A 144,179-nucleotide genomic window follows, 5' to 3' on the forward strand; every position below is an offset into this window, starting at 1 on the left:
TACCAATACCAAAACCAGTGGGTACTGTTGCCTATTCCGAAGGCTCTGAAATAGTGGTAGTCTTGGGTATGGCAGGGTAGGAGACGGTGCCCAATCTTCCACTGAATATTGTGATGTAACTAGGAATGCAGGAGTCCAGAAAACCACAGTTCATCTCCTTCTCTCCACAAAGACAAACACTTTAAAAAATAATTTGGTGACTGCTAACAACCTTCACAGCAAAGTGTTTAATGGTCCTAAATTTGCATGTGGAGAGATCGTTTCCAAAGTCAAATTAGAGCAAGGTAATAGGAAAATGCATTGAAGTGTTAAGGGTTTCATTTTACAATGATACCTAACATTTTACTGCAATATTCTATTGGCTTTTATATTTTTTATGAGCAAAGTTACATTTGCAAATCATTTTGTAAATGAGGTAAATCGTGCTTTCTTCCAAAGTGCCTCAAAGTGACACCCTTTGTTCCGAGATCCGAGCAGATTGTGTTCCAAGTGCTCAGAGAGGAGTTCAACATCACACAGCAGGTTTCCTCCCAGTTGGCATTTGAGAGGAAGGAACAGCAGATGCTATCAAAGGGATCTTTACAGAGTGTGACTGAAATGCGAATAACGAACAACAAGCAATTCTGACATTTAATACACACAACCAGACCCTTATTTCAGTCAAACTGGTTGTTTTTGTATTAAAGAATGCCATTACTGATAGGGACTCATGATAATTAGAGAGAACACAAAACAGTGAATCATATAATCATACTATTGTTACCAGACTGATGAGTCCATTTGGTCTATTGAGTCAATGCTAAATCTTCATAGAGCAATCTAGTCAGTCCTAATCCCCACTCATTACCATAGCCCTGAGTCCTATTCCATTGCCATCTTTTTCCTTAATGGAGGCACTGGATGATTCAATTTCCACTACCACCAAAATAATTATTTCCAAATAATAACTAGTGTTCAAGTGAGGAAGTTTTCCCTCACATAATTTTCTCAAAATGTTAAATCTGTGTTCCTAGTGTGGTGAAATATCCACAAAGGAGAAATGCTTACCTCCATATATCTAATTTAAACCAGTCATGAACTCGTACACCTTTGTCAAATCTCCTTCCAACCCTATTTGTTCCAAGGAGAACTGCACAAACATCTCAAGAGTTCCAAGCACAGGAGTTTTGGATATACTTGCATGGTTGGGAGTTCAGAATAGGTTGATTAAGTTGATTCATTGGATGAAAATTTTTCTTACAAGGAAATATTGAGCAGATTGTTCTGTACTCATTGGAAGTTAGAAGAATGAGAGGTGACTTTATTGAAAGGTATAAGATTCTGAAGGAGCTTGTTGGGATAAAATGCAGAGAGATTATTGTGGAGAAACCTGGAACCAGGTAATACAGTTTTAAAATAAAGTGTAACCACAAACGCTGGAGATGAAGAGGAATTTCTTACTTAGAGGGCTGCTTGGCTCTATACTCCCCCACAATATCCTCTCAGCTTTTATTGTTTTGGCTCTTCTCACTTCTAAATAAATGTTGCCTGGATGGGTGTTTACTCTTCATTGGACAGTGGAAGGTCTCTTCAATACAGTTTGATGGAATTCTAATGGAACATTATTGATCTGACTGTATATTTCCATTCTCAGATCCTACATGAATTCCTGAGTGTCTCCAGCACTTTCTATTCATATATCAGTGCTTGGGAAGCATAAGTTCAAATCCCACCACGGCAGTTGCAACATTTAAATTCAGTTAGTTAAATGAATGTGAAAATAAAATCCTTTCATTAATAACAGTGAAATTTCCACTCTCTCATTAAAAATAGACTCTTCTGGTTCACTTTATGGAAGAGGTCTGCTGCTCTTATCAGATTTAACCTTCTGTTTCTCTGGAGCTTCAATAATGTAATTGACTCTTAATTGCTCAGTAAAGGCCTAAAAGCCACTCAGTTGAAGAAAAGTTAGAACTGAGAGACCAAAAACTGCTGCCTTCCCAGAGATGCCAATGTCCCAATGATTGGAAAAAAATGATGGGGTGACTTCTAAAGCTTGTCTGGGAATTCCTCTCACTAGCAACTCTGCCAGCTAGAGAATTAGCAGATCCCACTGAGTCTCTGGAAGTTTACTGGGTAGGTGGGCATTTGGTCAACTGGAAACAGAAAGTGCGAAAAGGTATTTTTCTTCTGGCCCTCACCAGGCCTCTTCTCCATCACTGGGATGCCCCTACATTGCTACAGCCTTTGGGGCAGTAGCCACTGATGTTCCAAGCAGGATCTTGATGCAGGGCCTCAACCTGAAATGTCAGCTATCCCTTTGGCTCCACAGATACTGCCTGACCTGCTGAGGTCTTTCAGCAGCTTTGTTTTTGTTGCAGATTCTAGCATCTGCAGTCTTTTGTGTTGCCACCAATGTTCCCTAGTAACTGCAGTGTGCTAACTCAATTGTAGACTCTCTCCCCGCCATCAGGGACTTCCATGTCATCTTGTATTTGACACAAAGCCAAAACCATCTAATTTTATCTAGTAAATTGGCTGGAAATTTAAGGGCAGTGAACTTGTGTTTCCTACAATAGCTGACTTTGTTTGTCTTCATCTCAGGTACAGTGAGGATGACATCAACAGTGTTGCATTAAAATGTCATTGAAATATTAGCCATACTTGAGATGCATATAATGCCTGACAATGGTGCATCAAAAGAAAAAAAAGTAAATACTTTAGCACTTTCTATTTGTTTTACTTTATTTTGGCTTCATGCTAGTTTTCTCCAATTATAACTTCATCTGGACATTTGCATGTAATTACTCATACATAATTCTAAAATTTGATTTCCTGCTTCCAACATCCATTGTGAAGGTGAGAGTAAGTATTTTTTTAAGGGTTTATGTAGGCTGAATCATGTTTTTCAGGCAATATAAAGACTGGACTCGCTCTACTTATATATTCACATCATTGACATATAAATCATCCCCAAAAGTAGCATACTGTTGCTCAGAAATGAATATGTTGGCGGTCTCCACAGCACAATAGCACATGATCAATAAACTGAGCCGTTGCATTTGGGAAAATTCACTTGTATATTTGCAAAAGAACAACTTATAAAGCTACTCAAAGAATATTATTCTCTGCACTGTCAATGCCAGCAACACAAATTGCGACCAATTGAAAGTTTTCTCTTCCCTGCTTGATTAAGAACTACAGTTTGTTTCTTTTATAATTCTTTTCTCTGTGGTTTAATATGCAGAAGAAGCTATAAATTGTTTTTGGACATTTTTTTTGCTCAACAGGACCCTGTCCATGTCTTAACTCTTGAACTGTGAAAATAAATCCTGGAGGTTCTGCTGACATTTAGATTGTCACATACAACATAAATGCAATAAAAGAGCTTGCATGTTGGAAATTCATTTCCTCAAGTAATGACAGAGGAGGTGAATCAAAGATCATGGCAAATCACACATTTTAAAAAAAATCAAAACACTTGTGAACAGGTTTAAATATCAGACTGTCATTGAAAATCAAAATAGGGACCGCCAGTCTTTTGTAAAAATGACAATGGATCATATTTCTTTTCTTGTCTTATTGTCTCAAGATTCATCCAAGAAAGTTTATTGTGATTTCAGTCCACATTTTGGCAAGTGGGAGCATATTTGAATGTATCTGCACAAAATCATTTTTTTCTTGTTTGTACCAGAGAGAGCAAGTGTTTGAATAAAGTAATTAGCATGTAAATTATCAATCTGTGTATATAAAAAAATTGCAAGATATACCTGCATTGAAAACAAAATGTCTAATAAATAAATGCTGCATATTTTCAATGATAATACAGTGGAACAAATTGAATGATGACCAGCATTATTCTCCTCTCTATTTTTTGTTAAGAGGAACCTCAAATCTGAGAAGTTTAATTGCAGTTGGGCTAGAATAGGAAAGGGGTATCAATGTGACAAAATTTTGTTCAATTTTAAAATGGTAGATTACAAAGGTAATTTATAAAATTCATTTTGCAAACATGAATAACCTTTTGGAAGCAAGAAAGGATAAACTAACCTGACATGATCCATCCCAGTAAACCTGTTCATAAGCATTAGGCTCTTGGGCCCATAGTAGGAGAACTGTTTCACAAATACTGCAGTCTGATATGGTCCCTCTCCACAGAATCAAGAATTTCAGCAAATGTCCTGATGTCCTCGTTTGGGACTCCCACCTGGATCCTTGTACAAATAGCAGGTCAGACCCACCAGAGCTGGCAGTCAGATGGTTTACAATCAGGTAAAAAAGCTTCTCAGCATTGACTCTGGACTCTCGATGTTTCATGGCCAACTATCTACTTATGCTATTTGTCTTGATAATTGGTGATTGGTTTGCTATTGTGATATGTACCAAGATACAGTGAAAAGCTTTGTTTTGTATGCCATCCATACAAATATTTCAAAAGATAAGTGCATCAAGGTAGTACAAGGGAAAAACAATAACAGAATGTAGAATATAGTGTTACAATTACAGTTACAGAGAAAGTGCAGTGCAGGTAGACAATAAGGTGCAAGGGCAATGACGAGGTAGATTGTGACGTCAAGAGTTCATTGTTATTGTAGAAAATGTCTGTTCAATAGTCTTATAACAGCAGGATAGAAGCTGTCCTTGAGGCTGGTGTGGCGTGTTTTCAAGCTTTTGTATCTTCTGCTCAATGGAAGGAGGGAGAAGAGTGAATGTCCGGTGTGAGCTGAGTCTTTGATCATGTTGGCTGCTTTCCCGAAGTACCGAGAAGTGTAGCCAAAGTCCATGGAGGGGAGGTTGGTTTTCATGATGAACTGAGCTGTGTCCACAACTCTCTGCAATTTCTTGCAATGTTGGGCAGAGCAGTTGTCATACCTGGCCATAATGCATCCATGCTTTCTAATGCTGTATCTATACAAATTGGTGAGGTGTCTGGGAGGCCGGAGTTGATGTGTGCCATGACCAGCCTCTCAAAGCACTACATTATTGTGGAAGTCATAGCCACTGGGTGGTAGTTGTTAAGACATTTGCTTTGTGTACAGCCAATGAGTAATGTGGTAAGTGAGCATTGCAGTCGTGTGAAGATAAGATCTTTATTCGTCACACGTACATCGAAACACACAGTGAAATGCATATTTTTGCATAGAGTGTTCTGAGAGCAGCTGGCAAGTGTCGCCACACTTCCAGCGTCAACATAGCATGCCCACAACTTCCTGACCCGTACGTCTTTTGAATGTGGGAGGAAACCAGAGCACCCGGAGGAAACCCACGCAACACGGGGAGAACGTACAGACAGTGGTCGGAATTGAACCTGGGTCACTGGCGCTGTAAAGTGTTACGCTAACCGTTACACTACCTGCCGTCTACACTACCGTGCCTGCCATGGCATGCTGTGTACGCTCCACTCTGTGAACCTTGTGCTGGGTGAACGGGGGATCCTTTTGAACTTAACATTTTCCCTTGCTCCTCAGAATTCCAGCATGTTCTTGCTGCCCAACTTTGTTGCTGTATTCACAATTCAATTTAAGTAAATTGCATGACAACCTTCCACAGTCGAATGGCCTGTAGAACCCACTTTTATCCTCAGGAGCAGGTATGCACTAATGAGATTTAACATGGGAGTCTCTGCTGGGGTCTGACCTCTGTCCAACCACACCAACTTTCCAAAAAATACAGTAAAGCTTGACTATCAACTTGATTTTGACTGTTACTGCTTCTTAAAAAAAACACATGAAGCACTGTGGCATTTGAGGGACTACGTATTTTTCATTCAGCTGAGGAAGGACTGGTAATTAAAGAATAATCGTTATGAGCCAATCATAAATGTCAGCTTTTGGTCTTGGAATAGGCTGGAATTGTGATTATTCTGCACTCTGCATTATCTATGATAAGCATGCAGAATATGATTTAAAATGAAGTCTTATTTGATTTTAATGGAGGTAAATGCAAGTGCAAAGAGTACTTTACCATTTCAAATTAGTCCCTTCAAGTTCTCTCTACAGATCTATCAGTATTTAGCTTCACAATTCAACACAAGCAGAGATAAATTAAGTATCTCCTCTAATTCACTGCCTGCTTCTGAACTGAAGAAAAGGTCATGATGATATTTTAGTTCTGCAAAGAAGGCAGTATTTTGCTAAGTACTCAAGTACAACAGCTTTGGTACATTTAGTTCTGAGAAGCTGATTATTTCTATAATAATTTTGGTAATATCGCATGTGTAATGCAATAGGACTATTTTAACAGGGCCACACCATAGAAAATAAATTGTAAGCACCCATTATATTACTCTGCTGAAAATGGAATATTAAGTCATTTATCTAGTTCAATTTTTTAATTCTTACATGGCAAAGGACATCTCCCCAGCAAGGACAGTATTTATTGTCCATCCCTATTTGTCATTGAATTGAGGCAGTTAAATATCAACCACATTGATATGTTTGGGTCTGGGTCACACCTGTACCAAAACAGGTATGGACAGCAAATTTTCTTCCCTGGAAGCTGTAAGTCTGAAAATATCCATGTGCAAATTCCCTGTTCATTCTTCTCCTAACATTTCTTGAATGTTCATATGTTTGGTGGAAGAGCAGGTAGTGCTGCTGCCTCTCAGTTCCAGAGATCCAGATTCATTCCTCACCTCTGGCACCATTGGTGGGAAGTGTGCACACTGTCTCTGTGACCTTGTGGGTGTCCTCTCATTTCCTCCCGCATGCCAAGAGTGTGCTGGTTGGTAGGTTAATTGACAGCTACAAATGTGTAGGTGGTGGTTGGAAAATCAGAGGGGAGTTAATGGTTATGTGAGAGAGAAGAGGTTGCAGGAAGAGAAGTTGGAGAATGGGATTCATGGGGTTGTTCTGAGAGCAGGCATCGACTTGAAAGGAAGACAGTAGGCTGGCATTCAATTGGACATGGAAGGGAGACAATAGGGTGGCGTTCAAGTGGACATAGATGGGTAATGGCCTAGCAGACTGTGTAGGGTGAACCAGGAGCAGGGAAGGACAGATTGAGGGGGCAACTAACCAAGGAATGGGTAACAGTGATCACACACCAGATGAAGCAGGGAGAGCGGGTTGTTTGGAAGTGGACTGCAAAGTGTGAAGAAGGTGCAGGCACGGCAGGGTGAAGCAGAAATGATGCGGGTAAGTAGGAATAGTAAGATCAGATAAGATATCTTTATTAGTCACATGTACATTGATACACACAGTGAAATGCATCTTTTGCGTAGAGCGTTCTGGGGGCAGCCCGCAAGTGTCGCCACGCTTCTGGCACCAACATAACATGCCCACAACTTCCTAACCCTTACGTCTTTGGAATGTGGTAGGAAACCGGAGCACCCAGAGGAAACCCACGCAGACACAGGGAGAGTGTACAAACTCCTTACAGACAGTGGCCAAATTGAACCCAGGTCGCTGGCGCTGTAAAGTGTTACGCTAACTGCTACACTACCTGAATAGATAGGTACAAGGGCGGTGTGGACACGGTGGGCCGAAAGGCCTGTTTCTGTGCTGTGTGACACTCTGATTCCAACTTTATATCAAACTTGGAAATGTGGTAAAAAGAGCAGATTATACCAATCAACTGCAACAACTGCAGCAAGCAGTCAGGTAGCAGATGGCATTTAATAGAGAATTAACGCATTTTCACAGAAAGAATGGGGAGAAGCAATGTAGACTTAATGGCTCAGTTCTAAGGGTGGGGGGGATTTCACGAACAGAGAAACTTGGTGGAATGTGGGAGAGGTTCATGGACACATCAACTAACATGGCAGGGCATATTAAGAGTGGTTAGCAAAACATGTGGAATTTCAGGCTCTTTAAGTAGAAGTATTGAATGTAGAGCAGGAAAGTTATGCTGAATCAAAAACAAAAAAAAATCTGCTGATGCTGTGGTCTGAAATAAAAACACAAAATGCAGAAAAAACACATTTAGGACTGGCAGCAATTCTGGTGAGAGAAACAAAGTTAAATGTTGGGTCATTAACCCTTTATGCTGAACCTTTATAAAGATCTAGTTGGGCCACTTGCAGAGTATTTAGTCAGTTTCTGCCAGTTTTATAGAACAGCATATTTGCAGCTATTGCACCTGGGCATTGATGGCTGAGACCTCTGTGAAAATAAAGAAAATAAAATGGACAAGAAAGGTTTCACAGGATATGGGTCAAACACGGGCAAATAGGATTAGCTAAGATGGGCATCTTGGTCGGCATGGACAGGTTATGCTGAAGGGTAAGTTTCTGTGCTGTATGATTCTATAACTCTATAAGTGCATTCCAAGCATGAATTACATTCCCTTTACAAACAAAAACCCTTCTTAAATTCAGTACTAAATTAGGCTTTACCAGAGGAACCACTTGTTCTACCGTTATGGCTTAGCCAGAACAAAAACTCTATCACTTTTTTCACCACACATCTTTACATCCTCTTTACAAGGGCTGTCTCTGAAGCTGAACACTGAAAATCTTAAGGGAACAGACTATGAACTGGAGGGTTGGGAGGACTGGGTGGGAGGTTAAGATCCTAAATTTGCATGTAAAGGAAGGTGACTGTGTTGGGGCAGGCAGTGGCCCCCATATCTCAAAGTCTGACACAACTATTAGTTTCGGGATGGATGTGTGATTTCTTTCCTCTAAGGGAAAAAGAAAAGAAATTGTCTTTTGAGAATCAGAATCAGATTTATTTTCATTGACTTATATAACGTGAAATTTGTTGTCTTGTGGAAGCAGTACATTGCAAAGACATAAAATTACTATAAGTTACAAAAATAAATAAGCAGTACAAAAAAAAGGAATAACGAAGTAATGTTCATGGGTTCATGGATTGTTCAGAAATCTGGCAGCGGAGGGTAAGAAGCTGTCCCTGAATCATTGAGTGTGGGTCTTCAGGCTCCTGTGCCTCTTCCCTGATCGTAAACAAGAAGAGGGCATGTCCTGGGCAGTGAGGGTCCTTAGTGATGGATGCTGCCTTCTTGAGGCACCGCCTCTTTGGAAACTCCCTTTGCAAGGTGTCAGTTTAGAGAGTGAAGTAAATATTCTCCAATTTTCTCTTCCGTGGCCCAACTCACGACCTTGAGCTGTAACCACTTTGGCATTTTGTTGTCATAGCAGCAGCAAGCACACTGCCTACACTGATCTCGAGTGCCACTGAGAACTGAAGATGGAAGAATGCCTGATCCAAAACCTACCAGTGCTGCCAGTTTTGTAAGAAACTGCTGGAAGCTCCACCTCTTTGAAGGGCTTTGGATAGCTTAATATAATTTCAAGAACTTTTATATCTAGACTGCCAAATTTTTGATGCATTCTTTTCTGACATCAGGTAAGAGTGTGCCAAAAGTTATAGATTTCACCTCCAAAACACCTCCTCCCTGCTCCATTTTTTCTGATCTTGCTTTGTGCCACAGTCCTTTGATGGTGTATATACCTGTTTATATCTGTGAACTATCTCCATATCCTGAAGATTCCCTTTTGACTTTGCCTCAAATTGACACTATTTAAAATGCATACTGATAAGAGCACTGCAGGCAGCTTTATGGCAACCTTTTCTGCATTAACCTCCATTGTTTGGCAGTGTGGTTCTGACTCTGCTTGACTTGTTACTTCCTGCTCTAAAAGGTTTCAGTGTTAAAAATGTAGTTTATTAACATTCTTTAATCACTTTTGATCTTTAGCTTTTTCCACATTAAAAGAACCTTATCCCCAGTTTGACAACACCATTCTGACATTTTTTACATCATGCTTCTGGATCTAAATTATTGATGTGACTGAAATTTGACATTACTCTGATCTCCTTCACCTCAAAATCCAACAATTATGTTTTGCTTCTGATCTTTCTAAGAGTTGCTATTTCCAAAGTAACCTTGAATTCCCTTAACTGCAATATGCATCCATGTATCCCCCAACACTTCTCCCCATCCTTCTTCCACAGCATTGCAGCTCACCTGGGAGTGGAGCTAATCTACAAAACCAATGGCTCACACGCGGGTGAGTATACGCCCGAACAAAAGTAATGCTCTCCACCCTCACTCAATAGTTGAGCTGCAGGATATGAACAACGATTGTGTTTGCATGCTCTCCGAGGCAGTGCTTCACTGCTTTCATTGAAGCATGCAGCAGGATGGGCCCTCCACAAGATTAAGGTCTTCTGCATTATGTTGTTGCTTTGCCCTTGTACTACCTCCATGTACTTATGTTTTGAAATGGTCTGTACAGATGGCATGCAAAACAAAGTTTTTCACTGTACCTCAGTACATGTGACAATAATAAACCAATTACCAATAACCAATTCCCAAGATAAGTGGCCAATGTCAGTGTCCTCCCCCAACTCAACATCCCCAGGATTGAAGGTCCAGTTATTCTCAGTCAGCTAGATTGGGCATGTCATGTTGTTTGCATACCTGAGACCAAACATAAATGTTATTTTGAGATCTGACATGGGAAGGGATCACCAGGCAGACAGAGAAAAAGATCCAAGGATGTGCTCAAAGCCTCCTTGAAGAAATGCAACATCCCCCCTGTTAGCTGGGAACCTGTGGCCCATCACTGCACAAAATGGAAAAGGGGCATTCAGGATGGTATTGGGAATGTCGAGCTTGCATCGAGTGCACACGGATGTGCTCTATAAATGGCAGGAGTAGATTAATAAACTACCCATCCACCCATCCCGTTGGCACCATCCGGCCCATCTATGGATAAGTACACAGGTCCCACATTGGCCTCATCAGCCAGCTCAGAGCCAACCAAACTGGAGTGGAAGCAAGTCATTCTCAACCTCGAGGGCCTGTCTAAGAAGAAGAAGAAGAAGAAGAAGAAGAAAAAGAAGAAAAGCAGAAAATGTTGGAAATGCCTAACAAGCTGGGCAGGATCTCTGGAGAGAGGAACAGAAGGTTTCAGGTTGATCTATATTGCACCTGTAAAGAACTATTAACACAGTAAAACATCCCAAGATTCTGACGACTGGTGACAACAGAAACTTTTGACATTGACCTACAGAAGGAGATACTAGGACAGATGGCCAAAGGTTTGGAGTGGGGCAGGTTATAAAGAGTACGGTAAAGAAAGAGGGAAGGTATTGAGGGAAAAATATTTAGGAAGGGAATTCCAGAGCTTGGGGTCTTGACAGCAGAAAACATATTTGCCAATATGGAACAATTAAATGAACGTCATGCCAGACTTGACCTCAACTCACAGTGTGCGCTTGACAGAATAGCCGCTGTTGTTTCAGTATTGGCTGGACTGTAGAGCAACAAAGCATTTGGGCTTTCATTATGCAGCACTTGTGAGTACCTTGGAAAATGCATCTTATTAAAACTCCTCCAGAAATTGTTTTGTGATATGAAAGCAATGCACTGCACCTACAGATGTTGAAAGCAGATTTTCTACTCTCTCTAGGGATCTACAAAACTCGATTTGTAACCTCAATATTTCTGTTTCACAATAGAAGATGACTTATATGCTCTAAAAATGTAATGGGAATAAAGTCTTTGTATTAGCATACTTTGATATATTTTGATAGGACTATATTCTCCTAGGAATCTGCTCCAAATTTAGAATTGTATTTTCCAATACACTGCACATTTTGGTCATTGTACAAGTGTGGAAATGAGGAAAAACATGGAGCATTTCAAACAGTTGTGGTAATTACCCTTCCCCTCCAGAACTATTTTCAAAGCAATAACTGCAAGACAAAAATCAAGGACATCTATTGCCAAGGTTTCAAACTGGCAGTTAAACTCTCAATGAGAATTAACTTCCTCATTTTAATTAAACTAACTTGCATTTTTGAATGTAGTGGGAAGCTGTCAGTATTGAACAATCAGAACAGTTGGAAGTCAGAACTAAAGGCAAAAGAGCTAATAGAAAAGAAATTTACATCCTTAGAAAATAGGAGCAGGAATAGGCCATTTGGTCCTTTGAGACTATTCTGCCATTCAATATGATCATGGCTGATCATCCATATTCAATATCACCTTCCTGCTTTCTCCTCATATCCCTTGATCTCTTTAGCCAGTAGAACTATATCTATCTCCTTCTTGATGATTTGGTCTCAATTGCCTTCTGTGGTAGGGAGTTGCACTGGTTCAATATGCTTTGGGTGAAGAAATTCCTCAAGATGTCAGTTCTAAATCACCTACACCATCTGACCACTAGTCTGTTCAACATCATCAAGGACATTCTTCTTGCATCTAGTCTGTCCAGTCCCGTCAGGAGTTTATAATTTTCAATGAGATACCCTCATTCTTCTAAACTCTGGCAAATTGAAGCCAATTCAACTCAATCATTGTTCATTTGCCAGTCCTGTCATGCCAGGAATCAGTCTAGTAAACCTTCCTTGCTTTCCTCCATAGCCAGAACATCTTTCCTCAGGTAAGGAGACTAAATCTGCAGCATCAAGGTGTGATCTCACCAACATCCAGTGCAAATGCAATTGGACATCACTACTCCTGTACTCTTGCTATGAAGCCCAACATACCATTCAAATTCTTCACCTCCTGCTGCACCCATCTGTTTCTTTTCATCAACTTGTTCACAAGTTCATCCAGGTCTCATTTCACCCTCCCCCCCACTTACTATTTTATCACGCTTCAAGAAATAACCTGCCTTCCTGTTTCGCCATCAAAATATATAACCTGACATTATCCACATTATACTCACTTAATGTGTCCAAATCACACAGGAGTCTTTCTGCATCCTTCCTGCAGCTCACACTCCCACCCAACTATGTGTCATCAGCAAACTAAGAGATCATTAATATATATCATGAATAACTGTGGTCCAAGCCCTGAATCAGTGGTACCCGACTAGTAACTGCTTGCCATTCAGAGAAGGGCTTGTTTATTTCTATTCTTTGCTTCCAGGAAGTCATCTGGCTCTCTATCCATGACAGTACATTATTCCCCTTCCCAAGTGCTATAATTTTGGATGCTAATCTCTTATGTGGGTCCTTATCAAAAACCATTCCAAATATCCAAATACACCACATCCATTGGTTCTCCCACGTCCACGCCATTAGTGCCACTCCCAATATAAGATGTACACACAGTTTCCCCCTTCCATGACTCAGCAAAACCTCCATCCATAGGCCACAATCTGTAATGTCTAAGTCCTGGCCAAAGTGGATAAGATTATGAGAGGCTTAGATAGAGTGGACAGCCAGCACCAGAGGACATCCGTTTAAGGTGAGTGGAGGAAAGCTTAGGGAAGATGTCAGCGGTAGGTTTTTATACACAGAGAGTGGTGGGTGCCTGGAATGCACTGCTTGGTGTGGCATAGAGTAGGGATGTTTAAGAGACTCTTAGATAACCACATTGATGTAAGTAAAATGGAGGGTTATGGGCTGTGTAAGAGGGAAGGGTTAGATTGATCGTGTGGTAGGTTCAACATTGTGGGCTGAAGGGACTGTACTGTGCTGTACTGTTCTGTGTTCTGTTTAAAGTCTGGATGCTTCCTACATAGATGAGGTGGGAGGGACCTAACTGACAAATCTATCAAACATAGATGGTTAAAACCAGAGGTTTTGTAGGTTGAATCCACACATAGTAAATTAGGGAGGAAAGGATACAATAACATATGGGATGAGAAACATTGCAAAAATGTTTAGTGATGTACATTTATTGTGATTCTTGTACTTAAAAAGGGATCCAGGGGACCATAGGATAGATAACTTTATATTGGTGGCAAGAAAGGTAATATAATCTTTACTCAAAATTTAGCAGAGAAACATATTGGGTTAAAAATATGCTTCAGCCACTTGAGCTGACTACCTGACTTAGCAGCATTTTCCACACTATATTCCACATCTGAAGTTTGTCTCCATTGACTTCCTTGTCCGAATTTTGGAAAAGGAATATAATGTACACTTTTTGTCATTTTTCAAGCATTAATTTCATCCCTCAAAGGATGAATTCGTCATACAACGTATCCGCAGGGATTTCAAGAGGAAGGATCATGCTTCACTGAACTTATTGAAAGAAAGAGCAAAGGTAAAGTAGTACTGGAACTTTAATAAGGCCCTCAATAACATGACCCCACAACTATGGACAGAGTAGATGGAGTTAGGATAGAAGATGCAAAATGGATACCAGGCTGGCTCTAAAACATGTAGCAGAGAGTCAGGGTTTAAGGTAGCTTTTAAATGGTTGGAATGTTTGTGCTGTGTCAACTTGCTAGATGTAGGATGAAACCAGAGCATCCAGGGAAAACACACTCATCCACAGGCAGAACATGTAAACTCCACACAGACAACACCCCAGAGGTCAGGATCAAACCCAGGCTGCTGGAGCTATGAGGCAGAAGTTCTATTAGCTGTGCCACCACTTTCGTCCATTTATACTTAATAGGTAAATGTTAAGATGAAAGTCCATCTAGATGATAAGGTTGTAGAGCTTTTATCAAACACTGAGGATCTTGGAAGTCCAAGCTTCCAGCATTGAGTAAAGATTAGCAAGAGTAATGTTAATGATAATCTTAGTGGAAGGAACAAGTCACATTAAGCCAGAGTAAAGCTTTTGCTTCCGGTTGTCAATAAGATGTCAATAGGCATTGCTAAAGAGAGTTAGACATTGATTTCTTGGAAATATATATTTAATCTGCCTTCTTCCACTGATATGCTATGATGGCATTGTGGTAAAGTTGCAAGATCAGTGCCCTGAATCATGACACATGAATTCAAATCCTGCCATAGCAGCTGGGGAATTTATATTTGGGAAACTAAATAAATCCAAAATACTGCATGCAGTTCTAGTTGCCATACTAGAGGAAGGATACGATTGTGCTGGAGAGAGTGCAGAAGAGGTTCACCAGGATGTTGCTTGGATTGGAGAGTATTAGCTATAAAGAGAGGTTGGACAAACTTGGATTGTTTTCTCTGGAGCACTGGGGGCTGAGGCGAGACCTGATAGAAGTGTAGAAAATTATGAGAGGTGTAGATAGGGTCGACAGTCAGAGTCTTTTTGCTAGAGTACAAATGTCAAGTTTTAGAGGGCATAGCTTTAATGTGAGGGGGGAAAGTTTAAGGGAAATGTGCGAGGCAAGTTTTTTTGCACAGAGAGTGGTATGTGCCTGGAATGTGCTGCTAAAGAAGTAGATATGATAACAAAGTTTAAGAGGCATTAGACGGGTAAAGAATAGAAGGATTTGGACCATGTGCAGGCAGAAGGGATTAGTTAGGTTGGCATCATACTCGATGCAGACATGGTGGGCTGAAGGGCCTGCTCCTGTGCTGTACTGTTCTGTGGGCATCAACATCTCAGACAATCTATCCTGGGTCCAACACATTGCAATCATGATGAAAGCATACTAGCAGCTCTACTTCATTAGGAGTTTGAAGAGATTTGGTATGTCACCAAAGACTCTTGCAAATTTCTATAGATGTACAGTGGAGAGCATTCTGACTGGTTGCATCACCGCCTGGTATGGAGGCTCCAACGTGCAGGATTGAAAGAGGCTGCAGAGGGTTGTAGACTCAGCCAGCTCCATCACGGGCACAAACCTCCCCGCCATCCAGGACATCTTCAAGAGGCGGTGCCTCAAGAAGGTGCCATGCATCACTCAGGACCCTCACCATCCGGGAAATGCCCTCTTCTCATTACTACCATTGGGAAGAACGCCCATACTCAATGATTTAGGATCAGCTTATTCCCTTTTGCCGTCAGATTCCTGAATAGTCCATGAACCCATGAACACTACCTCGTTATTCCTTTTTCTTGCACTATTTATTTATTTTTTGTAATTTATAGTAATTTTTACGTCTTTGCACTGTACCGCTGCTGCAAACCACCCATTTCTTGTCATATAAGTCGGTGATAGTAAATCTGATTCTATGTTCTATGTTCTGATATAAAAAAAATGAAGATTAACAAAGAACTGTAAATTCTGGAAATCTAATGAAGTGTCATTGACCTGAAATATTACCTCTTTTTTCTTTCTCCACAGATTCTACCTCATCTGATGAGTGGTTCTGGCTTTTCAGTTTTTGTTTTAAGAAAACTGGTGATCAGGTTTATGATCATCCCTTTCCTGTGGCAGATTCAGTATCCCTGAAAATGAAGGGCTATTGTGGGTTGATCTTTAAGGTATCTTTTCTGGTGATCTGCCTGGGGATGTCCATGAGTATTTGACTCCTCCTTGGTAAGATAATAAAACCTTCAGCCTTGGGTCTGCACATCTAGGTACAAAGAACAAATCTCTTGACCAGGTTAGAAAAAAACATGTTTAGAAAAACACAAATATTTGATCCAGAGTCTTGACCCGAAATATCAACAAATCCTTTAACTCCACAGATGCTGCCTGACCCACTGAGTTCCTCCAGCAGTTTGTTGTTTACTCTAGATTCCAGTTTCTGCAGTATCTTTGTGTCCTCACTAATATCTGATATTGCCAAGGATTTCTATAGGATAATGTGCAGGCAGATAGGATATGTAAGGGACATATTTGGGACACTGGTTTGAAAATCTTAATCACACAGGTGTCACGAACCAGCAACAAAAGAAACACACTGAGCATGATTTAGTGTTAAACACTATTTTATTAATCACTACTTATGATAATACGTAAAATAAAAGTAAAAATGTTAGTATGTTAGAATTCAAAAATGTTAAACCTCGAACGTTAACCCCAAAACTAAACTCGTCGTGTGTGTGTGTGGCAAAGTCCAAAACTCCCAGTTCCGGAATGGTTCTTAAAGTTCAGTTCCGCAAGCCATAAGGTGAAACATGAGCAAGGGCTTCTTCAACAACCACCGTTGTCTGAAGATAAGACGTAGATGTAGAAAAACATAGAGAGAGTACATACGAAATCCAAATGTTCCACGATGGAACCCAAACGACACTCCAGTGTTTACTCGGTAGTGACTTCCTCACCCCGAAAAGCATCCGAATCGTGGTCGTCCACACAAATATACCTGTTTCCTTCTACAGGTCAGCAACAAAGTGAACTCCACCAGATTACTTCCAACTTCCATACATGGATTTCAGTAGCAAACACAGTTATTGTTCCTCATCCATCGGTAGAGAAAACAAGCAGGCTGGTGTCTCTCTCCCTTCTCTCTCTCTCTCTCCTTCTTCTTCTGCCTTCTTCAACCACGTCATTACGTCCTTTATCTTCTATTGACGTAAGCACGCCCCACACACACAAACACACACACTCTCTATCTTAAAGGGACTTTCACTGAGTCCGTAACACAGGGACCAAAATTAACTATAAAAGAAACTGAACAATATACATTTTTGAACCGCTGGACTTGAGGCAATAAGCAGTTCCCAAGTGCTGAGTAAATGTTGCGGGCATGGGCCTAATGTCTATTAAACAGACACTTCAACACAAACCATCTGACTGCAACGTGGCATCATTTCAAACACTGTGGGATTTAGTGCTGATTAGTAATTTGTTAATGAAGGGGTGGAGAACATTGAGCATGTGCTATCATAATTATCCCTTGAATCTCTCTTCTTCATTGTTTAACTGTTGCCCTACAGAGACAGCAGTACTCAGGGAATCTTTACAACTGAATTGCCTATGGGGTAATCAATGGAATAAGGTGAATTCGACAAGGGGAGGGCATTCTGCTCAACCAAACCACTCTACAAATGCTGCAGCTGACTACTTACCCACTGTGCCATGTTAATTCCATATCAGCCTGATTCCCCATCACTCACTACCTGCATCTGCACACTAAGGCGCAAATGGGGACTGCCTAATGTATCCTGAGGTCACATTCAGGGACACCAGAAACTTCCTTTCAATCATTGATGGGATATGGGCATCACTGGCAAGATCAGCAGTTAATGCTATTCTTAATTGTCTTTGAACTGAATGGATTGCTACTCCATTTTAGAGGATGTTGGAGTCAATTATACCGTCTGACTGAATAAGGACAATAGATATCCTTCCCTGGAAGACATTAGTGACCTCTTAAAATTGATGTTTTTATCAATTACCAAATACTAATTACTAATTACTTTTAGTTCTAGTATTAACTGCATTAAGTGAAGAAGAACTCAAGTGTCCAGGTCTCTATCTACAACTACTATGCTATTGTATCCCAAGGTAGTTACATTGTCCAACATTAACCAATGTTGATGAACACATTGCAGATCAGGAATCATACTCATGAACTCTTGACCAACTTACCTCAAGACCAAGGTATTCCCTCAATGAATTATTGGAGGCATTAGGTGCCTTGGAAGGTTTTCATCAAAAACGCAATTCTAAACTAAGGGGAAGACTTCTTTGCTGACACATGTGATATTGTTAGCCACTTGGTCAGTGTTAATAATATGGAATGTTCTCCCTCATTAGACAGTATTGTTCATCAGACTCATAAGTTATTTCAGTACCTACTGATGTGCAGAGAAGATTTCCTTCAAACAGTTAAGATTTCCCAGGGCATATCAGTCTGTAATCATAATTGTTCCAGCACAGCAACAGAACTTGACAGATGTCAATAGGATCACAAGCCTGCTCAGCCATCAAGTAAGTTGGTAGAAGAGAATGCACCACACACACTTAGTTACTTCATTGGGACATGATCAGTGTTCTCAGCAGCTCTATGTTGTTTCTGTAACGGACATCATTGATTGACTTTTTTAAGGTGCACGAAGTAGCCCCAAAATTATCACCACTGGCTACTGAAAGTAGTTTAGTCAGAGTTGCAGAAGTAGATGATTTTACAGGATGGAACATGTAGCTTGATATATTTCTTTGTGGAATAAAGGAGCAAATAGCTTCTTATACAGAAACAATAATTGAAACAGCAAGTCTGACAAAAAGGATTGAGATTCAAAATCTATTGCATTTCAAAGTAGGCTGGGAGGCCAAGGAAACAGAAGTGAAAGTCTACAGGCTGCAGTAACAGTAATGGACATGAAGGATGAGAAATGATAGCAGTGACTTTAACTGTGTCTTCTCATTTTAAATAGATTCATGCCAGCCATACAATAATATCAATGGAAAAAATGTCACTTTTGATTTTCACATTGGCTTTTCCTCCCACATAATCTAGAGACAGCCCCCTGGATTAATGACATGATTGAATGACAGAATCACACAGCACAAAAAGAAATGTTCAGCCCATCATACTGGTTCTGGTAGTACTGGTTCTTTGGAAGTTCTATTTGATTAGTCCCAAATCTCCTGCTCTATCACCACAATACTCTGTTCAAATACTTACCTAGTTCAGTTTTGAAAGTTATTATTGAATCTATATTCACCATCCTTTCAAGCAGTGCATCCCAATTATTTATTGATCGAATAAAAGACGTTTATTTGATTCATCCTAAGGAAATCTGGTGTTTGGAGAGACTGAAAAATTGAGAGTGGTTTGTTCAAAACCGTGGATGGTTTTGTGAGGGTCATTAAGGAGAAGTGATCTCACCAATTGATGGTTAATCAGAGAACAGAGATTCAAAGTAACTTGTCAAAGAGTTGGGTGAGATTCCAACCACCCACTGAATGAAAAAAGATCTTCCTCATAAGCTGTCTAAACTTCTAAATCCTTGCCTTGAATCTATGCCTTCTGTTATAGATACCACAGCTATGGGGAAAAGTTCACAACTGTCTATTCTATCTATGCCTCTCATAATTTTGTACATCCCCACCAAGATCCTCAGAATTTTGTACAATCCCACCAAGTCCCTCAGAATTTTGTATGGCTGTTTTCTGCTCAAAAGAAAACAAACCCAGCCCATTCAATCTCTCCCTATAATCTAGACACTCCATCCCAAGCAATTTCTGGTTAATCTCCTCTGCACCCACTCCAGAGCAATTGCATCCTTTCTATATTTTGATAACCAAAACTGCATGCAATATTCCATATATACCATAGCTTCCCTGCTTTTATATTCTGTGCCTTGGCTAATAACGGTTAGCATTCCACAAGCCTTCTTTGCCACCCTAACGACTTGTGCTGCCACCCTCATAGGTCTCTGGACTTGTGTACTAAATTTTGTCTGTTCCTCAATAGTCTCTAGGGCCCTACCGTTCATTCTGTATGTCCTTCCCTTGTTTGACCTCCGACATACTGCCTATTCACATAACTGAAATTATTCAGCCCTGCAATCATTTTAATGAAACTCTTCATTCTCTTCTTTCACACCTTCCCTAAAATGTAGCACCACGAACTGCACTAAGCTCCAGTTGCAGCCAAGCTAGTGTTTCATCAAGTTTTTTCATGATTTCCTTGCCCTCATAAGCTTTGCCTCTCTTCACAGATCCCAGGATTGGTATTGGTATTTGTTTATTATTGTCACTTGTACCGAGGTACAGTGAAAAACTTGTCTTGCATACCGATCGTACAGATCAATTCATTACACAGTGCACTTACATTGAGTTAGTACAGAGTGCATTGATGTAGTACAGGTAACAACAATGACAGTACAAAGTGTCACAGCTGCAGAGAAAGTGCAGTGCAATAAGGTGCAAGGTCACAACACAGTAGATCATGAGGTCAGAGTCCATCTCATCGTATAAGGGAACCGTTTAATAGTCTTATCACAGTGGGGTAGAAGCTGTCCTTAAGTCTGGTGGTACGTGCCCTCAGGTTGCTGTATCTTCTACCTGATGGAAGAGGAGAGAAGAGAGAATGACCCGGGTGGGTAGGGTCTTTGATTATGCTGACTGTTTCACCAAGGCAGTGAGAGGTAAAGTGTGCTTTTTAAAATAATTTTATCAACATGCCCTATCACTTTTAGTGATTAATGCAGATGTTCCTCCATTCTTCTCTGGTCCCATACTCATATTAGAATTGGCCTGCAGTTTACATCAGCTCTCCTCAATCTTCCCACTGAAATGTAACACTTCACACTTTGTGTCCTTGGCTTTCATCTGCCATGTGTCCACCCACTCCAGCAGCTTGACTACAACTTTTTGAATTTCATTTGAATTCTATTACTATCCCTCTCACAGTTCAGTACACTTTCAAATGTTGTTTTATCTGGAAATCTGGAAATTGTACCCAAGATCTATTTCATGAATATGCATTAAGAATAGTAGTGGTCCAATACTGACCCCTGTGGAATTGCAACGTCTATTTCTTTGTAGTCCAGAAAATAACCATTCACTTCACAGCCTGTTCCCAGTTAGTGAGTCAATTTTCTACCCATGTTGCTACTTCCTTTTTATTCTGGTTCTTGTGTCTTAATGAAAAGCCTATTATGTGGTATTTTTTCAGGCCTCCTTTCAAAGTCCATGTTCACCACATCAAATGAGGTGCAGTTATTGTCAAGGTACCTTCGTACAAGGGAGCAAGATAGGATACTTAAAGCCTGAGCCATAAGGTCAGAGGTTCTGAGTCAAACAATGCACCAAACAGTACGTGTGACTCATGTCAGGTTGAGAACCAGGCTGACGGAAGAAAATGTCTAGTTCTGAGCCTGTGCAATATCTCAGGTGTGATAACAAGGATAAGCAACCATTGTTTATAGCGTATACTGAATGTGTAACTAATCACAGATACAAGAGCTAACAGACTTCTCATCAATTCAACTCACGATGTCCTCTTAACAGCAAGGGAGTGTGTCAAAAGGTTGATGGTTGTAGGCGTTGTGACTGTGAACTGAGTCACTGGAGAGACATTGAAGGTGGTTGATACAAATGGTCTTTATTTTTCATGACAAGTAGGCATTCTCCTGGGGACCCTCTCTCTACAGTCTCCCAAACTCAAAGTAGACCCAATTTTTATGTATACTCTTAGGAATAAAGGTAACAGCAAGTGATTCAATACAATTTCACTGGTACAATGACATTGTTTACTTCGATATTTTGAGTCTGACAAGTGGTTCCATTAGGTCACATGTTTACAATGGGAGCCCATAACTGACAAGACATCTCTGAATGTTTAAACAGCTTCACAAAGTAATTCACATGTACGGTGCAAACGTTTCTGAGGACAGAGAACCCAGACACCCAAAATTAATGATGTGAGGGCTGACTTTCTGAGTTTACAAATATCCTAATTAATGATAGAGCAAATATGCCTGGGACCATGTTTGATGTGCTACGTGACAAAGTCAGTCTGGTCTGGTCTGTATGGAGTTTGTACATTCTCCCCGTGTCTGCGTAGGCTTCCTCTGGGTGCTCCGATTTCCTCCCACATTCCAAAAGACTTATGGGTTAGGAAGTTGTGGGCATGCTATGTTGGCGTCAGAAACATGGCGACACTTGCGGGCTGCCCGCAGAACACTCTATGCAAAGGGTGCATTTCACTGTGTGTTTCGATGTACATGTGACTAATAAAGATATCTTATCGTAGGTTATCTTAAGTTTCCTTGATCCCGGTCACAATGGTGCAAAATAACTTAGCCAGTATTGCCTGGTTTGATGTAGGTCAATTAACATAACACCATTGTCTTACATTTGACAAAGGATAATGCCTCATGGTCACATCACTTTGCCAGACCTATGCTGTGGGCCAGTAGCCTGTGCTCTGTAGTCCAGTACATGCACTCTTCTCATTACTACCATCAGGGAGGAGTTACAGGAGCCTGAAGACCCACACTCAGTGCTTCAGGAACAGCTTCTTCCCCTCCGCCATCAGATTTCTGAATGGTCTATGAACCCATGAACACTATCTTGTCATCCCTCTTTTGCACTATTTATTTATTATTTATTTATTGGTAACTTGCGGTAATTTTTATGTCTTGCACTGTACTGCTGCCGCAAAACAACAAATTTCACAATGTATGTCAGTGATAATAAACCTGATTCTGATTCAGTACTGTTTGTTTACAAAGTTGCCCTCTTAACTTCAAACTGATTACTGCTTGCAATTTGCATTAAGCACTGAAGACTGACTCTTGTTTGAATTAATGCCTGGTATATTTACATCATTCCATAACTCCCGAATCCCTCACAGGAGGTTTCTTCAAAGTTGTGTCTGCTTCATCATGATTGCAATCAGGATTTCCCTCAGAACTCTGATAAAGGTGATGGAACTGTCATTATTGACTTCACAATCACTTGCTGTACATTGACTGCAACTGCATGTGCATTGTGCATAGTAAGATCTTCTGTGTTGCGACAAAGCTGAGCATGTTTTCATAATAATTCAAATTTCACTGTTCAACAAATGTAGAAATAGCTGCACACAAAGTATGGCCATGAAATTACAGTGGAAGTAGATTTTCATGGGCTTAGAAATTTTTTTGGAGCTGTTTGAGATCACAAAGGTTTTAATAGAGTAAACTGTTTCCTGTGGCTGAAAAAACAGTTACCAGAGGACAGACATTTAAGTTCACTGGCAAAAGAACAAGTAGTGACATGAGAAAAAACTTTCTAAATGAGTGGTTAGGATTTGGAATATACTGTTTGATAGGGTGATGGAAACAATTCAAATGCAACCTTTAAAAGAGAATTGAATCAAACCCAAAGGAGAAAAGACTGCAATGATATGGAACTAAGCAGCACCATAGCATTAACTGGATGACTCTGTGGAAAAGCCAGCACAGACTCAATGGGCTGAAAGCTTCCTCTGTGTTACATTATTCTGATTCAATGACATTTCCCAGGATGAGCCATACTGATTCATGGGCTTTTTTTAATTTTGGAAAATGTGCAGAGAGCTGAATAAATCATCGTGTGAAAAGATTTCCCATGAAATTTGTACAACACGCTATAACTCACCATGTGAAACTACTTCCTAGGAAATTTGTATAGATTGTTAAATTTTACAAGGATTAAACTGAAAATTATACATTTTGGGTTTTGCACAAAATGCACCAATAAATAACATACACTCTATACCACATTCCTAATGATATTATGAATGCAAATTGTATTAAATCTAATTGACTTGTTTAACAAATAATTAAAAATTTACTGTTCAGTTCACCCCTTGGACAAGACTGGTCGAGTATTAGAAACATAGAAACATAGAAAAACTACAGCACAATTCAGGCCCTTCAGCCCACAAAGCTGTGCCGAACATGTCCCTACCCTAGAAATAACTAGGCTTACCCATAGCCCTTTATTTTATTCAGCTCCATGTACCAAATCTAACAGTCTCTTGAAAGACCCTATCGTATTCACCTCCACCACAATTTCCGGCAGCCCATTCCACTCACTCACCACTCTCTGAGTAAAAAAATTACCCCTGACATCTCCTCTATATCTACTCCCCAGCACCTTAAACCTATGTCATCTTGTGGCCACCATTTCAGCCCTGGGGAAAAGCCTCTGACTATCTACTCGACCAGTACCTCTCATCATCTTATACACCTCTATCAGGTCCCTCCTCATCCTCCGTCTCTCCAAGGAGAAAAGGCCAAGTTCCCTCAGCCTGCTTTCATAAGGCACGCTCCGCATTCCAGGTAGCATCCTTGTAAATCTCCTCTGTACCCTCTCTCTGGCTTCCACATCTTTCCTGTAGTGAGGCAACCGGAACTGAGCACAATACTCCAAGTGGGGTCTGACCAGGGACCTATATAGTTGCAACAATACCTCTCGGCTCCTAAATTCAATTCCCCGATTGATGAAGGACAATACACCATATGCCTTCTTAACCACAGAGTCAACCTGCACAGCCGCTTTGAGCGTCCTATGGACTCGGACCCCAAGATCCCTCTGATCCTCCACACTGCCAAGAGTCCTACCATTAATACTATATTCTGCCAACGTATTTAACCTACCAAAATGAACCACTTCACACTTATCCAGGTTGAACTGCATCTGCCACTTCTCAGCCCAACTTTGCATCCTATCTATGTCCCTCTGTAACCTCTGACAGCCCTCCAAACTATCCACAACACCCCCAACCTTCGTGTCATCCGCAAACTTACTAACCCACTCCTCCACTTCTTCATCCAGATCGTTTATAAAAATCACAAAGAGCAAGGGTCCCAGTACAGACCCCTGAGGTACACCACTGGTTACCGATCTCCACTCAGATTACGACCCTTCAACAACCACTCTTTGCCTTCTGTGGGCCAGCCAGTTCTGGATCCACACTGCAATGTCCCCTTGGATCCCATGTCTCCTCACATTCTCCATAAGCCTTGCATGGGGTACCTTATCAAACACCTTGCTGAAATCCATATACACTACATCTACTGCTCTCCCTTCATCGATGTGCTTAGTCACATCCTCAAAAAATTCAAACAGGCTCATAAGGCAGGACCTGCCCTTGACAAAGCCATGCTGACTATTCCTAATCATATTATACCTCTCCAAATGTTCATAAATCCTGCCTCTCAGGATCTTCTCCATCAGCTTACCAACCGCTGAGGTAAGACTCACCGGTCTATAATTCCCTGGGCTATCCTTACTCCCCTTCTTGAATAAGGGAACAACATCCGTAACCCTCCAATCTTCCGGAACCTCTCCCATCTCCATCAATGACACAAAGATCATCGTCAGAGGCTCTGCAATCTCCTCCCTCACCTCCCACAGCAACCTGGGGTACATCCCATCCGATCCCGGAGACTTATCTAACTTGATGCTTTCCAAAAGTTTCAGCACCACCTCTTTTCTAATATCTACATGCTCAAGCTTTTCAGGCCACTGCATGTCCCCACTACAATCCCTTAGATCCTTTTCGATAGTGAATACTGATGTAAAGTATTCATTAAGTACCTCCGCTATTTCTTCCAGATCCATACACACTTTCCCACTGCTGCACTTGATAGGCCCTATCCTTTCACATCTCATCTTCTTACTCTTCACATACTTGTAGAATGCCTTGAAGTTTTCCTTAATCCTGCCCGCCAAGACCTTCTCATGTCCCCTTCTGGCTCTCCTAATTTCTTTCTTAAATTCCTTCCTTTTAGCCTTGTACTCTTCCAGATCTCTGACATTATCTAGCTCTCTGTACCTTTTGTATGCTTTTCTTTTCCTTTTGACTAGATTTATTATAACCTTCGTACACCACGGTTCCTGTATCCTCTTGTGACTCCCCTGTCTCATCGGAACATGTCTATGCAGAACTCCACACAAATACCCCCTTAATATTTGCCACATTTCTTCCGTACTTTTCCCAGAGAACATCCGCTCCCAATTTAACCTTCCAATTTCCTGCCTGAGAGCCTCATAATTCCCTTTACTCCAAGTAAATGCCTTTCTATTCTGTCTGTTCCTATCTCTCTCCAGTGCTAACGTAAAGGAGATAGAATTATGATCACTATCACCAAAATGTTCACCCACTGAGAGATCTGACACCTGACCAGATTCATTTTCCAATATCAAATCAAGCACAGCCTCTCCTTTTGTAGGTCTATCTACATATTGTGTCAAGAATCCTTCCTGAACACACCTAACAAACTCCACCCCATCTAAACCCCTCACTGTCTGGAGATGCCAGTTGATGTTTGGGATATTAAAATCCCACATCACAGCAACTTTGTTATTCTCACACCTTTCTAGGATCTGCTTCCCTATCTGCTCCTTAATAACCCTGTCACTACTGGGCGGCCTATAAAAAACACCCAGTAAAGTTATCGACCCCTTCCTGTTCCTAACCTCCACCCACAGAGACTCCGTAGACAATCCCTCCACAACGTCCACCTTTTCCGCAGCCATGACACTATCTCTGATCAACAGTGCCACTCTCCCACCTCTCTTGCCTCCCTCCTTGTCCTTCCTGAAACACCTAAAACCCAGCACTTGAATCAATCATTCCAGCCCTGGAGCCATCTAAGTCTCCGTAATGGCCACCACATCATAGCTCCAAGTATCGATCCAAGCTCTAAGCTTATCCGCCTTGTTCACAATACTCCTTGCGTTAAAATAGACACATCTCAAACCTGTCTGAACACGTCCCTTCTCTATCACCTGCCTGTGGTACTTTCTCCTAGCTTCCTCTATTTGAGAGCCAAACACTTCTTCCCCAGTCTCTCCAATACGGATCCCACCCCCAACAATTCTAGTTTAAACTCTCCACAGTTTAAACTCTCCCCAGATCAAAATTTCATCCCTACAGAGTAACAAGCAGTATAATACTGCTTATCTGATCATTCTTGATCATTTCTTATGTCTCACTGATTCTAAATGGAGAACAAGGAAACTGGGTGACTAGTAACCGGCGGCACAAGAGATGTTGCTACCAGGGCCAGTCAGATGAATCTTCCAAAGTGGCCCTTGGGTGGCAGAAATTATAATACGATTGAATTTTACATTCAGAGAGGCACAAGAAATTCTGCAGATGCTGGAATCTGGAGCAACACACACAAAATGCTGGAGGAACTCAGCAGGTCAGACAGCATATTTGGAGGGCAATAAACAGTCAACATTTCGGGTTGAGACCGTTCATCAGGACCCATTTTATATTCAATTTGTGGGAGAGAAGGATGGGTCCAAGACTAGTCTTTTAAACTCAAATAAAGAAAGTTATAAAGGCATAGAAGCAGATTTAGCTAGAGTGACCTGGAAAACTAGGTTAAAGGATCAGTCGATTAAGATGTAGTGGCAGAAATTTCAGGGGATCTCTCAGAAGATGTGGACTTGATACATTCCACTGAGACACTTTATGATTAACTAAAAGAATTACATATGGTATCAAACAGAGAGAGAAAGCTTACAATTGCATAAAGATGGGTGGAAGGTCAAGAAATGAGACAGAATGTAAAATTCAGCAAAGAAATGACCAAAAGATTAATGAAAAACAATGAAGTATGAGACAAAGCTGGTCAGAAATTTAAAAAAAACAGGTAGCAAGAGCTTCAACAGATATCTGAATAAGGAAAGAGTAAGCAAAATGAGCATTGATTTTATAGAGAGTGAGCTTGGGAAAGTAATAATGGAAAACAAAGACATGGCAGATAAACTGGTATTTTTCATCAGTCTTCACTATAGATGATAAAAGTCCATGCCATTAAAGGAACTCAGTGGGTCAGGCACCTGAACCATTGACTGTCCATTTCCCTCCACAGTTGCTGCCTGACCAGCTGAGTTCTTCCAGCATCTTAGCTGGTGCTCTAGATACCAGTGTCTGCAGCCTCTTGTAAGTCCCTGCTAACCCATTTTCCCATCAAAACAAAGTTGTATTAGGAATGTATCCTTTCATGCCTTGCCTACTTAAGCATCTGTCCAAATGCCTCTTAAATGTAGTAATCATATCTGATTTCACCACTTCCTCTGGCAACACATCCCAGTTATAAACCACTCTTTGTGTAAAAAACTTACCCCTTCAAATTTCTTCTATCACATTAAACCTATGTCCTCCTGCTTTTGATATCCCAATCGTGGCAAAATGATTTTGACTATCTATGCCTCTCATAATCTTATATACTTCTATCAGGACACCTTTCTGCCTCCTTTCCAGCCTCTCATCTCTTCCCATAATGAAAGTCTTCCAATCCAGAAATTGGGAAGGAGGAAGGAACTCAAGAGAATTGCAAAAAGCAAGAGAGAGGTATTGAGCAAATAGTTCTGGGATGACAAGTCTTCAGGTGCCAATGGACTTCACTGGAGGACCATAAAAGAACTGGCCAATGAGATAGTTGATGAACTTCCAAAATTCCCTCGATTCAGGAAAGGTTCTATTAGATTTGAAAACAGCAGTGATAACATTCAAAAAGAGAGGGAGATAGAAAGCAGCAAACTACAGGCCAGTTAGCTTAACAGCTGTTAAAGAGAAACAATTAGAAGCAATTATTAAGATGTTATTACATGGCACCTAGAAAAATATCAATGTAATCTGGCAAAGTCAACATTGTTTTGTGGAAGTAAAAGCATATTTGACCTATTAAAGTTCTTTGAAGAAGTAACACATAAAGGGGAAACTGCTGGATGCACAGTATGTTGATTTTCAGAAAGCATTTGATAAGGTGCTGCATTAAGGTTTCAAGATCAAGATATCTTTATTAGCCATATATGTACATCAAAACACACAGTGAAATGCATCTTTTGCGTAGAGTGTTCTGGGGGGCAGCCCGCAAGTGTCACCATGTTTCCGGTGCCAACATGGCATGCCTACAAACGGGTATTGTGTAAAATAAAAGCACAGGTGGTCAGAGGATTTATTGCCCGAGAGAGTGGTTGAAGAAGAGTTGTTGACAGCATTGGCTAAGTGTCTTGACAAGCACTTGAATTCCTGGGCATAGAAGACTATGGGAAAATGCTAGAAGATGGGGTCAATGTGGATGGATGGCCACCAGACATGGTGGGCTGAATGTTCTCTATCCATCCTGTATGACTCTATAAAGGTTGGCCTGCTGACAGGAACAGAAAGTAAGCATAAATGTTTCCTCTGGATGGCAAGATGTAACGAGTGATGTTCCCAGGGGTAGGTGCTGAGAACTGAACTTCTTACAATTTATATAAATGACTTGGATGAAGGTGTAGTTGCTAAATTTGCTGATGACACAAGATCAGTAGGAAAGTAAGTTGTGAAGTAAGTAGTGAGGAGGACCAAAGAAGGTTACAAAGGTACATAGAAGGTCACATAGGTTAAGTGGCTGAGCATAGATTTGACAACTGGTATTTTCTTGCAAGAAAATGTCAAATTGTCCATCTGGCAAAGTATTGCTGCTGCATGACTCAGGGAATGGTACAATACAGAAATTATTTCACATTTTTAAAAGCAACAAGAGCAGATTTTGGAATTCTAAATAAAAACAGAAAATTCTGGAAATACTCAGCATGTCAGGCAGCAACTGAAGACAGAGAAGCAGAGTTAATGTGTCAGATCGATGATCTTTCATCAGAACCAAAGTTAGCAATAAAACATTTGAAATTGAAGAGAAGAGAGAGGGTTAGCAAGAACAAAGGGAGTGTCCATGATAGGGTGGAGACCAGGAAATACTCACAATAGTAGTGGTAGAAGGTTTGTCAATCACAATTGAGCTATCGAGGGGAGGTATAAATGTAAGAGATTAATATGAACAGGGAAATGAGTCTTTCATGGTTTCCACCTTATCACAGACATACTCCTCCCAATTCTCTGTAAGAATATGGTTCTACCAGTTCTACCTTCCCAATTCTACCTTCCAAAGAAGATAGGACTTTCACAGTGAACAGTAGAACCCTGGGAAGTGTTGTAGAACAGAGGGACCTTGGAGTTCAGGTACATGGTTCCCTGAAAGTGGAGTCACAGGTAGACAGGGTGGTGAAGAAGGCTTTTGACATGTTGGCTTTCATCAGTCAAGGCATTGAGTATAGAAGTTGGGAGGTCATGGTACAGTTGTACAGGACATTGGTGAGGTCACACTTGGAACATTGTATTCAGTTCTGGTTGCCCTGCTGTAGGAAAGATGTTATTAAACTGGAAAGAGTGCGGAAAAGATTTACAAGGATGTTGTGAGGACTTGAGGGACTGATTATAAGGAGAGGCTGGACAGGCTAGGTCTTTATTCCTTGGGGCGTAGGAGACTGAGAGGTGATCTGAGAGGTGTATAGAATCATGAGGGGCACAGAGAGGGTGAATGCAGTCAAGTCTTTTTCCCAGGGTTGCGGAATCAAGAACTAGAGGGCATAGGTTTAAGGTGAGGGGGGAAGATTTAATAACAACTTGAAGGCCAACTTTTTTCCACAGACGGTGACATACACAGATGGTGCTGGCTGAAAGGTGGTTAAAAATATTCGCCTGGGAGAAGCGTAATGAGAGAGAGGAGAATAAAATCTGCAATGCCAGAAGAGAAGAGAGAACGTAAACAGTGGAAATGCGAGATAGAAGGCTGAATATCTGAAATCATAGAATTAATTGTGAGTCAAGAAGGCTGAAATCTGCCCAGTTGGAAGATGAGGTGTTGTTTCTTAAACTTATGTGCTGTTTTGTTGAAACAGCATTAGAAGCCAAAGACAGAAAAATCAAAGTGGATTGGTATGGAGAATTAAAATGACAGGCAACTGGAAGCTCAGGGTCACTCTTGTGGATTGAACTGTTATGCCGTGTAAAGCCATCACCCAATATTTGATTAGATTCTCTGATGTAGAGGATAACTTATTGTGAGCACAAAATATACAACACTAAACTGGGAACATACATGTAAACTTCAACAAGAAAAGGTGTTGGGATCACTGGATGTAAGGAAAGGAGGAGGTGAAAGGACAGGTGCTGTACCGCCAATGGATGCACAGGCATTTGCTGCAAGGAGTGAGTACTGGTGGAGATGGAAGAGTGGACTGCAGCGTGAAGGAGGGAATGCCTTTTTTTCAGAAATCCATTGAATATGTGGGCTGGTGGGATGGAAGTGCAGTCAAGAGGAGCCTTCTCCTTGGACAGATGGGAGGAGAAGGGAGGCAAGAATAGAACTGTGGGAAATGGAACAACCGTTCGTATGTAGGGGTATCCATAAGTCAGGCGTTCTTAACCCAGGGACAGCTTGTATAAACTGGGCAAGTCAAGTTAGCATTAATAAAGTGGAGGATAAATTCATGGATGGTTTTCGAGATCAATATATTGAAGAACCAACTGGGAAGAAAGATATTAAAGATCTCATTTTTTGTATTGAGAAAGGGTTAATTGATAATCTTTTTGAAGGTAACGTGAAATTATCAATTTGTGTTATCCCATGAGTCACAAACTGCCAACCTGTGAAGAACTTGTTTACTCCTACTCTTTGCCTTCTGGCCAGTAACCAACTTTTAACCCACATTGATATACAATAGTTTATGTGAGATTTAACATTGTTGACCAACATCTTGCATCCACATTGAAAGCCTTCTGAAAATCCAAATACACCCCATCCATTGCTCCGCCAGATTGGTTCTACTCATCACATCTTCAAACAACTCCAGTAGATCAGTCAAACTTGATATTCCTTTCACTAATCCATGCTGAATCTGCTCAATCCTGTTCTTCTTATATATTGTCCTGTTATTACATCCTTCACAATAGATCCCAGCATTTTCCCTGCCACTGACATTAGGCAAAAAGGTCAGTAGTTCCCAATTTTCTCTCACCTTTTCTTAAAATGAGGGATCGTTTTTGTTATCCTCAATCCTCAGTGACAATTTCAAAATTTATACAATTTTGGAAGTTAACAACCAGGGCGTCCTTTATCTCTATAGCCAATTCTTACAAAATTTTTGGGATCATTAAGCTCCAGGGATTTATTAGCTTTCAAGCATACCCACTTCTCTGGTGCTGTTTTTTGACTAAGACTTGTTCCCTTCAGTTCCTCATTTTTGTAATAGCTTTGATTCTTCAAGAGAATGTCTTCAAGGGGCCTCAAGAAAGCAGCATCCTTCACTAAGGACCCTCACCACCCGGACATGCCCTCTTCTCGTTACTACCATTAGGGAGGAGGTACAGGAGCCTGAAGACCCACACTCAATGATTTAGGTACAGCTTCTTCCCCTCCGCCATCAGATTTCTGTACAGTCCATGAACCCATGAACATCATCCTGTTATTCCTTCTTTTTGCACCATTTTTTTGTAATTTATAATAATCTTTACGCCTTTGCACTATACTGCTGCTGCATAGCAATGAATGTCATGTCATATAAGTCATTTGCTAATATTTCTAGCATTTCTTTCTGTCTTCTTCCGTAAAAATAGATAAAATGCAATTGTTTAGTTCCTCTGTCATTTCCTTATTCTCTGTTATAAATTCTCCTATTTCTGCTAGTAAGGGACCTGCATTTGCCCCCACTAGTGCTTTCCTTTTTACATGCATATAGTGGCTCTTACAGTCTGATTTATATGTTTCTCAATAGTCTACTCTCATTTTCTAACTTGCAGTGTTTTTGCATTTCTCGGGCCTCCTTTTCTGAATTCCAAGATGCTCCCATCCTCAGGCCTACTGCTATTTCTGGCAATGTCAAAAGCCTCTTCCCTTGATTTAATGATATCTTTAATTTCTCTTGTCATCTGAATCACTTTCCTTTCAAGTTTACTGTCTTAAAGGATTTTGCTTTTCCAAATGATGCATTATTTCCTTAAACACTAGCCATCAATTGTTCGGTGTCAAACCTTTCTATGTTTTCCAAATCAACACTAACCAACTCTTCCCTTATATCACCATGGTTTCCTTTGTTAAGATTTAAAACTGAAGTTTCAGGGTTGACTTATATTATCTTCAAACTCAACAAATTCCGTTATATTATGGTCAATCTTCCCTTGGACCTCTTTACAGCAAGATTATCAGTTAACCCTTTCTCAATGCACAAGATGAGATCTTTAATAATTTTCTTCCTTGTTGGTCCTTCAACATATTGATCCAGAAAACCATCCATGAATTTATCTTCCATCTTATTACTGCTAACTTGACTTGCCCAATCTATACGGGCTGTCCCTGGGTTAAGAATCCCTGACTTATGGACACCCCTACGTACAAATAAGCTCCCATAATATTGTTAAATTCGAAAGTCTGAAATACGCACCTACATTCATTCCTATGAGCAGTAAGAACTATTTTCCTCTCTCTCTCCACTTAATAATTGTTCTTTCTTATCAGTCTTATTCGTTACAAACTGTGGAGGTATGGTCACCATATCAAGCAATTTTTGTGTATTTTCTGCTTTATGGACAAAATCGACTTATGGACATCTATAAAAATGGGGATTACCTGGGGATGGCCTGTATGTAGATTAAAGCCCCCAACAATTTATATTACTATGTAACTCCTGTTACATACACCTTCCACTTTCTGATCTATGTTGTGTCCAATATTGCATCCACAATTTTGTGCCTGATAAATAGTATCTTGTAGCGACTCACCGCACTGGCATCGAACCGGCTCCCAACATCGCGAACGTCATTGGAGGCCCTGATCCAAGATGGCGCTGGGCCTTCCTTCTTCCCCATCGTCGGGCTAGGAAAGCCCGCGCGCTGGAAGTTTTGGGATATTAAAGGCACACCGCGCCCCTGTCGTTCATTCGACTTCTGATTTCATCCAGCAACTCTGTGTCTTCATTTTGTAGTGTGTAGCTAGCTACTACAATCTCCTAATATCTTCCACCCTTTTCTTTTAGCTTGACTTAAATAGATTCTAATTCTATATCACTACCATTTCTTACAACTACTCCGATTTCCTCCCTTATTAATAATGCTGTACTAACTCCTTTTCCTTGCAGCTGTTCTTCCTTGAACATTCAATTCCCAACTTTGGTCACCCTGCAGCCATAGTTTCATAGTGATAATTATGTAGCCAAACGCGACACATTGCTGAAAGAAAAACTCCGAGACGTGGTGGCTGAATCGGAGCACACTTTACTGAGACAAGCAGAAATGTGTGCGCGCACGAAAGTACCCGAGAGCCTCTCCGGCAGATGTGATGTAAGGTTCCTGCCGGAAGGCCTGCCCTGCGGTTAGTCTACGACGCGCTCCTGCGCATCCGCCCGTGGCTGCCAGTGGAGGTTCGAGCCCTGTGAGTATGGACCGCTACACCACCCCATCCCAGAAATGTCCATCAGGGGCGTGGGACCCCCAGTCTGTGTGTCCCTCTTGGGTGGCCTGCCCCGCTGGCGCGGTGAGGGTACCTTCACCGGCCGCTCAATGTCCAAGTGTGTCGGTTTGAGGCTGTCCACTGTGAAAGTCTCCTCGCGGCCACCCACCTCCATGACACACGTAGATCCGTTGTGCCGCATCACCTTGAAGGGTCATTCGTACTGCCTCTGCAGAGGTGACTTGTGCATGCCCCTGCGAATGAAAACGTACTCACAGTCCCGGAGGTCCCTAGGGATAAAGGACGGTGTAATGCCACGTCTGGAGGTCGGAACCGGTGCCAGGGTCCCTACCTTGTCCCACAGCCTTGTCAGCACTTCTGCTGGCGTCCCTGCTGGACTTTGGGCCTCTGGCACAAACTCACCTGGGATCGTCAGGGGAGTGCCGTAGACCAACTCCTCCGAGGAGGTGCCCAAGTCCTCCTTGGGGGCCGTGCGGATGCCCAGTAACACCCAGGGGAGCTCACCTGTCCAGTTGGGCCCTCTGAGATGCGCCATCAGGGCTGACTTGAGGTGCCTGTGGAACCGCTCGACCAAGCCGTTGGACTGTGGGCGGTATGCCGTGGTGTGATGTAACCGGGTGCCCAGGGGCTGCGCCAGTGCTGTCCACAAACCTGACATGAACCATGTCCCTCTGTCGGAGGTGATGTCCGCTGGGATTCCAAACCTGGTGATCCAGTTTGCGATGAGCGTCCTGGCGCAGGATTCAGTGGACGTGTCTGCTAGCGGCATGGCCTCTGGCCATCTGGTGAACCTGTCTACCATGGTAAAGATATACCTGGCACCCCGGGAGACGGGCAGGGGGCCGACGATGTCCACGTGGATGTGCTGAAACCTCCCAAGTGTCAGCTGGAACTGCTGAAGGGGGGCCTTCACATGCCGCTGGACTTTGGCGGTCTGGCAGTGTACGCAGGTCCTGGCCCAGTGTCTGACCTGCTTGCGCAAACCGTGCCAAATTAATTTGTCCGTTACCAATTTGATAGACGCTCGGATGGACGGGTGGGCCAGGCCTTGTAGCGTGTTGAACACCTATCACCTCCATGCTGCTGGTACCACAGGCCGAGGTCTGCCGGTAGACATGTCGCACAGGAGCCGAACCGCTTTTGGGCCGACAGGGACGTCCTCCAACTGGAGTCCCAAAACGGCGGTGCGGTAGGCCGGGATCTTGGTGTCCGCCTGTTGCGTCTGCGTCAGCGCCACGTAGTCGATCCCTGGGGCTGAGGTGGTCACTGAGTGGATGTGGGGGTGAGACAGCGTGTCGACGACCACATTGTTCTTCCCTGCGATGTGGCGGACATCTGTGGTGAACTCCGAAATAAAGGAGAGGTACCTCTGCTGCCGGGCCGACCATGGGTCCGATACCTTTGCAAGGGCAAAGGTGAGGGGCTTGTGCTCTGTATACACGGTGAAGTCCCTTCCTTCGAGGAAATACTGGAAGTGCTGGATAGCCAGGTAGAGCGCTAGCAACTCCCTGTCGAAAGCACTGTAACTTAACCTCCGGTGGTTGCAGGTGTCGGCTGAAAAAGGCAAGCGGTTGCCACTAGCCCTCGACGAGCTGCTCCAGGACTCTGCCGACCACCGTGTCGGAAGCGTCAACTGTGAGCGCTGTGGGTATATCGACTCTCGGGTGTACTAGGAAGGCCACCTTCGCCAACGCCTCTTTGGCCCGCTCGAAAGCCTCCGTGGACCCCATGTCCCATGCCATCTCTTTGGCCTTGCTGGTCACCAGACCAAACAAGGGTCTCATGATGCGCGCTGCCGCCGGCACAAACTGATGGTAGAAATTTACCATCCCCACAAACTCTTGCAGGCCCTTGACCGTGCTGGGTTTGGGAAACTGGCGGATGGCCTGGACCTTATCCGGTGAAGGGGCGGCTCCATGCTGGTTGACCCTGTGGCCCAAGAAGTCGATTTCTGTCAGCCTGAATTGGCACTTCATCGGGTTGATTGCCAGTCCGTGGTCGCTCAGGCTCTGGCAGAGTTGGTGCAAATGTGCCATGTGCTCTTGGCGTGGCTTGCTGGCCATCAGGATACTGTCTAGGTAGATGAAGATGAAATCCAGGCCTCGGCCCACCGAGTCCATAAGCCTCTGGAAAGTCTGGGCGGCGTTCTTGAAGCCGAAAGGCATCCTTAGGAATTTGAACAACCCGAAGGGGGTGATGAGGGCTGTCTTGGGCAAATTGTCAGGGTGCACGGGGATCTGATGTTACCCCTGGACCAGATCGACTTTTGAAAAGGTGGTCGCCCCATGGAGGTTTGCTGTGAAATCCTGGATGTGGGGCACTGGGTATCGGTCGGCAGTTGTGGCGTCATTGAGTCTCCTGTAGTCCCCACATGGCCTCCAACCTCCTGCGGACTTGGGCACCATGTGCAGCAGAGATGCCCAAGGGCTGTCCGAGCGGCGGATGATCCCCATCTCCTCCATCTTCCGGAACTCCTCCTTGGCGAGGTGGAGCTTGTCGGGTGGGAGCCTACAGGGTCGGGTGTGCAGCGGTGGTCCTTGTGTGGGGATGTGGTGCTGCACGCCGTGCTTGGGACCGATAGTGGAGACTTGTGGGGTGATGATGGAGGGGAACTCTGCCAGCACCCTGGCGAACTCGTCACCCGAGAGTGTGACCAAGTCCAGGTGGAGGGCCGGGAACTGGGCTTCTCCGAGCTGGAAGGTCTGGAACGTCTCAGCATGGACCAAACATCGGCCCTTCAGGTCGACCAGAAGACGGTTGGCCCGTAGGAAATCCACCCCTAGTAATGGCCATGACACCACTGCTACCGTGAATGTCCAGGTAAAACAGCTGGGCCCGAAACACAGCAGGATGGTACACGAGCCGTATGTCCGGATGGTGGTGCCGTTCGCAGCGGTGAGGTCGGGGCCTGGGGCCACGTTATGGGTGTCCATGTTCGGGGGGGGAAGGACGCTGATTTTAGCCCCGGTGTCCACCAGGAATCGTCGCCATGAGTGTCAGTCCCAAAGGAACAGGAGGCTGTCGCGATGGCCAGCCGTCAAAGCCACTGGCGACGGCCGGCACCGGTGTTTCCCGGAAAGGCACATGGTGGACGGCAGCAGTGCCCGTTTGACCCCCATCTCTGAAGATAAAAGCACCATTGATCCGAACCCTCATCCTTGTCCCCCATGGGTCTCAGTGGCTTCGGGTGTGGGGTCTTGGCCTTGGGCTACACGGTCATGGTTAAGCAGATGGAAGCTGCTCCTCACTGCTTACTCACACAAAATGTCTGCCCTGGCTGCGAGGCTGTACTGGTCGCTGAAATCTTCACCCGTGAGGAGAAGGTGAATGTCCTCTGGCAGTTGCTCGAGGAACAACTGCTTGAATAAAAAGGCACAGTTTATGACCATCCATGAGTGCCAGCATGTTGTCCATCAGCTCGGATGGCTTGCTATCACCCAGGCCGTCCGTGTGCAGAAGCTGCGTGGCTCGTTCGCTGCAGGAGAGTCCGAAAGTGCGGATGAGGAGCACCTTGATCTTAGTGTACCTGTCCTCCGTTGGTGGCTGGTGCAGGAAGTCGATGATCCGGCCTGCCCTGTCCTGGTCGAGCGCGCTGACCACGTAGTAGTACCGCGTGGCGTCGGCTGTAATGCCTCTGATACTGAACTGGGCCTCAGCCTGCTCGAACCGAACGTGGGGCTGAGCAGCCCAGAAAGTCGGGAACTTGGGCGAGACTGCGGTTCATGTCGCGGGTTCCAGATGCCATCTGGAAACGCCAGAGTCACCAAATGTAGCAGAACATGACGCATTGCTGAAAGGAAAACTCAGAGACGTGGTGGCTGAACTGGAGCATACTTTACTGAGACAAGCAGAAACGCACGCACGCGCAGAAGTACCCGAGAGCCTCTCCGGCGAACGTGATGTAAGGTTCCTGCCGGTAGGCCCGCCCCGTGTTTAGTCTATGACGCACTCCCGCACATCCGCCCGTGGCCGCCGATGGTGGTTCAAGCCCCGTGAGTACGGGCCGCTACAATTAGATCATAACTGCTCACTTCTGTTTGAGCCATTAAATCCATCTTCTTGTGAATGTTGTGAACATGAAGCAAAAAAAATGTTAGCATACAAGTACAGCAAGTGATTAGGAAGGCGAATGAAACGTTAGCCTTCATTCAAGGAGTACAGCTGATAAAAGTCGGGAAAATCTATAAAAGTCTGGAGTCCAGTCCTGATGAAGGGTCTCGACCCAAAACATCAACTGTTTATTTCCCTTCATGGATGCTGCCTGACCTGCTGAGTTCCTCCAGCATTTTGTACCAATTTAACTAAGCTGTCCTGATACAGTAACAACAATGACATCTTTACAACAATGTGGAAAATTGCTCGGGTATGTCCTGTTCATAAAAAGCAGGATACGTCTGATCTGGCTTATGCTGTTTTTGCTCACTGCCACCTTCTCAAGGGCAACTAGAGGATTAGCAATAAACGCTGACCTGGCTGCTAACAGTTAGATCCAGAAAAAATTAATGAATAAAAGAAATTCAATCTTGTAAAATGCAAATTTTGGATTCCTGCCATTCCAAAATTTGTACCACATTTATTGGATCTGCACATAGATTAGGGAAGGTTAAAAGCCTGGAATTATATAAACAAAAGGTGAGTGCTACATTATAGGGTTTTAATCCTTATGTTTATTTAGTGATTTGATGCACAATGATGAAACAAGGCCAGTAAATGGAAAACATTTTGGCATGGAAATTCAAAGGGTCTGTTTTGGCTGCCGTGTTGTACTCTTCTCCCATATGGTGGGCAAGAATCCTGTGCCCAATATAAGGCAGAGGTTTGCTATCCCTGAATTTAATATGGGCAGAAAAACAAGCATTCATCAGGGTCTCAATTTGAAAGAGGCTGTGGGCTGCTGATTTACCTGCTACCTCCAATAGCAACCGAGAGGGTACTGCAGGAGGCAGATTTCCATTTATAACCAGCACAAGCATCATGATTTTGTGAATCCTTGTCCTGTCTTGCCAATATTCCACAGACTGCATTGTAAGTCTGACTGGAGCTTTCAACTTTTCAGTATGTGAGTAAGTATAAGCAAAGATTAAAGAGCCCAATGGATAAATCAGGACTGGAACCCTTCCTTCACACAATCCCAGCCAAGAGACACTTCTATAACCTTCTTTGTTATGTTGAGATGGCCAGCCAAACGTTGTATCCAATCTTTGCCCTTTTCATGTATATTTGGGCAAGATGTGGACCAAAGGCCCAAGAAAAAAAAATCTGAGGGTTAAAATCAGTGAAGGTCTCCTTTTGCAACCAGTGTATGTGTGTGTGTGTGTTTCTGTGTGTGTGTGTGTATATGTGCAATTAATTCAACAGATAGATTTCCTGTCATCAGTTTAGAACGTAGAACATATAAATAGAACACTAAAGCACAGTAAAGGTCCTTCGGCCCACAATGTTAAGAGTCCTGCCATTAACCTTGTATTCTGCCTTCAAATTTGATCTCCTGAAGTGTATCACTTCACACTTTTCCGGGTTGAACTCCACCTGCCACTCCCCAGCTGGGTAGGCAGTATCTGAACAGAGAGAAACAGAATTCATGATACTTTATCAAATTGAGGAAAGTTGAGGAATAAACCATATTTTAGGTGGCAGAGAATTTGGGGTGGGGTGAGGTGAGAACAGCGCAGATGTCTTTGATAGGATGGAGAACAAGAAAATTGTGTGATGTGGTGGAAGCTGAGAAGGGGTGATGAAGGAGCAAAAAATGATCTGCTGGAGGAACTCAGTGGGTCAGGCAGCACCTGTGGAGGGAAATGGACAGTTAAGTTTCTGGTCGAGAGCCTTCATCTGGACTGAAAGAGTAGTGGGCAAGAGTGGAGAGAGAAGTAGAGAGGTAAATCCGTGGATTGATGAACTTTTATCAGTACTGACCAATTCTAATGCACACTGGAAAGGATAGACAGCTAAAATTGGATTCATTGCTAAGTCCAAAGTGCAACAATGTGTTTAGTTAGAATTTGTTCCCCAGGCTTATGTTGAGCTTTGTTTTTATTGTCCAAGATATTGGTCATCTCTCCCCATAGCGACCTAAATTGCTCATACGAAATGTTGTTTGATAATGTTTCTGCAAAGGAATCTGGGATATTTTAGCCTACTGAAGCCACTATATAAATGGAAGCTATTGTGTTGAAACATACTACATCTAACCAAGTGCTTGTAGAGTGTGTATTAATGTGAAAAGTACTTCAATTGTTTCAAGAAAAATCAATTCTGTTTTATCCCTGAGGCAGGGTAACATTAAAATTCTAGTCTTTCTACCCATTTGTTACAAATTCTATTTCTTTTGCAACCTGTTCTAAGATCACATGTTCTAATAGCTTGAACCTAGCCTTTATCAGATTTCTGCCTAAGCATGTGAAAACTTACTACTGCTTTTCTTTGAAATTTATTAAAATCAGAAACTAGGGTGCGAATTTTAACCCATTTTGCTGGTGATATAAAGATGCTTAGATTTTCAGCATCTGCAGCTTTTTTGATTTTCACTGTTTTGTTGGTGACATCAGGATGGGTGAATGGCAAAGTGTGAGAGGTTAAACTTGGATAAGGGGCCTCTCTGCACATCATCTGCACCTCACTCTCCAGGCCTACCCTGCCCCCCTGTTGTTTTAACTCACTCTGCATATTGAGTGACAGCCCTGAGCAAGTGGGATCCTGTATCCTTATTAATAGGTCGAGGTGACACCCTGGTGACATGAAAACTCCACCCCTTACCCCTCAGCCTCTTATGCCAACCCCACTGAATTTAAACTCCAAATTATGGTCCACCCTTCAATCAAGAACTAATGATAGTAGTGTCTTTGGGACACACAGTGTAGGTTCAGAGAGGTTCTCGGCTGCAAATCACAAGATCTAACCATCCAGTTCTCTTTGGGTTATCAGAACTTCAACTGTAGTCTTGCAACCTCTGGTCATCTAGTTCATCTTATTTTAGGCACCCTTTCCTTGTTCCTTTGTTCTCGGAGTAGAGCTCAAAGAAGGACCCTCAACAAATATCTGGGCCTTACAAGATCCAGCAGGTAGGGGATGCTAGCAGAAGGAGACCAGAACACTCCAAGTGGGAATTCTCCTGGTCTCTCTTGCCAGTGACATTGGTGATGCTTGTGCCTGTGAGCATTTTCTTTGTGGGTTTTTTGAAGCACACACTACATGACCAGCTGGATTCTTATTCCATTACCCATTGTTATACTTCAGTTTTATTCCTTCCTCTTTCAAGACTCATTTTATAAAGCAGTTTAATGTCAAAGATGATGGTCACCTGCTTTCATATCAGCTTAAATGATTCTGATAATGCCCCTGCATAGCATCATGGGATATTTTTTGTTTCCTAAATCTGCTAGAAATGGAAGTTATTGTTCAGAAAAGTAGTACATGAACCATGCTTGGAGAGAGCACGTTAACATGAAAAGGGCTTCAGAAACTCTGAAGAGAATCAATTTGCTTTTTATCCCTTAGGCCACTTTGCCAGGGTAACATGAACATTCTACTCCCTCTACCTTTCACTTACAAATGCTATTTCTGTTTCAATCTGATCTTAGATTGTACAACTCAGCTGGGAAGCCATGCAGGTGCAGGCTGTGATATTTTGCCACAGATGTGTGCAAACTCCTCTGCAAGACGTCATGCCGATCAATGCCCACAAAGCCAGCGAATCCATGAACCATTACCCTGTTGAAACTTTTCAATCAGCAACAGGGGCAATCTGTCAAACCCCCCAGTGAAATCTGCTCAACCACATCCAACAGATTCCTCCTTTTCCTAAGAGGAGTAGTAAGTGACCTACCCCACTAGATTCCAGCAGTCGATAAGAGAGAGCCCACAGCCTTGCGTCAGTGGCCAGGTAACCTATGCATGAGGAGTATCTTAGGTTGTGCACGTAGTTAACGGCACTGGAGCACCAGCAATTCATCATCAGAGGCAGGTATCACTCTGTCAATGCACAGCAGGTGACCAATCACGCAAACAGGATCACACTGCACTGCGCAAGGCACACACAGAGTTGATGTTATCCATATAAATTCAGAAGCTATATGGGGTTAGGTCACAGAATAGCTTCCATCTCTGTGAATGGTGAAACAGTATCACAGGGACTATATTCTTATTCTTCTGTTGTTTGGCAAGTGGGAGCAAGGAGCTAAGGGGTGGGGTCATGAGCAGGGCATAACCTCGAATGATGTAATTGGATGAGGTGGTTGTGCAGGAAGGAGCCTGTCCCAACTGTCTGGAAATGATTGGCACATGGCAAAGCCACACCCCAACTTGGCCGTCAGTCAAAAGCTGTCAACATATGTCAACAACAATCAAAAAAGAATTAAATGTATGTAAGGAGTATTACTCTTCTGAAACAAAAAATGTAAAAAAACTAACACATTTTTAAATGTTTGAAAACTAAACAAAGCATAAATATTTATCAAAAAAGTCTTGAATTTCTTCTACTGGTGTATAATCACACTTCAAATGAATGATGTTGCAGATACTGTGCCTGGTTCAAAATGTTTTCTTCTGGCTGGAGAGTTTAGAATTAGGCAATATAGTCCCAGGGGAAGAGTTCAGCCATTCAAGACTGAGATGGGGAGAAATCTCTTTACACTGAGGCTTGAAAATATTGGAATTTCCATCCTAAGATGTACCTGCTTGTTCTCGAGTGCTGTTAGATTTCTGGAAATCAGAAGATAGCAAATGTCCGGGTAATTGGACTTGAGGCACAATATTAGGCATTGCACAATGAGAGAGGACTCAAAGGTCTTTATGGCCTGTTTCTGCTTCTATTTCTTATTTTATGTTCTTGTCTACAGTTTCTTCTCATTCATCTATGCTTCAAGTCCTTATCTCTGCTTTGAGGTTTCTCCATGGCTTAACCTTCCTTCTCTGCAATCTCCTCCAGTCCTCCAGCCTTCTGTGCTTTGTGAGGTGGCCCACTGGTCCTGCTGCTTAGACAAGACCTCCGTGTGCTCATGATGCATGGCCTTGAGGTTCTCAGTATGACCTTGAGTGCCGCTTAGCGATTCTCAATCGGAGGTTCCCAGGAATCAATGGGGATATTACAGTTCTTCAAAGAGGCTTTGAGCATATCCTTGAATATTTTACTCTACCTAATTGTAAGTTTCTTCCCATGACAGAGCTGGGAATAATGTGTCCATTTTGGGAGTCTGGCATCGTGCATGCAAACAACATAACCTTCCCAATACAGTTGACTAGGTGTAACTTGGACCTCAGTACTGGGGATATTGGCCTGGGGGTGGATGCTAACATTCATTTGCTTGCTTTTCCAGTGAATTTGGAGGATTTTGTGGAGATAGCCTTTTTTCAGTGCCTTGAAGTGTCTGCTGTAGATAGTCCAGGTCTCAGAAACAGACAGAGTCACGGATAAGATATCTTTATTAGTCACATGTAGATCGAAACACACAGTGAAATGCATCTTTTGAGTAAAATGTCCTGGGGGCAGCCTGCAAGTGTCGCCACACTTCCGGCGCCAGCATATCATGCCCACAACTTCCTAACCCGTACGTCTTTGGAATGTGAGAGGAAACCCAAGCAGACAAACTTCTTACAGACAGTGGCTGGAATTGAACCTGGGTCGCTGGTGCTGTAATAGCGTTACACTAACTGCTACACTACCATGCCTGTACAGCATAGAAACAGGCCCTTCAGCCCACTGCGCCTATGCAGACCATCATGCCTGTCTATACTATTCCCACCTGCCTGCTTTAATTCTATATCTCTCTGTGCTCTGTTCATTCAAATACCTGAAAAGATGCCCAATAAATGTTGTTACTGTGCTTGCCTCTACCACCTCCTCTGGCAGGAAGGCAGGGATTACTGCTTCCTGGTAGATTAGGCTGAGATCTTGAACTTCAGATATGCTTTTGCACAATCAATCATAGGCAGTGGTGATGCATTGAAATTCGTGGTGAATTTCATCATCAATGTTTGTCTCTGCAGAATGGTGGCAACATTGTACAGCAGGGACATAATGGTAGAGGACATTTGTCCTGTGGATGTTGAGTGAAAGAACTTCACGTTCATATGTGTCTGTGAAAGTATCAACAGTGGCTTCGATCTCGGCCTCTGAGTGTGCACAACTGCAAGCATCTCTTGAAAACTGCAGCTTGACTACTGAGGTTGGGATGCACTTGGTTCTGGAATGTAGTCACTGTAGGTTGAATAATTCCCCATTAGGTCGGAAGACTAGCTCCAGTGGGAAGATTTTTGGAGGTGAGGTGAAACATTGCAGCAAGAAAGAGTGAGAAAATTGTTGGGTAATTATACAGCCTTCATGAGAATGGTTTTGAGAAGGTCCTCTCCTTGAACATTTCAGCCTTTCTACTTTTTTCTTCTCCATCAAGATACTCCTTGGACCTATCTCTTTGTTTATGCTCTTGGGCACGTGGATGAATAGACCATTTGGCGAATTAGTATCAAATTTTGTAGCTAACATTCCTGTGAAGCAACTTGGTAGCTTCTTCTCACAATGAAGTCACAACATAAATGTTTGTTCTTCTAGGAGTACTTCTGGGGGAGATTCTTGGCAGTGTGGAAGGCATGAACAGAAAGGAAAAACAAAAGCGATAAAACCCCACCTGATCAGGAGACAGATTTCCAGATTGACATTTTTTTCTGTGGGAACTGATGTTTGGAATCCATGTGCGTTCATTAATGAGCAACAAACGATCTGCTGGAAGAACTCAGTGATTTGAGCAAGATGCGTAACACTTTACAACACCAGCGACCCGGGTTCAATTCCAGCCACTGTCTGTAAGGAGTTTGTACATTCTCCCCGTGCCTGCGTGGTTTTCCTCCAGGCACTCCAGTTTCCTCCCACATTCCAAAGACGTACTGGTTAGGAAGTTGTGGGCATCCTATGTTGGCGCTGGAAGCGTGGCGATACTTGTGGGCTGCCCCCAGAACACTCTACACAAAAGATGTATTTCACTCTGTGTTTCGATGTACATGTGACTAATAAAGATATCATCTTAAATATCTGTGGGAGGAAAGGAATTGTTGATGTTTTGGGTCGAAACCCTGCATCAGAACTGATGCAGGGTCCTGTTGCAGGGTTTCAAGCTGAAACACTGACAAGTTATTTCCTCCCACAGATGCTGCTCAACCTGCTGAGTTCCTCCAGCAGTTTGTTTGTTGCTCCAGATTCCAGCATCTGCAGCCTCTTGTGTCTCCATTGTGTTCACTAATGGTTATATAATACTGTGGCTCAGTTCCTACACTGCCTGAAGATCAATGACATTTAGGAAGGGGAGCAAGGAATATTCCAACATTTGAATAACAATGAACACATGAGGTCCATATTAGGACATAGTCAAAGTCAAACTTATTGTCATATGCACAAGTACATGTATGCACAGGTGCAATGAAAAACTTATTTGCACCAGCATCACAGGCACATAGCATCAGATAAACTAGATTCACAAGAAAAACATAAATTATACAAGAAAGGACAACAAGAAAAACATAAATTATTCAAGAAAGACACAATGGTGTGGAGTGTGGCGACTCATTGAAAGCTGCTCTCCACAGATCTATTCATTGCTTCTTTTATAGTTGTTCTACTCTTTTAAATCTAAATTCTATAACTCTAAGATGGCCTTGCACCTTATTGTCTGCATGAACTGCACTTTATCTGTAACTGTAGCACTTTATTCTGCATTTCGTTATTGCTTTCCCTTGTACTACCTCGATGCACCGTTGTAATGAAATGATCTGTATGGATGGCATACATAACAAAGATTTCTCACTGTACCTTGGTACATGTGACAATAATAAACCAATTTACCAATTAGAACAGAAAAAAAAAGTCCATTGCAATGCAACGTGGTCAAAGTGGTCATAGTGTTGCTATGCTGACGTAGTGATTAAGCTGGTTCAAGAACCGAATGGAAGCAGCTCTCCTTGAACCTGGTGGTGTGGGACTTCAGGCTTCTGTACATCCTGCCTGATGGTCGCTGCGAGAAGGTGGCACGGCCCAGATGGTTGGGATCTTTGATGATAGATGTTGCCTTCTTGAGGCAGTGTTGTTGTAGGCCAAGTGGTGCCTCAAACTAGCTCTGCATTCAGTGCGATCATGGCTGATTGCAACTGTAAATTTCTGATTGTAACTTCAGCTTCGCATTGCCATTACTCCAGAAATCTTTCATCCTTCTCTACTTCTGCCTTAAAAATATTTGAAAGCTCCACCTCCAGCACTTTGGAGAAGAGAGTTCCAAAGATTTATGACCTCTGAGAAGTAAAAAAAATAATCATCTCATCCCTATCTTAAATAGGCGCTCCCATATTTTTGAAATGTGATTCCTAGTCCTAGATTCCCCCAGAAGGAAACCTCTTCTCCACAGTCACCTTGTCAAATGAGATCAAGTGAGGGCATGAAATGAGCTATAATCAATATTGCATCGGATATTTAAATGTCTGCATTTACTCAGGGAATATTTCTTTTTGTTGATTAATGCACTGGTGAAAGCTATTTTCAAATAATTGCACAATGCAAGTTGTCGCATAAAACAGGAAATGCTTCACTAACAGGAAGGTAATCAGCTCTGAGTGCCTACTGAGCAAAGTAACAGGCTCAACAGTAAATCCAGCGGAGGCATGGGTCAAAGCGCCAGGACACAAAGCATAATGTTATAAGCAAAATGCACACAGAAGTGATCAGATCACTGTCAGTATTGTTATGAATTATAGCTTTCCTCCTGAGAGCCAAATCAGGTTCAACATTCCAAAGGCATTCTAAAGGTAATTACATTAGAGGCTGATGAAAAGGAGGCAGCTGAATCAACAGAAACAATAAGTGGAAAAGAAAATGATTAACTTTCCCCAATTTATTTGTTTTCAAATTGATGGGAAAAACAAATTAATGAAAGCAAAATTAAATCCCGTATGTTCTATGTTATCTATTCTTTTCAAATTTGACAATGGAAGTCAAGTGTTGAAATTCCCAAGGGAATGCGCCATGGTATGTGTGCTTTCAAAGTAGAATTTATGAGGCTCCTCTAACATTTTTCCAAAAATATTAAAATCCTTATGCATTAAATGCCTGTCAGATTCTTGCTTTGCTGTTAGTCATCAGTTTGACAAAGTGGTTGAGTGGTGTAATCTAGGTGATCCAGCAACTGGAACTAAAGATGAATCATTTTACAGTCTACAATAATATGTTGATTTTCATTCGAGCAAATAATATTCTGAGAAGTTTGTACTTCCATCCTCTTGAAAGCTCTTCTGTATTTTTCCATTTTTAATTTATTTTCAAGGGTTATCTGTCCTCCATGATACATAAATAATTGCATTTATGTGGCATCTGTAAAATATAGAAACCTGGAAATATGGAAAAAATGAACTGAGCTGATGGATATTAAGGGCTAACATTTCACTGTTTGCGGGGTTCTAAGCGAGGGTTTAAAAAGTCGTGAGGTTGGTGAAGAGGCGGAATGGTTCAGTGCAAGTAATCCACAGCGTTGGGTCAAAAGGCACAGCAATCAATAGTGATACGAGAAAAGAGATGCACAGGTCAAAGGAACAGAAGTCTGGTAGAGGGTAAAGAAGCTATAGTGAGGCAAAATAATAGTAAGTTTTAAACTTCAAGTTTCAGGCATTGGAGACAGGGATCTAATGGAAGTCAATGGGGCAAAAAGCTAATTGAAACTTGGTGAGGGAAAATATACAGGAAGAGTAATTTTTGATGATTTAGAATTTACGAAGGGGAAGCCAACCAAGTGAAAAAGCCTGAGGTAATGCTGCAGAGAGTGATGCCACGGAAGGGGGGGGATAGATGGAAATTTCTGCTGGAAGTGATGGTGGGACAGAGATAAAGGTTCAGCCAGAAACGATGACTGTGAAGGAGACAGAATTTGATTAGTGCACCAGGTTTGTTGCAAACAATATATGTAAGAGGTACATTCTGAAACTCAAGGGGCTGAGAAGGGCTTGGGAAAGGTAGTGGGAAAATATGGCAGGTTGTCTTCATTCTCAGCTTGGGAGTTCACCCAGGTCAAAATGCCTGTGCTCACACTTTATGAAACCTGTAGCCTTAACATCCAAATACTTTTTCTCTCCTTGATTAAGCAAACAATAACAGCATTTGGAGAGATGCAGGAAGATCAACAAATAGGTCTTATGAGTTGAATTTAGGAGCAAAAATGGGAAGTTACATTATTGAGAACGTGCATAACAAAGTGAGGGAGTTCCAGAGCTTGGACCTTAGCAGCTAAAGGAATAATGATAATGACTATATAATCCTCAAGATACCTTCCAGCAATGCACCAAGTTTCCTTGACACTACCTCCCAAGCCCATAGTCTCTCTTGCTTAAAAAGAATAGGGCAGCAAACTCCAAGTCATCTACCATCCCGACATCACCATTCATTCTTTATCTGTGAGTCAATATCTAAGAACTCCGTGCTAACATCAGCATGGTAATCCCTTTAATATATGTACTCAGCTGTTACGGAACCCCCACTCCAACACATTCCAATGTCCATTTAGGGAGGGATAATTGATGCTAGTCTTGAGAGTGCTGCTCATGTCACTTGAAAGAATTAACAAAAAAAGACACATGAGTTGCACTTTAATCTTTTTAAAAAGTCATACATTTCCTTATTTAAAATCAGAAAATGCTGAAACACTCAGGGGGATGGATAATATGAATAGAGAAAGACAAATGGACCCAATATCACAGATGGATGACCTACAACAGAATGGCCAGTTCTGATACAAATAGAGAAAGTGAGTTACCTAACGTTGAGGGATTCAATATTGAGTCTGGAAGGCTGCCACATGACCAGGTGAAATATAAGCTGCTGTTCCTCAGACTGTCATGGGCCTCATTGTAACAGTGTAGGAGGCCACAATTAGGTCAGTTAGATCATACTGTACTAATGTATTAGTCCAGGCACAACCTAACAATCTGGGCATGTCCGACAGCCCTGCTATTAGCAACACAAAGAAGCTATTTGATTGCCCCATTAACCCAGTTGATCTGGTCTTACCCAATCACCGATATTCCCTTTTTCCTATCTATTGCTCCTACAACGTTCTCTGCAACTTAAAATTATGTTTTAATTACATTATGTTTTTAAATTATGTTTTTTTCCTAACAAAGGATTTCTGAGCCGAACAATTAACATCTTCACAGATGCTACATGACCTCTGAGTGATTCTGTTCTTACTTCAGATTCTCGGCATCTGCAGATTTTTATATATTTTCATTTTTCTATTTAGGGGTTCTGCAGTCTTAAAGAATAGGTAAAAGAAAGGAAGCTTCCACTTCTGCAGTGCCTTCTAGTATTCAAGGCATCCCAAATTACTTCAGTTCTGATTCAAAAAAGCATTGACTCGGTTTCCACGAGGCTGTCTGATCTGCTCAGGGTGCCTAACACTTTTTGTAATTATTTCATACGCTTGAAAAGATGTTTGATGAGTGGGTGGAATACAGTTACACAGAAAAGAAGAAATGCAATCCAATTCCAGAGGATAGAAAGGGGTTAATTTTCCAGCTCTATATTGACCCACAATTGATTATTTTACACCATCCATGATCCTCGATCTGAGTTAGCACATTCCCAAATTGCTACTATGCAATGCTGAATGGTGAGGCTGTGCAAATTCATGAAGTGACTAATTAGATTTTGAAGGTAAACATATTTATACAGTCAAACCACAAAAGAAAGCAGACTGGAGGGTGAAGATCAGAAGTGAATAAAATCTGATAGAAAATATATTAAGATGTATTCCTTGCTAAAGTACTTGGTCACCCCCAAGTGTCATCATCAAGCATTCCCACAGCAGCAGGGAGTTTGGAAATAAATGATAATTTGAGACTTCAGCTGATTCCCTGAGCCCTTCTCCGTTTGAGTTACATTATTAATGCTATCACACTGCAAGAGAGGTGAACAATTAAAATGATTGTCAGTTATTTTCAAAGTGCTTGAGGTTTGTTCGTTAAAAGTATGATAATTTTAAAAGTGAATCCTCATCAGAATACTTTACCAGGCAAACAATACTGTAAAGAAAGGAAATAGGTGTTAGCCTAATGGACAGTGATGAAAGCTTCCTGGACAAATCTCTGACAGGAAGCCTTACCTGTCAAGAGTCCGTATCAGAACTGTGTTAATTGGCTAAGTAATGGTCGGCTAAATCAAGTTTACTGCTTTTCCAGATGCTCCTTCTCCATTTTAAGCGGTCCCGGGCCAGGGTTTTCCATGAGTTGGTGAGGATATTACGTTTTTCAAGGAGATGTCATAAATTAGCTTGGCTATAGAATTCCGAGGGTAGCAGTGGAGGGATGTTATTCTGAATAGAGGTCTGTGATCAATGGTGTTCTGCAGGGATCAGTACTGGGACTTCTGTTGTTTGTGGTCTGACTTGTTAAGGTTGCAGATGACATGAAAATTTGTGGCGTCTTAGTGAGGAAGGTTGTCAAAGGATACAGCAGGATATAGATCAGAAGGAAATATGGGTGGAGAAATGGCAGATGAAGTTTAATTCAGGCAAGTGTGGGGTGTTGAACTTTGGGAGATCAATTGTAAGAGGAAAATACAGTATATAGTAAATGCAGAACCCTTAAGAGCATTGATAAACAAAAGGATCTTAGGATGCAAGTCCATAGCTCTCTGAAATTGCCAACACAAGTTGGTAAAGAAGACATATGACATACTTGCCTTATTAGTGAGGACATTGAGTATAAAAGTTGTCAAGTAATGTGTAGAAAACCTTGGTTAGGCCACATAGTGTGCACTTCTTGTTGCTGCATTACAGGAAGGAAGAGGGTCACCAGGACACTGCCTGCATTAGATAGTATTAGTTACTAAATTGGACAAATTTGGATTCTTTTCTCTGGTGTGTTGGAGGCTATCGTGTGTGGCGGGGGTGGGGGGGGGGGGGTGAGGCGACCTGATAGAAGTATATAAAATCATGAGAGGTACAGACAGGATAGAGATACAGAGTCTTTTTCCCATGGTGTATATGTCAAGTACTAGAGGGCATAGAATTAAGGTGATGGGAGGAAATTTTAAAGGAGATTTATGAAGCAAGTTTTTAACACAGAGAGTTGTAGGTGCCTGAAGCATGCGGCCAGGGGTGGTGGCAGAAGCAGAATTGGTAGCAACAGTTAAGAGGCATTTATATAGGCACATGAACAGGCACATGTGGGTAAAGTGGAGCTCGTTGAGCATGAACACAGCATCGAGGCTGGGGACGTTGGCTACCCAATGGTTTTTGAAGAATTTGCAGAGACAGCAGTTGTGATATTTCTCTTGTGTTTTGAGGTATCTACTATAAACTGTTCGTGAATCCAAAGCATTGAAGTGGGAGGCATATCTGATGCTCAATAGACCATGAGCTTGATTCTGGGTTTGATTTCTTGATTTTTGAACAATCTCTTTCTCATTTGGTGAAATGCTGGTATACTGGAGATAGTAGCTATTGATGTTTGCTGTGGCTCCTGATGTATAGAAATTGATAAATGTTATCCAGAGACTTTCTGTGGAATTTAATTGTGAGAGAGTAGTGTAGCATGCCAGGTGGCAAAGTGGTAGAGGACCTCTGCCTTTCATACAGTTAAACGAGTAGTAAACACTGACTGTGCGCTTGGTCTCTGAGTGTGAACATGCACAGGTGTCATCTGTATACTGTAATACAAAGCATGATTTTGGGATGATATTAGTTCTGAAGTGGGAAGAATGAACAGTTTCTCACTCTTCCCATGGAGTAACTCGACTCTACCTGGGACTTGTTGGAGAGGAAGTGCAGAATTAAAATAAAGCAGATTATAAACAGGTTTGGAGCGACAGTGCTTCCATGCCTGATGCGTCTTCACTGGGATTGGGTCAGAGGTGGACCCATTGGTTTGGATGACAACTTGTTTATTATATGACAAATGTTGTTAACACCTTGATCAACCTCTACTTCAGAAGGAATTCTCTGTCCTGCCAACAGGACCTTTTCAAGTCCTGCAGCCTTGCTTTGACAGATCATATACTGTAAGTGATAGTACCTAAACCAGAAATGAATTTGTAATCACTACTGAATAGACTGCAAGTTTTTGATACTCTGCACTACCTTTCCTGTAGAGACCTAGCGACCACATTGAAGACACTCTTCATGGACATTCAGGACATTCTTGTCAGCTTCACAGGTGATGACTGGAATGTCCTGATGCCATGAGAGTGTATTCAGGCATCCTATCCATATCTTACTGAGGCATTATGTCTACTGTAGGGTTTAATAAAGCAAAACCTGAAAATGCAGGAAACATTCTGCATTTTAGGCAACACCTGTGGAACGAGAAAGAGTTAATGTTTCAAGTCAATGTGTTTACTTGATAATCAGGTCATCAACATGAAAGTTGAAGTCTGTTTCATTCTGAACAATTGCTGCCTGAACTGCTGAGTGTTTCCAGCATTTTCTTTTTTTAATTTCAGATTTCCAGCAACTGCAGTCTTTTTTTTCTCTGCTTTTTAACAACATGGAAGCTTTTGTTAATCTGTAAAATAATGTACTTCCAACATGCAAAGGGTCAGAGATGTCAGATTCTACATTAGTACTCCAAGCCAAGCATCTTAATATTCTTCCTAAAAGCAAAGTAAACATCATCCAGTTCTAGCTTGCTGTTTGTTGTGCATCTACTTCATGAGCTGGCAAACTATTCCAAAGGATCAATGAACCTCTGGGACAAGACAAACCATGAGCTTTCTCACGTAAATCAAAAAAAAACTGCAGATGTAGGAACTAACCTAAAACTAATTGGTTTTGTCTCTTTTCTACTTCTGATGAAGGACTGCTGACCTGAAACATTAACTGTTCATTTTCCACAGATTCTGCCCGACCTGCTGAGTGCTTTCAGTATCATCTGTTTTTATTTGCAATGTAATGTACATTGTACAGCTGTTCCTTGGCTCTCCCTAACATAAGAAATAGAAGTAGAGGTGGGCCAAACAATTCCTTGAGCCTGCTACAGGATTCAATACGATCATGTCTGATCCTGTACTGCCACACATTTCCCTTATCATTTGATGTCCTTAAAAAATCAAGTTTCACAAGAATCCCATTTATATACATCTGAATTATTGATCTTTGTGTTTTAACATAATCATTGGTTAATCACGAAACTCTGAAATATTGATTTGACTAAAAACGACCATCCAGTCAATTGTGAGTTTACTTAATTTGGAAAGAGCAATCCAACTAGTCTCCCTCTGTGACATTGCAATCTTTCCCCTTTCCCTTTGTCTGTGATCCAATTTCCTTTCCCTTGTTATACGGATGCAACATGGTACCATGGCAATGTCTCCTTCCCTGACCTCCTATGTTTAATCTATATCCAACTCACTATAATCACTACACTTATTCTGTGAGCTAATAACACATTTTTCTCAATGCCCAGAAAGTTTGACTCAACTACATTTCAACAGGAAGAATTATTTGATTTTACCCAAGACATTAAGACACATGTGGAGACAATAAATTCTTTTATACAGATTTCACAGTATCAATGGTGCTGATATTACATTAAGATAGTTTCATTTCTAACTAATAAACTGATCCCGCACAGTTAAAATTAATAATCTGCTTTCTAGGTATTTACTGATTTTATTCTTATCCCTTGGGTTATAACACTTTTTGCTGCTCTCTTTCCTTCATATTACTGACACATTGAGGTTCTTTATGACCTTGGGGAGTTGGATGTGCACGGACATCCCTGTCATCTTCAGTTTCATGCATGCTCCATAATATTAATTGGTCCCTTCAAGTCTGCTTGAGCGCTAGTTTTTAATTGGCCACAGATAACCCCCTGTCTCTGGCTGTCGGAAAAACAAGTATCAAGTTGTTAGCTCAAAGAAGCTCACTGATTGCAGTAAATTGATATTGAATGCTTCAGGATATCTAGCTTGATGGAGCCACCTATTCAAATCTTATCATGCATCTGTACAAGATCAATTCTGTTAAAAAATTATATTTAAATTTTACATAAAATGTCAAAGGCCAGTAAGTTCAAAATTCACTGCTCAATGTTTCCAGTGCAAGTATCATGAGTGCATTAATTACACAGAGTAAACTTAAATCCTATCCACCTACCCAATCTTTTTGATAAATAACATTAGGGTTCTGTTAAACATTTGGGATCCTGATGCCGTTTTTAGCACAAATATGCCCAAAGGGTTGGAAATTTTGGCAGGATTGTTGTCTTGGAGACACTGAAAATGTACATGAAGGAGCTCTCAGCACTGCCTCTGTGGACCACAGGATTTTTTGAGCTGGATGTTTGCAGAATTCAGAGGGATTTAATTTCCCAGGCTAAAAAGTTGCAACTGAACAGCTTTGAAGTCAAATGATCCAAGAATGACGAGCATAATTTACAATATAATTGTTGCTTTCCATTCACTTCTTAACCCACATGGTTAACCCACAGTGCTAATGTATAATAAACTGCAACTCTTTTGAGGTGCTTATCTACGAGCCTCGGGAAGGCTGATGGATCATTGAAGTGCTCATGGTCAGTCACACCTGAGTGCAGAAGCTGCAAGGGTTCAGCTGAGCAAGAACTCAGCACGTACCCTACAAACATCTTCCCCTGTTGCTGCTCCTATGATGGCAGAGGTCATCAGTTCCACAAAGGCTGCTTACCGTTCCTGCAAAGCCTGTAAATGTGCCCTCCCATTGTAGTTCAGAGTTCACGTCAATAACTAACAAATAAAACAAAACTGCAGACGCTGGAAATAAAAACAGAAAGTGTTGGAAATACTCAGCAGGTCAGGCAGCATTCTGATCCGAAACATTACCTCCAGACTATTAAATGGTTCCCTGGTACGCTAAGATGGACTCTTGACCTCACAATCTACCTCACTATCACCTTGCACCTTATCGTCTACCTGCACTGCACTTTCTCGGTAGCTGTTACACTTTATTCTGCACTCTGTTATTGTTTTACCTTGTACTACCTCAATGCACTGTTGTAATGAATTGATCTGTATGAATGGTGTGCAAGACAAGTTTTTCACTGCACATGTGACAATAATAAACCAATTCCAATTCCAACTGTTTCTCTCCCCACAATGATGCCTGACCTGCTGAATATTTCCAACACTTCTAGATTTGATTTCAAGAACGAGACCCCTAAGTTCCCCATCCTGTCCAGACGACAGAACAGGGATGGTCCAGGTTCTCTTTTGGACTACCCCTGCCACCAGTACCTACTGCTGTCTCTCCTTGTGGAGACCTCTCTGTCTCACTATCTAACCTGAGTGAGGTGCCACTACCTGCAATGCTGCTTGAGAGAGAAGGTGTACATAATGGGGTGTCAACAGGCATATTTTCCTCCTTGTCTTCTGTACTTGTTGTGGAGATCACCTGGATGAGAAAAAAAGGGTAGGCGATACACTGGATCAAAAGCTTTCAAACATATGGATTGCTAGATGCAGATATAGGTAGACCAATGTGTATCCAGTTCACTTTCTATTATTTTACTGATTATATGGGAGAATAATTCATCTTTGACTAATAGTGGCTATCAACCTCCATCAAACGATCTTTTAGTATGATAAAATGGACTCTTGACCTCACAATCTGCCTCGTTCTGGTCTTGCACTTTATTATTTGCCTATATTGCACTTTGTCTGTAACTGTGACACTTCATTCTGCATTCTGTTAATGTTTTAGCTTGTACTACCTCAATGCACTATTGTAATGAAATAATCTGTATGAATGGAGTGCAAGACAAGTTTTTCACTGTACCTCAGTATGTGTGACAATAATAAACCAATTTACCGATTTACCAAGTGATATGTAACAGACTCAGAACTAACAAAAGGGATATTCCAGTGATTCAGGACTCAGTTGGTCTCAGATCCAAAGTGACCTTTTCTTCTCATTCATGCTACAGTTACAACACATAGTTTCTCAAATTACTTGTATTTGTATGCCATAGCAAATATTGTGTGACTCAAGGAATTTCTGTTGAATACATCCTGACAGAAACTTTACATTCATAGTGACAAGTTTTCCAAAGTTACATAAACATACTAGTAGATACTCAGTATTCCCATCAGACTGGAACACTAATTGCACTGCAATTTACCTTGAAGAACAATGCTGCAGTGTGTAATACTTTGTCAGCCTTTAAAGAAAGAACTTCAAAGAACCTACTTGGTCTGTGGGTGTTTATAACTATGTTTTATCACACCATAAATATTTCTAGCAATTCTAATGTATTAAAACATATTTTCCACACTCTTCTAATAAGGCCAAAAGTTTGTTTTCTCCAGGTTCCAACTCCTTAGGGAGAGTGGAATGAGTGGGTTTAGATTTTATAAAGCGGTTACTCACACAGCTAAATCAAGACAGAGCAACAAGCACAGCCTCATTTATCATTGCCATTTCTGCTTGATTTCTAAACTTGGATTCTCAACTGGTTAAAGTTTTGATGTGAAGACAATGATCTGATTACAAGCGTCCAATCACAAGGGGATAGATCAGACTTCCTCACTCAGTAGCACAGGAGGGTGGGAGTCGTGGGTGGTGGAAATTTCCATTATCATTCAGAGATGTGAACAGTACATGGGACAGGTTGGGCACTTTACTCGTACATGTCAAGACAGGAAAGATGACTCGCAGAAACGGATGGTTCGAAAATCTTACCTGGTAGCTACTTACTTAACCAAAGAAATATATTTATTTCTGCATTCTCCAGTATTTACATATTAGAGATCATTTTTTGATGTCGTATTCCCATTGGTTGGCCTTGAACATAGAATAAACTTCCTGGTTAATGCTTGTCTGAATGTGAATTTTTGGAATTGAAATGTTGGGAAGTCACATGCAGTGTACATCTCAACTACCAATGATATCCTTGTCAAAAGCATGGTCAGAAGATTATTACAAGTATTATTTATTTTCAGTCACCCTTGATTGAATGTCATATCTATGTGACGGACTAGCTCCTTAAATACTAAGTCGATACCAAAAATCCTAACTGTGTAATTAGGTTCCCTGGTCTTAACTGAAGACCTTCAGTTTGCAATAAGTTGCTGAAGTGATGCACTCCCATGGCTGTCTTTATGTCAAAGGCTATGAGAGTTCCGTGCTCCCTTTCTGCCTTCTGATTCTACTGTCAAACACATGTGAATGTCACTAACACACCACCTGATAATTGTGGAGCATTTGCTTTGCAGCTGTTATTCCAACTCTGCTTCAGAGTGAGCATTGACTGCTTTGATAAAGGTCATAGAGATCACAGCAGTCGAAACAATTGCTCAGCAAGTTAGTTTTAATTAACTTTGACACCTCAAAAACAAAACACACACATGCAAAAGCTATCAAACACTTCAGAGCTGGAGAAGGGATCTGTGCTTGAAAATTAGTTTTAAATTTTCAGAATGTGGCTACTCCAGCTACAGGAATGTTGCATGAGAATTACAGTCAATCACACCCTGGCTGTTATTAATATAGCTCTGGACCACTTACTTAACCCAAACATGGCAGGGAGCATAATAAAAGATGGAAAGGAGCATTTCAGGTATTGTTCCTGTTGTTATTGCAGTAACTTAAAGAAAACGTGTTTTTACTTCAAATAGTTGCATTGGTACAATCCAGATGGGAGCTCTGTCCTGGAATTGAGTATTGTGCACTCATCAATGAAGATCTGCACTTGATCTTATGACCTTACGATAAAAGGAAGGTCATTAATGAATCATCTGAAGATGGTTGGAGCTAGGAACACTGCCTTGAGGAACTCCAGCAGTGAAGTCCAGGAATGGTTGCCCACAACAACCAAAACCATCTTCCTTTGTGTGACGTATGACTCCAACAACTGGAGTGTTTCTTTTCTTTACACTCACTGACTTCAGTTTTATCAGGATTCTTCGAAGTGGACAATTACTATCTGTTTCTGCCATATGAGATCAATTCTTTATTCATTTAATCTTTCCTGCATTTCTAGCTATCACAGAAGGCTGATGATTCCCAGAGTCTTGAATGTGTTGGTTTGAGATATAATGGCTGCTCTGGTTATCATCGTCCAAGTTTCAGTAGGTTCTGGAAATGCTCCTATAGATTTGATGGTAGTAAGTGTGGGCCCAGTAAGATAAGAGATAAGATAAGATATTTATTTATTAGTCACATGTACATCGAAACACACAATGAAATGCATCCCATTTTGCGTTACTGAGAACGTGCTAGGGGTAGCCCGCAAGTGTCACCACTCTTCCGGTGCCAACATAGCATACCCACAGCTCCTAACCCGTACGTCTTTGGAATGTGGGAAGAAACCGGAGCACCCCAAGGAAACCCATGCAGATATGGGGAGAACGTACAAACGCCTTACAGACAGTGGCGGAATTGAACCCAGGTTGTTGACATTATAACAGCGTTATGCTAACCACTACACTATCGTGCCAGTATTAAAGAAAGGAAGGAGAGAGAAAATGGGGAACCACCACTTGTTAATCCAATGCCTATGAAAGGGAAATTTCTGGAATCTGTAACAAGGATGTAATAACAGGACATATTTGAAAGAATAATAGGACTGAATGGAGTCAATGTGGATTTATGAAGGAGAATTTGTGCTTGATTAATCTGATGAGTTCCTTGAGGATATGATGAGTGGAATATATAATGGGGAATCAGTGGATATGTTGTATTTTGATTTCCAGAGGCTTTTGATAAAGACCCACTTAGTACATGTAGAATAAAAACAGGGACACTCATAGATCAGGCAGCATCTGGGGAAAGAAAAGGGTCTTCAACCTTAGTTCATAACCCTGTTTCTTTTTCCACAGATGCTATCAATTACTATAAACATGCAGCCCCATTGAAAATTGTCAGCATGCAGCCAGAGTCATTGACCCATATAGCATGGGACAGGCCCTTCAGCCCATCAAGCCCATCAAGCCCATAATGACTATTAAGGGCCCATGACACCAATTCTACACTAATCCAATAATCTTTGATTTTCTATCTACAAATTTCAATTCACCTGAAACCAGTCACTTGTTCATGCACCTTGACAGATGGAGAAATGCAATTCTGGGCCAGCAGCCTAGTTTGCAATGGCCCTCAGATAGGTACCAGGAATGGAATTAAATTGGGCTTGGGAAGGGTGTGACGGATAGGCAAAAAGAATATCTGTTCCTCTTGGCTGTATGGGATCGATTGTTTTAACATTATTTCAAGTTTATCTTTCACAAACAACAGACTCATACATGAGCATGGAGAAGTACAAGTCCAGCAGACTAGGAGATCTATAGGGAAAATTACAAGAAAAATGTATACAGCATGATAAAAAAAATTGTGTTAATGAGAAATATGAGGCCATTAGAGAGAAAAGTAAACAAGATAAAATTAATAGTGAAGAATTAACATTCTGTACCTCTTCTCACAATAGAGAACCATAGAACCATAGAAAAATACAGCACAATACAGGCCCTTTGGCCCACCATGTTGTGCCAACCTTCAAACCACTCCTAAGACTATCTAATCCCTTCCTCCCACATATCCTTCTATCTTAAATTCCTCCATATGCTTATCTAACAATCTCTTGAACTTGACCAACGTATCAGCCTCCACCACCACCCCAGGCAGCACATTCCATGCACCAACCACTCTCTGGGTGAAAAACCTCCCTCTGATATCTCCCTTGAACTTCCCCCCCCATTACCTTAAAGCCATGCTCTCTTGTGTTGAGCATTGGTGCCCTGGGAAAGAGGCACTGGCTGTCCACTCTATCTATTCCTCATAATATTTTGTATACCTCTATCATGTCTCCCCTCATCCTCCTTCTCTCCAATTAATAAAGCCCTAGCTCCTTTAGTCTCTCCTCATAGTCCATACTCCCTATTCCAGGCAGCATCCTGGTAAATCTCCTCTGCACCCTCTCCAATGCCTCCATATCCTTCCTATAATGAGGCGACCAGAACTGGACACAGTACTCTAAGTGTGGTCCAACCAGAGTTTTGTAAAGCTGCATCTTTACTTCGTGGCTTTTAATCTTGATCCCACGACTTATGAAAGCTAACACCCCATAAGCTTTCTTAACTACCCTATCCACCTGTGTGGCAACCTTCAGTGATCTGTGGATGTGAACCCCCAGATCCCTCTGCTCCTCTACACTGCCCAGAATCCTGCCATTTACCTTGTATTCCACCTTGGAGTTTATCCTTCCAAAGTGTACCACTTTGCACTTCTCTGGATTGAACTCCATCTGCCACTTCTCAGCCCAGGTCTGCATCCTATCAATATCCTTCTGTAAGCTTCAACAGCCCTCTACACTATCCACAGCACCATTGATCTTTGTGTCATCTGCAAACTTGCTAACCCACTCTTCCACCCCCTCATCTAAGTCATTAATAAATATCACAAAAAGTAGAGGTCCCAGAACTGATCCCTGTGGAACACCACTAGTCACAGCCCTCCAATCGGAATGCACTCCCTCCACCACAACCCTCTGCTTTCTACAGGCAAGCCAATTCTGAATCCACACGGCCAAGCCTCCCTGGATCCCTTGGCCTCTGACCTTCTGAAGAAGCCTACTATGTGGAACCTTGTCAAACGCCTTACTAAAATCCATGTAGACCACATCTACTGCACTACCCTCATCAATCTTCTTGGTCACCTCCTCAAAGAACCCTATCAGGCTTGTGAGGCAAGATCTTCCCTTCACAAATCCATGCTGGCTTTCTCTAATCAGTCCATGATTCTCTAAATGATCATAGATCCTATCTCTTAGAATCCTTTCCAACAGTTTGCCCAACACAGACATAAGAGAACTGAAGACAAGCATTAAAAGGAAATGTAAAATAATTTAAGAGGAGGAAAGTATCATATTTAATAAAGTATAAAGTAAATGTTTCCCATATTTTGCTAAACGTAGAAGGAGGCTATTTGGTGCATCAAGTCTATGCCAGCTCTTGGAACAAACCTATTCCCCCACTTCTTTCCCTGTGACCTATTCTCTTACACATGTCCATCAACTCTTCCCAATTCTCCTACCACCTATCTACGCTAGGGGTAATTTACAGTGACCAATTAACCTATCTGTATGTCTTTGGAATGTGAAACTAGAGAGCGCAAGGGAAACCCATGCAGTCACAAGGAAAATGTGCAAACTCCACAAAGTTAGCACTAGAGATCAGGATTGAATCTGGGTCATTGGAGCTGTGAGGTAGCAGCTCGATTAACTGTGTCACTGTGCCATCTGTATAGAGTCATAGAACCAGAGAACCAGAGAACAGTACAGCACAATACAGGCCCTTCAGCCCACCATGTTGTGCTGACCTTTAAACCACGCCTAAGACTACCTAACCCCTTCCTCCCACATATCCCCTATTTTAAATTACTCCATATGCTTATCAAACAATCTCTTGAATTTGACCATCGTACCTACCTCCACCAAGTCATAAAGTCTTACAGCTCAGAAACAGGACCTTTGGCCTATCACACCTCTGTTCACCTTTTGACCCACTTACACTAATCCCATTTGATTATATTATTCTACCATGCCTGCTTATTTGTGTCTATCTAAATGCCTCTTACACATAGTAATTGTGTCTGATTCCACCATCTCCTCTGACTGCACTTCTCAGCTATCAACCACCACCTGTGTAAAAAACTTACCCCTCAGATCCCCTTTAAAACTCCTTCTCCTCACCTTAAACCTATGCCCCTACGATATATACTTCTATCAGGTCACTTCTCAGTCTCCTTTGCTCCAGGGAAAACAAGCCCAGCCTATTCAATCTCTCGCCATAACTCAAGTCTTCCAATCCAGGCAACACCCTGATGAATCTACTCCAGTACAATCCTATCCTTATATAGCTTTTGATTTGGTAAATGCAACTTATAAGAAAGGATGAGGGAGTAAGAGATGGACAATCCAATAAATATAAATGTTTAACATTGGTGATTGAGAAGTTACTGAAATTCATCATCAGAAATGGACTGGAAGAAGACATGTTTTAGTAGAAGGAGTTCAGACAGCACATAATATTAAACAACAACTTGTATTTTTATTTAATGGTGAAATGAAGAAATGTCCATGGTGTTTTGCAGGTAGGTAAACCAGGAATAGAGCACTTAGGAGAGATGGAAAAGCATTGGTCAAGCTCATCACATCCTGCAGACAAAGGATTAGCTGGACAGAAGACACAGCTCACACTGGTTAGCAGGGCTCTGAGAATGCAAAATGTGTCAAGTAATTTTTATGCAGGAATTAGGCTATGTTTCATTTCAACCTTATGATCACATGAAGAAGTAATTTAAATTCAATTGATATTTACTTCATAGCTTACCACAAAAGCATCAGTCCATAGATTGATGTGGATTGATGACTGTAATTGGAGAAAGAAGAATGAGGGCTTCACTGAAGCAATCCAAGAATCCCACAGTATTCAATGCCTGCTAACAAGAAAGGAACACTTCAATTTCGCCTTACATTGAAAATGAAATATTCGCATAATCTCCTTCTTCAAATAACTGGAGATAACACCATGAGCCCAGTTGATAATTAATTGAGAAAGTTATGCTGTGCTCATGGGTAAAATGTCTACTTGTGTCTTCCGTGTTTCTGTTCCTCTTCCAAGTGCTCCTGTGTCTCCTTTCCTTGGAATAAAGAACTAACACAGTCAAATGAACAGTGGTATTGCAGCACAGCTTGTCACTTGCACAAAAGAAAATCACTAAATATGCCGACATCTATAAATTCAGCACTTAATTAACAATCTACTACTAGAGTACTTTATGCGTGGTCTTGATCAGGATTGAATATATAATAGGATATAGAAGGCATACTTTTGCCAAGATAATTAAAACACAGTTCCATGATAATGTTACTGACATCCCATAGCGCCAATTCATTAACAAAATGCAGGCTTACCCTGCTTACTTTGTTGGATATGATTTGTTTGTAATGTTTTCCCCTCTGAGTTAGAAGCTTGTAAATTCAAGTCTCCATCCAGTACATTAGGTACAAAACCTAGATTAAATCTCCAATGTAGTAGAGGCTAGGTAATCCAATGAATGCCCTCCAAAGTGGCCTAGAAAGCTGGTAGACAATTGGTAATAAGTGTGGTTTTATCACCCATAATCTAAGGACAGATACTAAAACATATTCATCTGTTGCAAGCCTGAAACATAAATAGATTCAAGGACAGGTTAATCAAACATTGTCCCAGCATTGTCCCATCTGCCTTAGATTAGGGTGATGGGGCTCCTGCAAAGTTAAACCTTCAACAGTTCCCTTTTACTGACTGTAATATGTGAGGTGTCTGAAGCTGGCCTCAGACTGAGAGAGCTGAAAGAAGGATCCTTTTGGTTTCGTGCAAACTACAAAAGGGACTTGTGAAAGATGTCAATTTTTGCTGTGGGCAAAGACCTTCTTCATGACAGGCAGAGAAGATGTACGTTATCTGAAGGAAGTTTTCTGGCAAGAACTGTCTGTCTGACTCACTCATGCATTTTTTATGACAACTTTTCCAATTCGGCACTATAGCCAATTACCCTCAGGGGACTGAAGTTAGCTTTAAAGAAGTTCACCAAGGCCAATCTGACATGTAGGAGGTTGACAAAGATACCCTGGCATTACTGCTACTAGGGACTGTAGGCTTTCACCAGTTGAGAAAAGAAGAAATCTTTAAAAATGACCCACCTGTTATTAAATTCTTCCAAAAGCAGAAACAATCTGTATTCAAAATTATAGGCTAGTTTGTCAGTAATTGTGCTCTTTGTGCAAATGTGGTGTTGGAGATGAGAAAGAGCAAAGAGGGAAAGGATCATATTTTCTATTTCTGACTATAGCCTGAAGAGATTTCACTCAATAATTTAAATTTAATAACATCAGTGGTATTTTATATAGATGTTATTTGAAACTAAGGTACATCTACTTTCTTAGATGAAGATATCCTGTGGTACTATTTCAAAGAAGAACAAAAGAGCTACCCTTGGTGTCCTAATCAATATTCCCCTCTCATTTAGCATCACTAAACTGATTATCAGCTCATTGTCTGATTGCTTTTCGTGGGTGCTTGCTGTGCACCAATTGGCTGCTGGATTTCCAACGTTTACAACACTACATTTCAAAAATGTTTCATCAAAGGTAAAATGCTTTAAGATATTCTGAAGTTTTGAAAGGTGCAATAAATACAGGTTCTTCTAATTTTTCATTTCACAATCAGCATTGAAACATCACAGTTCAAAAACTTGGCATAGAAATGACATGATATTGCATCCATTTTACAACCAGTCAATTTGGTGCATGACGTGAGTACATTCTGAGACATAAAGAATTGGCTACTACATTAGTATTGATCCCAAATAAGCATTCATGCTCCATGTCTGGTACAGAAGTTTTTTTTTGTTTTGTAATTAAGAGAATCAATGTTTGGTTGCTGCCTCCTTTAATAGTTAGCTTTTCTCACACCAATGTTGTTACTATTGTTTTAGTGCTTCATTGTGGCAGTTTTAGATTGACAAACAAATGGAATTATTCTATCATTCCTCAGCAATCCCAGCGAACAATGGCAGAAGCAAGCATATCTTTAAGGGCCACCATAAAAAGAGGATGTATATGTTTGTTAGCATGTTGGACCAAGGAGGTTCATCCAATAAGTTCATCCAATAACTAATTATTTATGAATAGTTTCATTCATTAGTTTTGCATTTATGTTACTTGAACTCCAGCAAATAAACCTTACTGCCTTTTCTGTCTGAACTCTTGTTATTGCTATTGTTAAAACTTTTGTTCATCATCCTCAATACACGTGCACAGTAATTACCACCACATGTCAAGCACCTTCACAAACCCATTCTCCAAATGCTACACTCCTTTCCTTCCCAACTCGTTGCTCTAATCTTCATACTTCTAACTTTTCCTAGTTCTTTCTCTTTGTGTCCTTGGCTTGTTGATCCCTGTACAAGGTTAGAGCTTCTCTTTTGTTCAATCCTGGACTCAATCAGCATGCCCACCATACTGGAAGCAACAAACAAACTTTCCATCCAACTCATTGCACCCGAGTGACTCACTCAAATCTCTCTGTCACATTCCTTCCAGCACAGTGCATTTGTTATCCCCTTGGTGAATCTCCCTCTCTTGGAACTCTTTCACCTATTTAAATACATCAAAGCCAGAAAACCCGGCAAAACTTTTGCCTTCTCACATGTAACACCGTTCCGTCCATGACCCTGTCATAGAATAACACATAGACCCTGGTCTGTCATGACCTTCTCTTCAGCAAGACAAACTGTCATTGCCTCTACCCTCTCCCCCCCCCCCCCCCCCCCCACCCCAGATGCATTGAAGGGCTTTTTTTTTCACTTCAAAGTTATGAATTGCTTTCAATGTTCATATATTTCCAGCTGGAGTCACCTTGGACTCCAATTTTATCTATAGTTCATTGCTAAAAGCTGTTTTCTCCAATATGCTGAAGCAAATAAACAGCTTTCAGGCCCTTTAAAGCACCAGATTCAGGCTTTATTCATCATCAGTGCTTTCAAGTCCCTATTGTTATACAGAATGGAGAGGCACTTGCTCATTTCCAGGAGCACTTACCTTCTGCAAGGTAATTGGTTGAGCAGCAAGATAGACACCAGAAGCTCATGATTTCTGAAGAAGACTTCCCAACCCCAGAAATGCTGACAGTTCACGACTTTGATCAGTTCATTCTACTGGAAGAGAATGGCAATGTTTCTAAAAGCAAAAAGCATAACAAAGCCAATGGATAACATTTGCCCTTTTCCGGAGGCCTGCTAATATGAATATAACAAGAACTATGGGGAAAATATGACAAAAGGTAGAATTAAGCTGCGTGCATTAAGCAATTATAATTATGGTTTTAGATGTGCAAATCTGTTTTTTTTTCTCTATTGTTCATGCCTACTCAACAGGAACAAGGACAAAACTGAAAGGAGAAAGAGGTTAACCTGAAAGAATACAATGTGTTTCCAAGTGTGAAGTCAATCGATGTGCAAAACGCTAAATCACATTTTTTTATGGTCAAACCTTCAAGCTGCTTTTTTTTCGTATTTTTTGTTTTTAATTGCTACCAATGTTCCTCTAGTAATGAAAAGTAAATGAAGCCAAACGTGAAACAGGTCTGAGCTTACTCTATTCATACTGTACATTTCACATATTTAAGAGCATCAGCCAAGCTGTGTGTTCAGTTTGCCATTTGTTCAAAGATAAGGAATAAGATGATTGACAGAAACATAATTGTGGCTTGGATCCAGGTACTGGGAACATTAACTACAAAATAAAGGGAATATTTAGTATCTCTGGTTTGATTATTTTAATAAGTTGGGGGATATGCCTGAACATGGAGCTGGTTAAAATCAGACAGAATAATCAAGCCATCACTCAATGAGGTCTTTAGGTCTGTGGTTGCTTAACATATTATTTTCCTTGAGTTAGTCTGGCCCTTCCTTATAAGGTGGTGTACGAATCTAAGTGGTCAAGCAACAAAGCTTTAAATAATAAATAGCATATGAGGAATTATCATTCTTTTCTTTTTTACACTAATTTAGTGATGTGTATAACCCATATAAAGAAGAATATTTTTAGTTTTGCTTTCCCGTATTTGCCACCAGATGTATATTGTGTAAAAAACAGCACTTACTCATATTTAAAATTGTTATGGTCTAAAGGTGATAGCTCCTAAAAAGGTAAATGGGACCACAATGTTTGATTAACTTGACAGTGCTGCTTCAACAGCAGACAAACTCTGCTGTGTTTTTCAGCCTATGCTGACTGAAATATCCATTGACCAAGAGCAGTTAAAATTTGATCATATTCATTAAAGGCAAGCTGTTTTTCTAAGGGAAGGGGTCTTTTTGCTGTTAGAGAATGGTGGGAGCTTAATAGCTCATTCTCATCACACTCATTTCTGATGTATAATCTGCAGATAGTATAAGCTTGATCCTCTTAATTTTCCTCCTGTCCCTGAACTATAGCCTTAGCTAACTCCCTTTTACATTACAATTGCTTTATGACTGTAAAACAAACCAAACTAGCACAAGTATGAAGCTTATCTTTTAAAATATAGATATATTATGCCAGATTTTCTTTCACTGATCTTTTCTTCACCACCTTCAATTTAATATCACCAGCAGTTTTTGAGGTCAATTTAGGCTTTGGCAAAAGGTAAAATGGGCAACATTGATTGAGATGCACATTACACATCTCATAATTTCTCTGCATATTTTTTTTTGAAAACAGGAGCCACGGTTTAGCATTACAGTCATTGGCTGGTCTCCCTCTAGGTGGCTCCCTGGTGCACCTAAGTAAACATCAGGACAAATTTATCAGAGAGCACACGTAAATTGGATGTCAGCCATCGTTTACTGGATTGTTGTGCCTGCCAAAGTGTAAAGCAGGCCCAAAAGATATTAGGTTTGTTCAAAAGGAAACATTATGGATGTTGGAAAATAAGAATTAAAAAAATGCTGGGAGCACTCAGCAGATCAGACAGCTTCTGTGGAAGACAAGCAGAGTTAATGTTTCCACTGAGTGACCTTTCATTGGGAGAGGAGTATTAGTTGATGGAGTGAAATGTCTTTTGTGTCCAGTACAGGGCAGGGTTAACATGTAGTCAGAGGTAGCCTGCAGTCCAAGCAAAGCCACACATTCTATTCATCTGCTGGTCTCTAGCAGGAGAGAATGAAATGATGTCAGCTCACATTGCATGGAAAGTCTCAGAGATCTTCATTATGCAACAAAGAACTGTGGGGTGTGGACAATATCTTCATCTCCTGTGTGGAAAGTAGCCAGACTTAGATAAGTTCGCTGTGACTGTCACTTCGATGCTATTGGCAGTGTGGTCCTTGCTCTGACTGGGAGGTGTAGCTGGAACATGATCTTATTGAAGTGCAAGAGCACGGACAGAGTCTCATTCCCAACACATGCTGTCTTGAGGCGGCTGCAAAGTGGATAAGGTGCCAGACCACCTCTTTGTGGACTGTGCACTTGCCAAGAAAGTCTGGAAATGGATGTGAGGTTCTTGTCGAGGTTCATCCCAAGGAGCTGCATAGCAGAAGATTCTTTAATCTATGCATTGTCCCCAGGGATGCATACTGAGACAGACATCAGTTGCAGCTGTATGATCATCAAGTCAATGAAAGATGCACTTTGGTCTGTTGGTCTTAGAACGCAACAAGGTGCGGTAAGTGAATGATTCTAGGCTGCAGGAGCATATGCTAAGGAATGCTTCATACAGTCAAAACAAAGGCTTTGTAGGGAAAGACTTCAATTTAAGATCTCACCACTACTGGACACTGAGGGACTGAGTCCAGTGTAACAGCCTCTCAAACACCTCAAGGGTACATTGTTCAAAGGAGGCCATGTGTGTCACATCGGTGCTTTGTAAATAGAATGTATTAAGATAAGATAAGATATCTTTATTAGTCACATGTACATTGAAACACACACTGTTGTACATCTTTTGCATAGAATGTTCTGGGGGCAGCCCACAAGCGTTGTCATGCTTCCAGCGCCAACATAGCATGCCCACAACTTCCTAACCTGTACGTCTTTGGAATGTAGGAGGAAACCGGAGCACCCGGAGGAAACCCACGCAGACATGGGGAGAACGTACAAACTCCTTACAGAGAGTGGCCAGAATTGAACCCGGGTCGCTGGCACTGTAGTAGCGTTACGCTAACCATTACGCTATCATGCCTATGAATGCACTGACTTGATGACACTATGAATGTATACTAAAGACATATACTAATTGCATTGTATTTCATTATACATTTTTATGAATAAAGTTTATTTTTGAAATAAAAGCAAATGAAGTGCAAGAGTAATTAAATGAAGTGCTCTCTGGCTGAGAGACCTCCTCCTCCTCCTCCTCCTCCTCCTCCTCCTCCTCCTCCTTCTCCTCCTCCTCTTCCTTCTCCTCCTCCTCCTCTTCCTTCTCCTCCTCCACCTCCTCCAGAGAATCTCCTCACAGTAATATTGTCTGTGAACTATTCCCATATAAATTAACTGTCATGCCTCCTAATATATATAAAAAAAATTACTGGGTAAGCTGGAGGTCTAAAATGAGAGTAGGAGATAAAAGTTGTTCAGGCAGCATTTGCAGAAGGAGAAAAATCAAGCTAATATTTTAGGTGGGTGATCTTTCATCAGCACTGCCAGGACACAAAGTAAACTTGAAAAAAGCATCATGGTTTCTTTTGTAACCAGGTGACCATAGGGCCTTGGTTACAAAGGCAGCAATGAAACAAAATACCACTTTCTCAGAGTGTTGGCTGTGATTGAACCATTGGCTCTGAGGCAGAAACACTATTCAGCAAAAAGAAATCACAAAAAAATTGTTTTGTTAAAAGTTAGTGATTTGTTTGATGAAAGATATCTTAACATTAGCACAGACATAAAAAGCCTGTCAGCTAAAAATAAGTAGTCTCTCTCTTTAAAAAAAAATGAACTCTGAACCATTAACTTACAAACCCTCCCATTTCTTCTCCTTGTATCAGCTGCACAAGTTGGGCATTTGGGCATCCACAGCATACCCCTGGTTCAAGCCCTTTTTTAACATGGAAGTCAAGGCCCTACAATGTGAAAAAGAGCCCTATTCCCAAATTTGATGCAAAATAGATTTTGCCATTGAAGTTTCAACCAGTTCCAAAGTAATAGAGCAGGAAAGATCTGTCAAAATTTGAGTGTTGAAATATTTTTATTGGTCTAGGAGGAGCATGATCCAGAGACCAAAATTAACTGAATAATCCTGTGATCTCCATGTTCCATGATTGAAGTTTCGTCCCCAACGTGACTTACCTTTGTCCAGGCAGTACAGAACCAGTTTCCTTTACTGGATCTGGTGTCCTGCTTTGGGAAGCTCATTCAGCATCATCCAGCTTTTTGAGTGGATGTGAGTAAGTTCAGGCTTATTGTCACATTGTGTGGTGCATTGGTGGGGGTGTGCATTGCTTCCAGGTCGAGTGAGTGGGTCAGGCAGTCAATGATGCCAATGTCACAATGGACTCTGTCTGCTGGAAGCTATATTATGGCTCAATCACTGAATCTGAGATGCAATGAAGATCCTTTCCACTGGAGGAAGTGAGGGGGGAGTTTGAGAAGGCTGGGGGTTGGGGTGAAGGATTGCACTCCACTTGGATCCAGAGTCCTAACTCTAGATCCAAATAAAAGAAGATTCTGGAGATATTTAGCAGGTTAGTAAGCATCTGGGAAGAGAGGTGCAAAGTTAATATTTCAGGTTGATGACTGTTAATCCTATATTTTTTTTCTCTCCACAGGTGCTGCATGATCTGCTAAGAATTTCCAGCATTTTATATCTTTATCTCAGATTGCCAGTATCTGCAGTATTTTATGTCTGAATTTAGATCAATGTTGCATTTCTGCTGCATTTTCAACATTTTGTTGTGTAGATACAACATTATACTGTTGGCCTTGTCCTTGTGTAATTGAAGCTCAAGACAAAAAAAAAGTACCTAGTGAACGCTTTGATGTAAAATACACAATAGTGCATATTTATCTATGTTTTGCAGGACACAACCAGGTTTGTCAGGAAGTTAATCTGCTTCACAGAAGAATACTTCATGCAGGTAGCACCAAGAGTAAGAATCTATGTGCAGTTCACAGTAAACCTCTAACCAAAATTACTAACGATGGTTTAACAAAAGAAACCACATTTTTTTACTTGTTCATTCATCGACAACCGTTACTGTCTAATTCCTAATTGTCCCCAGAATTGAAGGGCTTGCTGGGTCATTTCAGAGGGCAGTTAAAAAACAACTGCATTGCTGGGTCACATGCAAGCTAACCGCTGGTAAATCCATTTGGTTTTTTACAACAACAAATTAATTTTGCGAAAACCAAGAAAAAACCTGCAGATGCTGGACATCCAAAATAAAACCAGGAAAGGCTGGAAACTCGCAGTAGTTCAGGCAGCTTCTGTGGAAAGAGAAACAGAGTTAATATTTCAGGTCTGCGACCCTTTAGTTATTTTTTTACAAATACTAGTTTCTTATTCCAGGAGTTATTTCATGAATTGAATTAAATTCTCCAGCTGCCACAGTGTGATCCGAACGTATGGTTATCAAATTTCTGTGGTGTATTTTTAAAAGATTGTTGATCATTTTCTTTGATACATATTAACAACTTTGAAAATTCCTCGTGACAGAATGGATACTCCAGTTTTCAGCAGATACTTTGGAAATGTGCAGCCACAACCTCACAAGTGTCTGGAAACAGCAACAATATTGAGAAGGAATATCAATGGGTATGCCATGGGTTTCCTGAGTTATGTTACGTGCTTCCCCAAAGCTGTTTCAGCACATCCATTGTCCCTGTGCTTTTACAGAATGGGACAAAGATCTGAGCAATGCTACCGACTGTGAACATATTCCATGAGTGGGAAGAATTGTGTGCAAAGCTGATCACAAGCATTCTGAATGCACTTTCTGTGTGATTTGAAAGGCTGAAGTGCCATGTTGTTAACATAGAAACTCAGAGTAAGTGCCAGCATTGAGAAATTGGCAGCAGCAATTAATTTAACTGCAGGCAGTCAATCAGTCGGAGTCTGCTGAACACTGGTGTGTCAATTGTTCAAGAATTACTTCAGATAATCCTGTGTAATGCTGGTTGATGTAACAGCGGGAGGCCTGAACAGCTAAGTCCCAGCAGAAAGCTTTTACACTGCTGACAAATTAGATCAGTCATTCATGTAAGAATATAAGAAAGAGAAGCAGGAGTCTGCCATTTAGCCCCTAAAACTTTTGCTGCTGCTGAATAGGATGATGTTATGCCCTGAGTCCACTTTTCTGGCTAATCACTACCCTAAAATCTATTGATCCCAGTATATTCCAGCCTGTCCTCTGGGATGGGGAATTCCTTTTATCAGAATGGAAACCAGTTCAGTGATTTCAAGCACAACATTCAACACATCTAGCAATTTACACGAAGTATTACTATTGATAGACTTCCACTACCCTGGTCTCCAACCATCTGTGGCTTTCTCATTTCGTAATACTATATGATAATTTTAAATCCTCCTTCAACCTTTCATTATGGGAAGAGGTTGTTGAAAAAATAATTTAAAAAAATCAAAAGCCTGTCCTAATCTCTTTTTTTTGGGTCTTGAACTACTGTGATGAGGTTCTGCACTCCCCTTCCAACCCAACTTCCCCACTGATATCACAACCACTCCAGTGACGAACACTTTCCCCAATGCCGGTTCCCCTCTTGACGTCACAGACTCTCCTGATGCCAGCCTCCTCCCAATGTCAGATCTTTTCCCAATATTTGATTTCCTACCCACGTACAATTCCATCCTGATGTGAACACCCTTCCAATGTCCAGTTCCCGTTGCAAACTGGAGCTACAAGCCTGATGTGAGCACCGTTCCAATACCTAGCTATGTCCTAAACCATGGGCTAGTCATCAAACAGACAAATAGGAAACAGCTTTAAAAATAAGATCCCCCTGTTCAGTTTACCAGGACTCCAGAAACCTGGAACTTCTTGGGATTTCCACCTTGTAAATCTACCATCCAACACTCTCTTTACACCTCACACCTATTAGTCAGGCCTGCATGTATGATGCACTTTAACACTTTTCTAGATGTTGTTCTTTAATTACATTTGTTGATATTAGAAAGGGAATTAGTTATGAAATAAATTGTGTTCAGTTCTTGTCGCCTCATTATAGGAAGGATGTGGAAGCTTTAGAGAGGGTGCAGAGGAGATTTACCAGGATGCTGCCTGGATTGGAGAGCATGTCTTATGAGGATAGGCTGAGTGAGCTGGGGCTTTTCTCTTTGGAGAGAAGGAGGATGAGAGATGACTTGATAGAGGTGTACAAGATGATAAGAGGCATAGATCAAGTGGACAGTCAGAGACTTTTTCCCAGGGTGACAATGGCTAACACAACGGGAAATAATTTTAAGGTGATTGGAAGAAAATATAAGGGAGATGTCAGGGGTAAGTTTTTTTACACAGAGAGTGGTGGGTGCATGGAACACACTGCCAGCAGAGGTTGTGGGGGCAGATACATTAGGGACATTTAAGAGACTCTTAGACACATGAATGATAGAGAAACGTGGGGCTATGTGGGAGGAAAGGGTTAGATGGATCTTAGAGCAGGATAAAATGTCGGCACAACATTGTGGGCCGAAAGGCCTGTACTATGCTGTAATGTTCCATGTTAAATAAATTCCACAGATGTAATGTCTTAAACTGCAATCTTTCTTTCTTTTCCCAGTTCTTAAAGCAATGTTTTCTTTTCCTGTACTTCTTACTCTTTTTTTTCAGTTTTTCATTGCACCAGTGCATACATGTACTTGTATGTATGACAATAAACTTAACTTTGACTTTGACTTGATTTCCACAGGGGACAAGTTTTTCCACAGCATGGAAAGGGCCATGCTCTGAGAAGCTTTATCCATGATCATCTTCGTGACAAAGCTTTCATGAATCTGACAGGTATTTTTTTCTGATTCTCTTATCAGATGTTTGCAAACTATGATGTTGGTTACCAGTTCACGCTCTGCCGCAAGGTCAGATAAATAAGATCAGTGGAGGAAATGAATTGTCATCATCACTTATTCATAAAAAGTGAGGAATGGACTTAGCTGACAGTACTTTATCAGTTTGGGACTGCCAATGAACAGATTGGCCATTGCACTGGATCATTGAAGAGTGTACTTTTGAGTAAGAGTTAAAATTTGAGGACATTTTCACCCTGGATCCAGCCCCTAGTTATCCCCACTGAATTCTCTGTGCCCAATGAAGGTCAATATCATCAACCTTATCTTCTGACTAGGCACATTACAATATTCCATCCTTAACATCGAGTTCAACGTTTCAGATTTGTATTTGTTTCTCCTATTTGCACCTCCTCTCGGCTGACCTTAATTCTGCTAAATATTTCCAGCATTTTCTGTTTTTCTGTCAGATTTCTGCCAACCACTATATTTAATCTCTACCCTGAATTTGTTTTGTTTCTATGATAGCCTAAACTCAATGCCATCCCTGTGAACAGGGACCTCTTCTGATACATTGGGAATGGTGGGATTTGTTCACCAACTCTGAGCTCTGAACACAGACTTTTGGATAAGAACCCCTTCTGCCAGCTGAAATTCTTTACTACACTGACCCTCCCAAAATAAATCATAGACAAGATTCAGTAGAGTCTGAACTAGCTATTATAAGAAAACAAAGGAATATTAGTTATTCCACTGCAAAAAAGCAGCTCATGGAATTTTTCAGGATGAATGTGAAGTGTTGAAAGGACCTTGTACGACATACAACCTTCAGCTGACCCGCAAGCCAGTTCAGCTGTTTGACAAACTTACTGGAGTTCTTTGAGGACGTAATGAGTGGAGTGGATAGAGGAGAACAGGAGGATGTTGTATATTTGGATTTCCAGAAGGCGTTCTATAAGGTGCCGCATAAAAGACATTCATAAAATAAGGATGCATGGAGATGGGGGTAACATATTAGCATGGATAGAGGACTGGTTAACCAATAGAAGGCAGAGAGTTGGGATAAATGGGTATTTCTCTGTTTGGCAATCAGTGGTGAGCAGGTTGCCGCAAGGGTTGGTGCTGGGCCCGTAAATGTTCATGATATACATTAATGATTTGGAAGAGGGGACCGAGTGTAGTGTATCTAAGTTTGATGATGACACTAAACTGAACGGAAAAGCAAATTGTGCAGAGGATGCAGTGTCTGCAGGGAGATATGGATAGGTTAAGTGAGTGGGCAAGGGTCTGGCAAATGGAGTACAATGTTGGTAAATGCAAGGTCATCCACTTTGGAAGGAAACTAGAAGATCGGATTATTATTTAAATGGTGAAAGATTGCAGCATGCTGTTGTGCGGAGGGACTTGGGAGTGCTTGTGCATGAATTGCAAAAGGTTGGTTTGCAGGTGCAACAGGTTATCAAGAAGGCAAATGGAATGTTCACAAGATCACAAGACAAGGGAGCAGAAGCAGGCCATTCAGCCCATCGAGTCTGCTCCAAGGAAAAGGGAAAAAAAGAAATGAGAAATGGGGAATGGGGGAGGAAAAAAAACCTATTCTAATCCCAATTTCCGGCCTTATCCCCATATCCCTTGATATCCTGACTATCTAGACTTCTATCTATCTCCCCCTTGAACGCCCTCACTGATCTGGCCTTCACTGCTGTACCTGGCAAGGAGTTCCACAAATTCACCACCCTCTGGCTAAAGAAATTTCTCCTCATCTCTGTTTTGAAACTGTACCCTCTAATTCTAAGATTGTGCCCTCTGGTCCTGGACTCACCCACCAAGGAAAACAGCCTAGCCACATCTACTCTGTCCTTTCCTGTCAACATTTTAAATGTTGCTATGAGGTCCCCTCTCATTCTTCTGTACTCCAATGAGTACAGTCCAAGAGCCGACAAACACTCATCATACGTAAGCCCTTTCATTCCTGGAATCATCCTCGTAAATTTCCTCTGAACCCTCTCCAACGTCAGCACATCCTTCCTAAGATGTGGGGCCCAAAACTGCGCACAATATTCCAAATGAGGCCTCCCTATTGCCCCGTAGAGCCTCATCGACACTTCCTTACTTTTATACACTATACCTCTCGAAATGAATGCCAACATAGCATTCGCTTTCTTTACCAGCGATCCGACCTGGTGGTTAACCTTTAAGGTATCCTGCACGAGTACCCCCAAGTCCCTTTGTACTTCCGTACTTTGAATTTTCTCTCCTTCTAGACAATAATCTGCCCGCTTATTTCTGCTTCCAAAGTGTACAACTGCACATTTCTCAACATTGAATCTCATCTGCCATTTTCTTGCCCATTCTCCTAAACTATCTAGGTCCCTCTGCAATCTTCCTATCTCTTCAATACTCCCTACTCCTCCACCTATCTTGGTGTCATCTGCAAACTTAGCCACGAAACCATTTATTCCATCATCCAAATCGTTAATGTACAAGGTAAAAAGGAGCGGCCCCAACACCGACCCCTGCAGCACACCACTAGTAACCGGTAGCCAACCAGAACGAGATCCTTTTATTTCCACTCTTTGCTTCCTGCCAACCAGCCACTGCTCCACCCATTCTGTTATCCTACCCGTAATTCCATGACCTCTCATCTTATTAATAAGCCTCTTGTGAGGCACCTTATCGAAGGCCTTTTGAAAGTCTATATACACAACATCTACCGCCTCTCCCTTATCCACCCTACCTGTGATTTCTTCAAAAAACTCCAATAGGTTGGTCAGGCAGGATCTTCCCTTCACAAAACCATGTTGGCTTGGACCTATCCTGCCTTGCGCCTCTAGGTATTCCGTAACCCCATCCTTGAGGATAGATGCCAATAACTTTCCCACCACTGACGCCAGACTAATAGGTCTGTAATTTCCTTTATGCTGCCTCCCTCCTTTCTTATACAGCGGAACTACATTTGCGACCCTCCAGTCCTCCAGAACCATGTCGGAATCTATCGATTCCTGGAAAATTATCACCAATGCCTCCGCTATCTCTAAAGCCACCTCCTTCAGAACCCAGGGATGTACCTCATCCAGTCCGGGAGACTTGTCAGTCTTTAGCCCATTTAGTTTTCCTAGCACCTTCTCCCTAGTAATCTTAACTGAACTCAGTTCCATTTCGTGAGACTCCTGACTAACCAGCATGTTGCTGATGTCCTCCATGGTGAAGACCGATGCAAAGTATTCATTCAATTCCTCTGCCATCGCTCTATCGTCCATTATAATATCTCCTGCACCGTTATCAATTGGTCCTATATCAACCCGTGTCTCTCTTTTATGCATTTAAAAAAACTCTTAGTATCCTTTTGAATGTTATCCACCAACTTCCTTTCATAATTCATCTTTTCTTTCCTAATGACCTTCTTAGTTTCTCTCTGCAGGTTTTTAAAAGCTCTCCAGTCTTCTGTTTTCCCACTAATTTTTGCTTCTTTGTACACCGCCCCTTTTGCTTTTATTTTAGCCTTCACCTCTCTCATTATCCACATTTGTGCCTTTTTTCCATTCAAAACCTTTTTTCTTGGAATATATCTATCCTGCATTTTCCTTATTTCATGTAGAAATTCCTTCCATTTCTCCTCCGCCGTTCCTCCAGCTAGCTTACTCTTCCAATCAATTTGGGCCAACTCTTCTCTCATACCATTGTAATTTCCTTTGTTCCACTGAAATATCGATACACCAGTTATCAGCTTCTCCTTCTCAGACTTGAAACTGAACTCAACCATTTTGTGATCACTGGTTCCCAGTGGTTCCTTTACCTTTAGTTCCCTAATCACCTCCGGTTCATTACACAGCACCCAATCCAAAACAGCCGATCCCCTGGTGGGCTCATCAACAAGTTGCTCCAGAAAAATGTCCCTTAGACATTCCACAAACTCACTCTCCTGAGTTCTACCGCCTTGCTGGATTTCCCAGTCCACCTTCATGTTAAAATCCCCCATAATTATTTTCACATTGTCACTCTGGCATGCTTTTTCTGTCTCAAACTGCAACTTATCGTCCACTTCCTGACCGCTATTAGGGGGCCTATATATGACTGCTACTATTGTCCTTTTACCCTTGCTATTTCTTAGTTCCACCCATAAGGATTCCACCTCCTCTGACCCAATGTTGGCCTTCATTGCTAGAGGGATTGAATTTAAGAGCAGGGAGGTTATGCTGCAACTGTACAGGGTATTGGTGAGGCCGCACCTGGAGTACTGCATGCAGTTCTGGTCTCCTTACTTGAGAAAAGATATACTGGCTTTGGAGGAGGTGCAGAGGAGGTTCACCAGGTTGAGTCCAGAGATGAGGGGGTTTGCCTATGGGTAGTGAATCTGTGGAATTCTCTGCCCAGGAAAGCAGTAGAGACTACCTCATTAAATATACTTAAGACATAATTAGATAGATTTTTGCATAGTAGGGGAATTAAGGGTTATGGGGAAAAGGCAGGTAGGTGGATCTGAGTCCACGGCTAGATCAGCCATGATCTTATTGAATGGTGGAGCAGGCTCAACTGGCCAGATGGCCTACTCCTGCTCCTATTTCTTATGTTCTTATTTCTTATGTAAGCCAGTGGAAACATTAAGACACTGAAAACATTATGTTAATTATGGGCCACAACATGGATTTCAGTTCCCTGAGGCACTCTGACTTCAACGTTATACTGCGCAGTTCTGTCTTTTCAGAGGCAAGAAAAAAAGAACTGACTTTCTTCTTGTTGAGTGTTTTGCAGGATGGAATGCATTTCACTTATGAAGGCTCAGCGAGGTGGAGAGAGGTTAATTAATGGAAGGCAGATAGTGATGTTTATTAGCACTCAGATCCTCTTTGCCAAGGTAAAGCATATAGAGATTGGACTATTGCTTTTCTGTATAATTATTCTGCAGTAAAGCCAATGTCAGTCAACACAAAACCACTTGCTTTATCCTTCCCAACCACGATGTCTACATTACCTTAGCGTGCTTTTCCAGCCTAACATAATAAAACTCCTCATGGATAAAGTAGTAATGGACATGAAAAATAGCCACATTCTGAGAAACTAAATGTAGACAGCAGGGGTATTGGGGAATGGAATAAAGCAGTGTCTGCTTAATGTCCTTGTCTATAAAACTTGATGGATGTTGCTCCAAGGAGAAACCCTTTAAATAAAAATCTGCAGAGGGGAATGATACAAGAAGACTTATAATTTCATTATTTCCTTATAACATAGAAGGAGGCCATTTGTCCCATAGGGTCTATGCCAGCTTTCAGAGCAATCCTATTCCACCACTTATTTCCCTGAAACCAACTCCCCCACAGTGCCCATGAACAATCTCCCCCCCCCCCCCCCCCCCCCCCCAGTTCTCCTACTGCACACCTACTCTGGGACTAATTGATAGTAACTAATTAATCTCTCAACCAGTGTGGCAATGGGATGTGGGGAGAAACTGGAGAACCCTGGAAATCCTATGCAGGCACAGGGAGAAAGTACAAAGTCCACAAAGGCAGCACTGAAGATCAGGGTGGAACCCAGCTCACTAGAACAGTGAGGCAGCTGTGCTACCTGCAGTGCAACTGTGCCGCCCTTGCAGCTGCTTTTCTGTACATGAAGGAAACTTATTTCTGGGTCCATCTGTTTAAATAATTGGAATGACCCAGTTGAGCTTAAATTGTATGCAAGTCCACAGGTTATTATTCAGGTACTGCTGACCAGCATCCAAATGTCATTCTATATTAATATTCCTGAAGCACCAGTTGGTTATTATATTAAATATTTTCCAGTGGTTATATTGCTTTGTACTATTTTTAAAACAATTAAAAAACACATCACCATTAAAATATTTCATTGATGAGCACCAACAACACATAAAATAATGTATTTCATTGTAAAATAGTTTTAGGCTTATAGTCAAATTGACTACATATTAGCTCAAAGCTTTGAAAAGAAATTCTGGGTGCAAAGCTCACAAAGAATAATGGAGCATTCATCTTCAATTTTGTGTGCAGGTGTGAGGCTCGGCGAAAGGTGAAATCTTTGAGCACTGACATAAGGTGGGTGATAACAAGTCAGCAGTTTGCTAATCCCTCCCTGAGACACTAATGAGGATGGAAATCAGGAGAGATGTGAAACAGACTGTCAATTCACTCCCACCCATTTTGCATGATCACTCACAGCCAAAATCTGCCATTTAGTTCCTCCTCTAGGTGAGTTTCTAATTCTTCACAGTGATAACCACAATTACATTAAACGGCTCTGCAATCATCACTTTGTGATAGCAATGTGAAAACTCTTCCTTATGCCAAAGACTTAGATGTGATTTGGGTGGCTTTGTCACAGAGTTACACCATGCACAGAGCCAAAGCTGATTTGCATAGAGGCAAAAAAAAATACATGATTTGGATGCAGTGTTTGAAAGAGATCAAATGTTAACCCACAAATAGGAATTAGATGAAATTCCTTTGTAGGATACAACATAGAACATAGTGCCGCACAGAAACAGGCCTTTCAACCCACCATGCTGCCAATCCCATCTGCTTGCACATGCTCCATATCCCTCTATTCCCTGCCTGTTCATGCATCTATCTACATGCCTTTTAAATGTTGCTATCATATCTGCTTCCACCATTTCCCCTGGCAATGCATTCCAACTGCCAACTACTCTCGGTAAAAACATGCCTCGCACATCTGCTTTAAACTATTCCCCTCATGCCTTAAGTCTGTCTTCTCTTCTACTGACCTTTCCACTTGGGAAGAAAGACTCTATGTACTAATCTATGCCTCTCATGATTTTATACTTCCTATACTAATGTCAAAGACACATTCTCTGGACACCTCACAGGACGGTCACTGAAAATCGCCCTTCTTTTTGTCAAGAGATACTTGTCCAAACTTCCAGATAGGAGGCTGTCCATTTGCACTCACTCTCCCCTCCTTGAATAAAACTTGCCTGCCACAGGGCTGGGTTTTATACATGCCATAGATTATGGAATATGTCAACATCATCTTTATTTTCATTTGCACTTGGTGCAGAGCAAAATCACAGCCAAGGTGATCGGCGGGACTGGAAGAGTAGCTGTGCAAGCTGTCCGCATCCTTTATCTTCTTTTGCTATACTTAGGGCTTTAGTACGGTACGGACAGGCACAGTAGTGTAGCGATTAGCATGACACTATTACAGTGCTAGTGACCTGGGTTCATTTCTGGCTGCTGTCTGTAAGGAGTTTACACGTTCTCCCCATGACTGTGTGGGTTTTCTCCGGTTTCCTCCCACATTCCAAAGACTTGCAGGTTAGGAAGTTGTGGGCCTGCTATGTTGACGCTGGAAGCGCAAAGGTGCATTTCACTGTGTGTTTCAATGTACATGTGACCAATAAAGATATCATATTGCATCGTAGTTACAGCTTCAGTTGCTTCCTTCTGCATCATAATAATTCCACAATTCCACTGTTTGTAGTACTGTGGAAATTAGCTATTGTATTTGCACTTCAAACACCTCCGTGACAGTGATCACTTAGGATACATTGTTATATAAATGCATGATGTTATATAAATGCAAGTCTATTTAAACAAAAACAAAATTCACTCTTTGTGAATTGTGTGAAAACAGCCAAAGAATACATCTGATAACAAGAGTTTGATAACGCATGTGTTTTCCAGTTAGGAATTTGAAACTTTGCATCTTTATGTTTCATATCTTTTGTTTTTACCTTCCCTGGTGAAATGCAGTCAGTTACTTCATCTTTGCTTATATATTTATCTCCAAGGTTTCTCTCGCTCCTCTCTGGAAAATACCTTGGTTTACTGGAATGTGGTTCTGTAGCCAGCATAACACTTTATATTCAGAGGGTGATTTTTCTCTTCTCTGTTTTGTTTGTGTCTACCTGAGTTCAGCAAACTTATGTGGTAAACTGGAACTAATGAGAACTGGTGTAGGCAACCCTAGAATACATGGAGGCCTTCAGAACATTTGTTAACTCCTTTGTTGCAAACAAACAACTGCTACCAGGGGTGCGCACATCACACATATGATCAGAATCTGAACCAGATATGTTATCACTGACCTAAATGACATGAAATTTGTTGTTTTGCGGCAGTGGTATAGTGCAAGACATAAGTCCCAAAAATAAATAAATAGTGCGAAAGAGGAATAACGAGGTACTGTTCATAGGTTCAAGGACCGTCTAGAAATCTGATGATGGAGAGGAAGAAGCTGCTTCTGAATCAATGAGTGTGGGTCTTCAGGCCCCAGTGGTAGTAAAGAGAAGAAGGCATGTCCAAGACTCAACTCACTGTTGATGTGTCTCCACCAATGCAGTCATCTCAATTCCCGCTTCTGGAATAAATTCATCATCAGATATTTCTCCAAGAATTGGTAAGGCCCAGATCTCTGGGCTGGCATGAACAGTGTCAATATCAACACAAGGAGGAGTAGGAACATCTTATACCAATGCTTTCTCCTCCTCACCAAATGTGCTGAACATGACCTTGTGACTACCAACGCAATTTTAAGTCAAGGTGACAAGTACCAGACCACATGGAGACACTCACTCTGAAAATACTGCCACCTCTCAGAAGACTTCATTGTGAGGAGTTGGAACATAAAGGGGAGTTCGCAAAAGTAGAATCAGGAGGGCTGCTGACCAACACTGGACCTATCATTGGCTTGTGAAATCAATTATGCTCTTCAGGGAAGGTCCAATACAATGCACACAAGCCAAAGGCACCAAAGGAAATATCACATCATGCAGCCACAAGATTGCAGAAGAAGCACAACGAGTTGAAGCAAAGCATGCTCAAAGATCCCTCTGGGACTCCAACACTGAGGGCAATTGGGAGGCTTTGAAAACTCCCATCCACAACTGCACAAGATCCTTAAACTTCATCACCAAATATCAGCAACACTGGCAGGACAAAAATGATGCTCAGATCAGCAACTCACTCATGCAAAAGACAATAGCCTTTTGTAATTGGCAAGAAACTCTGAATCTTTATAACTGTTTCAAGTCCATCAATAAATTTGTGTACAAAAGGCAATCCAAGAAATCAAGAACAATAGGTGAAATGAAAAGGGGAGGGAATGTCAGCAGTTTATAAATAGGCACAACTCAGTGTTTCTATGATCATTTATGCCCCAAGCTTTTGAGCCCTTTATGATCACAAGATGGTACAACTCTCCTCAAGGACAACATCCTTCAAAGCCTAACTTGTTTCTCTCTTTCTAAGTTCTAATGAAGGGTCTTGGAGCTGAAATGGTAACTGTTTCTCTTTCCACAGATGCTGTCTGACCTGCTAGGTATTTCCAACATTTTCTGCTTTTACTTCAGATTTCCAGCATCTGGAGTTTTTTTTTCGTCCTTCAAAGCCTGATAGAACAAACACGTCCAAGTGTTCTGTAATCGGGAATCATAGGTAATACTAGCAATACCAAGCTGATGAAAAATAACAAATCCCCAGCCTGGATGGTGCTCCGACAGAAATCAAATCTGGAGAAGAGGCTTTGACTAGCAGACTCTGCAGTCTCATAGTTAAGATCCGGCATCAAGCTGAAATTCCTGCTGATCTGATTAATGCTAATGTGGTCAGCATCTTCAAGAAAGAGGATATGTCTGACAATAAAAACCACCATCGTATCTCTCTCCCCTCCATGGTTGGGAAAGTCTTTGCTTGAATTTTCTCAATTCTCCATTCCTGTTCTGAAGAAATCATACCGGAGTCCCAGTGTGGCTTCATACCAACAAGAGGAGCTTCTGACATGACCTTTGTAGCTGGACAAATGCAAGAAAATTATTCATAGTACCGGGAACCTTTCTAAGGCTTTCATTGATCTCTTTAGAGCTTTTGACTCTATAAAGCCCCGTCAGCATCATCAGCATCGCATGACATCCATGGTCCCATGCAGTGTTTCAGAGACAGACACTTCTGCATAAGCTTTGGAGACAAGCAAGGCTGTGTTATTCTGCCAATTCTTTTTTTCATTTTTCTTGCAGTCAGTGATGACCTTCTGCCAGGGATCACCAAATGAATGGGAAACTTTACAATCTTTCACACCTATGTGCCAAGTCTAAAACTAAGAGGACACCAGTAATTAAACTTGAATATGCAGATGATTCTCTCCTTGATTGTTCAAAGCATGCCATTTGTCTACACCTTTAGAGATAAGGTAAACCATCTTCATGCTTAGTTATCACTTCTTGATCAACCCATGACAAGAAGGCACACGATCAATGGAGACACAAGAGATTGAAGATGCTGGAATCTGGAGCAACACACAAAATGCTGGAGGAACTCAGCGGGTCAGGCAACATCTATGGAGGGAAGTGGACAGTCAACGTTTCGGGTCAAGCTGAAAGGTCGACTGTCCATTTCCCTCCATAGGTGCTGCCTGACCCACTGAGTTCCTCCAGCGTTTTGTGTGTTGAGGCACATGATCTGTTGCTTCTGCTAGCACTTTCCCCACATGACCATCACGTGTTTAATAGACCCCCTTCTTCTGGTTGTGGTCGGATGTTCTCTCCTCTAAAGTATCTCATTGTTCAGTTAAAGCCTTGGTTACTATGATGATAGTACCAGGGGCAGGCCCGTTATCTCCAATTACCACAGTCCCCTAGGGGCCTTCTGGTATCTGATCTGAAGTTCTGTTACACAAACCAGGTCTGACATTTGGTGGGGTAGAACTATACATTTGTTTTACATTATGCTCCTACAGTATAATATGCAAGCTGACCCTCTAGGTAAGGTCACCGTGTCCACTCCATGTAATACTTCAGTAAATATATGAGAACTGCAAGCAAGAATAGGCCATTCAACCACTCCTTCCAGCTCCAGCATTTACTTCAGCACCACATTCCTGCATTAACCCGTCATCCCTTAATTCCCATATGACCTAAAAACTTATTGATCTCTTTGATTTTCAAATGCTTAAAAGCATTCAGGATATTAAAAGGTAAAAATATTACAATAAAATAACATAGCTAAGACTTAAATGCTAAAAAAGTCTTTCTCTCTCTCTCTCTCTCTCTCTCTCTCTCTCTCACACACACACACACACACACACACACACACACACACACACACACACACACACACACACACAAAAACAAGCAAATAAATTCCAACTAACCCAATTAAGTAAAACAAAATGTCTATTTGCTGTGCTCTCAGCAGCTGCTTTCACCACTTCATTCCATTGTACTCCTTGTTACGGGCTAGTAGATGGATTTTTCAGCCCAAGTGTTGGGAGACCTCGGAAGTCTGGTGCAATCCCATTGGAATCCAGTGGAGTCCACCAGTGCAGTGCAGGTATTCTGGGACTGATAGTTAGCTGGAGTGAAGTCTGCACTTCTGTCTCAGCTTGGGAATCTTGAACATCCAGGCAGGAAAATGGCAGAAAGTTGGCATATATAAATGCATTTCTGCTGTTTGTTTAATCAGAAGCTTGGTCTTTTTGTGGAGAAATCACACTCAGCTGATGAAACACCATTCCAAATTCCAAACATGCATGAAAATCTGTGCCAAGTAAGCCAAAACCAGCAATTTAACGAAGGGAACTTAAAGGTATACAGAATAATGTTTTTTAAGACCTTTTAAACTCTCAATCAATGAAATGAGATAAAGATGTGATTGTAGCTGTAATGACAAAAAAAGTTTATATTTATTCAACAGAAGCTCAAAGTCAAAAGTCAAAGTCGAGTTTATTGTCATATGCACAAGTACATGTGTGCACAGGTGCAATGAAAAACTTACTTGCAGCAGCGTCACAGGCATCATATAAGCTGCATTCACAAGAAAACATGAACTAATATTTTAGTGCAAAGCGATCAAAGTGGTGATAGTGTTGCTATACTGAGGTAGTGATTAGGTTGGCTCAGGAACCGAATCCTTGAAGGGAGGAGCTGTCCTGGTGGTGTGGGACTTCAGACTTCTGTACCTCCTGCCTGAGGTTCTTTTGGAACTAAATACCAATATTTTCTGTAATAGCTGTTCAATATTCATAACCTAAATAGAAGAGGAAATGATAGCGATAATGGATGGGGTGAAAAGTGGTAGGGAGAATGTGCTGTAAAGTGACAGTGCTTAAGGTGGATAACTCACTTGGTTTGCATCTGAGGTTGTCAGTTGAAGTCGTGGTGGAGGTAGTTGAAGGGTTTACTATTATCTCCCAATTTTCCCTAGATACAGGCCAAAGGCCAGAGGGCTGGTAGGTGGGACATGTGACAGCCATGTTCAACAAAGATATAAGAACATTCCTAAGAGCTACAAGTTGGTCAATTTGTCATCAGCATTGGGTAATGTTATGGAAACAATAGTCAGGGAAAGGATTAAGAAGTCACTTGGAGTGCCAAGAGTTAGTTAACAGAGCCAACATGCAGATTGAATTTTGTAAAAAGCAGACTGAATTTTTTGAAAAAGTAACAAGGAAGATTGTTGAAGGGAATGCAATTGGTGTTGTGCATAAATGGATTTTTTGAGAATGCATTTGTTGAAGTACCAGATGATTAGCAAAATGGTATAGGAAAGTCAGTGTTAACTGTTAGATTTTGCACAGATTACAGGAAAGTGAATGCTGTAACAAAGTCAGATGCTTACCCTATTCCTAGAGTGGATGATTGCATAGACAGAGTGGGAAAGGCAAAATTTCTTACAAAGATTGACCTATTAAAAGGGTACTGGTGTGTTCCATTAACAGATAGAGGAAGGGAGATTTCAGCCTTTGTAACCCCTTCTGGATTGTATGAATACAATGTTTTGCCATTTGGAATGAAGAATGCTCCGGCAACATTTCAAAGAATGATTAATTCAGTGATTCATGGGTTAAAACATACAGATGCCTACATTGACGACTTAGTGACTGGGAATGATACTTGGGAAGATCACATCTCTGCGTTAGAAAGGTTGTTTGAAAGACTTTCCAAGGCTAACCTTACAGTTAACTTGGCTAAAAGTGAATTTGGCCATGCCACTGTGACGTATCTTGGTTATGTTGTAGGTCAAGGCAAGCAAGCTCCTGTTCAGGCAAAAGTTCAAGCAATATCTGAGTTCCCTATTCCCACAGGTACGAGGACTGTTAGAAGATTTTTGGGAATGGTTGGATATTATCGAAAATTTTGTAAAAATTTTGCTGATATTGCTCTTCCCCTAACTAATCTTCAGAAGAAGGGAGTAAAGTTTGTTTGGACAGATTCTTGTCAAGAAGCATTTAAGAAGCTGAAAGCCATTTTATGCTACCATCCTGTGCTCAGAACACCTGACTTTGAAAAGCCATTTTCATTAGCAGTAGATGCCAGTGATGAAGCTGCAGGAGCTGTGTTGTTGCAGAAGGGTGACCTTGATGATATTGACCATCCTGTAGCTTACTTTTCAAAGAAATTTAATGAGCATCAAAAGAATTATTCCACCATAGAGAAAGAATTACTGTCGCTTGTTTTAGCCTTGCAACATTTCAGTGTATATGTTTGCACCGCTCAGAAACCATTGACTGTGTATACAGATCATAACCCATTGGTGTTTCTGAGCAGAGTCAAAAACAAGAACAGAAGGCTGTTAAACTGGAGTTTAATTTTGCAAGAGTTTGATCTCATGATAACTCACATTAAAGGCAAAGATAATGTGATTGCTGATTGTCTTTCCCGATGTTAAATGGGAAACATGTATCTGTACTAATCTGATAGTCTGTAGTTGTGTAGCATGATAATTATTAACATTATTAACTATGCGCGGTTAAAATTTTCTTGGGAAAATTTTTTTTTAGGTGGGAGGTGTTACGGACTCAGTGAAAGTCCCTTTAAGATAGAGAGTGTGTGTGTATGTGTGTGTGGGGCGTGCTTACGTCAATAGAAGATAAAGGACGTAATGACGTTGTTGAAGAAGAAGAAGAAAGAGAGAGAGAGAAGGGAGAGAGACACCAGCCTGCTTGTTTTCTCTATCGATGGATGAGAAACAATAACTGTGTTTGCCACTGAAATCCATGTATGGAAGTTGGAAGTAATCTGGTGGAGTTCACTTTGTTGCTGACCTGTAGAAGGAAACAGGTATTTGTATGTGGACGACCACGGTTCGGATGCTTTTCGGGGTGAGGAAGTCACTACCGAGTAAACACTGAAGTGTCGTTTGGGTTCCATCGTGGAACATTTGGATTTCGTATGTACTCTCTCTATGTTTTTCTACATCTACATCTTATCTTCAGACAACGGTGGTTGTTGAAGAAGCCCTTGCTCATGTTTCACCTTATGGCTTGCGGAACTGAACTTTAAGAACCATTCCGGAACTGGGAGTTTTGGACTTTGTCACACACACACACGAAGAGTTTAGTTTTGGGGTTAACGTTCGAGGTTTAACATTTTTGAATTCTAACATACTAACATTTTTACTTTTATTTTACGTATTACCATAAGTAGTGATTAATAAAATAGTTTTTAACACTGAATCATGCTCAGTGTGTTTCTTTTGTTGCTGGTTTGTGACATAACACAGATTTAAGAACAGAAAGCAGTGAGTCATGGTAAATGGTTGTTTTCAGATTGTGATGTTCCCCAAGGGTCAGTGCAAGGACCATTGCTTTTCCTGGTGTTTATAAATGACTCCGGTGTTGAAATTCCAAGTAAAACTTCAAACTTCGAGGTGTGACAAGCAGTGAGGAAGATACAAATCAACTGCAAAAAGACATCAAGAGGCTAAGAGAATGAGTAAACAAGTTTCAAGTGGAATTTTATATATGAGGTAACATTTTTTTGGCAGAGGGATGGGTGGGAGGCAATAAAGACAATTCCGAAGCATCTGCATGAACACAGTGACTTGAAGATTCATATGCATAGATCTTTGAAGAAGGGGAGTCTGTTGGTGGCGCTCGATGGACTAAGTCATAATTTGGCTTTGGTCTAAGCACTTTTTAATCTACTATTTACCACTCTTTAATAAGTCTTCTACAATACTGACACAAGTTTAATTTTGATTTTTAACTGCTAAGATGAACACCAGAGCTAGAGCGTCAGCTAATGGTAAAGGTAATGGAGACCAACCTACTTTGGAAGCTATTTCTAATCTGGATAGAAAGTTCAACCGGAGTTTTGCTGAATTGAAGTCCATTTTAAAGGACTTTGAAGACAAAAAAAATACTCTTATCCAGGAAAATGTCAAACAAATGCAACTAATTGATGAACTTGACCAAGCTGGTCAAGAGAGAGATGCCAAACTCCTTTCACTTGAAAAAGCATTAATTATAACCAAGCAAAACCTGGAGAAGCAACAACAGAGGATCATCGACCTGGAAGGACGCAGCAGGAGGAAAAATTTAAGAATCATCAATTTTCCAGAGAACACCGAGACAGATTAATATATAACATCAATGTTTGTACATATAATACAAAGAGATCAGGGGAACAATCATGACATAGATGATCATAAAGAACAATAAGATATAAAAAAATCTGTAGATCCAACGATCTCTTATGAATATAATATAAAAGAAAGGAAAGAAAAAGATTTATTATATAAATTAAAAAAAGAAAGAGAAAAAAAACCCAAATCAATAATAAAAATTATAAACAATATAAACTAAACTAAACAGAAAAATTTTAAAAAAACAAACAAAAAAAAGAATAAAAAAGACTGGACTAAAATTTCTCAGTAGAAACAGAACAATATTATGTCATCAATTCTGTTCCTCGAAGATGGAAAGTTACTGAAAGGGATAAATGGACTCCAAACATCTTCAAATTTAAGCGAAGGATCAACAGTACCACTCCTAATTTTTTCCAAGTTTAAACATGATATAGTTTGAGAGAACCATTGAAAAGTAGTAGGGGCTATTGGATCCTTCCATTTAAGCAAAATGGATTGTTTGGCCATTAATGTAACAAAGGCAATCATATGGTTAGCGGAAGCAGATAAATGGCCAGACTCTATCCTTGGTAATCCAAGAATTGCAGTGATAGGGTGAGGTTGTAAATCAATCTTCAATGCATTTGAAATAATGTTAAAAATGTCTTTCCAATATTTTTCCAAAAGAGGACAGGACCAAAACATATGTGTCAAAGAAGCCACATTCGATTTACATCTGTCACATATAGGATTTATATGTTGATAAAAACGAGCTAGCTTATCTTTGGACATATGGGTCCTGTGAACTACCTTAAACTGTATCAGCGAGTGTCTGGCACACATTGAAGATGTATTAACTAAATAAAGAATTTTCTTCCAAGTCTCTGTAGGTAAAGATGTCTGGAGTTCACTTTCCCTTTCATTCTTAATTTTGTCCAGTGATTCTGGACATATTTTCATAATTAAATCATAGATTATTGCTATCAAGACCTTCTGACAAGGATTAAGACCTAACATTTTTTCTGTAATTTCAGTTTTGTAAGGTGTTGGAAAAGAGCATATAGTAGCTTTTAAAAAGTTTCTAATCTACAAATTTTGAAAAAAAAGTGTGATCTAGGCAAATTGTATTTGTTAGACAATTGTTCAAAAGATGAAAAACAGTTATCAATGAACAAATCACGAAAACATACTATTCCCTTCCTTTTCCATATGGAAAAAGCTGAGTCAACTCTGGATGGATGAAAGAAAAAATTAGATTGAATGGGACTTGACAGGTTAAATTTATTCAATCCAAAAAATTTATGAAATTGAAACCATATTCATATTGTATGTTTAACAATTGGGTTAATCATATGTTTACTTAATTTGGTAAGTGCAAAAGGGAGTGAAGCTCCTAAAATAGAAACTAATGAAAATTCAAGTACTGATTGGTGCTCAAGGTGTACCCATTTTGGGCATTGAATTACATCTAAATCTTGTATCCAAAAAATTAAATATCTCATATTTATTGCCCAATAATATAATCTAAAGTTAGGCAGAGCCATACCACCATCCTTTTTTAGTTTTTGTAAATATTTCTTACTTAACCTTGAGTTTTTATTCTGCCAAATATATGAAAGAATTTTAGAATCAATAGTGTCATAAAGAGATTTCAGGACAAAAGTTGGAATCATCATGAGACAATATCAGACCCAAATGGTAGATTTTTATTAATTACTGGTCTGCTTCATAATAAAAAAACTGTTATGGTTAATGTTTATGCACCCAGTATAGATCACCCTGAATTTTTTAAACATCTGTTTGCACTGTTTCCTAATTTAAATGAATACACTGCGATTATGGGTGGAGGTTATAACTGTTGTCTTAACCCTTCGATGGATAGATCTGTGTCAAATCCTGCACTTGCAAACAAATCCGTTGTCTTTGTTAATTCCTTTTTAGTTGAATCCGGAATTTTAGATGCTCGTCTCTATCAAAGCAATTATCATCCTGCATTATTATTCCCAGCAAGGTTGAGAATTACGCTACCTGATAAAACTTGCAAATGGTTTAAATCCGTCCAAGAGGCCAAGGAATTTCTTTTGAACTAGCTTTTAATTTTAGAAGCTAAGAAATGCGGAAGAGACACAGTGTTTTTCCTTTGATTGACTACCTACTTGCTTCATTATCCAATTAATTTTTAGATTTAAACTTCTCTTTTTCCTTCTTTTAATATTTTTAATATTTTGTTTTAATAATAAGAATTTAACAAAATGACTGTTCATTTGCTTTCTTTTTGAAATAATTATTAAACTATATCTTTTAAATGTCGACTGTTAATGCCCTTTGGCTCTGTTTCAATCCCACAACTATGGTTGTTAGTTCGATATCTTTGTTTGGATTATGTTGTTCACTTCTAGAATAAACATGGGTGGTTTATATTTTTTTCAACTTGGACTACTGTCACCAATAGAACTGGGGTTAGTTCAATTAGGGGGTAGCTTTCTTGCTGTCTATTGGCCAGTTTTCGGGCTGTTGGGGGAGGGGGGTGGGGCTCTTTTTAGGTGTTTTTCTTCTGGACTAAACTGCAAATTTTTCCAAATCGTCATCATATCCGTTTCCTCTTTGAACTTTTTTTTACTTCTTCCTGCTGATAAGAAGGCGGCACAGTAGCGTAGCAGTTAGCGCGACATTATTACAGCGCCAGCAATTGGGGTTCAATTCCTGTCGCTGTCTGTAAGGAGTTTGTACGCTCTCCCATGTCTGCGTGGGTTTCCTCCGGGTGCTCCGGTTTCCTCCCACATTGCAAAGACGTACAGGTAGGTTAATTTGTGTTTAAAATGGGCAGCAAGGACATGTTGGGCCAGAAGGGCCTGTTACTACGCTGTAAATAAAATTTAAAAATTAAAAAAAAACCAAGATTAACCCTTTACATACCATATGTTTTTTAATCTGTTAAAATGGATAAGACTATTAATTTTATTTCATGGAATGTCAACGGTTTAAACAATCCGGTTAAGCGCAAGAAGATCTTTAAAGTTTTTCATAGATTAAATGCTCAGATCATTTTCGCTCAGGAGACTCACATCAGGAAGAAAGATAATCAACATGTTTTTAGATTTTGGAGGGGTCAACAGTTCCATTCGAATTCAGAAGCAAAGGTGAAAGGAGTTTCTATTTTTATCGACTCCTCAATTTTGTTTGTCCATCATGAGACAATATCAGACCCAAATGGTAGATTTTTATTAATTACTGGTTTACTTCACAATAAAAAAGTTATGGTTAATGCTTATGCACCCAATGTAGATCACCCTGAATTTTTTAAACACCTGTTTGCATTTTTTCCTAATTTAAGTGAATACACAGCGATTATGGGTGGAGATTTTAACTGCTGTCTAAACCCTTCAATGGATAGATCTGTGTCAAATCCTGCACTTTCAAACAAATCCGCTGTCTTTATTAATTCCTTCTTAGTTCAATCTTGAATTTTAGATGTTTGGAGATTTCTACACCCATATGATAAAGAATTTTCATTCTTTTCTCATGTCTACCATAATTACTCAAGGATTGTTTTTTTTTGATGCTAGACTAGCTCCACTTACTATGGACTGTAAATATGATGCAATTTCCATTTCTGATATGCACCATTGAGATTATCAATTAAATTACCAGATGTATCCTTTGATGTCAGACAATGGCGATTTAACTCTTCTCTATTACAAGATTTAGATTTCGTCCAATTTATTAAAGAACAGATCTCATTTTTCTTTTTAACTAATTTTACTGAAGAAATCTCCAGTGGGACAATATGGGATACTTTTAAAACATATATCCGTGGTCAAATTATTTCATACTCCGCTGGATTGAAAAAATGAACTAATAACGAAATACGTATATTAGCTGACAAGATTAAAGAAATTGATAAAAAATATTCTGATACTCCTAGTCTGGAGCTTTTTAAAAAGAGAACAGAACTCCATGGTTTATTATTAACATCTTCAATTGAAAATCTACTACTTAAAAACAAAAGTCAATTTTATATACATGGTGACAAATCTGGTAAATTATTCGCCAACCAATTGAAAGCTACTTTATCTGAACGTCAGAATAATAAAATTCGTAAACCAGATGGTACCTACATGATAGATCATGTTCAAATTAACAAATCCTTTCAAGAATTTTATTCTTCTTTATACTAATCAGAATCCCCCGAGGATCCTACATGAATGCATGAATTTTTAAGAGATCTGAAGATTCCCCAATTATCTTTAAATGAACATTCTACATTAGATGCTCCCATTTCGGAGGAAGAAATAAAGAAAGTAATATTTTCAATGAACTCGGGTAAAGCACCCGGTCCTGACGGATATACAGCTGAATTTTTTAAATCCTTTTCTGATATTCTTGTTCCCTGGTTAGCCAAAATTTTTAAAGATGCCCTATCAGTGGGTAAACTACCACAATCTTTCTATGAAGCAACTATTTCTTTAATTCTTAAAAAGGATAAAGATCCCACTGATTGTGCATCTTATAGACCTATTTCTTTATTAAATGTAGATTCAGAAATATTTTCCAAAATATTGGCCTTTAGATTGGAAAAGGTTCTTCCACAAATTATCTCTGAAGACCAGACAGGATTTATTCAGAATCGTTATTTACATTTTAATATTAGGAGATTAATGAATATTATATATACCCCTTCATCCCAAATTCCAGAATGTGTTGTTTCACTGGATGCTGAAAAGGCATTTGACAGAGTTGAATGGGAATATCTATTCATTACATTTCAAAAATTTAATTTTAGCCCTAAATTTATATCTGCAATTACAATGATTTATTATACACCTATGGCTTCAATACTTACTAGTAATCAAAGATCTCCATTGTTTAGGCTTTTTCGAGGTACTAGACAAGGTTGCCCAGTAAGCCCTTTATTATTTGATATTGCTTTAGAACCCTTGGCTATTGCACTCCGGGACACTTCAAATATATGTGGCATTACTCACGGACAGAAGATTCATAAGATAGCTCTCTACGCCAATGACCTGTTACTTTATATTTCTAATCCGGAGGAATCTATCCCCACAGTACTATCACTACTAGACCAGTTTAGTGTTTCTCTGGCTATAGATTAAATCTTAATTAGAGCGAACATTTTCCATTAAATATGCAAACCTCAATTTATAGGCAATTACCTTTTAGATTGGTAACTGACTATTTTATGTATTTAGGTGCTAAAATTACCAAGGAACATAAGTACTTATTTAAAGCTAATCTATTGCCTTTAATTAACCATGTTAAACAATTATTTACTAAATGGTCCCCACTGTCTTTATCATTGGTAGGCTGAATTAATGTGGTTAAGATGAATATTTTACCAAAATTTTTATATATATTTCAAACGATTCCAACTTTCATCCCAAAATCTTTTTTTGACATTATTGATTCTAAAATTTTTTCAAATATTTGGCAGAATAAAAACTCAAGGTTAAGTAAGAAATATTTACAAAAACTAAAAAAGGATGGTGGTATGGCTCTGCCTAACTTTAGATTATATTATTGGGCAATTAATATGAGATATTTAATTTTTTGGATACAAGATTCAGATGTAATTCAATGTCCTAAATGGGTACATCTTGAGCACCAGTCAGTACTTGAATTTTCATTAGTTTCTATTTTAGGAGCTTCACTCCCTTTTGCACTTACCAAATTAAGCAAACATATGATTAACCCAATTGTTAAACATACAATATGAATATGGTTTCAATTTCATAAATTTTTTGGATTGAATAAATTTAACTTGTCAAGTCCCATTCAATCTAATTTTTTCTTTCATCCATCCAGAGTTGACTCAGCTTTTTCCATATGGAAAAGGAAGGGAATAGTAAGTTTTCGTGATTTGTTCATTGATAACTGTTTTTCATCTTTTGAACAATTGTCTAACAAATACAATTTGCCTAGATCACACTTTTTTTCAAAATTTGTAGATTAGAAACTTTTTAAAAGCTACTATACGCTCTTTTCCAACACCTTACAAAACTGAAATTACAGAAAAAATGTTAGGTCTTAATCCTTGTCAGAAGGGCTTGATAGCAATAATCTATGATTTAATTATGAAAATATGTCCAGAATCACTGGACAAAATTAAGAATGAAAGGGAAAGTGAACTCCAGACATCTTTACCTACAGAGACTTGGAAGAAAATTCTTTATTTAGTTAATACATCTTCAATGTGTGCCAGACACTCGCTGATACAGTTTAAGGTAGTTCACAGGACCCATATGTCCAAAGATAAGCTAGCTCGTTTTTATCAACATATAAATCCTATATGTGACAGATGTAAATCGATTGTGGCTTCTTTGACACGTATGTTTTGGTCCTGTCCTCTTTTGGAAAAATATTGGAAAGACATTTTTAACACTATTTCAAATGCATTGAAGATTGATTTACAACCTCACCCTATCACTGCAATTCTTGGATTACCAAGGATAGAGTCTGGCCATTTATCTGCTTCCGCTAACCATATGATTGCCTTTGTTACATTAATGGCCAAACAATCCATTTTGCTTAAATGGAAGGATCCAATACCCCCTACTACTTTTCAATGGTTCTCTCAAACTATATCATGTTTAAACTTGGAAAAAATTAGGAGTGGTACTGTTGATCCTTCGCTTAAATTTGAAGATATTTGGAGTCCATTTATCCAATACTTTCACATGATATAGATCCCCTTTCAGTAACTTTCCATCTTAGAGGAACAGAATTGAGAAATTTTAGTCCAGTCTTTTTTTAAAATTTTTGTTTAGTTTAGTTTGATATATTACTTATAATTTTTCTTATTAATTAAGGGATTTTTTTTCTTTTTTTATTTATATAATAAATCATTTTCTTTCCTTTCTTTTATATTATATTCATTTACTAAGAGATCGTTGGATTTACAGATTTTTTTATATTTTATTGTTCTTTATGATTATCTATGTCATGATTGTTCTCCTGATCTCTTTGTATTACATGTACAAACACTGATGTTATATATTAATCTGTATTAATTTGAAAACTAATAAAAAGATTGAAAAAGAAAGAAAGATCTTTGAGGAAGGCAGGACATACGAAGAGCTGCTAGCAAAGCAATTGTAATCTTATACTTCATAAATACGGGTATTGAGACAAAAAGCAGAGATAATACTTAAGCTTTATATATTTCCAGTTAGGTTACATCTATTGCAACATGTCCTGATCACCAAACTTTTGGAAGGATCTGAAAATCCCCTTGAATGACTGCAGAAGAGATTTACTGGAATGGTTTTAGTAATGAGGGTTTATGGATTAGAGAAGCTAAGTTGTTCTCCTTGGAGCAAATAAGGTTAAAAGGATATTTGATATGGAAGATTATCTCACCTTTGGAAAGTAAAGACAAAGAAAAATTATTTCTTTTAGGTGATTGTAAAAAGCCTTGTGGACATAGATTTAAGGTTCTGAAATAAGAGCAACATGCAGAATGTAAGGAAGAACATTTTTACAAAGCTAAGTTTTTTGCTAAATGTCTCTATGACCGTATGACCCATGACATATTCCATGACATAAGAATGATCTCCTTGAGTACTTAAGAGGTCTAGATCTTTTATGTGTTAAAGAGTAATGTGTTTAAAGTTAATTGGAAAATAACTAACTTTATCATTTTTTCTTTGTTGTATACTGCTGCAACAGATTATTGGAATTGCTGGGTAGTAAAACCAATGAAAGATCATTCAAAATATAGCTTCCAATAATGACCGAAAATGAAGAGCTTGGCAAGTTGTGATTAAACTGGAATACTTCAGAGTCAACTGGATGAAAAAGGAAGGAAAAAAAGTTTGAAGAGTGAGTCATATTTTGGATTGGATGATTCCAACAAATTTATTGATTACATTTATAGCAAAGGACTGTCTGTATTATGTGGGACTGTATAATAGAGTTAAATTAGATCTCCTGTCTCCAGTGGAATTGTATACTTCTATTTAAATGTACACTCTTCAAGGGAGGATAATCTTGTGATGGATGACAAGAATGGTGTTAAGGAATACACAAAGGACAGATAGTGCTGGTACAAGGAACCAACTATTTTTCATGTTGCTTTAAGAACATGTTTGTGCATTCTTCTCTTTTATATATAATCCTCCGAGGACAATCAGACCTGTCACCTGAGATATCTCTTTTATTTAATAAATATATTAGTTTGATTTCCTGCATCAGGTGTTTATGAAGATAAATTATTGGTCTGACACCTTGAGTATAGCAGGAACCATGTAGACCTTTATTGGTGTGACGATGATTGCCCTAGGATGATGACTGATGATTGCTTTGTGTTAAAAATGATAGCCTGTCTTCGCTCATGGCCAATCCCTACTACTTTCAATTCGTGTGGGATTACTTGGCCTTTTAGCTGCCCTCCACACACATTATCAATGTAGCCACAGTCTGCTCAGCAATTGCTCACTGCAGATTGATGAAGGCTGCCATTATACACAACAATCTAATCGTATTTGATGGAGGTCAGCTTCTGTCACCTTTTACCTTCACTATACAGCATGCTCCACCTCACCCCTTCCAGCCCATCCCTCCAGAAGCTAGCCCTGAAATCCTTTGAACAGGGAATTCAATAAAATTATTTATTTTCCTGCCACAATTGTAAACATATTGTATTTTGTAGTTAGCAAGTTCTAAGGTGGATTTCATGAAGATAATTGTCAGTTAACATCAGAAACCTTTACTGCCTTCATCTCCAGCAAACATTTGCATGCCACTTGTCTCAGGTGTGATGGATATTCCCTACCCAGGGTCAGGAGGCTTTTTGCTAACCTCAGCTTTTAGCACAACAGAAGAAACTGTTCAAGGTTCAAGATGTTTATTGTTAATTTTTAACTTGTACTATTTAGCCATCCTCTTGAGAAACAATACTGGTCAGGTTCAGAAAGCCTATTGTTGGCTTAACTGAGACTGCAACCTAATCAGAAGAAACAACATTGTCCATGTTAGCCAAAGGCTCCTGCAATCTGACTTCATCAGTGTAGTTATGAAAATATCACATGCAGATGAGATCGTCACTAGATGACTGGCAAAAAAAGATATAAATATTAGAGGGGAGGGGAGAAGACAGTAAGGGAGGGGAGGACTTACAGATGAAGACATAGAGTCCACTCCTCAGCCTCGACCTGAGAAGGATCTCTTCCCAGAGCCTTCTTTTTACGAGGGACAACACGTTCACCTGCAACTCATTGGTATGGTTTTCTAGTTTGTAAGAATTGTACTTGTGTTTGGAAATCCTTTGTAGAATTATAATTTCTGTTAGAATTACTCCTCTAAATAAATGTGCTCCATATAGAATTAAATAACTATGTTTAATCTGTTTCATTAGCTGGAAGCATCTCCTCTCTGGATGGGAGGGAGGACTCACCGCGCAAGAGTGATTATCGACAGCTAACTCCCTTCAGAAAAGAGACTAAAGTAGTTAAGTAAATTTTTGCATTATAGGTTGATCAGCATAATCTCCCTAAAGTGGGGCTACTGAAGACACCTTTAACTATAAGACTTAAGGTCTTGGCTTAAGTTTAGGACTCTAGACCAGGTACACTCAATATCATCACACAGGTATGAATTCGATTGGTCACTCAAGTTAAGGTGAACTGGAGCCATGATCTATATGCTGCAGATATTTGGTCCCTCATTACAGTCGGTAGGAATCTCTGCAGGGATGTCCACATGTGCGCCGGCTCTTGGCTTCCAGTTATTGTCTGTGGGGAAACAGGAGGCAGATAATAAAATTGGCAGCAAATGGTCAACCTGACTTACAAAGCAAAAAATATTTTCAATCCTTAGCAGCTGTTCACAGCGATGATCTAGGATCTGGTGCACTGAACCAAAAAGCAGCTGATATTTTACTGGTTAATTTTGGTATTGGAGTGAAGTCATCCTCTCATTACCAGTCATTTAAAGTATTTATCTCTATCTTCATTATTGATTACCCTGTAAATGAAATTGATCAGTAGTGTTGTCTTCTTAGATCCTTGATATTTTCCACCTTCTATTTCCACTGTCCACTGTTCTATGTTCTGTAGAGGGATATGGGCATTCTGTAGGTAGGAGGGAATAGATATGTCACCACAACATTGTGGGCCAAAGGGCCTGTTCTGTGCTGTACTGATCTATGTTCTATGTTCTGTGTTTTTCTAGATTAAACAGGCTTGGGGTATGAGGAGGTTGTCCTAATAATAAAGGCTCATTGTCAGCCCTGGATTGCATTAACAACAGGGAGCCCACCAAGGATATTATACACATCTGAAAACAGTTAGCAGGCGACATGCAATAGAAAGCAGGGTTGCGATAAACCCGACCTGTAAAACTTAGAGTGAATTAGCTCAACCCAACAGTGCTTTTACATTCAATGTACTCTAGCCCATTCAATGTAGATGTGCCTGGAAGCTGTGGAAGTGGGTGAGGTTCTCAATGGATATTTCTCTTCAGTATTCACCAAGGAGAGGGGTCTTGATGATGCTGAGGATAATGTTGGTGAGGGTAATGTTCTAGAGTATGTAGATATTAAGAGAGAGGATGTGTTGGAGCTGTTAGAAAATATTAGGACAGATAAGTCCCTAGGGCCTGACGGAATATTCCCCAGGCTGCTTCATGAGGTGAGGGAGGAGATTGCTGAACCATTGGTTAGGATCTTTGAGTCCTCATTGTCCACGGGGATGGTACCGGAGGATTGGAGGGTGGCGAATATTGTCCCCTTATTCAAAAAAGGTAGTAGGGATAGTCCAGTGAATTACAGGCCAGTGAGCCTTACGTCTGTGGTGGGTAAGCTATTAGAAAGGATTCTAAGAGATATGATCTATGAGCATTTAGAGAATCATGGACTGATTAGGGACAGCCAGCATGGCTTTGTGAAGGGAAGATCTTGCCTAACAAGCCTGATAGGGTTCTTTGAGGAAGTAACCAGGAAGATTGATGAGGGTAGTGCCGTGTATGTGGTCTGCATGGATTTTAGTAAGGTGTTTGTCACAAACCAGCAACAAAAGAAACACACTGAGCATGATTTAGTGTTAAAAACTATTTTATTAATCACTACTTATGATAATACGTAAAATAAAAGTAAAAAAAAATGTTAGTATGTTAGAATTCAAGAATGTTAAACCTCGAACGTTAACCCCAAAACTAAACTCTTCGTGTGTGTGTGTGACAAAGTCCAAAACTCCCAGTTCCTGAATGGTTCTTAAAGTTCAGTTCCGCAAGCCATAAGGTGAAACATGAGCAAGGGCTTCTTCAACAACCACCGTTGTCTGAAGATAAGATGTAGATGTAGAAAAACATAGAGAGAGTACATAATAAATCCAAATGTTCCACGATGGAACCCAAACGACACTTCAGTGTTTACTCGGTAGTGACTTCCTCACCCCGAAAAGCATCCGAACCGTGGTCGTCCACACACAAATACCTGTTTCCTTCTACAGGTCAGCAACAAAGTGAACTCCACCGGATTACTTCCAACTTCCATACATGGATTTCAGTGGCAAACACAGTTATTGTTTCTCATCCATTGATAGAGAAAACAAGCAGGCTGGTGTCTCTCTCCCTTCTCTCTCTCTCTCTCCTTCTTCTTCTTCTTACTTCTTCAACAACGTCATTACGTCCTTTATCTTCTATTGACGTAAGCACGCCCCACACACACATACACACACACTCTCTATCTTAAAGGGACTTTCACTGAGTCCGTAACACCTCCCACCTAAAAAAAAAATTTTTCCAAGAAAATTTTAACCGCGCATAGTTAGTAATTTTAATAATTATCATGCTACACAACTACAGACTATCAGATTAGTACAGATACATGTTTCCCATTTAACATCGGGAAAGACAATCAGCAATCACATTATCTTTGCCTTTAATGTGAGTTATCATGAGATCAAACTCTTGCAAAATTAAACTCCAGTTTAACAGCCTTCTGTTCTTGTTTTTGACTCGGCTCAGAAACACCAATGGGTTATGATCTGTATACACAGTCAATGGTTTCTGAGCGGTGCAAACATATACACTGAAATGTTGCAAGGCTAAAACAAGTGACAGTAATTCTTTCTCTATGGTGGAATAATTCTTTTGATGCTCATTAAATTTCTTTGAAAAGTAAGCTACAGGATGGTCAATATCATCAAGGTCACCCTTCTGCAACAACACAGCTCCTGCAGCTTCATCACTGGCATCTACTGCTAATGAAAATGGCTTTTCAAAGTCAGGTGTTCTGAGCACAGGATGGTAGCATAAAATGGCTTTCAGCTTCTCAAATGCTTCTTTTCCACATAATGGCCAGCTATCAATCTCTGAATATCTGCCTTTCTCATAGACTGCTTTACTTCTGTAAGGTTTAGCCTTGTAGCAATCTTTATCAAATCATCCTTTTTCGCCACCTCCAATCCCTTTTGGGTTGGTGACTCCAAAAATGCCTTAATATCCATTGCTGCTGGTTTCCACACACACAAGCCAATTAAAAAGAATTTATCAGACCTCCCTCAAAAATCTTTGGATTGAATCTCGAACAAATTTCGTCAATCTGGGGTACAATCCCAGACGACACTCGTTAACCTTGGGAACTATCCCGGACGAGCCCCCAATTTTGTCACAAACCAGCAACAAAAGAAACACACTGAGCATGATTTAGTGTTAAAAACTATTTTATTAATCACTACTTATGATAATACGTAAAATAAAAGTAAAAAAAAATGTTAGTATGTTAGAATTCAAGAATGTTAAACCTCGAACGTTAACCCCAAAACTAAACTCTTCGTGTGTGTGTGTGACAAAGTCCAAAACTCCCAGTTCCTGAATGGTTCTTAAAGTTCAGTTCCGCAAGCCATAAGGTGAAACATGAGCAAGGGCTTCTTCAACAACCACCGTTGTCTGAAGATAAGATGTAGATGTAGAAAAACATAGAGAGAGTACATACGAAATCCAAATGTTCCACGATGGAACCCAAACGACACTTCAGTGTTTACTCGGTAGTGACTTCCTCACCCCGAAAAGCATCCGAACCGTGGTCGTCCACACACAAATACCTGTTTCCTTCTACAGGTCAGCAACAAAGTGAACTCCACCGGATTACTTCCAACTTCCATACATGGATTTCAGTGGCAAACACAGTTATTGTTTCTCATCCATTGATAGAGAAAACAAGCAGGCTGGTGTCTCTCTCCCTTCTCTCTCTCTCTCTCCTTCTTCTTCTTCTTACTTCTTCAACAACGTCATTACGTCCTTTATCTTCTATTGACGTAAGCACGCCCCACACACACATACACACACACTCTCTATCTTAAAGGGACTTTCACTGAGTCCGTAACATGTTTGACAAGGTTCCACATGGTAGGCTTCTTCAGAAGGTCAGAGGCCAAGGGATCCGGGGAGGCTTGGCCTTGTGGATTCAGAATTGGCTTGCCTGTAGAAAGCAGAGGGTTGTGGTGGAGGGAGTGCATTCGGATTGGAGGGCTGTGACTAGTGGTGTCCCACAGGGATCAGTTCTGGGACCTCTACTTTTTGTGATATTTATTAATGACTTAGATGAGGGGGTGGAAGGCTTTGTTAGCAAGTTTGCAGATGACACAAAGATTGGTGGTGTTGTGGATAGTGTGGAGGGCTGTCGAAGCTTGCAGAGTGATATTGATTGGATGCAGAGCTGGGCTGAGAAGTGGCAGATAGAGTTCAATCCAGAGAAGTGTGAGGTAGTACACTTTGGAAGGACAAACTCCAAGGTGGAGTACAAGGTAAATGTCAGGATTCTGGGCAGTGTAGAGGAGCAGAGGGATCTGGGGGTTCATATCCACAGATCACTGAAAGTCGCCTCACAGGTAGACAGGGTGGTTAAGAAAGCTTATGGAATGTTAGCTTTCATAAGTTGGGGGATCGAGTTTAAGAGCCGCGAAGTGGTGATGCAGCTTTACAAAACTCTGGTTAGGCCACACTTAGAGTACTGTGTCCAGTTCTGTTTGCCTCATTATAGGAAGGATGTGGAGGCGTTGGAAAGGGTGCAGAGGAGATTTACCAGGATGCTGCCTGGATTAGAGAATATGGATTATGAGGAGAGACTAAAGGAGCTAGGGCTGTTCTCATTGGAGAGAAGGAGGATGAGAGGAGACATGATAAAGGTATACAAGATATTGAGAGGAATAGATAGAATGGACAGCCAGCACCTCTTTCCCAGGGCATCAATGCTCAAAACAAGAGGACATGACTTTAAGGTATTTGGTGGGAAGTTCAAGGGAGATGTTAGAGGGAGGTTTTTCACCCAGAGAGCAGCTGGTGCATGGAATGCGCTGCCTGGGGTGGTGGTGGAGGCTGATACATTGGACAAGTTCAAGAGATTGTTAGATAAGCATATAGAGGAATTTAAGAAAGAGGGATATGTGGGAGGAAGGGGTTAGATAGTCTTAGATGTGGTTTGAAGGTCGGCACAACATGATGGGCCGAAGGGCCTGTATTGTGCTGTATTGTTCTATGGTTTTATGGTTCTATGGTACTTAATTATCCTGTAATATGGATCAGCTGATATCATCGTGCAGTGCAACAATTTGACTATTAACTTATAGGCAACATAAGGCCACGTGTTCCAAGTGTTCTGCTGTACTTGTTTGTGATAATACTTGTGGAAAATATGTCAAGTCACGTGATTAGAGAACCTCTTCAGGACTTTTGTGATGTCCTCGTAGTAGGCTTCAGCTGTAATCCTGGACGTGCAGACTGAGCACATCCCCAGCCATATCACCAGTAACAATGTCACCTTCCTCTTTTCACATAAGCCCTTATTGCTCTATTCTGTGTCCTCCCCTGGGATATCAAACATAGTGTTCGCCATCAGGAACATTTCTACTCATTCTACTTTATACAAACGATTGAAATCTCTCATATCTTTTGAACTCACAGCCACTGGAGGCTTCCTCCCTAATATTGTTTTAGAATGTCACTGATACTATACACAGATTAAAAAGATGAAAATAAAGGGAGTAAAGGATATTAAAATATATGGAAATAAATGATCAATTCATTTAAAAACATACTTAAATTAAGTAGAGGCAAAAAGTCAAATGAAGAAAATTGAACCTATCCTGATCTTATCTTCTCAACGTAAGTTATAAGATATCTTTATGAGTCACATGTGCATTGAAACACACAGTGAAATGCATCTTTTGTGTGGAGTGTTCTGGGGGCAGCCCGCAAGTGTCGCCACATTTCCAGCTCCAACATAGCATGCCCACAACTTCCTAACCTGTACATCTTTGGAATGTTGGAGGAAACCAGAGCACCCGGAGGAAACCCACGCAGACACGGGGAGAACGTTGGTGAGCTCATTCAATGGCGGCACCATTTGTAAACTAAATTAGAAACAGAAAATGCTGGAACTACCCAGCAGGTCAGGCCGTATCTGGGAAAACAGAAACAGGGTTAATGCTGCAGGTTGAAGACAAAGGGTCTCATAACATCCGGAAGGGTCTTTGACCTGATACATTAACTCTGTTTCTCTTCCCACAGATGCAGCCTGACTTGTTGAATATTTCCAGCATTTTCTGCTTTTATTTTAGATTTCCAGCATCTGTGGTTTCCTTGATTGTCACCTGCTTGTAAGCTTGTCTTGACTGAGGAATAGCTGTAGGGTCTTGACTGAGGAATAGCTGTAGGACTAGATCAAAGTGAATCTAACCCCTCAGTACAATCCAGAAAAGCCAATAGATTTTGTGAATTGCAGTCCACAATGGGGTTTGATCTGACCCAGCCTCCCAGCCTTCTGCTTCTCACCTGGCATGTTTTTGTAAATTCTGAAATTCTTACATTGCTTACCAGAACATTTTTTTTTGGTACATGAACCTTGACAGTGAATCTCCACCAGATGTTCCTGATAAGTGTCGCAACAGCTGTATTGGTAATAACCTCAAGCAATATTCACAAATTTACTCAAATTAGAACTGTAGCCATCAGTCTAAATTCCCCAATACACCACAGCTTTAGAGTGCACCATCTACAAATGCACTGCAATAACTCGCTGATGTTATTCTAGCAGCACCTCCCCTCAAGAAAGACAACAGGTACATGAGGACACCTGTAGGTTCCTTGCGAAGTCACACATTATCCTGACTCTGAAGTATGTTGTCATTTCCTCATCGTCGCTGAATCTAAATCCTGGAACTCCCTCCCCAACAGCACAGTGCAAGGACTGCAGCGGATCAAGATGGTGGCTCATTATCATTTACTGCAAGGGCAATGAATGTTGGCCTTGCTACCAGTTCTGTCATCTCACAAATGAATAAGAAAATACTTCCCAATTCATCTCAAGGAATAATCATTAGGAGGAAGCCTGGTCATTATTTCTACGTTTTTCTTTACCTGAGTAGCAAAAGGTATCACAGCTGACTTTCAGTTTTTCTTGCTGAGGTCGGCAGAGCCCCTGGATTGAAATTTCAGATCGCTTTCTAGCTCAAAAACTGTGCAGCATTGTCCCTTCATACTTGTCAGAACACGGGAAGAATTGGCAGTCAGGGCCAAAATTCCAGCATAAAAAAATATGAAAGAATTTGAATCTCCGTGTCAGCGTTTTACAAAGATAAATCATTTGTCTAATACTGTCATGATGTTGCCTCAAGTCTTTTCCCTATAATCCACATAATGGCAAAGTGCAGCTCCTCTTATAAGGTCATTTATAGTCGTAACTATGAAACTGTGAAAGATTCTTCATAGCTGAGACAAATGAAGCGTGTCTTCAATTAGATCCTTTTGAAAATACACTGATAGCCTACTGAGAACAAAATTGCATTTTCCCCTTGCATTCCATTCTCCAGCTCTTGGAGTTAATCATTCTTTGAGCTGGACTGCATACAAAATATGCATGCAGGGCACACCACCTATTGCATGCAAAAGACTACCTCGAAACCTGCAAAAAAATAAATCCAGACTTCTTCTCTTGAAAAATAGTTTCTTTGAAATAGTTCTCATGAGCAGCAGAGATAAGCATTTTTATTTATGCCTAATCTAAATGCTGGTTGCTCCTAACTGAAGTATATACAAATGATTTAGAAAGCTTAGAAAATAATACTGGATGCTAACAGATCTATGTACCAATTTATTCTAAAAGGGCCTTAATTTAACTTCTAACAAAATACTCATTTTTGTCAAATAAATCTCAACTATGTAATTCTACTTTCCGAATCTAGTTTTATTAATAATTATAAAAGCAATAGCCCTGAAAATGTATGTTGCTATTTGCACCCCTATTGTGCAGGCAGTGTGAAACATGTCATTGCTGGTGAATTGCACTGCTGGAGTTCAGTGTCAGCTTTAGAGAACAACTCCTATTCAATGCCAGAACCAACCAAGGGGGAGGGAAAATAAGTTGTGCGTGGGCTTTAAAAGCTTTCAACAATTTCAGCCGGTGATAGACTCTTGTATCCACTGCAGTTAAGTGCTGCAGTGTATATGGATCCTTCTCCAGCATTTGTCAGAATGTTTAACTGCAGTGCCATCTATCCAAGGGACTCTTGGTGCTTTCACATAGCTTCGTAAAGACTTCTATCTCATGTTCTGCAGCACAGTGAAGGACACTCTGGATATGTCATGGCAGAAGAAGAAAGGACCTGAGAGTTTATGATGCTGAAGAACAGATGCTAATGAATGTCATCGGTCTGTGTAGTGACTGTCTAATCAATTCTTCAGAAGGAAGGACACGAAAAGCAGATATCAGAACCTTAGGGAAGGAAGTGATTATTGGATAGACTTTTCTCTCACTATTAAATGAGGAAAAGGGTGTTTCAAGATCAAGATCTCAATCTCATGGCTTACTGAGTAGCAGTGCACCCTGCCTTCTTATTTACTTTTGAGAGTTACTGACAGCACAAGAACACAAGAACACTAGAAAATAGGAGCAGGATTGGGCAACCAGGCCCCTCAAGCCTGCCCTGCCATTGAATACAATCGTGGCTGATCTACGCTGGTCTCAACTCCTCTTCTATGCCAGTTCCCCGTAGCCCTCAACTCCTCAATCTTTCAAATATTTATCTATCTCCACCATAAATATATGATCTAGCATCCACCACCCTTGGGGGCAGAAAATTCCAGAGATTAACTACCCTTTGAGAGAAGAAATTTCTACGTACCTCAGTTTTCAATGACTGGCCCCTTATTTTGTGGCTATGTTCCCTTGTTCATTACTGTCCTACGAGTGAGAACATCTCAGCATCTACCCTAGTAAGACCCCTTAGGACCTTATATTTTTGAATAATTTTCTAAGGTCCAAGGAATACAGGCCCAAACCCTCTAGTCTTCTTGATAGGACAACCGTCTCATCCCAGGAATTATCCTGATAATTCTCCTTTGAATTGCTTCCAATGACCCTTCTTTGGGCAAGGGAACCAAAACTGTGCACAGTCTACTGTGCACAGTCAGAGACTTTTTCCCAGTGCGACAATGGCTAACACAAGGGGACATAATTTTAAGGTGAATGGAGGAAAGTATAAGGGGGATGTCAGGGAACACACTGCCTGTAGAGGTTGTGGGGGCAGATACATTAGGGACATTTAAAAGACTCTTAGATAGACACATGAATGATAGAAAAATAGGGGGCTATATGGGAGGGAAGGGTTAGATAGATCTTAGAGTAGGATAAAATGTCGGCACAACAATGTGGGCAGAAGGGCGTGTACTGTGCTGTAGTGTTCTATGTTCTATTTATTCCAGGAGTGGCACACATTCCAATCCTCTCTTCAGTAATTTCATGCATTATACAACATCACATTCCCACTCTTCATGAAATACAACACATTTCTCATTTGTCCTACTCACCACTCTGCGCAGTACATCACAAGCTCATCCCTCCCCACCACTGGTAACATCTATAGGAGGCGCTGTCTCAAGGAGGCAACATCCTTCATCAAAGATCCCCACCATCTGGGCCGAGTCCTCTTCTCGCTGCTACCATTGGGCAGGAAGTACAGAAGCCTGAAGTCCCACACCACCAAGTTGAAAAACAGCTACTTCCCTTCAACCACTCAGTTCTTGAACCACCTGGCAAAACCCTAATCACTGCAGTTTAGCAACACTGCGACCACTTTGATCACTTTGCACTAAAATGGACTTTGTATTTTTTGTTCTAATTGTGTTCTTTCTTGTAAAAATTGTGTATAATTTATGTCTAATTTATGCTTTTCTTGTGAATGCTGCTTATATGATGCTATGTGCCTGTGATGCTGCTGTAATTAAGCTTTTCATTGCACCTGTGCATACATGTACTTGTGTATATGACAATAAACTTGACTTTGACTTTGACTCACCATCTCAAAGGCCAAAGCCTGAAGTGAATATGGATAATGGGGAGGAAGACACTGTGACATGGCTCACTGAGCTTAAGAGGGTCATGACATCGGGAAGTGAATGAGAACGAGAATGAGATCATTTCCAAATGGATACCTTTCTCTGTCCAAGGAAACAATGAGTTCAGAGCTCAGGATACTTATACTCAGGATATCTTATCTTATCTTATCTTATCTTATCTTATCTTACTTTAATGCAGAGAAGAATGTTTGATCAATCAAAGTCAATACTAATGTCGATGCCCCAGCATGAGAAGAACATGGTAGAAATTGGGCTTGATATGACACAACATGAGGAAAACTATTGGCCCTATTTTAAAGACAGGTAGAATACATTACAGCTTCATTGTCGATGACAAGCTTTTCCTCCTCTCTGTCCAATCCAGCACCTGGGCAACATTCTAGAACGTGTCCAAGCCCCTTGAATATTAACAAGTAGATTGCAACCTTGGTGATCCTGGGTGACCTTGCTTCTGGTTACATAAGGCCAGCTTAATTTGGTCTCATTCTCCTTTGAAATTCTGTTGTTATCATTTCTTCCTCTCTCTTCCTTTCTTCCTCTTCCTCCTTTAGGAAAGAGAAGCCTGGACATCTGCTGCATCCTTTGCTGTAAAGCGGAAAAAATGTCAGAGACCAAAGAGACAGTCACTTTGGCTGTTGGAAGTTCAGAAAGGTAGTTCTGAATGACAGGAGGAGAATTCTCCAAAGTTGTTGGGTAACCTGGGATAGTGGCAAAACAATTTCATGATCACACCTTCCACTGCTAAGTTGAGATCTTGAGAATGTTAGAACTTATTCATCTGTTTCTAACTTATCCCAGTATAAACTATAAATAATATGGTTTCCCATTCAAGAAATCTCTTGAGCAACCAACTATTTTTGTACATGGGTGCTCCTGAAGAGATAGGCCAGTTCCTTGCAATCCGAGAAGTTCAAGGGACTGAAAAATAAGCAAGAGTAGCAGCAGTAGTCTAACCAGAATTATGATTGTTTACTGCATCATAGAATCACAGAACTGTTATGACACAGAATTAAGGCCATTCAACTTGTAGAGACGATGCTTCGCAACCTCCCTTATATCTATCCAATTCCTTTTTGAAAGTCCTAATTGACGCTTACAGTCAGTAAATTCTAAAGCATAATAAACTATCTGCATAAAGATTTTTTCTTCATATTCCTCTTGTCCATCAATTTGAATTAGTGCCCCAATCCAAAAACTATTGACTAATAGTAACACCTTCTCTCTATTCACCCTACCAAACACCATCATGATCTTGTACACCACTATCAAATCTCCCAGTAACCAATTTTTTTTTGCCCAAAGAACAATCCTGTCATCTGTAATATAAACAAGTAACTGTAATGCCTCACCCATGGAACTCTTCTACTGAATCATTTCTGTAGCCTCCGTGAGACATTACATCTTCCATAAAGTGTGGTGACAAGAATTTGACACAATCCTGTAGTGGTAGCCTGACCAGTGATCTACAGCATAATATCTAACCTCCTTGTTTTTATACTCCATGCATTTATTCGAGCCCCAAAATCCTACACGATTTACTAATCACTCTCTCAACTTCTGCTCTTCCGACATTATTGTGCATATACACACAGATGCCTCTATCTGTTTTGAACTGTGCGATTTAGAAGCTGTTGTCTCTCTTCATTCCTTCTGCCAAACCTGTATCTTTTCACACTTCACTCCATTAAATTTCACCTGCTATTTGTCAACCCAAACTACCAGTCTGTGTTCCCTCTCACAAGATGTTGTTATCTTTCTCACTGATTACCACAGTTACTCATATCTGCATATTTTAAAATTTTATTCTGCATATCTATCTTCAAATCATAAATGTATAGCAAAAAAGCAATGGTCCCAGCAAAGACTACAGGTGAAAACCAGTGTCAATCATTGAAAATGGCTGTTTAAAATGACACTCAGTTTTTTGCCTTTGAGCCATTTTTTACTTATTCCATGGATGTCGGTTTTGTTTACTGGCCTGTTAAGTAGGACTTTATCAAACACGTTCTGATAATAGTCCACATGCACAACTTCTGCACTCCCTTAATCATCCTTTTTGATATCCTCATCAAAAAGGAACATAGATTAGTCGAACAATATTTGCCTTTAAGAAATCTGTGTTGATTTTCTTTTAATTAACTCAAACTTCTATTTGCTTTTCTATCCAATTTTCCCTGATTTCCAGTGCAGATCTTGTTGACTTATGTCAGCAACTCCAATCAGAACTGCTGGCCCTTTGGTTTCTGAATTGCTGTGAATCCTAGTTTTCTGTGTTTGTGATTAGAACCCAGATTAGCACTACTGTGAATCCCATATTAGAAGTCTGGAGCCTACAGAATGTTCTATTACTGGACCTGAAATGGAGTCCAGCATCAGAGCCCACACCTGCTGGGATTCTCTGACACTTTGCAGGGTCTGAGACTGGGAGAATGAGGTCAACACATCATTTCCTATAATCTGTGTTCACTGGGGACTCAAGGGCTGCAAGTGAGGAAGCAGAAGGCAAGCTGTAATTTTTTAAATTATTCAGCTTTAGTTTAATGTTTTTAATTCTTTGTAACCGCTTTTATTTTTAATCAGCCTTATTTTCTAGTTTTCATAGCTGTTAATATTTGTTTTATTTGTTTCAAATTATTCACTGAAATTTTATCAATTTTTGAAGGTCACTGGATCTCAGCTGCACTTTAAAGGCTATTAAAATCCTTTACAGCTTTCGCAGCTGGCAAAGTCTTGCCTCTAAACTTGCTAGTTGTGAAAGACTGTCAGGAAATCTGCACAACAATACGGGTAGCCTAGTTGTCATTCAGACCATATCACTCAACTAGGGGGTGCAAGGGCCAGAGAGACAGGCCTGCCACATCCTGCTCGGTATGTGCAAACTGCTGAGAAATGCAGGCAACAATCCTGTACAGTGGGCCTGTCCAACACAATCCAACCAATTCTTTCCAAAAGTTTCTCCAAGTTTTTTTTAAACTCTCATGTGGTTGCCCAGCATTAAGTGTTATATATTTCACCACATGCAGATTCTTACTTTTCCCAATACTTTTCTAAACTATTCAGTGATCTGCTCAATGTCTAATCTGTTTGGCTACCGCATTACTCTATATGGGCTTTAAATAGCCATGAAATTGTGACCTGATGTACTAAATGAAGTAGATCTCATTTTCTTTGGTCAGTGTTAAATTTTCCCACAAGAGGCTACAACATCCATGGGAAGTGTTTTTGCACTTTCCATTGTGAATCCCCATTCTGCTACTGTGCAAAGTACCGACGAAGGGTCTCAGCCCGAAACATTGACTATTTAAGATACGATATCTTTATTAGTCACATGTACATCGAAATGCACAGTGAAATACATCTTTTTGCGTAGTGTTCTGGGGGCAGCCCGCAAGTGTCGCCACGCTTCTGGCGCCAACATAGCATGCCCTCAACTTCCTAACCTGTATGTCTTCAGAATGTGGGAGGAAACCGGAGCACCTGGAGGAAATCCTCGCAGACACGGGGAGAATGTACAAACTCCTTACAGAGAGTGGCCACATTTGAACCCGGGTCGCTGGCGCCGTAAAGTGTTATGCCAACCACTACACTACCGTGCACTACCCCCTCCATAGATACTGCCTGACCTGCTGAGTTCCTCCAGCACTTTTTGTGTATTGCTCCAGATTCCAGCATCTGCAGAATTTCTTGTGTCTCCAAAGTACTTCAAGTGTTGTCTCTGTAATGTTTATCACATCCCTTCAATGTTGTTTGAATCTTTTTTCATATAATTGAAGTCCAATTCCTCCACCAGACTAGTTGGACCATTGAGGTTACATGGTTTTTTAGACATTGAACGGTAATATTCCCAGGAGTCTATGCTGAGAGTATGCTTTTTTGATATATGCGTATTAAAGTTTGGTATGCAGGATAACATTTCACAGTTTGCAGAAGATAGCTAACTTGGAGGCATGGTTATCAGTGAGGAGCACAGTAATTGACTGCAAGAGGGTGGAATTGACAGCACAGAAACAGGCCATTCGGCTCAGCTGGACTGTGCTGGTTGTTATACGCCACAATGGGCACCTTTCATGATACTTCTTCTAACTTCTTCTCTCTCAAACACTTATCTAGCTTTTGCCAATAACACCTATACAATTCACTTCAACCCTGCAACTCATTCTAAATGTTTACCATTCTCTGAGTAAAGAAGATCTCTTCAGTTCCTTCCTAAGAGCATAAGACATAGAGGCAGAATTAGGCCATTCGGCCCATCGAGTCTGCTGCGCCATTTGATCACGGCTGATTTATTTTTCCCTCTCAACCCCATTCTCCTGCCTTCTCCCCATAACCTTTGACACCCTTACTAATCAAGAACCTATCAACCTCTGCTTTAAATATACCTAATGACGCGGCCTCCACAGCCATCTGTGGCAATAAATTCCACAGATTCACCACACTCTGGCTAAAATAAATCCTAGATTTATCCCTGAGTTGGAGGTCCCTGCAAGTTGAACATCTCCATGCCAGCTATATGACGTGGCTTTATAGTTTTAAAGACCTCTGTCAGGTCACCATTCAGCCTTCCCGACGCGGCCTGCTCTACATCGGTGAGATCTGACGCAGATTGGGTGAGCGCCTCGCCGAGCACCTTCGCTCCGTCTGTTGCAAAAGCGAGGATCTCCCGGTGGCCAGCCACTTCAATTCCACATCCTACTCCCACACTGACATGTCTATCCATGGCCTCCTCTACTGCCACACTGAGGCCAGATGCAGGTTGGAGGAACAACATCTCATATTCTGTCTTGGTAGTCTCCAACTTGACGGTCTCAACATCGACTTCTCTAACTTCTGGTAACCCCTCCCCTCTTCTTCTCCCCCCTCCCCTTTGTCTTCACTCCTTCTCCCCCTTTGTCTTCCTCATTCCTGCAGCCCCCTCCTTCCTTCTCTTTTCTTTTCCCCCCACCCTCCTGACCTGCCCACCTACTCCCCATATCCTTCCCTTTATTCCATGGTCCACTGCCCTTTCTACCGGATTCCTTCTTCTTCAACCTTCTGCCTCTCCTAACTAACACCTCTCAGCTTCTTAAATCTCCCCCCTCCCCCACCCACCTACCTTCCCCCCTCACCTGGACTCACCTATCACCTGCCAGCCTGTGCTCCTCCACCTCCCTCGACCTTCTTATTCTGGCTTCTGTCCTTTTCCTTTCCAGCCCCGATGAAGGGTCTCGACCTGAAACGTCAACTGTTTATTTCCCTCCATAGATGCTGCCTGACCTGCTGAGCTCCTCCAGCATTTTCTGTGCATTGCTCCAGATTCCAGCATCTGCAGAATCTCTTGTGTTCCCTTTTCCTGAGTAGAGAACCTCAGTCTGTTCATCTTTTCTGAAAATTGTCATTTTTTGGTTCTGATATCAGAGTCATGGAGAGATACAGCATGGAAACTGTTCCTCATCGACCATCAACAGCCATTCACGCTAATCCTACATTCAACTCATTTGTTATTCTCTCCACATTCCCAACAACTCCCCCCTGACCCGACACATTAGGGACAATTTACGGTGGCCAGTGAACTTATCTATCCACATACCTTTGGGATCTGGGAGGAAACAGGAGAACCTGGAGGAAAATCACGCAATCACAGGGAGAATGTACAAGCTCCATACAGACAGTACCCAAGGTCAGGATTGAACCCGAGTCTCCAGCTCTGTGAGGCAGTGGCTATGTCTGCCATGCCACTGCACTGCCCACAGTGTCCATGAGTAGTGGTTTGCACTCTCCATTATGAATCCTTACTGTTGTGACTGACTGAACTGAGCCACACGGATGCTGCAACTGGGAGATATAGAAGTCTTTATTCACACAGCAGATCTTCTGGAGAGAGAGTCTAAGAGAAACTCGCTCTCCTGACACAATGTTTTTATGCTGTTTAAACACAAAGATAACAATAAATGATTAAGTACAGTTTCAATTGCTATAATCACCTACTTTAACATTTTGAATATAACAGGTAACTTTGCAGAATTATATATTTACAATGGGAGCACATCCCAACTAGCAGAACCTCTTTGAATATTCAATACAGGTGTCTATTCTGAAAGCCTCTGATTACAAACTCCAGACACCCAAAATATACCCCCTTTGTTACAGTGTTGAGGGATGACGCCATGAATATACAACTAGCCAGAATATTAAGTGATAAAATAGACCTGTCCTGAACTGTGCATTAAGTGGCAGGAATATGCCTTTAACAATGTGTTAATACAGGAGCTAGCCACTTAATGCCTTCCTTGATCTCCTCCTGAAGTTTTAAATGACCACCAATTAACATGAACATTCATCTTTTGTCTTCCCCTTTCAGAGTTTCAATGGTACAGAGTCAGAATGTCCCACACCTAATGATTGGTTTCAATAGCCTTATTGTATCAGTTGAAGTTAAATTGTGAAGTTTATTTCCTGAAGACTGGTTCTCATTTTAATTCAGCTATTATTATGCTATCCATAATTTCATAACTTCAAAATAATCCCTAACACTTTATTCTGAGAATGGAAGCTGTGTAAAGTAGTTCAAATGACTCATTAATATTTTTCACAGGCTTAACATATCTTCAATATTGTTCAACTCCATCTTCCTATAAATGAAGCCAATGCTTTAACTTTTGCATCACAATGTCCTTGTTAACCTGTGCGGCTGCTTTTGATAATGTGTAAATCAGTACTCCTGGGTCTGCCTGTGAGAGATATTTGTCTTTGGTTACAAGACCCAAACTCTTGTAGATATTCATTTCCTGCACATTCACTTCCACTGAAGACAATGGAAGCAACCATGCGTGGCTGAGTATGACTGACAGACCATACAGATAACTCCTGAATAACCAGCAACTTATTTACCGGTTAACCGTTGAACTTTTCAAAGACCTGTGCTATCTGTGGAAAAAGGCCACACTTTCAGATCTAAAAAGCCCAAATTTCCAGATTAAAAAAAGCCAACTCAGAGAGCCTCTCAGAATCTTCAAAGAAAGCAGTGAAAGATGCAATGATAGTGTTAGTGCATTTACTAGACAACAGTAAGCTTACACCAACTACTTTGGAGTACAGTAATTGATTATACCTTTCAAACCTTTTGAAGCCTGCATTTCTGTTATCTGGAGAATCATACTGCACCATAAATGTGTCTGAAAATCCCAGCAAATGGAAATGTAGTTTTGACCATTGAAAAGAATCTTGGTGCCTGAAAAGCTGGATAAAGATACTTTGTAAAACAACTCCCTGCGGAATATGGAAAGAAAACAGCAAGACAGCATTCATGCTTATTGTGTTTAGTCCTTCATCAAGTAGTCTGTCTAACACAAAGCAAATGTAGCACATTTGGGCCAACAATGATACAGTTAACAAGGAGGTGAAGGTTGCCAGTATCTGGACTTACTTGTGTTAAATAGGCAATGTGTTTTGTTGATGGTCTGAGACTAAAAGGAAATTTTACATTTCATCTGGATGGTTGACTTGGTTTAAAGCTGACATTCTATGTGCAAGATCTGCATTCAAGGCAAGACATTAAGTGCAGGTAGGTCAGCCACTGATAACCTCAGACCAATGCATAGCATTCATTGAGAAAGGGTTCCAGACAAGCAAGTTTACAATCTAGTTAAAATTGAGCTTTTGATTCATTGGAAGTGCTTACTGAGAACGATTTTTGGATTTGAGGTGAAATGAAGAGCTCAGAGTGTAATGAAAGAAAAATGAAACCTAATATACCGGTGGATTGTTTCAGCCAGAGCTCAGCATGGCATTTTTAAAGAGTGGTTTGACATAAAGTTCATTCTTCACATCCATAAGCAGCTGTGATTGAGGTTCTTGCCTGGGATGGCAGTCCCACTGGTAGGTAATAACTCTTCTTATCCTCACACTAATTTTATCACTTCAGAAGGTGGGAATACTTCTGTCATTTTGTTATTACCAGATATAACTTCTAAATCCAAACAGTGGACCATGAAGTGATTGCATGTGTTGCTGTTATAAAAGCTTGCTTGTGATGGTGATGATTTGAAATCATTTCCACAGAAAGTTTGGATGCAGTTTCAGAATCAGCCAAAATATGGAGTGCAATAAGGGTAAGTGAGCTGATCCAATATAAAAACAAAGAGTAGCATAAGCAGTTCAGTAACCTGTCCTCGTCATGAAGCTGTTGTCGAGATGATTGACAGCTTCATATCACCAGCATCCTCATCTGGTCCCTTCACACTGATGCAGTGATCAGTGCATTTATATTTTAAGTGTCTGAGAAGATTCAGCATATCCATGAGGATTTTCTTGAACTTCTACGAATGCACTATGGAAAGTATTCTGTTGCATCTCAGCCTGGTATGACAACTGCTCTGCTCTTGATGGACTGAACCTACAGAGAGTGGTGAACACAGCCCAGTCCACATCAGGCTCATCACTTTCTTCCATCCTGTCCATCTTCACAGAGCGCTGCTTCAGGAAGGCTAACAGTACCTCATTCACACCCACCTCCATGGTCTGTTGCTGCCATGTTAACTCTACCTCTCTCAGTTATTCTGCTATTGTCACTTAGGTATCTTTTTTTTTGCACTACTTCAGATTGCACTACAACCTTCACACCATTCTGCTGTTTTGTGCTCATTGTTGTATTTATTATTGTACTTATTATTACCATGTATACTGTTTACTCTATGAGCTCAAGCCAACAAGGAATTTCTTTGCAACCTGGTATATATCTAGAAGATTAAGATGCAGAGTCAAAATGTCTAATACTAGAGGGCATGCACTTAAGGTGAGAGGGGGTAAGTTCAAAGGAGATGTGCGGGGCAAGTTTTTTTACACAGAGAGAGGTGGGTGCCTGGAGTGTGCTGCCTGGGGTGGTGGTGGAGGCAGATATAATAGAGGCATCTAAGAGGCTCTTAGATAGGTACATGAATATGCAGAGAATGGAGCGATTATGGACCATATGCACGCTGAAGGGATTAGTGTAATTAAGCATCAGTAACTTAATTAGTTTGCTGAAACATTGTTAGATGAAACAACACACTCAAAATGCTGGAGGAACTCAGGAGGTCAGGCAGCATCTATGGAGAGGAATAAACAGTCGACATTTCGGGTCAAAACCCTTCATCAGGACTGGAAAGGAAGAGGGCAGAAGCCGGAATAAGAAGATCAAGGGAGGAGTCCAGGTTGAGAGGGGGAAAGTTGGAGGGTGAGGGAGGGGGGAGAAGTAAGAAGCTGAGAGGTGATAGATAGAAGAGGCAAAGGGCTGAAGAAGAAGGAATCTGGTAGGAGAGGGCAATGGACCATGGAATAAAGGGAAGGAGGTGGGGAATAGATGGGCAGGTCATGAGGGTGGGGGAAGAGAAGGGGAAGGGGACCACAGGAATGAGGGAAGACAGGAGAGAGGAAACATAAAAAGGGGGCGGGGAGAAGAGGGGAGGGGTTACCAGAATTTAGAGAAATCGATGTTGAGGTCATCAGGTTGGAGACTACCAAGGCGAAATATGAGGTGTTGTTCCTCCAACCTACGTCTGGCCTCAACGTGACAGTAGAGGAGGCCAGCTGAAGGGTCTATTCCTGTGCTGCATTGGTCCATGTTCTATGTTATATGATAATAAACGAATCTAATCTAATCTAAATCAGGCACCTGTAGAGGTAGACACAGAGTTATTGCTTTAATTTGATGACCTTTCATCAGAATTTGTATAAAATATAAGTCAAATATGTTTTAAGTTGCAGAGGACAAAGGGATTGTCTGTGATACATATTGGTGGTGGTATCTGAGAGAGGGTGGTGAAGACTTGGTAATCACAGCCACTCTGTCTAGAGGAGATATGAATAGAGAGGGATGGATGGAAAAAGAGGGGAGGGTCAAAGAACAATGCTGGAACTGTGAATTGTGAAACACTGCAGATGCCAGAAATCTCAAAGAAATGCAGGAAGTACTCATCAGATCAGATCCTCGAGAGAAAATCTGAGTCACTAGAGTAGGTTGATGATCTTTCATTAGAACCGGCCAGTATTGAATCAAATTGGAAAGGCTGGTTATCTGGAATTGTTGAACTGAGTGTTGAATATTAATGGCTGCAGTGTGCCTATCAGAAGATGAAATCTACTCCTCAGACTAAGTTTAGACTCCATTCAAACAGTTTAAAAGGCAGAGACGTCAGTGCAGGAGTGGTATGAAGAATTAAACTAGTTGGTAACTGGAACCTTGGGGCCTCTTTGTCGTCCCGATTTTAAGTTCCCACTCCTGTCTGCTGCAAAGTAACACAGTGCCACAGATTAATTCTGTTAAAACGCGTTTATCGGCAGTATTCTGCGGGAGAATTCTTTTTTCATATATAACATAAACTTTATTCATAAAAAGACAAACTATATACAATTACAAAACAGTGCAATCCTTTACATTCTTGTACAGATCATTCATTAGTGTTACCTTTTTATATAGAAAACAGCACCGATGCCACACGTGTGGCTCCCTGGAAGCTACCCGGTCCCGTATTTACAATATTTAGGGGCTTTCTCGCCTGTCCCTGCCCCTCCCTCTCCAATGGCAGAAGAACCCTAAACTGTAGTCCTTCCCCACCGAACCTTTGCGTTGGCTGCACCCAGCTTCAGTGCGTCAGTCAGCACATACTCTTGCAGCCTGGAATGTGCCAGCCGGCAGCATTCCCCTATGGACATCTCGCAGTGATGGAAGACCAACAAGTTTCGGGCAGACCAAAGAGCGTCTTTCACCGAGTTGATGACCTTCCAGCAGCAGTTGATGTCTGTCTCTGTGTGTGTCCCCGGGAACAGCCCCTAGATCAGCGAATACTCTGTTACGATGCTGCTGGGGATGAACCGTGACAAGGACCCTTGCATCTTTCGCCACACCCTCCTTGCAAACCTACAGCCCGCAAAGAGGTGGGTGACCTTCTCATCCCCAGCGCAGTCTTCCTGGGGGCAACGCACGCTGGGAGTGAGGTTCCAACCATACAGGAAGGATCTGACTGCGAGGGCCCCTCTCACTGCCAGCCAAGTGAGGTCTTGGTGCTTGTTGGTGAGTTCTGGTGCTGAGACATTCTGCCAGATGGTCTGGACAGTCTGCTCAGGGAACCACCCCACAGTATCCATTGAGTCCTTCACCTGCAGGATGTTCCGTGCTGACCACTGCCTGATGGACTTGTGGTCAAAGGTATTGGTCTGGAAGAATTTTTCCACGAAGGACAGGTAGCGCGGCAGCGTTCAGCTGACTGGGACGTCGTGTGGCCATGGGGCCAGGCCTATCCTTCGCAACAGCAGGGACAGGTAGAATCTCGGTACGTAGTGACACTTGGTGCCCACATACTTGGGTTCCACGCACAGCCTGATGCAGCCACAGATGAAGGTGGTCATCAGGAGGAGGGCGACATTGGGGACACCTTTACCCCCATTGTCCGGGGACTTGTGCATGGTGGCCCATCAGACCCGCTCCATCTTGGATCCCCAGATGAACCGGAAGACGGCACAGGTGATTCCCAAGCCAGGGGAGCGAGGAACAGGCCACACCTGCGCCAAGTACAGCAGCCCTGAGAGTGCCTCACACCTGATGACCAAGTTCTTCCCAGTTATCGATAGGGAGTGCAGTTCCCACAGTTGCGGGAGAATTCTCCTCAAATTCTCATGTACAGTCTTTATCGGAGGTCTCCACAGTCCAAGGGAGCAGACAGAAATTTATACAGATATTGTCACGCACACTTAATGAATTTGGCTCCACAAGTTTCAGTCAGGCCTCAGAGATCCAGAGACAGACATCGCACCTATTGTCCAACATAATTGAGTTATAAACAAGAGATTCAAAGACAGGTCTCACCCTTATTGTTTACGACAAGCTTCCCACTCATTGTTTATTGCACCCAGCACCCTTATTGTCTAGCATAACTGGTCTGCAACCAAGGTTCCAGACACAGTAATTAACACCTATCCATGAGTCAGCAGCTTGCGTGCTCTTGCTTGCAAGGTATTTTTCCATCAGCTATATGTATAGTTACAGTCAGTCATAGTTTTTTAACCCTTTATTTCCTCATCTCCTGCAGACTGAACGGAGGTGTCCTGCTCCATGATGTGATCGGCCTAGCTTAATCTACACTCCTTCCAGGTGAAGTAGTGATTCACTTGTACCTCTTCCAGTTTGGGAAGATTACATTTGGTGCTCATGATGTGGTCTCACCTACACTTAATTTTTTCCAGTGGCAATTAATGGTAACAAATTGGATGAGGAGGAAACTTTAGCATCAAATCCATAAGTAAGTCTGCATTGATTACATGGAGCTGAAAATGTCAATATGGAACATATTGAGAGTAGTTGGACATCGATTACCAAACACCTGGATGTGAGTTGCTTGTTGATAGCAGTATAATATGTGGACAAACTGCTGTGTGGAGTGAAAGTGAATGAGATCAGGAAGACCTGAATTCACAGCACTTCAAAGTGCAGCTGCACTTGTGTTGGGATACTTTTTAATTATTTAGAACAGCAAGATAGTGCATCCTTGAGCTCATTCTGTGAGCACTCTGGATAAATATGTATTTGAAAATAAGGCAACTCAATCGCTGGAACAAACAAAATGATTGATTAAGAAAAAATAAATAAAGTACTGTCCAGCAGATTTGATACATTTTACTGTATTTTTCATAAGGTGAAGGATCAGTTCCCTCTACTACTCTGGATAATCAAGAGCCACCTGGCTAATCAATAGTCAACAGCTGACAAAAGACAAACTTCTCCTCCTTAAACACTAGTCCATTGAGACAAGCAGCTAACAAGGCTCTAAAAGGGATTGATGGATTTGTTTTGTCAAGCTGGAAAATCTTGAACCAAGAGGTAATGTCCCAGCATAAGGGATAAACCATTCAGGACACAGATGAGGAGACATTTCTATCAGAGAGGATTGCAAATGTTTGGTATTTGGTATTGGTTTATTATTGTCACTTGTACCGAGGTACAGTGAAAAACTTGTCTTACAAACCGATCGTACAGATCAATTCATTGCATTGAGTTAGTACAGAGTCCATTGATGTAGTACAGGTAAAAACAATAACAGTACGGAGTAAAGTGTCGCAGCTACAGAGAAAGTGCAGTGCAATAAGGTACAAGGTCACAACAAGGTAGATCGTGAGGTCAGAGTCCATCTCATTGTATAAGGGAACCATTCTATAGTCTTATCACAGTGGGGTAGAAGCTGTCCTTAAGTCTGGTGGTACGTGCCTTCAGGCTCCTGTATCTTCTACCCGATGGAAGAGGAGAGAAGAGAGAATGTCTCGGGTGGGTGGGGTCTTTGATTATGCTGGCTGCTTCACCAAGACAATGAGAGGTAAAGACAGAGTCCAAGGAGGGGAGGCTGGTGTCCGTAACACCTTGGGCTCTGTCCACAACTCTCTGCAGTTTCTTGCGGTTCTGGGCAGAGCAGTTGCCATACCAACCCATGATGCATACAGATAAGATGCATTCTATGGTGCATCAGTAAAAGTTGGTGAGAGTCAAAGGGGACAAACTGAATTTCTTTAGCCTCCTGAGGAAGTAAAGGCACTGGTGAGCTTTCCTGGCCGTGGCATCTACGTGATTTGACCAGGACGGGCTGTTGGTGATGTTCACTCCCAGGAGCTTGAAGCTCTCAACCCTCTTGACCTCAGCACCGTTGATGTAGACAGGTGCATGTACACTGCCCCCTTTCCTGAAGTCAATGACCAGCTCTTTTGTTCTGTTGACATTGAGGGAAAGGTTGTTGTCATGACACCATTCCACTAAGCTCTCTATCTCCTTCCTGTACTCCGACTTATCACTGTCTGAGATACGGCCTACAATGGTGGTATCATCTGCAAACTGGTTGATGGAATTAGAGCAGAATTTGACCACACAGTCATGAGTGTATAGGGAGTAGAGTAGAGGGCTGAGGACGCAGCCTTGTGGGGCACCAATGTTGAGAATAATCGTGCCGTAGGTATTGCTGCCTATCCTTACTGATTGCAGTTTGTTGGTTAGAAAGTCAAGGATCCAGTTACAGAGGGAGGTATTGAGTCCCAGGTCTCGGAGTCTGGTGACAAGCTTGCTTGGGATTATTGTATTGAAAGCAGAGCTGTAGTCAATAAGCAATAGTTTAATGTAGGTGCCTTTACGTCCAGATGCTCCAGAGCTGAGATGGCGTCCGCTGTAGACCTGTTTCAGCGATAGGCGAATTGCAGTGGGTCAAGATTGTCTGGTAGGCTGGAGTTGATTCGTGCCATGACCAACCTCTCAAAGCACTTCATGATGGTGGATGTCAGAGCCACTGGTGGTAGTCATTGAGGCATGTTACATTGTTTTTCTTCGGTACCAGGATGATTGTGGTCTTCTTAAAACAGGAGGGAACCTGAAATTGAAGCAGGGAGAAATTAAATATGTCCGCAAATACTTCTGCCAGCCGATCAGCACAAGATCTCAGCACACGGACAGGGACACCATCTGGTCAGGTGCTTTCCTCACGTTCATTCTTTGGAAGACTGATCTTACATCCTCCACAGTGATCACAGGTTCAGTTGCATTGGAGGCTGTCAGGGTGGCTGTTGACAATCCACTTCCCTTCTGTTCAAAACTCACATGGAATGCATTACGTTCATCAGGAAGGGATGCACTGTTGTTAACTATGCAGCCCGACTTCGTCTTGTAGCCTGTTATGGCATGTAAGCCCTGCCATAACTGATGGCATGTAAGCCCTGCCATAACTGATGGCTGGTCTGGGACTCTATTTTGAGTCGGTATTGCCTCTGGGCATCCCTGATGGCTTTCTGAAGGTCATACCTCGATTTCTTTTACAGATCAGGATCACCAGATTTGTGTGCAGCAGTCCTCGCCTTCAGTAGGGAGTGGATTTCTCAGTTCGTCCATGGTTTCCTGTTTGTGAACACCCATATTGTCTTCTTTAGTACACAGTCCTCCACACACTTACTGATAAAGTCTCTGCCACAAGATGCCACAACACCTTGTGCCAGCTCTCTGTCACAAGGTGTTGTGGATGGTCAGTCATTCAGCATATTGAAGGCTGAGACTGACAGAATTTTGGTGACCATAGAAATCAATGGATATGGGAATCTAGTGGGAAATTGGACATGGAGCAGAGGATTATCTTATTGAATGGTTGAGCAGGCTAAGAGGCCATATGGCAAATTACTGAACATATATGTATTTGGTTATTTTTGTCTTTTGAATTTTTTATCTGGAAATGTTGACTTTAGCTAATGCGGATGTGAACTTGAAGCATCTTGAGTCACTTGAGGTTTTTTTTGTATCTCATTGCAATAGCCAGTCCATGTGTGAACATAAATAGTTGGACTTCATCAAATTAACAACAAAACACATTTACAATTGCTGCCATTGGATAGCAATGAGGTACAGGAAACCTGTGAGTGTTTGCTTTCTACCCCTGAGATCTTCTTTGTTTTGTTAATTCTGGATTGTTGTTTCTGGATTGACAGCTTCTTTGGATGAACATCAGTACATTTCCCCGCAGCAACCAAAAACAGGATCATTACCTACAAGTTTTGCATTGTTTGCAAGGCACCTGGGGAAAAAGAATAGAACCAAAGGGAAGGACAGAAAAAATAGCCCATTAATTATAATCATGTGCATTTGACTGACCTACTGCAGAGTTTATACAATGGTGATACTACCAGACATGAACTGGTCATTTACCCAATGCAATTTGCAAGGCTTCATAGAACACAGATTTGTTGGAACATTTACCTACATTGCAGCAGAGCCCAGACTTCAGAAGTACAGTAATTCATTCATCATAAAGCTCTTTGAAACAGAATGCAAAAGTGATAGATGCAATATGTGCACTATTTATTTTCCTCTTGTAAGACTGGAATAGTTCTTAGAGAAGACACAGTGAGCAGCAATCAACCAGCTGTTTGTGAAAGATATTGCAAATACAGTAAGTGTAATATTCAATACATATAGCCAGCAATAGCTGCAAAGGAATTCACAGTCCTTAGCCTTTGGCAGCTCTCAGACACAGGTGATGTTTTCAGGAGCTCCAAGAGACTGCAGATGCTGGAATCTGGAGCAATACACAAAGACCTGGAGGAACTCAATGAATCAGGCAGCACCTGGAGAGGGAAATAGACAGTTGACCTTTTGAGTTGAGAACCTTCATTTAGACAGTAGATGTTGTCTTCAGTCTGTTCTCATTCCTGTCTTCCCATGTGGTCCTTAAGCCTGAGTGAATCCTTCTTCCACATGCTGAACTTTACTCCTCAGCCTCCAAAGGCTCTTCAGTCAATGCCCATATATGGTCATTAATGGAATTCTCATCTAGAGGTCAAAAATGCTAAGAGCACTAAAGATCCAGCTGACCTTTTCTGCTCCACTTGGGTCAGAACCTTCCCATAGCTCATGTTATGAACCAGCAGCAAAAGAAACACTCCGAGTCATGTATAAGTGTTTAAAACTACTTTATTAATAACTATTTAGGATAATAAGAAAAATAAAAGTAAAAATATTAGAATGTTAGAAGTAAAAATGTTAAATCTTAAACATTAACCCCAAAAACTAAACTCGTAGTGTGTGTGTGGCAAACTCCAAGTCCAGGAAGGGTTCTTAAAGCTCAGTTCAGCAAGCCATAAGGAGAAACGTGAGCAAAGGCTTCTTCAACAACCACCTTTGAATGAAGACAAAACGTAGATGTAAAGAGAGAAAATAGAGATATTACGAAATCCAAATATTCCACGATGGAACCCATACAACACCTCAGTGTTTACTCAGCAGTGACTACTCCATCACATCTGCCTCACCCCAAAAGGCTCTCAAATCGTGGCCATCCACACAAATACCTGTTTCCTTCTACAGGTCAACAACAAAGTGAACTCCACTGCTTTGTTCCGAAGTATCTGCCACCCCAAAAAGCATCCGAGACGTGGCCGTCCACACAAATACCTGTTTCCCTCTACAGGTTAACGACAAAGTGGACTCCACCGGATTACTCCAAAAATCCATACGTGGATTGTAGTGACAGACACAGTTACTGTTTCTCATCCATCGATAGAGAAACTAGCAGGCTAGTGTCTCTCTCTCTCTCTCTCTCTCCTCTGACTGACTGCTTCAAAAACATCATTATGTCCTTTATCTTCTGTTGTCGTAACCACACCAACACACACACACACACCCCCACCCACCACTATGCTCTATCTTAAAGGGACATTCACCAATAGGAACCCAGTTTGTAACAGCTCAGCTCCAGTTTACCATTATTTCCCTAGCATAAGGTGATTAACAAGGCATATGGTATGCTGGCCTTCATTAGTCAGGGGATTGAGTTGAAGAGCTGAGGTAATGTTGCAGCTCAGTAAAACTCTGGTTAGACCAAACTTAGAGTATCGTGTTCACTTCTGGTCAACTCATTATAAGAAGGATATGGAAGCTTTAGAGAGGGTGCAGAGGAGATTTACCAGGATGCAGCCCGGATTAGAGAACGTCTCATGAGGAGAGGTTGAGTGAGCTAGGGCTTTTCTCTTTCAAGCAATGCAGGATGAGAGGCGACTTGATAGAGGTGTATAAGGTTATGAGGGACATAGATAAGTGGACATTCAGCACCCCTTCCCCAGGGTGGCAATGGCCAATACCAGAGGACATCAGTTTAAGGTCAGAGGAGAAAAGTTTAGGGGAGATATCAGAAGTAGGTTTTTTTTACTCAGTGTGGTGGGTGCGTGGAACACACTGCCGGGGGTGGCGGTAGAGCTTGATACAAGACTCTTAGATAGGCACATGGAAGTAAGAAAAATGGAGGGTTATGGGCTGTGTAGGAGGAAGGGGTTAGATTGATCATGGAGTAGGTTTATGTCAGTCGGCACAACATTGTGGGCTGAAGGGCCTGTACTGTGTTGTACTGTTCCATGTTCGATATCCCCCCACCCCACCCCATTCTTCCTGCAGATTTCCAGTCTCATGAACAATTGTTCACAGCCCCTTATTTCCACCAACTAAATGACCAGACAGATTTGGTCTGGTTTGTCTTTCTACACAACAAATGTGGAATTGCTGGCATTAGCAATTACTGCATACAAAAGCCACTCTAGTGACAAGAAATATTTACTCGTCTTAGTTCTGCAGCATTTTCTCAGTTAATCAAAACCCAAGATCCTTATTATAGGTAACAAAAACTCCAGCAAATGTACGTATTACATATTAGCTACACAATTTGTTAATCCTTAATTTATATATCCAAGCTTCCCTTATGTCATAGAATCATACAGCACAGAAGCAGGCCCTTCTGCCCAACTCATCCATACCGACCAAGATGCCCATCTGAGCTGGTCCCATTTGCCTGCATTTAACTCATATCCCCCTAAACCTTTCCGATCCATGTACCTGTCCAAATGTCTTTTAAATGTAATTGTCTTACAATTTCTCATAAAATTTATTATCTGTTTCTTATTGACACAATATATACCAGGAAAAGGGTGAGCTTGTATTAAAGTTTACATTCAGGGTAAGGTAACAACATAAAACCACAAAGACAGAAGATGAGAACAAAATATTGTCTATTTCTCTTTCAACAGATGCTACCTGACCTGTGGAGTTTTTCCAGCGTTTTCTGTCTTTATTTCAAATTTCCAGCATCTGCATGGTTGTTTTTTGATTGACAAAGATAGATGTTTGGAAAGCCTATCGGGACATTAACAATCTGAAGTAAATCCTTCATGGAAGAAAATATTTGATTTCTTTAACTAGCTAGATAAGTGTTATTTTTCTTGTAAAACAACCATCAATAAAGTTGCAACTGAACAGCCAGCCCATGTTGCAGAACTGCGACTCAGTCACTTTCTGAAAATTTGACATAGAATTAGAGTTTGTCTGAAGCGCTATTATCTCAATTTAAGAAGAAACATAGAGACTTGTGAAGAGACCATCAAATCAGCACAATTCCTGCATGAGACGAGTAATCCTGGTTAACAGGTACAGCTTTGTGAACATTTGCTCCTTTTTCTGGGAAATTCTCACTTCACATTTTGTGATGAACGTGGGCAGAAGTTAGGAACACCTGTGTGAACATGATATGTCAATGAATGTAGTTTATCGTGACGATGCACCAGGTTTGGTAGGTATTATATTGAAACCGGTTATATAATTGCAAGTCATTGTTGTAGAATGAACTGCCTCATGCAGGAATTGTCATGCTTTGTTGTTCTCTTCAGAAACATACCTTCTATCCCTAACTTACCACAGAGAATTATGGTGAATTACTTTAAAAACTATTTATTGGACCCCAATTTGCTCAATGAACATGTGCTTGCTTTCCAGTACCTCTAATGTTATGAAAAGGATGAGTAAAATCTCATTTACCTTGTCTTAATCTTTGTCTTGATGATATAATCTTTGACCTCAAGATGGCCTGTATCTCCTCATTTCCTATAGTTATGCAAGACATATTAAGTTATTGAGTCCAGCTCTTTTTTCTCCTCAAATTGTTATTTGGGCATAAGAAAAATAGTGCTTAGAAGAATGCAGCAGTAATCCCAACATCTGTTTCAGGTCAGACATCCTCTGAAGTCTGTTTGACATCCACAATGACATCCACATCCATTGCACCGGCATCTATTACATGGATAGGAAAGGTTTAGAGGGATATGGGCCAAACACAGGCAAATGGGACTAGTTCAGATGGGAATCTAGGTTGGCATGGACAGGTTGGGCTGAAGGGCCTGTTTCCTTGCTATATAATGCTATGATTCTCCATCAGATGTAAATTTTAATGATATTTCCTGTAGGTTACTGGTTATTGGCAGTATTGGTATTGGTTTATTATTGTCACTTGTACCGAGGTACAGTGAAAAGCTTGTCTTACAAACCGATTGTACAGGTCAATTCATTACACAGTGCAGTTACATTAAGTCAGTACAGAGTGCATTGATGTAGCACAGGTAAAACAATAACAGTACAAAGTGTCACAGCTACAGAGAAAGTGCAGTGCAATAAGGTGCAAGGTCACAACAAGGTAGATCGTGAGGTCATAGTCCATCTCATTGTATAAGGGAACCATTCTATAGTCTTATCACAGTGGGATAGAAGCTGTCCTTGAGTCTGGTGGTACGTACCTTCAGGTTCCTGTATCTTCTACCCGATGGAAGAGGAGAGAAGAGAGAATGTCCCGGGTGGGTGGGGTCTTTGATTACGCTGGCTGCTTCACCAAGACAATGAGAGGTAAAGACAGAGTCCAAGGAGGGGAGACTGGTGTCCGTAATGCTCTGGGCTGTGTCCACAACTCTCTGCAGTTTCTTGCAGTCCTGGGCAGAACAGTTGCTGTACCAAGCCGTGATACATCCAGATAGGATGCTTTCTATGGTGCATCAGTAAAAGTTGGTGAGAGTGAAAGGGGACAAACCAAATTTCTTTAGCCTCCTGAGGAAGTAGAGGCGCTGGTGAGCTTTCTTGGCCGTGGCTTTTACGTGATTTGACCAGGACGGGTTGTTGGTGATGTTCACTCCCAGGAACTTGAAGCTCTCAACCCTCTCAACCTCAGCACCATTGATGTAGACAGGTGCATGTATACTGCATTGATTGCCTTGACAAAAATATGTCAACATGGTTACCTATGGGATGGTAAAACCAAGGTGTGGATGAAGGTGGAAAATGGCTGGGTCACTGGAAAGTAAAGACTGTTTGACTGAAGTGAAGTTTTTTGGGGATTTAAAAATGGAGAAATTACCATGTAATGTGAGACATAAGATCATAAGATATAGGAGCAGAATTGGGCTGTTTGGCCCATCAAGTCTGCTCCTATGGCAGTTTTTGTTCAACCCCATTCTTCCCCCAATCTCCCCATAATCCTTAACCTCCTAGTTGACCCCAGAGACCATGGGTTTGGACTGACATATTGGTACATTGGATAATATGGAGGATACAGAGAAACAACTTATTTTTAAAACATTTCAAATTGAGCAATTAACTCTAAATGGAACTGTAAGAGACAGACGCATTGTCTAAGTATTGATCGTGAAGAAAGATATTGGAAAACACAACATGATTCACAGAAACCAAGTTATTCATAAAGAATACTGAAAGACATCACTATCAATTACTTTTTTTTTGTATTTTACATTTAATCAGATGTAAACACAGAATGTACAAACACTCTCTAGTATTCATTCTATGACAAGATTAAGCAATTGTTTTAGAGCTAGCATTGTGCTTATTTTACTGATTAGCATTCCAACTGGATTAATGAGTCTCATGGCAGCTGAGGAACTTAAATTCAGTTAATTAAATAAATCTGGAATCAAAGTAAAAGGTGGAATGATTAATAATGACCACAAAACAACTGGGCTGTTGCAAAACCCCATCTGTTCTCAAATTCCATTTTGGGAAGGGAATCTGCCTCTCTTACTCAGCTGGCTCTAAATGTGATTCCAGATCCACTGAAACTTAATTCACTTTTATCTGTCCTCTGATGTAGCCTTACAAGTTATCAGTTATCAAGAAGGCTGCTCATAACCATCTTCTCAAAGACATTTGGAGATGGTCAGTAAACAGTAAAGGTGGCCTTGCCTTTAATGCCTGCAAATGATTAAAGAAAACTTCAGCATCTCCACGAATCACTTTTCAATGAACCATAGAACCATAGAACAATACAGCACAATACAGGTCCTTCGGCCCACCATGTTGTGCCGAAGCATATCTTAAGAAATAGAAGCAGGAGACCTCTCAGGCCCTTGTACCTGCTCTGCCATTCAATAAAATAATGTCTAATCTTTTTTCCTCAGTGTCACTTCCATGTGCTAACCCCATATCACCAGATTCCTTCAGTAACTAAACTCTTGTTGAATACACTCAACAACTGATCCACCACTGACTTCTGGGAAGAGAATTCCAAAGATTCACCGTTTATCTGTTTTTAACTGCCTTTATCTGTGTTAAACTTCATTTGCCAATTATTTCCCCATTCTGCAAGTTTATAAATGTTTATTAGCTTTCTGCAATGCTCCACAGTATTGACTATTCCCTCTCAATTAGGTAACATTAGCAAGTTTAGAAACTGTGCTTTTGATTCCAGAGCCTAAATCATTAACGTAAATTGTGAAGAGCAGTGATCCTTGCACTGATCCATGTAGAACATCATCACCCACCTTTCTCAATAAATAGCAACCCTTACTCCCACACTCTGCTTTCTGTCTTTGAATCCAGCATATAGAAGATAGAACATAGAACAGTACAGCACAGAACAGGCCCTTCGACCCACAATGTTGTGCCGACATAGCTAATCCCTCTTACCTACAGATTGCCCAGATCCCTCTATTTTCTTCTCATTCATGAGCCCATCTAAGCCCCTCTTAAAAGCCCCCAATGAATCCTTATGATCCTTTCTGCCATTTCTCCCCCTATATTTGCATTCTCTGATCTTATGATTTAATTATTTTTGGGGAGGTTGCTCCCAGCATTTAATTCCAGGATTCAGACTCAGTGGTGACGAAAGAATGGAAATATGTTCCCAAATCAGAAATTATCTATAACTTAGAGGGGAACCTGCTGTTGGTGCTGTTCCCATGAGCCTGCTGCCCTTGTCCTTGGTGGTAGAGTTTGTGGGTTTGAGAGATGGTGTCAGAATAGTCCAGGCAAATAACTGTAGTGCATTCTGTAGACATGGTGTGTCACTGGTGGAGAAAATGAATGCTCAGCATGTTATGTAGAATGTCAGGCAAGGTATATAGAACCATAGAACAATACAGCACAATACAGGCCCTTCGGCCCACCATGTTGTGCCCCCCTTCAAACCACACCTAAGACTATCTAACCCCTTCCTCCCACATATCCCTCTAACTTAAATTCCTCCATATGCTTATCTAACAATCTCTTGAACTTGTCCAATACATCAGCCTCCACCACCACCCCAGGCAGCTCATTCCATGCACCAACCACTCTCTGGGTGAAAAACCTCCCTCTGACATCACCCTTGAACTTCCCACCAAATACCTTATAGCCATGTCCTCTTGTTTTGAGCAGTGGAGCCCTGGGAAAGAGGTGCTGGCTGTCCACTCTATCTATTCCTCTCAATATGTTGTACACCTCTATCATGTCTCCCCTTCATCATCCTTCTCTCCAATGAGAACAGCCCTAGCTCCTTTAGTCTCTCCTCATAATCCATACTCTCTAATCCAGTCAACATCCTGGTAAATCTCCTCTGCACCCTTTCCAACGCCTCCACATCCTTCCTATAATGAGGCGAACAGAACTGGACACAGTACTCTAAGTGTGGCCTAACCAGAGTTTTGTAAAGCTGCATCATCACTTCGCTGCTCTTAAACTCAATTCCCTGATTTATGAAAGCTAACATCCCATAAGCTTTCTTAACTACCCTATCCACCTGAGAGGCAACTTTCAGTGATCTGTGGATATGAACCCCCAGATCCCTCTGCTCCTCTACACTGCCCAGAATCCTGACATTTACCTTGTACTCCGCCTTGGAGTTTGTCCTTCCAAAGTGTACTACCTCACACTTCTCTGGATTGAACTCCATCTGCCATTTGTCAGCCCAGCTCTGCATCCTATCACTATCCTTCTGCAAGCTTCGACAGCCCTCCACACTATCCACAACACCACCAATCTTTGTGTCATCTGCAAACTTTCTAACCTGTCCTTCCACCCCCTCATCTAAGTCATTAATAAATATCACAAAACGTAGAGGTCCCAGAACCGATCCCTGTGGGACACCACTAGTCACAGCCTTCCAATTCGAATGCACTCCCTCCACCACAACCCTCTGCTTTCTACAGGCAAGCCAATTCTGAATCCACACGGCCAAGCCTCCCCGGATCCCTTGGCTTCTGACCTTCTGAAGAAGCCTACTATGTGGAACCTTGTCAAACACCTTACTAAAATCCATGTAGACCACATCTGCTACACTACCCTCATCAATCTTCCTGGTCACCTCTTCAAAGAACCCTATCAGGCTTGTGAGGCAAGATCTTCCTTTCACAAAGCCATGCTGGCTGTCCCTAATCAGTCCATGTTTCTCCAAATGCTCATATATCCTATCTCCTAGAATCCTTTCCAACAGCTTACCCACCACAGACGTAAGGCTCACCGGTCTGTAATTCCCTGGACTATCCCTACTACCTTTTTTGAATAAGGGGACAACATTCGCCACCCTCCAATCCTCCGGTACCATCCCCGTTGACAACGAGGACTCAAGGATCCTAACCAATTGTTCAGCAATCTTCTCCCTCACCTCACGAAGCAGCCTGGGGAATATTCCGTCAGGTCCCAAGGACTTATCTGTCCTAATATTTTCTAACAACTCCAACACATCCTCCCTCTTAATATCTACATACTCCAGAACATTACCCTCACCTACACTGTTCTCAGCATCATCAAAACCCCTCTCCTTGGTGAATACTAAAGAGAAGTATTCATTGAGAACCTCACCCGCTTCCACAGCTTCCAGGCACATCCTCCCACCTTTATCTTTAATCGGACCTGCCTTTACCCTAGCCATCCTTCTGCTCTTTACGTACAGAAAAAAGCCTTGGGATTCTCCTTAACCCTACTCGCCAAAGCCTTTTCATGTCCCCTTCTCGCTCTCCTCAGCCCTTTCTTAAATTCCTTCCTTGCTGCTCTATATTCCTCATGAGCCCTGTCCGATCCTTGCTGCTTACACCTTATGTATGCTGCCCTCTTCTTCCTAACTAGTTGTTCCATCTCTCTCATCACCCATGGTTCCTTCACCCTGCAATTCCTTCTCTGCTTCACCAGGAGAAATTTATCCCTAACATCCTGCAAAAGATCCCTGAACATCGACCACATCTCCATAGTACATTTCCCTTCAAAAATGTCGTCCCAATTTACACTGTCAAGTTCTTGCTTTATAGCCTCATAATTTGCCTTTCCACAGTTAAATATCTTCCCGTCCTCTTTGCTCCTATCCCTGTCCATGACAATTCTAAAGGTTATGGAGAAATGGTCACTGTCCCCCAAATACTCACCCTCCGATAGATCTGTCACCTGATCCGGTTCATTACCTAAAACTTAGATCTAATATGGCATTCCCTCTAGTCGGCCTGTCAACATACCGTGTCAGGAATCCGTCCTGGACACACTTAACAAACTGCGCCCCGTCTAAACCTTTGGCACTAAGTAGCTGCCAATCAATATTTGGATAGTTGAAGTCTCCCATTATAATGACCCTGTTATTTTCACATCTCTCCAAAAACTGCCTCCCAATCTGCTCCTCAGTAGCTTTACTGCTACCGGGGGGCCTATAGAATACTCCCAGGATGGTAACTGCCCCTTTCTTGTTCCTAACTTCCACCCATATTGACTCTAGAGAGGATCCTTCTACATTATCTACCCTTTCTGCAGCTGTAAACAGTGTACGTGACCAGTATCGCCACCCCTCCTCCTCTTTACCCCCTCTCCCTATCCCTTTTAAAACACTGAAAACCAGGAATATTCAATATCCATTCCTGCCCCGATGTCAGCCACGTCTCTGTAATAGCCACAATATCATAGTCCCATGTACTTATCCAAGCTCTCAGTTCATCTCCCTTATTCCTGATGCTTCTCACATTCAAATAAATGCACTTTAGCCCATCCACCTTACTACTTTTGTAGCCTGTACTCTGCTTCTCCTTCCTCAAAGCCTCTCTACCTGTTAGATCTGCCTTTTTACCATCCCCTTCTTCCTCTGACCTACTCCTCCGGTTCACCAGTTTTATCTATTAAGGAATTCCTCATTGAAAGCCTTTTAAAAACCTAGATAAATAACATCTACTGCATTACCATTGTCTATTATCTCTGTCACCTATTCAAAACATTTTGTATTGGTCAAGAAAGATTTTTCCTTTCTATATCTACTGTATGTTGATTCTTCATGATCATTATTGATGCACTTGTAATCTCTTCAATTGATATCTAATTATTTTTCCTACCACCAATGTAAAAGTTAAGTGGTTAATAATTTCTTGGATACATTCTAATCTTCCCTATTAAATACTTAAGTTATCTGCCTGTTTTCTGATATTACACCTTTTTTTTCCATTGAATTACATGCACGTGCCTCTGCTATCCCTTGGTTTCTTTTAAAGTCCATGGATACAATCAGAATCAGGTTTATTGTCACTGATATATGTCATGAAATTGTTTTGCAGCAGTAGTGCAGTGCAAGACATAAAGACATAAAAATTACTATGTTACAAAAATAAATAAATAGTGCAAAAGAAGAATAACAAGATTTCATCCTTGATAAATTTGATTAACTTATTTCATATACTATTCTTTTAAATGCACTTACCTCAATACTTATTCCATCCCAACTTCTGATGTTATATCCACTTATTCTACCTCCCTGGTAAATACCAAAGCTGCCTCCCAGTCAGCAGTTGTGGTATTTTTCTGTCTATCCATAATTTATCATTCCGGCTGGAAAATATTGCAACAATTTTGCTTCAGAGCATTGAAATGATGAATCCTCTCAATGAACTGCTGGCGATGATGTACTTGCAATGGTAGGATATTGGCAATGAATAAATGATGATTATGTGCCCATGTGTATAGTATGTGATTTGAAGTAAAACTTCAGAACTTGGAGTTACAGACCAATCACAACATCGTTATTTTTAGGCAGTGATGGGAGATCTATAAATGTTCATATATTTCATATTTCTTCAAAACATAGAAGAAGGCCATTCAACACGTAAAGCATATGTTGGCTTTAAAAGCAATCCCTCAGTCCCATTCACCCACCCATTTCCCTGTAACCAATCTTCTCCTACCATCCCCCTACACGGGGGGCAATTTACAGCAGCCAATTCGCTGACCAATCAGCATTTCTTTGGGATGTGGGAGGAAACTAGAGCACCTGGAGGAAACACTCATGCTCATAGGGAAAGCAGACAAACTTGGCACAGGCAGCACCTAAGACCTGGATCAAACCCAGTTTGCAGGAGCTGTATGGCCTGTACTGCCCTGTGCCTTGAACTAGCATAGACTAGATTAACTAAATGGCCTACATTATAAGAAAATATAAAATATCAAAGAGCCATAGAATTATAGAAAGCACAGCGAACTGATAGTGCTTTTCCTGATTACTTGCCAGTGATCACTGTTAAAAATTTGTTGAATGAAAATATGGTTTCCATATTGGCAGAGACTAGAGAAATTATAAAGTGAAATTAGGAAAGAAATACTTTGTGTCTGTCTTTACATAGGTAGATTTAAAAGAAACAATAAATATAGAAGAGACAACCAACATACTTATATTTTAGAAGTGGTTACAGAAATAGTGGATGCATTGGTTTGGATCTCCTTGGATTTTAAAAAGGTTCCTTGGTTTGGCAGATACCAAATGAAAGCAAACTAGTTCAAAAAGGAAAGAGTGAGAAAGAGAGAATAAAAGGCCAGCTGGTGTGAAAGCACTAGGAGATAAATACCATAATCTATTAGGGAAATGGTAAAAGAACACTTAGAAAAACATAATATGAAATGCTATCATAAACACAAATATCTAATGGAGTATTTCATGAGTGTAGCTGACAGTGTAAATTGGGGGGAAGCAATGAAAATAATACATTTGGGTACTCAAAAGTTATTTAAGAAACGAGGTTATTTTACAAAATAAGGGCACATGGGAAAGGGGAGTACGCAGTCATATATTGAGAATTAGCTTATCAATGGAAACTAGACAGTAGACATAAATGGGTCATTTTCATGTTGATACTTGCTATCAGTGCAGTGCTGCAAAGATCAGTACATGGGCATCAGCTATTCATATTTTATACTAATGACAAATAAAGTGAGGGAGTGTAGTGTATACTGGGTTGCTGATGCTGTAAAGCCAGATAGAGAAGTAAGGTGTGTATATAAAGAGGATGCAAAGGGAGAGTGTTAGCCTACAACACATGACCAAGTATGTGGCATATTGAATATAATGTGGGGAAGTATGAAATTATCCACATTGATTTGAAAAAAGATTATTTTTCAGATAAGAGACTGAAGTTGAGAGTCAGCCATTTGCCCTTGCACATGAACATGCAGGTCCAACAAACACTGAGGAAAGCAAATATTCTGTTCACCTACATGATAAAAATGTTGGAGCATAACAACAAAAGATTTTTACTTTAATTACATTGGACTTTTGTGAGACTATGTACTGTGGCCGATGACCTGAGGACACATAGTTATCCTAAAAGAGAGCTCAAAGTCTCATTAGATTCATTCATGGAAATAGAATACTCTCCCTTGAGTAGAAATTAAGTAGTCTAGGGCAATATTTCTTGGCGTTCAGATGAGTGAGAGGAAATCTCACTGAGATGTATGATATTCAATGAAATCTGTAGGAAAGAGGCTGAGAGGTTGATGCCTCTGTCTGGAATATGTGACTTAGGTGAGCAGTCACAGCCTCAGTACTAGGAGCAGACCTATAAGACTGAGATAAAGTCAATTTCTTTATCATAACAAAAAGGTTTAAAACTTGAAATTTCTACCCCAGAGGATTGCAAATACTCAGTCGTGCATATTCATGAAAAGGGATACGGAGGTAGGACAGGAAGATGTGGAGGTGAAAGATTAGTATTAATCTCATAAACTGTGTGGTAGATTCAAAGGCCTGGGTGCCCCACTTTTGTTTCTGTTTTTTATTGTTTATATATCCCAATTAAGTCAAGGCATCCCAGTCTACCTTCAGGAGAGGTGGAGATGAAATTAATTGATGAATAAAGAACTAAATGAAATTTTGAATCCCTTGCTAATGCCATAGTAAGTGCAAAATATGAGGACCATCAAAAAAAATATATTGTGAACGCCAAAGACCCTTGTGCTTTCTTAGGGTTTGAAATTTTAGCTTCTAAACTAGGAACACAAATTAGGGGTTTGGGTGGTAGAATTGAACTCTAAAAAGTGTATATTTAGACAAATATAGCAATTTATCAAGTCCACTAATCCTCGCGTAACCATACAGTATATTGAACTAATAATGTAAAATTAAGACATTGACACTCCACATATTCTACACATCTCACTTATGCCTTCCCTTCACCTCTTTATACTGGCTATCTCCCCTCTATCTTTCAGTCCAGATGAAGGATCTGGACCCAAAATATCAACTGTCCATTTCCCTCCACAGATGCTGCCTGACCTGCTGATTTCCTCCAGCTTTTTGTTTGTTGCTCTAAGTACAAGAGTAAGATTGAGCAAGATCCATCCCACTAAGTCTGCTTATTGGAATTACAAAAGTGCAAAGTCAATCAATTTAAATACAGTATCTAAACATCCATAATCACATGGTAAAGTTCAATGTTCAGGCCAATACACAATATTTTCCCACAGAAGGTGGTGGGTATATGGAACAAGCTACCAGTAGTAGTAATAGATGTTGGTGCAGTTACAACATCTAAGACATTTGGGCAGGTTCATGGATAGGAAAGGTTTAGAGGGATATGGGCCAAATGCAAGCAAATGGGACTAGACAGGGAAGGTACCTTGGTTGGCATGGATGAGTTGGGCTGAAGGGCTTGTTTCTGTGCTGTACAAGTCTATGACATTCAGATCATTCCAAGCTCAGCAGTTTAGAAAACAAAAAGAAAGTTGAGCAAAGAGACTCATCAAAGTATATAAATATTAAGTGACATGCATATTAGAATCCAGAATATTATTTCAAAGTAAGTCATCTCGGGAGGATCAGAATAATAAATTTAACTTAGTGAAATATATTATTCTGAGTATTCAATGGGTGAATAATGTTCAAGGATAATATTGTGATAGTAAAAGTCTTGAAACAATCTTGATACTAGGCCAAGTGGACTAATGTATTGGATGGGTGCGTCTCAATGGGACAAATGGCTTTATATTGGCAATGATTGTTGCTATTTGACCCAGTACAAAAAAAAATCAGGAATGACCCATTATGAATCCACAGGCTCTAATTAAAGCTCTTGCAATCTGCTAACAGCTTACATTTACAAATGAAGATAAAGTTATAAGTTTTCATTACTTCAGAGATGCGGACCCATCACTATCAAATATACATTACTACCAAAATAGAAATGGGATGGATACAGTTTTCAATAAAAGGCAACATTGTAGAATACAAAACTCATCAATGGTGATTAGGAGGCGGACAGGAATGAGATAAGTCGGCTGGTTGAGTGGTGTCACAACAACCTTGTACTCAATATCAGCAGGACCAAGGAATTGATTGTAGAATTCAGGAAGGGGAAGACAGGAGAACAGACACCAGTCCTCATTGAGGGGTCAGCTGTGGAAGGGCTGAGCAGCTTCAAGTTCCTGGGCATCAACATCTCAGAGGATCTATCCTGGGCCCAAAACATTGATGCAATCATAAAGAAGGCACGCCAGCAGAGAGTGAGGAGATTTGGCATGTCAAAAAAGACTTGCAAATTTCTATAAATGTACGGTGGAGAGCATTCTGACCGGTTGCATCATTGCCTGGTATGGAGGCTTCAATACACAGAATTCCAAGAGGCTGCAGAGGGTTATAGATTCAGCCAGCTCCATCACGGGCACAACCTTCCCCGCCACCCAGGACATCTTCAAGAGGCAGTGCCTCAAGAAGGCAGCATCCATCACTAAAGACCCTCACCATCCGGGACATGCCCTCTTCTCATTACTACCATCAGGGAGAAGGTACGGGAGCCTGAAGACCCACACTCAATGATTCAGAAACAGCTTCTTCCCCTCCACCATCAGATTTCTGAACGGTCTGTGAACCCATGAACACTACTTCATTATTTATTTTTTTTGCACTAATTATTTATTTTGCTATTTATGTCTTTGCGCTCTACTGCTGCCGCAGAACAACTAATTTCGTATAAGTCAGTGACAATAAACCTGATTCTGAAGAGATCTGATACTTCAAAAGGGATTTTTGAGTTCTGAGTTCTCAACTTTCCTATTATTTGACAGAAATATTTACCTCTCATGCGGGTGTAGTTTTTTTGAACTGGATTTACTGAAGCATGTTGTAGACTGCAGGAAATGTGAGACTTGCCTGTTGGCATCTCAGCAGAAGGTATTTTTACACCAACCACCAGGATCAAATCTGTGAGACACATGCACTTTTCACGTTTCCTCAAGCTGAATCCTGCTGGATCGAGAGAGAGGAGACAAAAAATGCCTTTGCACAGTGACATCTATCACATTATTCTTGATCTTCAGTTTTCCTTGGACATTCACACTTCTGGTAATATTTTGAGAAACACCTTTACAATAAACTCCCAGACTCCCATCTGTTGCTCCTGATCTTCCCAACTTACAGAGTTTTGAGTTTAAGTGGCATTTTTAAGGAATTGTAGGTTCGTCCTCAATGACAGCCTTTTTGTTCATACCGTTTTCTTACCACTGCTTCCTCGCCAGTCTCTGGAGTTGTCAACTTGTACTAGAATACAGCATCATAAGAAAAGAGCTAGAAGCAAGAAAAGGCTTCTTCCTTAGGTCTGCCTTGCCATTTATCGAGTTCAGTGCTGATTCTGTACCTCAAATCGACTTTACAATGGGATCTCCATACCCTTTGAAGGTGTCAAAAACAAAAATCTATTAACCTCAAGCCTGTTCTGTGTTCAGCATACAGTTGTACAGCAGAAAAATCAGCCTTTCAGCCCAGCTTGTCCATGCCGACCATGATGTCTATCTACATCATCCCTTTTCCTGCTTTAAGCCTGTGTCCCTCTATTCCTTTCCTATCCAAGTACCTCTCCAAATGCCTTTTAAATGATGTAATTGTATCTGCCTCTACCAGCTCCTATTCCAAATAACCGTCATCCTCTGTGTGAAAACCTGCCCCTCAGATCTCCATTAAATTTCTTCTCTCTCACCTTAGAGTCAAGCCCTCTAGTTTTAGATTTTGACTATGTCCCTTGTAATTTTACAGATCTCTATAAGGTCACTCACAGCCTCCTAAATTCCAGTGAGAACAAACCCAGCCTATCCAATCTCTCTTTATAAGTAATGATCTCCATTCCAGGCAACATCCCGGTGAATCTTTTATTTACACTCTTTCAAATGCAACCATATCCCTCCTGTATTGTGCCAATAGCTGTACAGCCTAGTCATCTTGCATCAGCCGAACCTCTTGTACATTAAAGGTGGACTTTTGACCTCACAATCTACCTCGGCATGACCCTTGCACCTTATTGTCTACCTGTACTAAACTTTCTCTGTAACTGTAACACTCTATTCTGCATTCTGTTATTGCTTTCCCCTTGTACTATCTAAATGTACGTACATTTTGAAATTACCTGTATGGATGGCTTGCAAAGCTATGTTTTTTAACTGCATCTCGGTACATGTGACTATAATAATCCAAATCCAATTCCAATGTTTTGTACAGCCGCAACATGAAGTCCCAACTCTTATTCTCAATGCATTGGTCAAGGAAGACAAGATACTGAATGCCTTCTTCACTACTCTATCCATTTGTGTCACCATTTGCAGGAAAGGCTTGACCAAGATGGCGCCAGAGCATGGTGACTCGTTGCAAGCTGCTCTCTGCAGAGCTACTTATTCCAACTATGAATGCACACCCAAGATATTTCTGTACATCGACACTTCTAAGATCCCTGTCGTTTGTGCCATATATCCTGCAAGTATTTGATGTCTCAAAATACAATACCTCACGGTTGTCTGGATTAAATTCCATCTGCCACTGGTCCTCCCATTTTTCCAGATGATCTATGTCCCTCTGTATCCTTAGACAAATTTCTTCGCTATCAATGACTCCACCAATTTTTTGTGTCATCAGCAAACTTGCTAATCAAATCACTTCTATTCTCATCCAAGTCCAAACAATAAAGGTCCTAGCACCAATCTCTGTGATATACCACAGAATTCCAGTCAGAAAAACAGCCTTTCACCATTACCTTCTGTCTCCTATCACTGAGCCAATTTTGAATCAACCTGGGATCCCATGTGCTTTAACCTTCTGGACCAGCCTTGCTAAAGTCCATGTCTGTCATGTCTGCTACCCTGCTTTCATCAATTTTCTTAGTAACCTCCTCAAAAAACTCAAATCAGATTTGTGAGACAGAATTTCTCATGCACAAAACTGACTCTTCTGACTTTCCAAATAAATGTAAGTCCTGTTCCTTAGAATTTTTTCAAATGATTTTCCAACTACTGCTGTAAGGCTCACCAGCCTGTAGTTTCCTGGCTTATCCGTACTGCCCTTTTTGAATAAGGGAACAACATTTGTTGTCCTTCAGCCTTCAGGTATATCACCTGAAGCTAACAAAGGTGCAAAAATCTCTGTCAAGCCCCCAGCAATCTCTCCCCTCACTTCAGATAGCAGCTTGACATATATCCTGTCAGGCTTTGGTGACTTATTCACCTTAATGTGTGCCATATCTTTAACACTTCCTTTTTCGTGGTACAAAGATGTTCCAGAATATTAAATTACCCCTCCCCTAATTGTCCACCCTCCATATCCTTCTGCCTGGTGAACAGTGATGAGAAGTATTCACTAAGGACCCTACTCATATCCCTTAACTCGACACATAGATTTCCACATTGGTTTCTGGAGGGACCTAATCTTTCCCTTGCTACCTTCTTCCTTCTAGTATACATAAAAAATGTTTTGGGGTTCTCCTTAATCCTGTTTACCAAAACCACTTCATATCCCCTTTTTATCTTCCTAACTTCTTTCTTAAGTTCTCTCTTATATCTCCTATAAACTTCTAACCATTCAATTGATACTAATTACTTATACAAACTGAGCATTAACAGCCATCTGAGATAGAGAATTCCAAAACATTGCAGTCCTTGAAAGGAATTCATCCTCACTTGAATCCTAAATGTCTGGCCTCTTATCTTGTGTCTAAGCGTAGTTCTAAACTCTTCAGGCTGAATCAGCAGCCTTTCAACAACTTGCATGCTTGCTTCATCTGGGCTGATTGAGTCTTTACAACTGAGTACTCTTATTTTCACCTAAGATCCACATGAGTGAATTTTCCGGCAACCTATCCTGGGCACTGATTGAAAATAATGATGTCCTTGTTGTGATCTAAGGAGCAATCATTGAATTCAGCAATAGGTTGGGGACTGATCTCCATCAATTCATGCTGGTCTTGAGAAACTTTACAAACAATTAAGGTGTTTGTCCTTTCTTGGCTTCACCCTCACTGAAATCTTATGTTCCTATCTATATCTTTCGGTGGAAGAAAGTGGGAGAAGAAAGAAAGATGTCAAATTTCCTCACCATTCTCTGGCTCAGCCAGCCAAGCACTGTGGATGAGAGTATGCATCAGGATGGTTGGTGAGGGCAGCCTGACTCTGAATATTAATGCCGCCTGCACAGAGTAGCAATCTGTTTAAAATCATAGAGTTATAGACTACTACAGCACAGAAACAGGCCCTTCGGCCCGTCTAGTCCATGCCGACCTGATCTTCTGCCTAGTTCCATCTACCTACACCCGGACCATGTCCTTCCAAACCCCTCCCATCCATGAACCCATTAAAACTTCTCTTAAATGTTACAATTGAACCTGCATCTTCCAGTTCTGTTGGCAGCTCGTTCCACACTTGCACCACCCTCTGAGTGAAGAAGTTTCCCCTCAGATTCCCCTTATATATTTCACCTTTCACCCTGAACCTATATCCTCTAGTTCTAGTCTCACCCAACCTTAGGGGAAAAAGCCTGTATGCATTCACCCTATCTATACTCCTCATAATTTTGTATACCTCTAGAAGATCTCCCCTCATTCTCCTGTGCTCCAGGGAATAAAGTCCAAACCTATTCAACCTTTCCCTATAACTCAGGTCCTCAAGTCCTGGCAACGTCCTTGTAAATTTTCTCTGCACCCTTTCCAGCTTATTGATATCTTTCCTGTAGGTAGGTGACCAGAACTGCACACAATACTCCAAATTCGATCTCACCAATGTCTTGTAAAACTTCAACATAACATCCCAATTCCTGTACTCAGTGCCCTGATTTATGAAGGCCAAAATGCCAAAAGCTCTCTTTATGACCCTATCTACCTGTAATGCCACTTTCATGGAACTATGGTCCTTTTGTTCTACTGCACACCTTAGAGCCCTACTATTCACTATGTTAGTCCTATCCTGGTTTGTCCTCCCTAAATGCAACACCTTATACTTGTCTGTGTTAAATTCCATCTGCCATTTTTCAGCCCATTTTCCCAGCTGGTCAAGATCATGCTGCAAGCTTTGATAGCCTTTCTCTCTGTCCACTGCACCCCTAATTTTGGTGTCATCCACAAATTTGCTGATCCAGTTTACCACATTATTATCTGAATCATTAATATAGATGATAAACAACAATGGACCCTGCTAGTCACAGGCCTCCAGTCAGAGAGACAACCATCTATTGCCACTCTCTGGCTTCTCCCGCTAAGCCAGTGTTGAATTCAATTGACTACTTCATCCTGAATGCCAAGCGACTTAACCTTCTGGACCAGCATCCCATGCAGGACTTTGTCAAAGGCCTTGCTAAAGTCCACATGGACAACGTCCACCAGCTTTCCCTCATCGACCTTCTTGGTAACCTCCTCGAAAAACTCTATGAGATTGGTTAGACATGACCTACCACGCACAAAGCCATGCTGACTAGCCCTAATCAGGCCCTGCATATCCAAATACTTAGATATCCTGTCCCTTAGAACGCCATCCAATAATTTACCCACAATTGACAGTTTATAATCTCCCGGCTTATTTTTAGAGACTTTCTTGGACAACAGAACAACATTAGCTATCCTTCAGTCCTCCTGCACCTCACTTGTGGCTAAGGATGCTTTAAATATCTCTGCCAGGGCTCCTGCAATTTCTGCACTAGCCTCACACAAGGTCA

The sequence above is a fragment of the Pristis pectinata genome, chromosome 10 (assembly GCF_009764475.1).
Source record: "Pristis pectinata isolate sPriPec2 chromosome 10, sPriPec2.1.pri, whole genome shotgun sequence".
Classification (NCBI taxonomy): domain Eukaryota; kingdom Metazoa; phylum Chordata; class Chondrichthyes; order Rhinopristiformes; family Pristidae; genus Pristis; species Pristis pectinata.